Genomic DNA, 129,066 nt, shown 5'->3' with positions numbered 1-129,066 from the left:
GGGGCCCCATGATATTGTGTTAGAATCAGGAATATATATTTGGTCTGTTCCCTTGTTCTGGACTCGACTGTCTAAAACCCATAGAATTTGCTGAGTGATGGGGGTGATGGGAGAGTCTTTTGTTGTTCATAACGAGCCCCTTTCAACCTTACCTGAATTTATGCTAATGAGGTGGGCTTGGTGGTCTCCAGATAGCTTCTGGATGAGGGCTGGTGGCACCAGAGGAACCCACCCAGGGATTAGAGGGTTGGAACTTTCAGCTCCACACGCCCCCTCCAGGGAAGGGAGTGGGACTGGAGATGACATAATCACCCATGACCAATGAGTTAATTAATCATTCCTACATGATGAACCTCCAGAAAGACCCCTAAATGATGGGGGTTCAGAGAGCTGCTGGGTTGGCAAACACATCCGCCTGCAGGGAGGGTGGCACACCCCAACTGCATGGGGACAGAAGCTCTGGACCTAGTACCCTGTTCACCTGTATCCTTTATAATAAACCAGTGATAGTAAGTTAACAGTTTTCCTAAGTGCTCTAGGCCGTTCTAGCAAATTATTGAAAGTGAAGGGGATGTGTGGGAACCCTCGATTTTGTCACCAAGTTGGAAAGCAGATTGGGCACCCTGGGTACCCCACACTTGTGACTGGAGTCTGAAGTGGGGGCAACCTTGTGGGACTGAGCCCTCAACCTGTGGGGTCTGAGGCTCCATGGAGTTGGTGTCAGAATTGAATTGAATTGTAGGACACCTAGCTGGTTTCCAGAGAGTTGGAGAATTTGTTGTTGGTATATATATAAGAAAAAAGAAACCCACCACATTTGTTTTCAGAAGTGTTGAGAGTAAAAACAGTGCAAAGACCCAAAGGTGCCAAGGGCTGGGGTCTTGCTTTGGAGGAACTTGTGCTCTCCCTGGGGGGGACAGGCTGCCAAAGGCAGAGGATACAGGAAACCCTGCGGCTGCAGCCAACTTGAGAGCAGACCGATTCCAGGACCAGGGAGGGGATGGGAACGGCTGGGCAAGTGGGCAGGGCCCAGTGATTGGTGGGATCCTCTCCCTTGGCCCGATGTTGTTGTGGGCTGGCTGTGGAGGCCTCTTCTGATAAGGCCTAGGAATGGAGTAGCAACACTTTCCTGCCTGGAGGGCCCTCTACTCTGTGTCTGGGGTGGGGATGAGGCATAGAGGCATTGCAAGTGGGCGGAGTTCATGCCTGCTTGCAGGCATTGCCAGAGAATGTCAGGGAAATATTTGTAAACAGTACACTGCTGCACAGCCACTGGCCATCATCATTGTTCTGAAATGCATGTGAAGAAGAAAAAGAAGGGGGGAGAGAAAGGAGGAGGTGAGGGAGAATAAGACGGAGAAGGAGAAGAAGGAGGGAAGGGGAAGAGAAGGGAGGGAGGGAGGAAGAAAGGAGAAGGAAGGAAGGAAAACTCAAAACATCCAAAGCGCTCTCCACTGCGTTGATACTTTACAACTCTCGGCTCTATGAGAAAGCATCCTGTCACTCCTTGGCTTGGAAATACCCTGAAAGTTCTGAGTGCTGGACAGAAGCCATCTCACTATTACAAAGGGACTTACTCCCGGCCCCAGGGAGCTGGGATGTGATGCTAAGGACTGGCTGGGGAGGCCACCTGGTGTGGTGGACAGAACTGGAGCCAGATGGCCCTGGGCTTGGATGCTGTTCAGGCATCCTTAGGAAGACAATTCTGGGTTTCCCCCTCTGATCAGCCCAACCTAACAGCCTTCTATGAGGCCCAGAGGGGGGCCCTGCAAGTAGGAACAACTGCTCTCAAAAAGCTCTGGCTGCCCTCCCCCTCCCCCCAGCGACCATCTCCTTGAGCCTAACACACAACCCCATGAGGTCGGTACTCTGGTTAGCCTCATTTTACGTATGAAGAACCCGGGGTACTGAGAGGTTAGTACCTTGTTCAGAGTCACGCAGCTGATAAGCGACAGAGCCAATATTCACATCAATGCCTTTCTGCCTCCAGAACTCAGTCGGGGGTTCCATGAAAGGAGGTTGGGAGTGGGGAGGGGGGGAGGCGCACATAAACTCCTCATTTCACCCAAAGCCTTAAAACCTGTAGGCGATTAAGTGATGAGAAGAGCCTGCACAGCAGGAAGGCCACCAGGTGGAGGCTGGAGGCTTCATCAGGCTGATGCTGCCATCTGGTGGCCTTTCCCCATCACTGCCATGCTCCCAGGCTGGGCTGGCTCCGTGCATTTCCTGCTTTCTAGGATTTCCTGGGCCCCCAAGCAGGGCACGTGGCTCCTGAGAGATAAGGAATCGTCCATAACTGCTGACCCATAACTCTCTGCTCCCACATCACTAGTTCAAGTCCTTACCACCTCTCTGGCTCAAACCACCTCTCCTCTGCTTTGCTCAACTGCTCCCTCTGGGGAATGTTCTGGAACTCCTGGAGGCTCCAACCCCATCTGTCTCCCCTCCCTGCACTGGGCATCTTCCTTCCAGCCGGAGCCAGCTTAGATCCCATGATCCATCATTTCAGTAACATCTTGGCAATACCCTCAACTCCCGTGCCCCTCGTCTCCCAGTGGCACTGCCGGCCAAACCCCAGGTGAACCCACCTACACCTGAGCGGAAGAGCCTTGCTGGAGAAAGTCCCCAGCAGGCCAGTGGCTCCACTCTAAATTCATGTCACCAGCCTGGGATGGGCCTCCAGGATACCTGCAGTCCGACGACACGGCTTAGTTCCTGCTCTCCACAGGAAGGGCTGCCATCTTCCTTCTCCACTCACCTCAAACACCTGGACACACCCCATCCTGAGATGGCCTTGCCTCCTGCCTCCTACTTGGCAGAGAAAACAGAAGCCACCAGAGAGGAACTTCCTCATTTCTCAGCACCAAATATGTTCCCATCTGCTCCTGTTTTTCTCTCTATCTTTCCAGTTACAACAGGAAAGTTGCCCTCTCTGTCCTAGGTCTGCTCCCCCTCCGGCTCCAGATCCCAACCCCTCCCCTCCCACCAGCTCAGGAGCCTTTCAGGATCCATCGATCCTTCTCTTTCTTACACCTTCAACCTCTCACCCCTTAATGCATTCTTTCCACCGTTTCTTTTGTTTTCTTGTTTGACGTTTTCTGATGGAAGTATAACCTACATATAGCCTAGTGTACAAATCATAAGTGTAGAGTTTATGAATGATTACACAATGGATGCATCCATGCCACCAGCACCCGGATTAAGAAATGGGACATTACTAGTGACACGAGCTGGAACCTGTGACCTTTGCAGTAGCGGATGGGGGAGAAATGGCTCCAGGGTGGACCATGAGAGCTGTTTTCAAATATTTGATAAGCTTTCAGGGACTAGAAGACTTAGACTTATTCCTGTTGGTTCCTAAAATCAGCCCCTACAGTGAAAATAAGTAAGCACTCAAATGTCAGCTGTTATTATTACTGTTAATAAGTGATGAGTTCCCTCACTCTGGCTTGCAGGGATTGGTCAAGCCCATGTGTGGGCCATTGTGAAGGGAATTCTGGCATCAGGTGAGGGTGGATTAGATAATGACGAAGGACCCCCACCTCTGCCATCCTAGAAGTCTGTGAAATGGATCCCAATGAGCCCCTGCAGTTCTCAGGGGCTGCCCTGCCCAGTGTAACCCCCTTGGGTTATCACAGCATTTACTGGTGTGAGTGCAGGGCATCTGTCCCTGAGCTCCTGGTCATAGGGGAATCGCTGGGACGTGAGGGCTGGCAGCTTAACCCTGCCCTGGGTTTCATCAGGCAGAGGAGAGGCTCCTGGGAAGAGGACCAGCCGAGGCTGCCATCCCATGGAGGGATGCAGGAGGGGGGCTGGGGCAAGTGCCACTGTCCTTCTGATGCAGCTCGGGAAAAGCAATGCCCAGACAGGGGCCTCTCGGCAGTCTGCAGAGAGGGCCAGGGGCTCGGGACCCTGTCCCAGGCAGCAGAGCCCTGAACCAGAGCCGTTCTGAGCCTGACCCTCCACTGCTTCAAAACCTTTCTGCAGCTCCCACTACCTAGCAGGTCACAGATTGGGTGGGCCTTGTTTGGCCTACCCAGTATTTAAAGAAATTTGAGCCAAAAATTACAAATGGAATGATTTCCCACACAAATCCTAATCCTGGTTTCTGGTTTCTAAGAGCAGGAGCTTGGAGCAGCCCTGGGTACTCACTCCTGCCTGGCAGCCACCGTTTGAGCCAGTACTGAGGGCCTCCCTTTCGGGTGGGCTGTGGGGTCTCGGGTGAGCCACAGTCGCCACTTCCCCCTATCACCTCCCTGTTGTGCTGAGGCCAAATGAGAGAGGCCATTTAACAGAACACTTACCCTCCTGTTTCCTCGAGACCCGTGCTGCTAACAACAGTGGAAAGTGGGCAGTATGCTGAGACAGCCTGTGTTTCAAGAAACAGCCGAGAGGGCACATTTCTTTGTGAAGCGTTAATAAGGCTGCTTCTCTTGTTCACATGACCGAGCAGCATGGATCCTGGAGACGTTTCTTTTTGACCCCTGGCCTCAGGGAGCAGATCCGTGGGTGAACCTCAAGTGGGTGGCCTTATGGGGAGCCATGCCCCTGTGGCAGGTGGGTCAGCACGGCCCCTCTGTCCTTCCCAGACTGACCCCGCCCCTTCTCTGACTCCATGAGCCCTTTGCTCCACTATGGGCTTTCTCACCTCCGTACTTGTCATCACGCCATTCCTGCCACCTGGTGGTCCCTTGGCTCCAGCCCTCCACCCCATCTCCACCTGCCTAGATTCCACGCCTTTCAAGGCGGGCCAGCTGGGTGACCCCTCCCTTCCTCGTGCTCTGTTGGTGTCCCTCTCAGGCTGGCTGCTGCTCCGTCCTGGTGTACCCAGTATGAGAATTCACTTGTTATTCCGCCGAGCGGCTTGAGGGCTGAGTCCAGGTCTGATTCACTCCCCCCTGCACTCCTGTGCTGTGCAGGTCTATGGATTTAGATCAACAAATACTGACTGAATTTCCAGATATCCAGACCCTCTCCTTGAGGAAGCTTCTTAGGCCGAGGAACCGGAATGGGCAGATTCAAATCACCCACAGTGAGGCCTGGGCTGCTGGCATAGCACAGACTTGCGGGTGCCACCCCCTCCCTGCACCACCCCCATCTCCCAGGTTAGGGTCATTAAGAGGACACCAGCACACACCCCTCACACTCATACACGCACCCAAATAGGGCCCTGAGGCCACTTCAGCACCTCCAGCGACAGCAGCCTTCATATCTGGCCCATCAGCTGCTAAAAGGACAACAGCATCTGCTCTTTGTAAGAAGTTTCATAAAAGAAAACTGCTGCTGGCTTTTGCCTAAAAGCATCTTCCACAAAACGCATAATTGAGAAACTGTCTGAGGGAAACCAGCCCCAGCATTCTAAAACATCCTTGTTCCAGAAAGTCTTTGCGGACCCCAGGCTTAGTTGGAGCCTCTCTGAGCTTCCATGGTCCCCTTGCCCATTGGTTTCCCTGTCTCCCCCTAGGCCGTGGCTCCGAGAGCAGTGTGTGCTGCCCGGACCTGGCACCCAGCAGTGACGGGCACTGTGCTGAGTGAGATGGGAGCAGCATGGGGGCCGCTCCCTGCCCCGCCAGTTTGTGTTTTGAAATATCAGGGCCTGGCGGTTCCTAATCTCAAGCGCCTCCTGTCCCTGCAATGTTGATCCAGGGCAGGGATTATGGTTAGAAACGGCAACCTGTTGAGAACAGTCCCTAAACTCTCCAAGAGCCCAGTTCAGAGAAGGCCAGGGCCTTGGTGTGAGATGCTTGTACCTGGTGCAGGAGGAGACATCTTGCTTGAGGGCAGCTTTTCTGACGAAGTGACGAGGGAGGAGGTTGGGAGGGAGAAAGACATCCCGCTGTTGGGAGCAGGGAATTGTTGGCTGAGGCAGTGAATGGGGGTGCAAGGGGAGGTCAAGGGGGAGGCGTGGAGAACAGGCAGCGCAGCCCCCAGTGGTCTGTAGAGGGCGCTACCAGGGCCTTCGTTAAAGATGAGGTTGGAGTTCCAAGATGGATGGGTGGAGCCTTAGCAACAAAAATGAATCTGTCTTAACAAGAGCAAGGGAGAGAAAAGTTAGGGACCTCCATGGAGACATCATTAAGGGAGGCTGCCATCCAGCGGGGAAAGATGGTGTCAACAAAATGAGTATCTGAGCAGTTATTGGAAAAATAAAACTATTTCATGTTTATACCTTAAGGGCTTGAGACTCTTGAATCAAACCCATTATACTTAAATATTTACATGAACAAATGTATGTTTGTATATGCATAGATCTTCCTGAGGCGATATATAAGAAAAGTAGCAATTGCCTCCATGGGGGAGGACTGGGGACTGGGGAGGGCCGGAGGGAAGGGGGTGAGACAGGAGGAAGAGGATCTACTTTTCACCTATTCTTTTGTACTTTAATTTTTAAACCATAAGCATTATCATATTTTGAATTAAATTGGGAAAAATTTCGAAAATTTTCTACAGCAGTGGATGAGGTCTTCCTGAGTCTGATCTCAAGGCGTTGGCTGGGGTTAGAATAGATTTTTTCTCCTTCTGGCCCCTAGTGGAGGAAGGGGCAGCCCGTGGCCCGTCCACACCCAGCAACACTTCAGGGGCAACAGCGGGTGGCCTGAAGATTGCTGGCTGTGCCAGGCTAGCTGGCATGTGTGGCAGCCTTGTCACCTCACTGCTCTGCTCTAGGGCATCTCACTGGGCAGCTACTCGGTCACGGGGGTGGAACTAGCCCATCTTCTACCTGCTCCTGGTTTTCCATCATCCACCCTGGGACAGTGACAGAGGAGGGTCCAAGGGGTGGGGCTGTCACACCCCTGCCTAGAACGAGGAGCCCCAGCCCCAAATTACAGCACTACAGCAGCCAGAGAAAACTTACAGAGCAGCAGGTCAAAGGCCTCCATTTCATGGATGGGGAAACTGAGGCTTGGCGACGGATTGTGACCCCCACAGCATCAGGACTAGAGCCCAGGTCTCTTGCTTCCCAGGCTGGAACTCTTTGCACCCCACCAAGGAGCAGGTGGCAAACAAGGCCCTCCTTCTTAGGTGGTGGGCAGAGGGTGAGGAGTTTTAAATGGGTACCCTTGACTCCTGGGGGTACCCTAGATAATCTACCTGCCTATGGGGGCTACCCGTACAAAATAACTTCCCTCTGCCTGACCTTGCCCACCCCCTCCCTGGGCTGCTGCCCCACCTCAGGCTATTACCCCTTTCCTTTCCCCCCCCCCCCACACATTCACGAAATGTGATGGCTCCAGGTACTCTGGGTCCCCAGAAAATGATGACAATCTGAGTGGTGGGTCTGTATGTGTGTATGTGTATGTACCTTGCCTCCCCCGCCTCCCCCACTAGTCCATAAACTTGCAGAGGACCCAGCCCACAGGTGCTCCCTACCCACAGTGGGACAGCCAGGCCATCCTTGGCATACAGGTCCCTGAAAGTCAGAGCTGGCAGGGCCCTTCAGGGCATGAAAAGTTTAGAAAAGGATCCCATAATAGATAACTAATAAGGACCTACTGTATAGCTCAGGGAATTCTACTCAATAATCTGTAATGGCCTATATGGTAAAGAATCTAAAAAAGTGGATATATGTATATGTATAACTGATTCACTTTGCTGTACACCTGAACCTAACACAACATTGTAAATCAACTATACTCCAATAAAAATTTAAAAATAAAAAAGGGTCCCATGGCCAAATACATGTGGGACGCCCTGGATTATGAGACCAGCTTCTTCACGCAGGCCTTCTCAGGGCCTTTAATGTGCTGTGACTCTCTACTAAGAAGCCAGAGGGTGCTCTTACCCCAAACTTTAGAGATCACAAAATTTACCCACAGAGCAGGCAATGCATGCTGGACAACGTTGGGACCAGACTCAACTCACACAGGGAGACCTGAGGTCTATAGGGTAGAGGGGACCAGGGCCACTGCCAGCTGTATGACACCTTTGTGCAACTTAGAAAAAAAAAATCCCCTCATAACATTTCCAGGACTTGCCTGGTGGCACAGTGGTTAAGAATCTACCTGCGAATGCAAGGGACATGGGTTTGAGCCCTGGTCTGGGAAGATCCCACATGCTGTAGAACAACTAAGCCCGAGTGCCACAACTACTGAGCCTGCGCTCTAGAGCTCATAAGCCACAACTACTGAACCTGTGTGCTACAACTACTGAAGCCTGCATGCCTAGAGCCCGTGTTCTGCAACAAGAGAAGCCACCACAACGAGAAGCCCGCACACGGCAACAAAGAGTAGCCCCCACTCACTGCAACTAGAGAAAGCCCGTGGGCAGCAATGAAGACCCAATGCAGCCAAAAACAAATAATAACTAAATAAAGACATTTCCATCTATAGGAAAATTAAAACCAATGTGTTGATGTTATTAGAACAAGACCTTTTACTGCCATCTGCTGGAAATATCTCATAGTAAATACATAAATGTACAATCTGTGTAGGAATAGCACCACCCTCCCCCTTAGATATGGCATTCTTGTCCAGTGATTAAGCCCAACCATGCATGACAGCCTTGGGTCTAAAGCCACACAGTCCCAGCCCTCCCATCATTCCCTTTCTGCTGGCATGATTTTCTTATGTCTCAGGTGAGTGCTCTCAACTGACCTCAGCCTCAGCCCCAGCTGGGAAACACCCTTCTGAACTTCTCAGAGGCAGACAGGGACACTGAGGGCTTCACATCTGTTGTTCCTCCCACCCATCACCTAGCCCATGACAGGCTCAAATGACTGACTCCTGAACACGTCCCATGAATGCTCATACACTGAGAGCACTGGCTGAGGAGCAGGGACTGGGATCCAGAGGTAGCATGGGCTCTGACTTGCTGTGTGACCATGGGGAAGTTCTTATCCCTCTCTGGGCCAGTTTTCCCTTCTGTAAAATTAGGCAGTTGAACTTGATCATTTCCAGGAGCTCAGAGAGCTCTGACAATGACCTCCTGGCCCCTAACTTGCGGAATTTTGAGAAAAGCAAGAAGGTCATTCCCAATTGCTGACAGAAACACATTCAAGAAGACAGCGATGGGACTTCCCTGGCAGTCCAGTGGGTAAGACTTCGCCTACCAATGCGGGGGTGCGGGTTCAATTCCTGGTCAGGGAGCTAAGAGCCCACATGCCTCAAGGCCAAAAAACCAAAACATAAAACAGAAGCAATATTGCAACAAATTCAATAAAGACGTTAAAAATTTTCCAAACCACTAAACAGACATTTCTCCAAAGATATACAGATTGCCAACAAACACATGAGAGGATGCTCAACATCACTAATCATTAGAGAAATGCAAATCAAAACCACAACGGGAAAGGAAATAGTCAATCAAGTCCAGGAAGCGCAGAGAGTCCCATACAGGATAAACCCAAAGAGAAACACGCCAAGACACATATTAATCAAACTATCAAAAATTAAATACAAAGAAAAAATATTAAAAGCAGCAAGGGAAAAGCAACAAATAACATACAAGGGAATTCCCATAAGGTTAACAGCTGATCTTTCAGCAGAAACTCTTCAAGCCAGAAGGGACTGGCAGGACAAATTTAAAGTGATGAAAGGGGAAAACCTACAATGAAGATTACTCTAACCAGCAAGGATCTCATTCAGACTTGATGGAGAAATTAAAACCTTTACAGACAAGCAAAAGTTAAGAGAATTCAGCAACACCAAACCAACTTTACAACAAATGCTAAAGGAACTTCTCTAGGCAGGAAACACAAGAGAAGGAAAAGACCTACAAAAACAAACCCAGAACAATTAAGAAAATGGTAATAGGAGCACACACATCAATAATTACCTTAAATGTAAATGGATTAACTGCTCCCACCAAAAGACATAGACTGGCTGAATGGATACAAAAACAAGACCCATATATATGTTGTCTACAAGAGACCCACTTCAGACCTAGGGACACATATAGACTGAAAGTAAGGGGATGGAAAAAGATATTCCATGCAAATGGAAATCAAAAGAAAGCTGGAGTTGCAATTCTCATAACAGACAAAATAGACTTTAAAGTAAAGACTATTACAGGAGACAAAGAAGGACACTACATAATGATCAAGGGATCGATCCAAGAAGAAGATATAACAATTGTAAATATTTATGCACCAAACATAGGAGCACCTCAATACATAAGCCAAATGCTAACAGCCATAAAAGGGGAAATCGACAGTAACACAATCATAGTAGGGGACTTTAACACCCCAATTACACCAATGGACAGATCATCCAAAATGAAAATAAATAAGGAAACACAAGCTTTAAAGGATACATTAAACAAGATGGACTTAATTGATATTTATAGGACATTCCATCCAAAAACAACAGAATATACTTTCTTCTCAAGTGCTCATGGAACATTCTCCATGATAGACCATATCTTGGGTCACAAGCCAAGCCTTGGTAAATTTAAGAAAATTGAAATCGTATCAAGTATCTTTTCTGACCACAATGCTATGAGACTAGATATCAATTACAGGAAAAAATCTGTAAAAAATACAAACACGTGGAGGCTAAACAATACACTATTAAATAACCAAGAGATCACTGGGGAAATAAAAGAGGAAATCAAAAAATACCTAGAAACAAATGACAATGAAAACACAACAACCCAAAACCTATGGGATGCAGCAAAAGCAGTTCTAAGAGGGAAGTTTATAGCAATACAATCCTACTTCAGGAAACAAGAAATATCTCAAATAAACAACCTAAACTTACACCTAAAGCAATTAGAGAAAGAAGAACAAGAACACCCCAAAGTTAGTAGAAGGAAAGAAATCATAAAGATCAGATCAGAAATAAATGAAAAAGAAATGATGGAAACAACAGCAAAGATCAATGAAACTAACAGATGGTTCTTTGAGAAGATAAACAAAATTGATAAACCATTAGCCAGACTCATCAAGAAAAAGAGGGAGAAGACTCAAAATCAACAGAATTAGAAATGAAAAAGGAGAAGTAACAACTGACACTGCAGAAATACAAAGGATCATGAGAGATTACTACAAACAACTATATGCCAATAAAATGGACAACCTGGAAGAAATGGACAAATTCTTAGAAAAGCACACCCTTCCAAGACTGAACCAGGAAGAAATAGAAAATATAAACAGACAAATCACAAGCACTGAAATTGAACTGTGATTAAAAATCTTCCAACAAACAAAAGGCCAGGACCAGATGGCTTCACAGGCGAATTCTATCAAACATTTAGTGAAGAGCTAACACCTATCCTCCTCAAACTCTTCCAAATATAGCAGAGGAAGGAACACTCCCAAATTCATTCTACGAGGCGACCATCACCCTGATACCAAAGCCAGACAAAGATGTCACAAAAAAATAAAACTACAGGCCAATGTCACTGATGAACATAGATGCAAAAATCCTCAACAAAATACTAGCAAACAGAATCCAACAGCACATTAAAAGGATCATACACCATGATCAAGTGGGGTTTATCCCAGGAATGCAAGGATTCTTCAATTACACAAATCAATTAATGTGATACACCATATTAACAAATTGAAGGATAAAAACCATATGATGCAGAAAAAGCTTTCAACAAAATTCAACACCAATATATAAAAACCCTCCAGAAAGTAGGCATAGAGGGAACTTGCCTCAACATAATAAAGGCCATATATGACAAACCCACAGCCAACATCATTCTCACTGGTGAAAAACTGTAACCATTTCCTCTAAGATCAGGAACAAGACAAGGTTGCCCACATTCACCACTATTATTCAACATAGTTTTGGAAGTTTTAACCACAGCAATCAGAGAAGAAAAAGAAATAAAAGGAATCCAAATCAGAAAAGAAGTAAAACTGTCACTGTTTGCAGATGACATGATATTATACATAGAGAATCCTAAAGATGCTACCAGAAAACTACTAGAGCTAATCAGTGAAGTTGGTAAGGTTGCAGGATACAAAATTAATGCACAGAAATCTCTTGCATTCCTATACACTAATGATGAAAAATCTGAAAGAGAAATTAAGGAAACACTCCCGTTTACCACTGCAACAAAAAGAATAAAATACCTAGGAATAAACCTACCTAGGGAGATAAAAGACCTGTATGCAGAAAACTATGAGACACTGCTGAAAGAAATTAAAGATGATACAAACAGATGGAGAGATATACCATGTTCTTGGATTGGAAGAATCAACATTGTGAAAATGACTATACACCCAAAGCAATCTACAGATTCAATGCAATCCCTATCAAACTACCACTGGCATTTTTCACAGAACTAGAACAAAAAATTTCACAATTTTTATGGAAACACAAAAGACCCCGAATAGCTAAAGCAATCTTGAGAAAGAAAAATGGAGCTGGAGGAATCAGGCTCCCTGACTTCAGACTATACTACAAAGCTAAAGTAATCAAGACAGCATGGTACTGGCACAAAAACAGAAATATAGATTAATGGAACAGGACAGAAAGCCCAGAGATAAACCCATGCACATATGGTGACCTTATCTTTGATAAAGGAGGCAAGAATACACAATGGAGAAAAGACAGCCTCTTCAATAACTGGTGCTGGGAAAACTGGACAGCTACATGTAAAAGAATGAAATTAGAACATTCCCTAACACCATACACAAAAATAAACTCAAAATGGATTAAAGACCTAAATGTAAGGCCAGACACTATAAGAGTCTTACAGGAAAACACACGCAGAACACTATCACATACATCACAGCAAGATCCTTTTTGACCCACCTCCTAGAGAAATGGAAATATAAACAAAAATAAACAAATGGGACCTAATGAAACTTAAAAGCTTTTGTACAGCAAAGGAAACCATAAACAAGATGAAAAGACAACCCTCAGAATGGGAGAAAATATTTGCAAATGAAGCAACTGACAAAGGATTAATCTCCAAAATATACAAGCAGCTCATGCAGCTTAATATCAAGAAAACAAACAACCCAATCCAAAAATGGGCAGAAGACCTAAATAGACATTTCTCCAAAGAAGATATACAGATTGCCAACAAACACATGAAAGGATGTTCAACATCACTAATCATTAGAGAAATGCAAATCAAAACTACAATGAGGTATCACCTCACACCAGTAAGAACGGCCATCATCAAAAAAATCTACAAACAATAAATGCTGGACAGGGTGTGGCGAAAAGGGAACCCTCTTGCCCTGTTGGTGGGAAGTTAAATTGATACAGCCACTATGGAGAACAGTATGGAGGTTCCTTAAAAAACTAAAAATAGAACTACCATATGACCCAGCAATCCCACTACTGGGCATATACCCTGAGAAAACCATAATTCAAAAAGATTCATGTGGGACTTCCCTGGTGGTGCAGTGGTTAAGAATCCGCCTCCCAATGCAGGGGACACGGGTCTGAGCCCTGGTCCGGGAGGATCCTACATGCTGCAGAGCAACTAGGCCCATGTGCCACAGCTCCTGATCCTGTGCTATGGAGCCCATAAGCTGCAACTGCTGAGGCCCGCACGCCTAGAGCCCGTGCTCTGCAACAGGAGAGGCCACCGTGGTGAAAAGCCCACTAACCGCAGTGAAGAGTGGCCCCTGCTCGCCGCAACCGGAGGGGGCCCATGCACAGCAATGGAGACCCAACGCAGCCATAAATAAATAAGTAAGTAAGTAAGTAAATAAATAAATAAATAAATTATTTTTTAAAAAAAGAGTAATGTATCACAATGTTCACTGCAGCTCTATTTATAGCCAGGACATGGAAGCAACCTAAGTGTCCATCAACAGATGAATGGATAAAGAAGATGTGGCACATGTATACAATGGAATATTACTCAGCCATAAAAAGAAACGAAATTGAGTTATTTGTAGTGAGGTGGATGGACCTAGAGACTGTCATACAGAGTGAAGTAAGTCAGAAAGAGAAAAACAAATACTGTATGCTAACACATATATATGGAATCTAAAAAAAAAAAAGGTTCTGAAGAACCTAGGGGCAGGACAGGAATAAAGACGTAGATGTAGAGAATGGACTTGAGGACATGGGGAGGGGGAAGAGTAAGCTGGGACAAAGTGAGAGATATATGGACATATATACACTACCAAATGTAAATTAGGTAGCTAGTGGGAAGCAGCCACATAGCACAGGGAGATCAGCTCGGTGCTCTGTGTCCACCTAAAGGGTGGGAGGGAGACGCAAGAGGGAGGAGAAATGGGGATGTATATATACATAAGGCTGATTTTCTTTGTTATACAGCATCAACTAACACAACATTGTAAAGCAATTATACTTCAATAAAGACAATTTAAAAAAAAAGGTCCATCCATACCAAAAAAATCTAAAAAAAAAAGACAGAATACAACCTGAATTTTTTATTAGACTAGGAAATATAATTTATTTCATAAAAATTAATTTTGTTACAATAGGAATGCTAAATGTTATTTACAGGTTGTAGTTTACAGAATAAACAGAGGTGGGACTGGGGCCATCCCTGCAGCCCTGCAGCCCCGAGCATAGAACCATGTCCATGGCCCAGGTGAGTGAGTGGTCCAGCCCCTAGTCCACAGGAGAGCTGCTCCCTGCACCCAGGCTCTTGGTCACCTCTCCTCAGAGGGCCTGCTAAGGGACCTGGCTCAGCTGCCTGGTTGCTGGGGAAAAGGGACCATAGGGTCCTGGATCTTCCAGGAGTGGGGAGGGTCCCTCTGGAGCCCAGGGCACTGCGAGGGAAGGCCGAGGGAGAGGCACATAGAAGATACACCGACTGACCCTGTGGACTCAGAGAGGGCAAAACCAGGCACACCAACCTCCAGATGGCCCAGCCTGGACGCGAGGAGGGCACACATGCTCACACAGGTGGGGTCACGTTCCAGAGAGGCACGCTGATGTGCCTGCGGATAAAAGCCCACGCAACACACGCACACACGCGCAAACACACCCCAGAGATGAGAGAGACGTCAACAGCGCGCGAGGGCCCTGTATTCCTGCAGTGGCACTTAATCTGCGGTTCTCAAGGTACTCGGCTGCGTGGGGCTGCCTCTCAGGCATGAGTAAGTGGAGGAACGTCCATCCCACCCTGAGGCGGGCAGTCTACAGACGTAGTCACAGCAGCTGTGGCAGATTGATGGAGCCAGCAAATCCTTTCCAGGCTTTTCTTATAAAGCTGGACAGTCTGAACCCTCCCAGGAGGCTTCAGCCAACTGGTTCTGTGCTCCAGGCCCTGGTACACAATTTCTGGGAATCTGATTAGAAATGGCACCTAGGGGGCTGGCCTGGCCTCATCCACCAAGAGCTCCTGTCCTGGGTACTGAGGAAGCAGCACGCTTCTGAGGGTGGGGCACGGAGGAGGGACATGGCAGACCACCGTCAACTTCTACCCACCAGCGTTCCCATCAGGAGACTAGAATGACATTCAGAGCCCAAAAGTCCTCAGACAGCAGCTGTGGGGCCTTGGTAGAAAAAGGAAAAGAGGCCCCAAGAAAGCAGTCATATGCCTGAAGTCACACAGAGGTTTAATGGCAAAGCTGGAGCTTCAACGCTGGTCTTTGGACTCCAGGTTGCCCTCAAGCTACCACACAGGCCCACACAGCTCAGACTAGGAGCGAGCCGGGATGCCGAGCCTGTAGTGGACAGGCACCTTTGGCAGGGAAGGCTCACTGCCTTTGTCTGAGGCAACGTCCACATAGGCACTGGGGTAATGAAGAGCCATGGTCTCAGCCTCAGGGGCCCAAACCCGATGCAGGCCTGGCCCCTTCAGCAGCCCTGATAAAAAGGAACCCTCTCTCAAACCCAGCAGGCCCTTGACTGCCCACAGCCAACCCATTGCCCAGGGGGTCTGGTGGGTGGTGAGAATGCCACTATCCCCATAAACCCCCTAGTGCCTGGCAGGAAAGCCAGGCTGGGGACATTGGTTGGGACTACAGCCCCCAAACCTGCTTTCCTCCTAGGAGACCAGACTTTTAAAGGCCAGGATGCTCATGGACCTGCTGGGGCAAGCCCTGGGGTCAATGCCCAGAGGTGGCACTTGCTTTGGCTTAGGTGCCAAGGAGGAGAGGCCTTTGATGTGGCCTCTGTGCCAGCTCAAGATTCTGGTTCCAGCCATCACCAGATGGCCAAAAAGGGACCCTGATGGCCCCTTCGAACATCCTGGAACAGGCTGGAGAGGGGGTGCCAGGCCCTCCACCCTGGCAACGCTGCCTGTCAAAGCTTCCTTCAAACTCTGTCAGACTGCAGAGGGAGGGTGACAAAAGGGTTGCAGGGAGGTGCCTGTGGAGATCAGAGCTGGGAAAATAGCCCTCCACCCTTCCTCCTCCACTCCAGGCCAATGTGTAAAGCACTGCCAAGCAGTCACCTCCCAGCCTCCCATGCCACCCGCAGGGATGGCTGCTAACATGTTCCTCAAAACCACACTGACCCCAGAAGCTCAGGCTTCTGCAGCTAGAGAGGTCCTCTTATCCACCCCTTCTGTTTTACAGAAGTAACCAAGTCTGGGAAAGGGCAGATCCCAGGCATTAAGAGAACACCCGCCTGCTCCAGCCCACCTGGTCTAGAGGCTGCTGGGTGGGCGTGTCCTGGCTGGCCCCACCCTGGGATGCGGGAGAGAGATGTGTCCATGGGGGATTCTCATCCCTGACTTCTATCTCTCTGTTAGGGTCCCCCTTCTGGGCCATGCCCCCTCTCCAGAAGCCACCAGACCACAGTACTGGAAATTCTCCCTGGCTCACAGCTGGGCTGGCCCGCCCACATTTTCCATCCCAGGGCCTCTTAATCTGGATTCCTGGGAGCCCAGATGAGACTTGGAGCACCTGCCTGGGGCTGTGAGAGGGAGGCAGGACCACACCCCAAGCCAGATCTCAGGGCTCCTTGGCTTCACTGATTCAGCATCTGCTTAAGATTTTAGAAAGAAACATGGGACCACAGCTCAAACCTCATCTGACCCTGTAGAACTGTGGAAGCTGAGGCCTTGTAAGAATTTAGTCTAAGATAAAATCATTAGCAGCAAAGTGTTCCCTATTCAGTCTCTCTCTCCCTGATTCACACACACACAAACACACGCACACACACACACGCTCCTGGCCAGAACCACGAGCATGCCCACACTCACCCATACTCAAGAAAAGCGTTTTCTATTTTTTTGTGTGTTGTTTTTTTCATTTTCTTTTTCTTTTTTTTCTTAAAAAGGACTTATCCAAATATCTGGATAATAAATCATTTGCGTTTCCTAAGAAACTGGGTTTTCTTTTCCCTTGTGGTTTTGGTGTTTTTCTTCTTTTTATGAGCCTTACTAGCAGTCTGAAGCTTTCTTTCCTTCTTTCTTTCCTCTTCATTTTTGCTTGTGGACAGGAGAAAGCAGTTTGTCTGAACTGTACTTGACTCTTTGAAGAGGAAAACAGTGTGAAAGGAGAAAGGGGCTTAGGGAGGAGGGAGAAATCAATAGCTGAGGAAGAAAATGAAGAGCACAACTAAAACAGACGCACCCCAGAGACCCTGGGGCAGAGGGTGGGAGGGCCACCTCCTTGCTCCCCTAGCTGCCTCCAGAGGCCCCATCCCCACCCCAGTTCCTGCACAGCGGTCTGAGGTCAGGAGAGACAGCAGGAGGTGGAGAAGGACCGCTGGGTCCTCCCAACAACAACGTCCATGGAGTTCCTAAGGCTGGTCGTGGTCTGGGTGGGTGGGGCAAGGGGAGGAGGAGGAGGAAGGGCGATTCTGGCTGTGAGCTCGGGAGCAGAGGAGACCCAACTGCCCCACAGGAGGTTGCCCTGGGCCTGCCTGTGCCAGCCGCCTGCTGGTCCCTAACAGCCCACGGGTTTGGGGCAGCTTAGCAGTCCCCATCGGTGGCCATGGCCACCAGCATCTCGCTCTTGCCCATCTCCTCCAAGGCACTCGCCAGGCTGTTGAGGTCCCCGTCGTCCTGCTGCAGAGCTTCCCAGAGGTCGAGGATCACACCCGTTGGGCTCGCTTTTGTGGCAAAGTAGTTCAGGTACCTGATGGAGGGAAGGAGAAGGACCCTGGGCTCCCAAAATGCTCAGCCCCTCCCAGGAGCCTGGGGGTGGAGGGAGCACTGGGGGTACATCCCAGGAGCACCGGGACGGTGGGCTCTGGGCTCCCACAATCCTGGGTCTGAATTCCAGCCCCTCTGCTTGCAGGCTGTGTGGCCCTGGGCAAGTCACTGCTCCTCTCTGAGCCCCAGTCTCATCTCTAAAATGGAAACTGTCCTGCTCATCATCAGTCATCATCATTGTTATTACTATCATTGAAAGACACTGGCCCCAGGAGAGGCTGTCCAAACCTAGCACTCCATTCTCTCTCCATCCCACATTCGTTCTCTGCCTGCTCTCACCCGCCCCATGCACTGCCCTGAAATCAGGAACAAAGCCTTTGACATCCTTATAGATCCCACCCATTTTTAGTAAGATGTCTTCTACATGGCATCTGCTCAATGCAGGTTTATTAAATGGTTTCTCAGTAAGTGTCCCATAACAATAATGATGACTAATTGTCATTATATTTATCCAGCATTTTAAGCTCTCCAGAAGAGTTCTGACACCAGGATGCTTTCTGTCACCCAGCAAGCATTTCCAAAACACCTGCTCTGTCCTGGACACAGGTCTGCTGACAGTGATCACACTTGGTTGGTATCCCGGCTTTACCTGATTCTCAAGGGCCAGCACTCTGAGCACGATGCTCCTCAAGGAACCAGCTTCTCAGACTTAGCACACCCAAGCCTGAGCTCCTGGTCTACCGCAAATGGCGGATCGCTCCTGGACCGTCAGGCTGCCTGCCCCACCTGCCCCATGGGGACAGAGGGAGGGGGGCAGCTGTGGTCCAGGCCGGGCGGGCAGTCCCGACACTCACCGGTCCATGGAGAGCTTCTGCGCCAACAACCGCCAGTCATTGCCGCGCGAGTTGGGGGCGTCCAGGCTGTTGCATATCTTCTGGCGGATGGAAACGGGGATCTTGAAGGCGTAGGGTCCCAGCTGGGTGGTGACTGCGCTGCTGGGGGCGGAGCAGAGGGCGTCCAGGGAGCCAGCAGGTGTCTGGAAGATCAGGGGGCAAGGGTGAGAGGGGCGGAGGGCTCCTTGTGTACGGCTCACTGGGCATCTGCCCCTCCAGCCTTCCTGCCTGGGGACTGTGAGCTCTTGGAGGCTCCAGCCGCTACCCCGCCTCTGGGCAGGCTCCAGCTGCTCAGTCAAAGGGCTCCTCCCCTGGAAGGTCAGCTCTCCAGGGCCAGGGCTGCACATCCCCCTCCCCGCCCTCGGGGTGCACATGCTAATGCACTGCCTGGGCCAGTGCTGATTGCATCTCATGATTACAAAGCCACGAGGGGCCTCAGCCCCAGTCTAATCCACGTGGGCCCACTTCTACACAAACGCAAATGAAGTCTGGAAAGAAGTGACTAATTCATGGTCACATGCCACGTTAGTGGTAGAGCTAGGTCTAGACCAGGGGTCCGCAGCCGGTCCGCCGTCTGTTAGGAGTCTGTTAGGAACCGGGCCGCACAGCAGGAGGTGAGTGGCGGAGTCCGGGGAGCGAGCGAAGCTTCATCGGCCGCGATATCGCTCGCATTACCGCCTGAACCATCCCCTGCACCAACCCCCATCTGTCCCTGGAAAACCTGTCTTCCATGAAACCGGTCCCTGGTGCCAAAATGGTTGGGGACCGCTGGTCTAGACTATATCCAGTGCTCTTTACACTGCACTGCAAGGAGGGCCTAGCACTGTTCCCTGGGTGGCCTAAGTTTTAGAAACCTCAATCCGGATTATAGTGGTGGAGAGCCACAGGTTTGGGCCAAGTGTTGGCTTGATACGAGGTCCTGATACCTGTCCTCCCTAAAACCTTCTTTCTCATCTCCCAGGTGGGGATCCTCGTATCTGCCTCCCTGGTGGTTGTACAGATTTGGTGAGATTTGGTACAGGCCAAGCCCAGGCTCGGCACTCAGTAAGTCACAGCTGTTAGCAAAGAGTGACCAAGTCCCAGCTCAGACTTGGGAGGTGAGGGGCACAGCTCTGTGGGAGGTGGCCTTTCCTCCAGATGAGGGGGAGCCTGGGGTCTGCACACTGCAGCATCCAGCCCCGTGGGGCATCCGCTCTCTGGCCCTCACCTCTGCCAGCGTGGTGTGCAGCTGGAATATCTGGCCCTCCCCCTCCACCTGCCGCACGCAGATCTTGCAGGTGAGCTCCGTGGAGGCCAGGCTATGCCTCTCCAGGGTGAAGGTGCAGTGCAGGGCCTTCTGGCTGCCACTCCAAATGTGATAGAAGGGGATCTCCTGCGGAAGGAGGGGCAGGGTCAAGGAGACGAGGCCAGCCTGCCCTGCCCTCGGGGAATGGAGGCAGAGGCAGGTAAGGGGGCCAGCCTCAGGGAGGGCTGGGACCTCTCCATCCAGGTGGGCAGAGGAAGAAGAGCTGGGCAAGGGCACTTCAGTTGAGGAAGGGAGTACATGGGTGAGAAGGCACGAGTCTGAATATGTGACTGTGTGTGCATGTGTCTGGGTCTGGGAAGCCTTGTGGACTCAATGGTGTCACAGATGGGCGTGGGCAGAGGGATGTGACCATCAGAGATTAGTTTGGACAATCTGCCAGCCATGAACGCTCTTAGAGATGGTAAGGTCTCTTTAAAGATGACGGGTACAGACATTTGTGTGTGGGAGTATGTGACAGGGGTGGCAGGGGGAGGGAGACAGAGAGAGACACAGGGGTGGGAGTGGGGACCAAGGCTGCAGGACCGAGGGAGGAGGCAGGGAGGGGAGTTGGTCTTCTCTGGGCAGCCCCCCAAGTGCGCCCCTCCCCAGCTCCATCCCTCCCCCTCCTGCGGCCCAGCCCTCACCTGGTACTTGGCCAGCAGCTTGCTCCTCCAGTGGGCGTGGGGCAGGTCGTGAAGGGAGAGGCGCAGGTTATGGTAACTGTCCTTAAACAGCAGGGGTTTTGGCTCCTCCACTAGGTAGCCACCCAGGGTCCGCTCTAGCTCCAGCACCTCCTGTGGGCCAGGGAGCAATGAGAAGGGGGAGCCCATAACATTTGGCCAAAGGGCCCTTTCCTTCTGCAAGTTTGGGGCTTGGGGACACACATGGGCAGAGGGAACTAGGCTGTAACATTGAAGGCAGGGAACCATCTGAGCCACAGGGCTGGGATTTGGTAAGTGCTCATAGAAGACTTACTGTGTGGATAGATGCATGAATGAATGGATGGAGGGAAAAACAGATGGATGAATGGACAGATGGTGGGACAGGTGGATGGATGAATGGATTTACAGATGACTGAATAGATGGACTGATGGATGGATGGTTAAGTAGATGGATAAATAGATGGGTTGACAAATGGATGGATAGACAGATCAACAGAGACAGACAAAATGATGTGCAGATGAATATACAAATGGATGGGTATAGAAACAGAAGAACAGACAGAAGAAAAGATAGATGCGTGGATGAGTGATGGCTGGATGCACAGATAGATTATGGACTAAATGAATATATACAGACAGATGGGCAGAAAGTTGGGTGGATGGATGGATGCATGGATAGATGGGTGAATGGATGAATGGATGGACAGACGGATGGATGGGGACTAAATAAATAAAGAACGCCATCAAGCCAATATGTGGCAACTTCCCTCTTGATCTCCATTCCATTCTCTGACTATAACTAGATGTTAGCCAATGCCCTAATACCAAGGGATCCAGGCTGCAAGAGCATTTCCCAGGAGCCTCTAACCTATCATGGGCCTCCTGCAAGTTCAGGTCAGTCTGGTCCCAGCAGAAGACACTCACTCTCCCACAAGGCCTTTTAACCTGTGTTGCATCAGTCGGCAACTTGGAGTTTGAGACAAGTCACATGAGACTGAGAGGCAAAGGAGACAGAAAGGCCCACAGATCGTGGGCGGGAGGAGGACTGGAGCTACAGGAAAGGAGAAGGCTTCACAGCAGCAGGGGATGGAAGGATGGAGAAGGAAAAGGGGTTTAAATAGGGCCAAGGCTCTGTGCTCTTCCACCGTTTGTCAGGATGAGACTGAGATCCTGGGAACTGGTGGGAGGGCTGGGCAGAGAATGGACAGGGTCTTAGAGGCTGGGGGGACAGGGTGGTACTAACACCTGCTGTTATCAGGTTCTAGGTGCTAAAATCCGGTCCCTTCACCTTCTCTCTTCCTGCCCCGAACCCCTTCTCATCTGCCATGCGCCCCCCTCGCTTAAGGGCACTGTCCGTTCTTTTGCACACACTAGGAGCTTGGCTGTCTGCCGCACCCCCCACCCTCTCCCCCTCCCCCTGTTCCTCCCATCAGTCACTGTTTCTGTCCATTCTACTGACTAAACAGACTGCAGGCCCCTCTCCAGCTGTTGTCACTGTCTGTTGTCCAGGGTCCAGCTGCAGCCTCCCAATTGGTCTCCCTGCCTCTTGTCTACCCATCCCCACTGCATAGCTTTCAAAAGAGCACCCATGAACACGTGTCCATCGGGTCTCTGCCCCCACCCACTGGATAGGTTCCAAATTCCTTGCCATGACCCTAAGGCTGTTGGGAGGCTGAGCCCTGCCTGTCCCTGCAGCCCCACCTCTCACACCCCTGCACGCTTTGGCACACAGAACAACACACCTGACTCTGCATAAGCCGCTCTGTCTCCTGGAATGCGCTTCTTCCTTCTCTGCCCGGAACACCCACCTGTCCCTTGGAGCTTAGGTCTAAGGTCAGCCCTGATGTGAAGCCTTCTCAGACGCCCTCCCCAACAACCAGGATCTGCCAGCCCCTCCCAGGCTGATGTTCCCTTAGCCCTACATCAGTGATCTCCTGGTCTGTCTCCCACCTCTAGCCCGCAGCTTGGTGAGGGCAGAACTGTGCCCAACTCATCTCTGTGTCTCGACGATCTGATGCGATTTCAATGTTTGAGGAACAAATGAATGACTGAATGATGCTGATGGTGGCAGAGGGTACCTGGCAGGTACCATGATCCTGGGGAGGGGGATACTGGAAGGTACCATGCAGCTGGCCAGCTGTGGGTGAGGTACCCGCAGTGTGCAGGCCCGTGTGGGTACCCATGGCCTAGCCTTACCTTTAGTGCTACGGGCGTGTCCTCCAGGCAGTAGACCCTGAGGCTGTACTCCAGAGAGGTGCAGAGGGCGGGGGCGAAGATGGCCAGCTGGAGCCGCTTGACTGCCAAGCGGGAGTAGGACTCACCCGTGAAGACGTAGGTGCCCAGCTGGTCCAACAGGATGTGGCAGGACCTGGCCTCCAGCTGGCAGTAGCAGGGGGTATTAAGGGTCTCCTCATCCAGGGTGACCACCTCCTGCAGGGTGACAGTGGGGGTGAGGTGGCTGCACCTGCCAAGGCCCTGGAGAGGGTCCAACCAGGTTAGGCCAGGAGGAAAGGGGCAGGTTTCCTTTCCAGGAGGAAAGGGAAAGGTTGGGTTAGGGGACCCGGCCCCCCCGGCCTTGGCTCCTCACCTCCCAGTGGCCCTGGTGGGCCTGGGTCTTGAGCTGGAAGATCCAGTCACCAGCACTGACTTCAGCGCAGTGTGGCACCGTGAGGATGACGGGGCGGCACAGCAGGAGGCCCGTGGGCCCGCAGGTCACCGACGGGCTCAGTACTGTCTGGGTCCCTTCTGAAAGCGGGCTGGGGTGGGGTGGAGGGCAGGAGGGAGGCAGTGAGGGAGCGGTGCTGGCCTCCCCGCTCTGCCCCAGCTCCTGGGATGGGAGAAGGCAGGACTGCACCCTGGGGGCTCCCAGAGGCCACGGGTTAAGGAAAAATGGCACTGGCCTTGAGATCGTTTCTAAATTTTTGCTATTACTCCGCAATATTCTCATAGCCAAATCTTTGCTCCCATTTTCAAAGGTTCTGCACTCCAGGGGTATTGTGGATAGGTGCTGCTAAAGTGCCCTCTGGAAAGCTGGCACCCATCCACGCTCCCACGGACACACCGTGGGAGGGCTGTGTTCCCATTCTCTCACCAGTATGAAGGTATTATGACATCTGAAAATATCTTTGCAAGCTGATGAAGCAAAAAAACTTCCAGTATCTATGGCTGTCTGAATGACTGTTTCCTTGACTACAAATTAGGTCAAACATTTTCTCATAACCTATTGGCCGCTGTGTGTGTGTGTGTGCGTGTGTGTGTGTGTGTGTGTATAAGAGACAGTGTGTGTGAATCACTTGTTCATATCCTTTGTCCATTTTTGTACTGAGATGTTCAGTTTTTCTTATTGGTCTCCCAAACCTCTTTACATAGTGAGGATAGTAGCCCTTTGTCATATTGTAGCCAGCTGGTCAACTGGCTTTCAGTTTTATGATTTGTTGTGCTGGTTTTGCATGGTTTAAATGTGAACATAATAAGATCTAGCAATGTCTTCCTTGGAGAACTACCTCTGGCCTTAGGATTGGACTTAGAAGGGGAGATGGTGACATTTGAGCCCAAGGTGGGCAAGCAGCAGGGAGAGAGAGGCTGAGGAGGGGGCAACTGGGCTGGGGCTGGGGTCCCTATACTCACAGGGTGTTTTCTGCCTTGTTGATGAGGAGGTACATCTCGTAGAACTTGCCCTGGGGAATGGCTCCATTGGGCACCAGCAGGCTGACCCCTAGGGGGAGAGGGAGGTCAGTAGGGAGGGGCTGGAGGGAGTCCAGGAGCTTAGAACAGGGGATGGGGGGTTGGCCCCCATCTTGGAGCAGGGAGAGAAAGACATCTGAGCTCCTGGTGGTCACCAGCAAGGAATGGGGAGAGGGGACGGGGTGCAAGGAAAGGCCAGGTCACTGACTGCAGAGGGGCTGTCAAGTAGAACAGGGGCCACTGGCATTGCGATGGGGTGCAGAGATGGGGCAAAGGCCTGGAGTCTAAAGGTGCAGTGCCAGCCCCAGCCTAGCTCAGTGTATGACGCTGGGAAACTGTCAACTGCGGCTCTGCAACCTGAGCTGGGAAGCCCTGCCTTTTCAACAGCACTCTGTAGGTTTGTTGACTACATCGGGGTATTCTTTCCCACTCACCAGATGGGGAAACTGAGGTTTAGAGAGTTCCCCTGCCCTTGTGAGGCAGAGGCAGGCCTGGACTCTTCTATTTTATAATCACTTCTTCCCCTTGGGCCTCACTTTCCCCATCTGTGAAATGGGACCAGGGAAGCCCTATCTTCTGCTGGATGAGTGTTGGGACTGTCTAGAGGGGACATGCTGAGGCCAGACTGATGGGCGAGCAGAGCAGGGACCCACCTGTGTCAGGGATGCTGAGCCTCCCGCCCAGGCAGCCAAAGGTGCCGCTGACACTGCTCCCCGGGTCACGGGGCATGCCCAGGAGCTGCTGGGAGCCGAGGCTGGCACTGCGCAGGTGCAGGAAGTGGGCATTCCGGGCAAAGTCACCAGGGTACGTGCCGGGTGGCAGGACTCCCAGCAGCTCAGCCCCGTCTGCCAGGCCTGGCCCAGAGCTGGTGGTGCCAGAGTTGTAGACCTTGATCTTGAGGTTGGGCAGGGCGTCCAGCAGGGGTGAGTTGGTCATTGGGATCTTGTCGGCCGAGTCCTGCAGGGCGTACATGGGTCCGCGGTAGATGCCCGCACTGGCAGTGAGGTCCGGAGGCACAGATGGGGGCAGGAGCTGCGGGTTGTCTGCAGGGCCGGGGGCTGCAGTCAGACCAGCCGTGCCTCGCTGGCCCTGTCCCACCGTCTGCACCTGCCGGGGGGCCTTCTTTTATAAAATCCTACCCAAACGTCCAGCTCTGAAAGGTTCCATTGCCACCTGCGGCAGGAAGCTTAGGGACTCACCACCTGGGTTACTTCTTCTTTCCTGCATCATCTCTCTAACCAAACTCATCCGGTGATCTTTAGAGAAAACTCCAGGAAAACCTCTTGAGGGAGTCAGGAGCCTCTGCTCTGGTCTGGCTGGCCTGGCTGGCTGCCACAACCCCTGGGAACCCTGCCTGCACCCGCCACCCTAGGCGTTCCCAGGTCCTTACTGGGCCTTGCAGTCTTAAAGTTGACTGGGTGGAAGCCGCCAGTGAGGGCGGCGGACGAGTCGGTGATGTCGGTGTCGAAGTCGCGGCAGTTGCGGCGGTACACGACCACCCCTACCACCACGAGGACGGCCACCACCACGAAGATGGACACCACAAGGCCTGCGTACAGCGCCACATCCCCCGAGGACTCCAGAACTGTGGGGACAGGAGGGCTGAGTGAGGGCCAGGGGGCAGAAACCCTGGCCCTGAGGGAGCCAGAGATTCCCTTGGTCCCCGGGGAGAGGCAGGGCCTGGGACAGACTGGTGCTGTGCTAGGTTCTAATCTGAGCCCTGCCAGACAGGCTGGTGACCTCAGGCAAGCCTTGAACCTCTCTGAGCATCAGTCTCTATAAGTAAAATGGTCTAAATGTCCCTGCCCCCGTGCCCTGCTTCCCTCCCCGTGTGGCAAGGAGAGGCAAAGGGACTCCTGGAGTTAACACTCCCAAGAGTTAACTCATTGCTCTCTGCCCAGGAGGTGACAAGGCGCCTGTGGCTCAGAGTCACGGGACCACTAAGTGTCCTCTCAGAGCTGGGGTTAAGACCTAGCGCCTTACTAGCAGCCTGCAGCAATCTCTATAGGACCCAAGGCCCTGGTTCCCAGAAATCTCTGCAAGTAGCCGCTCTGAGCTCACCTTCCATTCTGTGCTGAGGGCAGGAGGTGGGAGGGGTGGGCGGGGGGGAGGGATGGAGGGGGAACAGGACGAGGGGAATGAGATGCGTGGCAATGGGATGGAGAGGAGGGGAGCAGGTGGAAGGGAAGGAAGGGGCTCAGGGAGGCAACCCATGTCGACACTCCCCATCCCCAGACAGGCTGCTGGGCTGGAGGAGGCCCAGCTCTGGGTGAGGGGCAGGGCAGGCTGCTGCTCAGCTAGAAGTGACTCCACATAGCTAGGCAAGGAAGTGTCGGGGTCAAGAGGCAGGGTCCAAAGCAGGGCTGCCCAACAGAACTTTCTATGATGATGGCACACCCCGTGTCTGCACTGTCCCCCATGACAGCCACTAGCCGCGGCTGGTTATTTAACAACTAAAATGCGGCTGGCTTGACTGAGGAAATGAGTTTTTAAATATATTTATTTTCAGCTAAGATATATACAATTTTCAAGCCACACGTGGCTAGTGGCTACTATACTGGACAGCACAGCCTAGCCAAGCCCTTCCCCCTTGTTTCCTTTGGGAGCTCCGGGAAGCCCCTGTCCACGCCCTCCCCTCCCCAGGGACCCTCGGAGAGGCAGTCCCGCTTTCCTTCCTGGTGGAGGCCTGAGCTTCAGCAAGGTAGGGCAGGGCTTTCAGCCCTCATTTTTGCCTGCTTCTACCACCTTCTGGACCCCCATCTCTGCTCATTCTTGGGCTCCCCAGGAGAGCTGCCAGAGAAGGTCCCCAGGGCTGGGCTCCCACGTCTCTGGGGGCTTCGCCTCATGACATAGTCATTAATCATGGGGGTCACGTGCCTGGTGATTTACAATATCTAATCAGGCACCAGTCTGGCCCCACTGTGAGTTGCACTGAAGGCCTCACTACTGATTTGATAATTCCAGAATTATTTGGAAATGGTGGTTTAATTACCACACGCCAATCTGCCCAAGCAGCTTTACTACAGCGGAGCATAGCCCCTGGGGGATGGATGATGAGCCCCCAGGGTCTGACGCAGAGCAGCAGGCATCCCAAGGACCTAGGAGGCTTCAGTCGGCTGCTGGGGGCACTGGGAGGGGCAGGTGTGGGCCTGCTTGCTGGCCCCCTCCCACAGAGGACAACCAAGGGGTGGGGCTCGGAGCACCAGCTCTGGCCAAATACTTAGGTTCGAATCCTGGCTGGATCCTTGGGTATGTCCCTTCTCTCTGAGAATCAGTTTCTCCTCCTATGACGGGAGGGGTCAGGATGGCATCCTAGGGCCTTTCTGTCAGCCGAGGGTCTGCCTGTCTGACTGTGATGAAGACCATGCCACATGCAGCGTCAGGTGCTGGGAACCCCGTGGAGGGCTGGTAGTGGGCACCTTCAGCTCTCCCTGCCCCTCGCCCTGCCCTGCACCCCACCCCTGGAAAAGCCAGCCGAGGAAAACCAGGGATCCCCCCAGAGGAAAGAGAACAGCCATGAAATGGGACTTACGGTGGCTTTTGGGGTCACTTAGAGTTTTCTTATCTGTTGAGGGAAATAAAGGGAAAGACAATGACACAGAGGGCAGGGAAAGGGTGGTAGAGGCGGTGACGGGGAGATGCGTGGATGAGATGACAGAGTGGCAGGCGGGCAGGGGCCCCGAGGGGCTGCTCCACTGCAGGCTGGGGGCGGGGCAGGGGGCCCTTATCTGGCTCCAGAGCCCCCACCCTGGGCCCTGCCTTCCAAGGACTCACTCTGCACGCACAGCCCGTCGGTGCAATTCTTGGAGTCAAGCAGGGTCCCGCTGCAGTCCCGGCCTCCGTTCTGGGGAGGAGGCGCCATGCACTCGCGGCTGCGCCAGTGCGCACACTCGGTGCTACAGGCCGACCACTTGCTCCACTCTGTCCACGCGCCATCGACTGCGGGGACACAGCATGTGGTGCATGGGGACACGTGCATGCATAGAATGCACACACAGTTACGTGTGCACAACTTAGCAGTGCATGCACACACACACACAGTGCAGCAGGGAAAGAGGAACCCAAGACGCATGCCATCCAGAGAAATCCACACCTCGTGCCAGTGCAGAGACAGGAGCACCAGGTGGGCGAAGACAGCCCAAACAGACACATAAGGTCACTGACGCAGATACAGCCCCGGGCACAAGTGTACACACAGAGGCACAGGGTGAAAAACACCACATCAGTCACACAAACATGTCACCAAAGAGAGAGAACAGACGAACCGATGGGGCCACAGAGTAACACAGAAGGAAGAGAGGACTGCAGCAAGACAGGGTCAGCGGCCAGGTGTGTCTAGCAGTCAAGGGCAGGAGCACAGGCTCTCTGACCCCAGGAGCCTCTGGGGCCCCGGCCTGGGGGCTGACGCTGAGAACCCTCAGCCTGGAGAGCAGACCACCCACCCCTCAGACCGCAGCTCAGAGCCTCTGCCTCTGTCTCTCCCGCAGCCCAGGGCAGAACAGGAGGTCAGCGGGCATAGCATCCAGTCCAGCCTGGTGAGCCAGCTCGGGGGCCCGGGACAAGCACCTTCTGCCCCCACCCTACCCCAACAGGGAGAGATGGGCTCTCCTGACTGGCAGACACCAGAGCACAGAAGGCAGGGCTGGGGCTGGCATGGGGCTGGGCATGGGTGGACTGCCACCTGGCCGGCGGCCTCACCTGGGCACACGGTGGTGCAGGCAGTCTTCTGGAAGGCCTGGCCCTCACAGAAGGCGCCTCCATTGAGCGGGGCGGGGTTGGTGCAGGTCCGTGTGCGCTTCTGCCAGCCGCGGCCACAGCGGTTGGAGCAGGGTGACCACTCAGCCCAGCTGGACCAGCCGCCGTTCACTGCAGGGGTAGCAGTTGTCAGCAGGTTGGCCTGGCTCTTCGCCCCGTGGGCCCCCCAAGCCCCATCCTCCAGCCATGATGAGGTGCCTCTGCTGAGGCCTGGCCCTTCCTAGTTGGACCCCTCCTGCCTCCAGGGCTGGGGACTCAGATACCAGAGGGCAGACCTGGGCTGCATCTGTCAGCACCAGAGGCAACCCAGGAGGTCATTGTCTATTCCACGCCCCATTGTACAATGGCAAACAAAGGTCCAGAGAGGGCTGACACTTACACAAGGTCTCCCTGTGAGTAATGGGGAGCTTGGAACTGGAACCCAGTACAGGGCTCTTTCTACAACACTCATTTCAGCCATGGCTCTGGCCCTCCCACCCAAGGGGACAGCAAGGAACAGCTGACGGGCCTGAGCAGTGGTCCCTAATTGCTAGAACAACAGGCTTGGGGATGGGGATACCGACTGGGCCCTGCCTTAGCCCTGACTCTCAGAGAACTGGGTTTTCCCCTTCAGGGATAAGCAAAGGGCCTGAGAAGGGGCAAGTGCTCCTGGCTGGCGACCCAGGAGTCCCTGACTTTACCACTAGCTTTGCTGTGTGACCTTGTGAAGGCATCTCCCCTCTCTGGGCCTCCTCTTCCTCCCCACCTGTTCACCAAGGTCCTGCTGGCTTCTGGGTAGGAAAGGGTCAGCCGTATAGCCCCAGGCTCTCCCCCTCCCTCGACTGTGTCCCCCCCGCCAGCCCACTCTGGGCCACACCGTAGACAATGATGGTGGCGGTGGTGCTGCGGCGCTTGGCCACGATGTTCTTGGCCACGCAGGTATAGTTGGCCGTATCTGACAGGCGAGCCTGGCGGATGATGAGGTTGTGGTCGATGGTGAGCAGGAAGTTGGTGTCCTGGGTGGGGTCGATGACGTCCTCGTTCTTGAGCCATTCCACCTGCAGGGGCACGGTTGCAGCTGTGAGGGCCCAGGGCCCGACCCCCTGCACCTCCGGGAATGGGCCCTCTCTTTGGGGGAAGGGAGGCCTGACCATAAACAGGACTGCAGTTCTAGCCATGTCCACCCATGGTGGTGACACAGGGGGCAGGGCCTCCACGGGCCAGGCACTGTGCTGGACACTACAGAACACAGTGGCTAAGATGACCACCCACCAGCTGAGAGGTCTTGGGAAGGGACTTCCACTTGGCCTCAATTTCATCAACTGTAAGAGGGTATTTAATACCCATAGGACTACCGTGAGGATAAAATGAATCAGTATATGGCAAGTGTGGAGGCCAGGCCTGGCTCATGGTAAGTATTGATACTAAATAAGAACATGTCTTCATCATTAACTCTGCAAACCAACTCCCTTAGACAGGGTGAGAGGCCTGGCAGGTGATTAAAAACATGGTCCCTGGTCTGGCAGACCTGGGTGTGCAAATGCCAGCTCTGCCACTCACTAGCTGGGTCACCCTGGGTGACCGCTTCACCTGTCCCAGTGCTGTGTTCCCAGCCATAAGATGGGATGACAATATCCACCTTGAAGGGCTGCTATGAGGACCAGCGTGCCAAGTGCCAGGTACATGTGCGAGCCACAAGGGGTAGCTATTACAGAAGGCGTCTGTCTGAGCTCATTTCCAGATGGGGGCCTGGGCTGGGGGGAAGCTAGTGATTAGAGCAAAGGTTCTGAGCTGGAATCCCAGGGTTCCATCTTCCCCAATCCTGTTCTACTGAGGTCCCTGGCAACAAAGCTGAGGTGTTTCCCCATGCCTTTCTCTGACTAGAGGACCACCAGTGTGGGGAGCGGGAGAGAGGAAGCAGGTCTGGAACACAAGCAGGGCAGTAAGAGGACAGGTGGGCATCACCTAGGGATGCACAGGCCATGTGGTGCAGGAAGGGGTGATCAGCTTGTGGGCTGAGTTCGTGCTCAGACTCACATATTATGATACACATAAAGCTGGGGCCTTGGGTTCTGGGTGGGGTGGGGGAAAATGGTGTATATGGCCACTTCTCTTGCAGGAGATTGAGCCTGATGTCAACCCAAGGAGCCCTGGGGGTTCCTGCCCCAGCCCTGCCCCATCCTGTGGGGTTATGCCTATGGAGGGCCCAGCTGGGGGCTGGCACGCGCCGAGTTCTACAGAGGTTGCAGTTCCCTTCTCTGTCTCTAGCCTTGATACCCCCATCTGTGAAATGCGAGGGCTCTGGAAGGCTGAGGCATTGCAGCTGGTGGTAAATACCATGCCTGGCTGGCCTCTGCCATGCCCAAAGTCCCCCATATCCCCACTCACCTCAGCCACAGGCACCCCCTCTGGTGGGCGGCATTGCAGGAGAACTTCGTGGTCCAGGGGCACTTCCTTGCCCAGAGGCTCCTGATCGAAGTTCTTGCGCAGGTCTGGGAGAAGGAAGGTGTTCCAAGTGTTCCAAGGCACAGTCAGGCGGTGCAGGGAGGAGGCCAGTCAGGCAGAGCTGGATCCTGAAGGGCCCCATTCTAGCCACTAGGTGGCAGTGCACACCAAGGGAATGTTCACAGGGACACCCGGCCTTTACCTGGAGAACTTCTCCAAGATGGGGGCCTCACCAGGTGGACATGGGGGAACAAGCTTCCCTCCCTGACTCTGGGATCCTATGCACATGGTGGCCAGGGATGGTGAGGAAGCTGGCAGCTTCCTTATATAAAAGTAGGTAAAAAAGGGCCGTTAGAAATCCTGGGGCCAAAGGTGGCACAGGTTCTGGGTCATGGAGCCTTCTGAGCTGGCATCCCTGTGCCCTGATGTCTGTGTGTGAAATTCTCTCTCTAGAATCCACAGGGAAGGGGAAAGGGCCCAGGAGAATGGGGTGAGGGTGTCAGGGTGGCGTACATGCAATGCGGACATAGGCCCGGCGACTCTTGGTGGTGCCCGCAGAGCTCCAGGCCACGCACTGGCACCAGTAATCCTCCAGCCCAAACAGCTCCTCCACCTGCTGCCGCGACACCTCGATCTGCACCTCTCGCACCTGCAGGCCTGGGAGGAGGAGAGAGACGCCATCAGGGGGCAGGTCTGAGGACAGAAGACACCAGACATGGGACCATAATATCTCTCTCCTTTCCAACCCGCTGAGTCCTGTGGGCCCCTCTCCCACGTGCCTCACATTTCCATTTTTCTCATCTCATCTGCCTTGAGCCTGGCCCAAGCCACCACTGCAGCTCACCTGGAAACTCAGTGGCTAACCCAAGCCCACTGCCCCCATCCAATTGACTTTCCACCCTGCAGATAGCTCTTCAAAAGGCACAAATGACATGTCATTCCCCTGCTATGTCTCCAGTCATCCCAGTGTAAAGACCCAGACCTTCCATGTGGCCTCCAGGCCCTGCACGATCTACCCACTGCAGCCTCACCGGGTGTCTTCCAGGCCCTCATGTTTTCCTGGCCTCTCTAGCCACAGGGCCCTTGCACAACCAGTCCCCTGCCTGGAACTCTCTTCTGTCCTTTCTGTGTCCAGTGAACTCCCAGTCACCATCAGCTTTGGGCTGGGCCTCACTTCGGAGGGAAGCCCCCTGATGCTGGCCCACCCCCACCAGCTGTCAAAGTACCGCTCAGCACTCCCACCACTGCACTGGACATTGGTCTGTGCAGTTATCATTTCCCACCAGGCCTGATTCCCTCATGGCACTGACCATTGCCTGGAACTGTATTATTTATTGACGTGTTCATGTGTTAACTGTATGTCCTGCAGGAGAATGAGGTGGGGCTTTGCCCTGTTCACTGCCGTGGCCCAGGGCCTGGCACAGACAATGGGCTCAACAAATATGAGGCAAGCATGTGGCCTCTCTCTGGTCATGGCTCAGGAGCCTGTAGGGCTGGAGTTGAGGGAAGGCCCCTCTTCCTGGGAACCCCTAACCTCTCAATGACTCCCTGCTAGGGCCCAAGGGCCTCCCTGAATGACTGGATCCACCAGCCCACAGAGAAGGAATCACTCACTCTTTGCCAATCCTCCCTTGACAAAACCCTCTACGTTCAGGAAAGGGATGAACCCTCCTGGATGAGGGCAGCCATCCGAAGCTCCTCCCCAAAGCTTGTGGGAGAACTGTAAGGCCTCCTCCACCAGGAAGCCCTCTGTGACTACCCCCTTGGTCTCAGAATTCCTAAAGCTATTCCTCCTCGCCATCGTGTATCTAAGCTCATCCTCTCATGGTTACTTGTGGGTTCTGATAAGCCCCTCAAGGGCGGGACTGTTGAGTGTACACACTGTAGTCCTGTGGCATGGTGGTTAGGTGGAGGGCTGGACTGCTTCTTGACAGGTTTGAATCCTGGCCCTACCTTCACTCCCCAACTGTGTGACCTTCGCTAAGTTACGTAGCCTCTTTGAGCCTCGGTTCCCTCATCAGAGTAAAATACTCAGGGTAAATTCTAAATGAATCATGGCAATTACAGCACCCAGACCAGGCTGGACACAAATCTAATCTGGCAGCTCATCTGGATCTCATCCAGCCCCTTCCTTTTTCATCTGGAGAAACTGAGGCTTGGAGAGGGTAGGTGGCAGGCCCAAAGTCCCAGAGCAAGTTGGCAGCAGAGCTGAGATCAGCTATCTGGCGTCCTGCCCCAGTTAGAGCTCTGCCCAGTAATGAAGGACACCTCTCTGGACCTCTCCCAGTGAAATCATTGCCTTAACTGTCCTGCATCCTGAGGGAGAGGCGCCCTTGCACTGGGAGCCCAGACAGTGAGGAACCCCTCCTGATGGCCAGGGATCTAGATTGGAGGGGGCTGGTGTCTGCTGTGGGTGGAGCACCAGGAGGGAAGAGGCTTCTTGGGGGACAGGGACCCTGCCTGCTGGCAGTGGCTGCCTGGACTGCTTGCTCTACAAGCGATGCTGCATGGTCTGGGGCAGGAGAGTGGGGCCCTGCCCTTTATTCACCAGGCTGGGAGCCTGGAGGAGTGGCCCCTCTCAAGGGGGTCATCCATCCAGAATGTTTCAGGAACACCCAACAGCTGGACAGATAAACTACCACCCAGCAGGGCTTGACACCATGGCAATGGTCACCAGCAGGCAAAGAGGAGGACAGGGGCCTTTGGTCTCCCAGACTTGGGCCCCAAACTAGGCGTCCCCCTCAGCATGATGGCCAAGTGGCAGGCAGTGCCTGGACCAGGACACCCAGAGTTGGGCTGCCTGCCTTGACCTGGCATGAGCTAGTGGGTAGGCTCGTCTCACCTCTTTTGGCCCCCATCCTGTTTTCAAGGCTTCAGAGAGTGCCAGGGAGGGCTAGGGGTGGGGAGAAGGAGGAACCAGCCACACTGCTGCCAAGGGTGTGGCCTGCTGGACCACTGTCCATTCTTTGTAGCTAATGGGGACAACAGTGTCTTGATTTCTAGGGCTGGCAGGACTTGTGTGCCTGGTAGCAGGGGAGTAAGAGCCACCCTGTTACTAATAATCAAAGGGCCTGTGAGGGGCCCTAGCAGGATACACTGTCCCCTTGCTCTGCAGGGCCAGAGGGGCTCAGGGGGATAGAGAAGTAAGAATAGGTTTCAAGAGGAAAGAAGCCAACAAAAACCCAGAAAGAAGATGGAGGAAACAGGTTTTTATTGAGCACCTGCTGGGTCCTGGCACTGTGCTCAACGCTATACAGGTACCACCTTTTTCCATCCTCACCAAGACCTGTTAATATCCCAGTTTACAAAGAGAGAAGCTGGGGCTCAGAGAGGTTGAGTGACTTCCTTAGGGTCACACAGCCAGAGCATGTGGGCAGCTGGGATATGGGTTTTTTTTCCTTTTAAAAGTTTCTTTTTTGGAGCATTCCCTGGTGGTCCAGTGGTTAGGACTCCATGCTTTCACTGCCAAGGGCGCAGGTTCAATCCCTGGCTGGGGAACTAAGATCCCACAAGCTGTGCGGTGCGGCCAAAAAAAAGAAAAAAAAAATCAGATCAAGAATCCTTTTCTTGGGACTTCCCTGGTGGTCCAGTGGTTAAGAATCTGTCTTGCAATGCAGGGGACGCAGGTTTGATCCCTGGTCAGGGAACTGAGATCCCACATGCCACGGGGCAACTAAGCCCGTACACCACAACCAGAGAGAAGCCCGCGCATGGCAACAAAGAGCCCGCACACTGCATCCAAGACCCGATGCAGCCAAAAATAAATAAATAAATAATTCTTTTAAAAATCGTTTTTTTATTTTTAGATTTTGAGTGAGAATGAGACTCCAGCTCTAACTTTTAAAATTCTTGGAATTCTTTAAAATTTTTGGTAAAATATACCTAACCTACAACTTACCATTTTAACCAATTTTTAGGGTACAGTGTTGAATGACATTAAGTACATTCCGGGGTATGATTTTAAGCCTGAGTGGTTCTGAAATCTGTCAGCTTTTCACAGAAAAATAGAACTTGAAGGAGGAAGAAAGGAGAGAGAGTGAAAGAGAGTATGTCAGGGGAGAGACACAAGAATGAGACTGAGGCAGAGAAAGAGAGAGACATAAGGGAAAAAAGACAGACACAAAAGGAGACACAAAAGGAGACGGGGATGAGAAGGGAGAAGCAGGAGAGACAGAAGGAAAGAAGAGAGGGCTGAAAAAGGAAGAGAAAGAAAAGGTCAGGGAAGAGATGGTAAAAACGAAATCAAAGCCAAGGTAGGCTCTGGGGCAAAGGAGTCACCCTGAGCCTGGGGTTGGTTGGGGCTGCCCAAAGCTGGCCGTCTGCAGGTGACCTGCAGTGGGTGGCCCCCCTCCCTGGCCTGAGTCGGGGAAAGGATTTCCACCCCCGAAGGTCCTGTACTGTAAACAGGGGCTGGGCTCTGAGAGATGTGAGGAGCTCCAGGCTCTGCCTCCTGCCTGGGGTCGGGGGTGCCCAGGGACCTGCACACATCCCACGCTTCCTCCTAGTTTCCCATGCTTCTGCCACTAGGAGAGAGGAGCTCCTGCAGGACTTGGGCTACATCCTAGCACCACCTCTATGATTATTTACTTAATATTACAGGCCTTTTTTTAAAAAACCGAAGCCAACTGATTTCTATGAAGGAAGCGTTGCATCATTATTGTGAACAAAAACAGTATCACTTCTCACCAACACAGAGGACCTGTGGAACTAGCAATGGTCTAGAATTCTGGTTGGGTGTTGGAGGCAGGGCTGCAAGACAGAGCCGGCTCCTCTTCCTTAAACAGGGAACACAGCAGGTGCTGGGGGAGCGGGGAAGAGCCCTAGTCCCCGACTGGACCTGCGCTCTGATGTAAGCAGAGGACGGAAGGAAACTGGAAAAAGGAGCTAGCTCTCAGCAAGGGATTTGGTGCTGTTTCACCTGGTCACCCAGTCAGACAGGGCAAGCGCCAAGCCTTGGGGAAATACTGGTCCAGGGTGAACCTCAGAGGGGACACTGAGGCCCGGGGGCGCCGTGGCTGTATGAGGTCTCACATGGAGCCAGGGTGGAGCCAGGCCCAGGACCCTCTGGGCCTGGGGTGACCTGGGGGTGCCCAGCGAGTGGGGTGGGCTCACCGGTGGCCTCGTCCAGGCTCTCCTGCGTGACGTGGTCGTTCTGGCTGACCCACTCGCCATTGCACTTGAAGTAGATCTGCGTGGCAGGGAAGGCACGGCAGCGCAGCTCCACCGGCTTGTTCTTCACGATGTAGGCGTCCTGCGGCTCCCGCAGGAAGTGGGGCAGCGGCTCTGCTGGCGCTGACGGGAAGGAGTCTGGGAGCACCTCGCTGCCAGAATCAGTGCCTGCAGAGGGTGGAGGGTGGGAGGGCTCCGTGAGGCCACAGGCTGGGAGGCCCAGGTCCCCTCCAACCCCTGGGGGCCGTGGCAGAGAGAGGAGGCCGGGGGAGGAGGAGGGGTAGGCAGCTGGAGGAGACCTGCTGGGACGCACTCTGTGGCCTGGGCGAGGTCTGACACTCCTGTGGCCTCGGTTTCCCCACTGTGACCTGCTTTTAAGAGGCTGTGTTTTGGAGCCAGTCCCAGCCCTGTGATGCTGTGTGATTCTCCTTTTTTACAGATGGAGGAGTCAGGGTGGCCCAGGGAGGTGAGGTGACCTGTCAGAGTCCAGCCCTCCTCATCGGCCCTCCCCGGCCTCCCTCCAGTTTCCCACGGTGATACCACAGTATGTGAAGAGCTGGAAATGGGCCTGAGGCTGGAGCTCAAACCAGGCCGGCTCTGCCCCGAAGCCACAGCTGCCCTGTGCAGCCCCAGCCAGCCAGGCTGATGGAAGCAGGGAGACAAGTCAGGGCCCACAGGGGCAAGGGTGGGCTGAGGTGGGGTGGCAGCACCAGGCCTGGGCTCCCTGGTGCTTGTTCCCAGAGTGCTGCCTCCTCCAGGAAGCCCACGGCAGGCAGCAGCATGCAGGGGAGACCACCTTCCCTGTAGCCTCCCCCCAGACCCTCCCTTCCTCTGGTCTGTGGCTCTGATCCACCCCCTTAGCCTTTCCCACTTCAGCCAAATCCACACCCTCGTCCTTATGGAGGCCTCGGGAGGCTGGGAAGGCAGTGAGGCTGTGCAGGCGGCCATCTCCTCCTGCAAAGGGGCCAGATGGAAACCCTGGCCCCGCCCGGCTCCCTGGAAAGAACAGCACCTCAGGAGGTGAGACAAACAGGAAGGGAGAGGGGCCTGGCCACCACCAGTATGGGGAGGGAGGGAACCAGGCTGGGCCAGGCTACTGGTTTACAATCCATGTAGGAAAATTGACTTTCCAATGCCAAGCCCCAAACAATCAGGTGGCTGGGGACAAGCGGCAGGGGGCTTGTCCTCCTCTGCTAACTGCTCCCGAGGAAACAACGAATTAAGCTGCAGGGGTGCATGTGTCTGCTCAGCCCCTCGGCAGCCTGCCGCAGTCCTGTCACTGTCTCAGAGCTCCAGTCCATCAAGTGGAGCTGGGGCCCCAGGAGGCCACGGGTGAGACGCGCTCTGCCCTCGGGAGCCCCCCTTTGGGCAGAGGGGCCAAAGGGACACATGGTTCTTCAAGAGTAGAATGAACAAAACGTGCCTAACATGCTTTATCAGTATCATCTCCTTGTGGATCACAGCTTCTGCTAAGACGGAGGCTCTGAGAAAATGCATGGGTTGTCACTGGCTCCAAGCTCTGGGCTGTGGGTGGGGTATGTGTGCGTGACCTGGGGGACCGAAGGGGAAGCCAGCAAGAAAGAGGATGAATCCAGCATGTTCCCTGTGACCCATGGAGAGCCCTTAACTCCGACCTCGTTACTTTGTCTCTGAAGAGGGCAGGGAAGTGAGCACTCTTCCTCTCTCTGGGATCTTTTGAGGATCATATGAGATAAACATGCATGAGTACCTAGGACGAGCCTAGGTACAAATTGCTGCATCAAAATAGCAACTAATGCTTCCCTGGAATTAACTGCTATGTTTCCATTTACATAGTTAACTTACCTAATTCTTGCAAGAACTTTGTAAGGTATATTATATTGGTCCCCAGTTTACTGATGGGGAAGCTGAGGCTCAGAGCAGTTAAGCAACTAGCCCAAGGTCACACAGCTGGCAAGAGGCAGAACCAAGGTTTGAACCCAAGAAACCAGACTTCAGTGTTGCCCAGGGCTCCACACTGCCTATCTTTGGATCAGCTCCATAACACTGTGGGTGTCCCCATACCTGAGATTCCTAATAGACCCTGACACTGGCCAGGTCTCTGCAATTATGGGGGCTCTCTCATCAAAGGGCCAGCAAGGCCGGGACTGTTTTTCGTGTTTCAAAACTGGGGAAATTGAAGTCCATCAAACTGATGCAAGGTCACTTGGTTAGTGGGCATCTAAACTAAGAACAGCACCGAGGATTCCCGAGGCCAGGCCAGGGCTCCCAAACACCTGCTTTCCTCTGCCAGATAGGGAGACAACTTCTCTGCAGGTAAACTGGCAGCCCCTAGGGTCTGGGAATGTGGGCAGTTGATGGCGAGATGACACAGTGCCCAGGGAGTTGGACATGGGTCTCCCGGTGGCCTGAGAGCTGCTCACTGTGGCCCTCCCGCCAGGCAGGCAGTTCTAGGGAGAGCAGGGTGGAGCCAAGAGGACTCCAGGCCCACCTCCCACCACCAGCATCCCTGCTTCAGTCTCAGGCCTGAGGAGTGTAGGGCAGGGCTCAGGCTTCAGACTCAGACACCCCAGGGTGTGAACAAGTCATGACTGGCCTCAGGCACCTCATCTGTGAAATGGGGGGACTGGACCCCCCTCTGGGGATGGTGGCCATGAGCGCAGGTATATGGGAACCCACGGATGCAGCTACAGGCTTGCCCTACCTTCTAACCACACAGCCTCCAGGTGACGGCCGCCTTGGCTCTCTGTGGCACTGCGGGCTGCATTTATGACTTTGTTTTATAACCCTAATGTGGCTCATTTACAAAGCAGGCGGAGACTCGACTGAGGAAAGTCAACAATAGACATCCATTAGGGCAGCAGGCCCGAGTCTTGGCGGCCCCGTGCCCCACCCTGCCACCCCACCCCTCCTCTCAGCCCTGGCACGAAGACTCATCCCTGGTCTTGGCAGGAGGACGGCTGGGAGTCCTCATCACTGCCTCCCTGTCATTCAGGGCAGTGCTGGGTGGCTCTCTATGCAGCCACTGCCCGCTTGCCCACATCCCCATCCCCCAGACGTCCTGCAGGAAACAAGGAAGCAACAGCAAGAGCCGACCTGAGATTCCTCCCCACAGGGACCACCATGGACTATGTGCTGGCCAGCACACAGTAGGTGCTCAGTGAACACAAATTAAAGGTGTGTGGGAGGTGCTGCCAGGGCCTGGGTAGTGACTGAGTTGGGCCCCTGTCCTGACCGGTGGACATGTCCCCTCCTCCTTGGCCCTGGCTTGGGCCTTAGTGGCTGAGGAAGGTTCTTCAGGTGTCCTGGAGGGGGGCCACCTGAGCCTTCCCTCTCCAGCTTGGAGGAGGAAGAATCATGAAGTTGGGGGTTCCTGGGTGCTCCCTCTGCCAGAGGCCTTCAGAGGGTTATTTTATATTAACTCACTGAGCCCTGCGGCAATCCTTGAACAGAGGTTCCCAAACTTTTTTGGTCTTTAATGTCTTGGTAATTTTTACCCAGTAATTTTACCCCAAGGCCAAAAGAAATTCCTAGTGGTTTTGTTTATTAAGTAGTTAGACCCAACCAGCTTATGTGTGTGGGTGTGTGTGTGTGTATATCCTAACAACTTAGTATCCATTAGAAAAAATAACTCACGTAAATTGAAAGAAAGGTAATATTTGTATTCCATTCCTATATAGCCACAGTGACTTACAATGGGGATGTCTTGGAATCATAGTGGACATTGCTACGCTCAGTTTGTCTCAGAGTACTCCCAAATGCCAAATTCCCAGCTTTGCAAAGGTATGGTGCCATCTCAAGGAAAGAAGTGTGTGTGACGCTGAAATTGTAAGCTATCTTGAGCTAGTAGTTGTTGCGGTATCTGGCAGCTGTCCAGTACTGCTGTGTTTCCATGGAGATTAAAAATATCCCACAGCACCCCCTGTAGCATCCTAGGGTGCCTGGGCACACAGTTTGGGAACCACATCTCTATAAGTTAGGTACTATTATTAACCCCATACTACAGATGAGGAAACTGAGACCAAGAGACTTTAAGTGCTGATACAGGGCTATAACGCTAGCATGTAGCAGAGCTGGGGAGCACATCCAGATAGGTAGACACCTGAATCTGACTTGTGAACTGGGAATTGGCATTTATGTCCACTATTTGCCAGATGCTTCAAATAGTTCATCTAATTTACTCCTCACAACCCCCAAGGTGAGCATTATCTTCCCATGTTACAGATGAAGACATGGGGCATCAAGGGACTTGCCTGAGGTCACCTGATCAGCGGGAGGAAGCCAGGCTTGGGGCCGTATCCCTCGGTCACCTGTCTCCCTGGCTTCACTACTGCTCTCCCCACTGCCCCATCTTCACAGAGGAGAATAAAACACCTAGGAAGAGGTCCCCTAGGAGGAGGAGTCTTTGCCACTGCCAGGCCAGATATGAATTTCCCCCTGATGGGAAAATGGCCCACATAAAGTGTGGTTTTCCAATAGCAGAATTCATTTGAACCTATAGGTGCAAAGTGCAACCTGCCTTTACAGCTGCATACACGAATGGCCTAACTAATCCAAAATGAAGGTATGAAAGAGAACGCATCCCTGCACAGATGTAACCAAGGATGGTCAAACATAGGAAAAGAACCACTGAAGTCAGGAGCCCTGGGTTTTCACCCCAGCTTGGGACAGGCACTGCTGTGTGGCCTTCCTCTCAGGCCTCGGGGCCTCCATCTGTCAAATCGGGAAGTGGCAGAGTCAATCTCTTGAGCCCCACTATGGTTCTCACACTTTGAGATTTGAAGATGCCTGATGGGGAATCTCTTAATGTAGGACAGGGCGCTGTTGGGTAAAGTTTTTCTGCACAAAGCGAATTTGCTTAAAGTGGGGTCACCTTTCTTGCCAGTGTTATTCCTGGTGCAAAGACCCAGCACCTACTGGGATCCTAAGGCACAGCGTTGGGGGGAGGCTGGGAGGGCGGAGGAGGAACTATTTGCTGTTGGGCTCTGCCAACCATGCCGCAGTCCACCCACCCCAGCCTCGGATGAAAATGACCACTGGAGTCTCTCTGGTGGGCACCATTCAAACCCTCGCTTCTCATTTACCTATTCCTGCCTGTATGGGGTGTCTTGTCAGCGGGGCTCACTTGGATGTACTGAATCACAGGGATAAAGGTAACTGCAAGGGCCATCTCGTACGACATCCCCCTGCCCATCAACTCCGTATCCAACCTTGACTCACATACCTCCAGGGATAGGGAGCTCACCACTGCCTTTCTCAGCCAGGCTCTCCTTTAGATAGATCTAACAGAAAAGCTTTCCTTACTTTCTGCTGAAATTTGCTGTCGGAGGCGCCAGTCATCGCTATAATTTCAGCCTCTGAGGTTACACAAAACGGTGTGTTTCCTCTTCCCCATGACAGCGTCCCAGCCTCTGAAGGTTGCGGCCTGCCCGCCCTGACTGTCTAGCCTTTCTCTCAGATATTCACAAGACACCGTTTGGCATCTCCTCACCACCTGGCTTCCTCACGGGCAAGTTCCGTGTTGCTCACAATCCGCTTAAAATGTAGGGAGGGGAGGTGACCAGGGTGGGGGTCTGGTGGCGCCTCCCTGCTTCTGGCAGCTCGAAGGCTCCTTGGCAGTTGTGGGTGGCTGCTTCTAGAAAGCAGGGAGCACACCACATGGTTCTTGGTGTCCCCCATGGGGTCCAGGACAGGGTACCCGTCCCCTAGGACGGGAGTGGAGCTTGCAAGACAGAGCGAGGAGTCTGAGCCTGGTCGCCACCCGACAGCAGGACCCGTGCCAGGCCGCACGCTCCTTCCCAGGGGCTGGGCCTGGGCAGTGCCTAGTGTGGAGACACACCTGGCAGGTGGGATGTCCTGATGGGGTGGAAGTCAAGGTCACGGGCTTATTTAAGACGTACCAGAATCTAAGCCACTAGAATAAGCAGAAGCCAGGGGCCTTGGAGATGAAGGAAGTGGGTTCAGGACAAAGGTAAAGAAACCATATTTCCCAGAACTACCCCTGAGAGGAGGGGGAGACTAAAACTACAGCGCTCAGACATACCTGGATAGGAGACTGTCACTGGTTGCTAGGGGAGGCCAGAGGGGTTGTGCTTCCCTTATGGTGACCCTGAGCCTGGGGTCCAGACTGGACTGGCGCATGGTGGAATGGGCTGGCCTGAGAGCCAGCAGACCAGTTCAAATTCAAACCCTCACTCTGCCACTGAGACCTTGAGAGGGCCTCAGTTTCCCCATCTATGAAAAAGGGGCTAATAGGTACTGCCCTGTCAATTTTGAGGTGTTGTTGTGAAGGTCAGCTGAGAAAACAGATGCAAATGTGCCCTGTTAACTGGGTAGAGCCCATGCCCCAGGGAGAGGCACCAGGCAGGAAAGCTTCACCGGCTAGGCCGTGTGTGGGGAATCCTGAAACCCCACACTGGGCAGCCTCCTCGGCCTATAGACACCTGAGCCCCTGTAGGCCAGAAGCACAGCAAGTCGAGTGCAGAGGCACCTGGAGCCCTGTTCTACCAGCTCAGAGAGGGGAAGTGACCAATGCAACATCACACAGCAAACTAACAGCCAAGCTGGACCAGAGCCCCATTTCTGGTTCACGGCTGAGGCGGGAGACAGCACAGCATGGCACGGCTATGGGTAAAAGCTTGGGCTCTGTATTTTCCCATGCCTGGGATGGAAACTCACTACCATCCATCTCAGCCAGGTCCACCCCCGGCCACTAGGGCAGAGACCTCAGAGGCTGCAGTAGTTTAGTAGAGAAGGCCTCGATACCCCTGCCCCTTGGTTTCTGTCCCCAGGTGGGTGACAAGGCCAGGCCTGGGACACCCCCCACCCTGGGCTCAACTGCAGGGGGTGGGCATCTGTAGCTGAGCAGGGCTGGCTGGTGCGAGGCGGTGCCCACACTGAGGAGCAGGCCTGGGAGGGGAGGATGGGGGGCAGGCGGGAGGTGAGGGAGAGAGAAACGCCCCACGCTGGGCACATTTATCATCCGCAATCACAGTCTAGCCCCTGGACACCGGCTAATTCTCGCCAGACTTGACCTCCCACTGCATGGAAAATCTCTTCCATTCACCGTGAGGTGGATGTGCTCAGTGGGGAGTGGGGTGAGAGCGGGGAGAGGAGCCCCCGCTTATTATTATGTTTTAAAAACACACAAACCCCACATGGAAGGACCCCTCCCTGGACACAAAGCCCTTCTTCCATCTGGCCCTGGCTTCTGGCGGCTGTGGAGTTCAGGCTGGGGCCCCCTCAGAGGTGGTTACAATGGCCGTTACTGATGACAAATGGGGGTTGGTGGGCTTGGGGGGCCTCCTTCCTAACAAAGGAGGCCCCTTGCACAGCCCTTTTCCCATACCCTCTGCAGACCTGCCCATGCCCATGATGTCACTTCCTCTGCTGGCCACAGGAAGCAGCCTCACCAAGATGGCCAGCTTGGGCAGGAGCCTGCATCCTGAAGGGGTGTCTGGCTGACGCTGAGAAATCTTTCCCCTGGAAGGATTTGGAACAAGTGAAGGATCTGATGCGAGGCTGGGGACAAGGCCCCAGGGCAGGTGCAGAGCCTGGGCCCCATTGTCTAGGGGCCACACTGCTTACAAAACTGAGAGAGGACACTACAGCTCCTGGGTTATTGGTCTATCTGTAGACTCTCAGCAGTACTTGGGGAAGCTGTATTCCCACGGGCCCAGACCCTCCCTTCAGACCCTTCCTCTGGCCACTGGGTTCCCTCGGCCTGGGCCTCGGTCCCTCTAGGGCCAATTTTTAGTTCCCCTTCCAAGTCCTATTCACTGTGCCTGGAGGTCTGGGCCCTGAGGAGGGGGCATTCTGCTTCCTCTTCTTCTCTTAGACAAGGAACGCAAAACCCTCTCATCCATCACCCTCCAGATAATAACCATTTATCCAGCACACAATGTGATAATAAACATCATTGACAATATAAAAATCCTGTGAAGTAGGCATTCCACTTCACAGATGAGGAACCTGGGGCTCAAAGAAGTGAAAAGACATGCTCAGGCTCTCAGCTACCAAGAAACAAATCTCTTCCCATCAAAGCACAAGGCCTCCTCTGGCCCACGATGCTCCTGAGGGACCAGCAGGCGGCAGCTATTGTTTTGCCCATTTTGCAGATGAACAAATGAAGTCTCTCCAGAGTTCGCTAGATTGCTGAAGGGGAAGAGGGTCTCAGCTTCCTGACCCCAGCACTTGGCCCCCCTTCCTCTGTGGGCCTGACAAGTCTTGGACTTGTACGGGATGCCCCAGCCAAACAGAGATTCTTCCTAGCCTGGGAAGGGCCCGCTGGTAGCCTGGTGCAGCCCCTAAGACGTCACACTCAGACACACATGCTCACACCAGCAGACCCACCTAAGCCCTGCTCAAGGTCACAATCCACAACCAAGCCCCCTGGACACCCAGAGAGCCCCAACCAGGCTGGGACAGTGGCTCCTTTCTTAGGGCTGCTGATGTCAACTTTAAGGCAATGGCAGTGACTCTGGCCTGTGGGACACCTGCTGTTTTATTTGGTCATCTCTCCCCCATCCAGAGTTGGGATGGGGTGAGCTTGAGTTGCAATATCAGACTCCACCAAACACCCAATAGCTTAGGTCCCCACATGGGGAGACCCCCCTTTCCCTCCCCTGCATCCAACCCATGATGCTGACGAACCCGGATGCTGCCAGGTAAACCTTCAAGATGTGCTTCAAACTCCACGACTGCCCACCACCTCCTACCGTCTCCAAGCCCACGGCGCCTGGCCCAGAACCCCCTCACTGTGCTCCCTTCTTCCCCTCTTGCCCCCTCAAATGCACTCTGCTCAAAACAGCTGGGGTGATCTTGTAAAATACAAAAAATCACTCCCTTGCTCACACCCTCCAATGGCTTCCATTTGCAACTGGAATGAAGTCCGAGCCACCACCGAACCCCCAGACTTCAGAGGCTCCAGGCCACCCAGGTGTGTTTCCTGCCCTTGTACATGCCTGGTTTATTCTCACACCAGGGCCTTCGCTGCTCTCTCCTTCTGAAATACACCCCTCCCCGCCCGTCTCCTGATATTCCTGGGCTGACTCTCTGTCACTGAGATCTCAGCTCAAATACCAGTGCCACCTCCCCCGCGAGGCCCTCCCTGACCACCCAGCGTAAATTCACCATCCTTGATGCTATCTTCACATTGTCCTGGTTTGTTTGCTTTTCTTTTTTTTTTTTTTTTTTCTTTTTGCAGTATGCGGGCCTCTCACTGCTGTGGCCTCTCCCGTTGCGGAGCACAGGCTCCGGACGCGCAGGCTCCGGACGCGCAGGCTCAGCGGCCATGGCTCACGGGCCCAGCCGCTCCGCGGCATATGGGATCCTCCCAGACCGGGGCACGAACCCGTATCCCCTGCATCGGCAGGCGGACTCTCAACCACTGCGCCACCAGGGAGGCCCTGTTTGCTTTTCTTGACAGTGTTCATCTCTCTCTGGAATTACCATCTCCATGTACCTGATTGTTTGATGTCTGTCTGGACAGGTCTACTCTCTGGAAGGCAAGCTCCTTGAGAGCCTGGAAATCCTGTTTGCTCGTTTAGCTGGGCCCACTGAGGACACAAGACTTTCTCCATCTGTGCCGCCCAGCCTCTCTGGAAACACCTGGGGTGGCAGGTGGGGGTGGGAGGGAGCAGCCAGAGGAGGTGGGCATAGGTTGGGCTGACCTGGGCCATGGGAACCAGTCGCTTTGGAAACCCCATCCTGTAGGATGCCACCAACTGATGGAACCTCAGGGTCCATCTAATTACTGTCCTCTAGGATGGAGACCAGAGAAGGGGTGGGCTAGCCTTAGATCACAAAGCACCTGAGCAGCAGAGCGAGTAAAAGAAACTGGCCTCTAGACTCCAGGGGGAGTGAGGACTTTATTTTTAAAATCCTCCTTTTCTTTCTAGTGAAACTACATTTTTTCTTGACCTCTTTTGATTACAATTTAGGAAAAAATGAGGATGACGATAAAAATCACCCATTCCCACCCCCAGGTGACCAGAATTAACACTGGACATTGGTCTTGACATTTTTTAGATGTGCACATATTTTGTTACTTACTGGCTCTTGCCAGACACAGTCTGTGTATCCTGTGCTTTCTTTCAAGGTTGTTAACTGAGGACTTTTAAACCACAGAGTGTGCACCAGGCATCTCCCTCTCCCTCTCTCACAGTCACACACGTCACAGGGGCACACGCCAGCTGGGCTGACTGCTCCTGCACAGCATTCCGGGTTGTTGGAGGAGCCGCAGGGTGCAGAGCTGGTGTGGGAGCCGCTAGGCAATGACATCAGGATCTCTTTGCACATTTGGGCGCAGGGCAGAAAGATGCCAGTGTCCTATCCCTGTCTCCCAGAAAAGTCAAAATGCCCATGGGTACAGCCTCTGGCCCAGGGGCTGCCTGACGGGTTACGTCCCCGCTGCCCTTCCAGGTGAGGTGTTCCCAGGCCGCCCTGGAAAGTTCAGGGTCAGGGCTGTTCTTAGAGCGCCCGGAGGCATAAACTTCCCCTGCCTTCCCAGCGTCATGCTCTAGGGTTGAGCCACCCCTCCTCGCAAAGGGGAGCTGGCTGCCAACACACTGCAAAGTGGAAAACCTGTGCAATCGTTGCGAGCTGCCGTCAGCACCGTCATCACACCTGGCCAGACCCCACTGCAGCGCTGGTGTGGGCCCCCTGGCAGGCACCAGGAGGTGGCTCAGACCCTGGGCTGTGGGGCCCTTAGAACTAAGTCCAAGCCCTTCACTTCCAGAGGGGGATCCTGAAGCCAGAGAGGAGCAATGCCTTGTTCCAGTGCAAACAGCCGGTCAGTGGCTGCAGCACCCCTGGTATCTTGGCATCACATTGGCATAAAGAGAATCACAACAGGGAGAGAGGAAGAGGGGTGCCCGGACTCTGGCCTTTGTCAACCTATGAAATGGGCCATGGGACAAACTGGGAGAGGTGAACAGAGAGGTGGAGAGTCACAGCAGGAAGGACAGAGAAAGAGAAATCTGAGAGCACCTGGAGTGGCGGGGGGTGAGAGGGGCTCTGTGGGGGTCTCTTGTACTTTTCTGAACCTGGAACCCACTTGGGTTCCTGTTTGGGGCCCTGGAGGCAAGGGAAGAAGGTGACATCCGTCTCTGGCCTTCCTCCACACTCAGCTCTGCGTCTTCCACAAGGCCGGCACCAGCCCTAAGGCTCCATGGGCCCCAGGGAAGGCAGACCTTGCAGACTAGGCTCCCAGGAATACCCTGTGGACCAGAGGTAGGGAGTAACTGGTCTCAGGTCACACAGAGGGTTGGAAGCAAAGCTAGGACTGGAATGTGGGCATCCGGGCACTCAGCCCAACGCTCTTGCCCTTGCCTCTCTCTGGTTCCAACAGTGGGGAAGACCCTTGCCCTGAGCTTGGGTGAGCAGCTGAGCTGTCAGGGGTGGAGATGTGGGGAGACAGGTGGCACTGGCCCAGGGGAAGGCCTAGGTGGCCGCGCAGGTGCACCTTGAGGGAAACAGGGCAGGGATTCACCCCCATTCCTTCATTCATTCATCAAACGTTTTCTGAGTGCTTCCCCTTGATCATGCCTATAGCAGGATCTGGAGAGCAACAACCAAGCTTCAGTTCCACCAACAAGAAGCTCACAACAAAGATTCAAGGTTAAGGACCCAGACAGCCTGACTCCCAGACTCATGCTCAGTCTGCTTCCAGCCTAGCCCCACAGCCATGTGGTGGTCCTTCTGCCTGCTGAGCCACCATCGGTGCAGAAATAAATCTACAGCTTTGTCTGTAGCTCCCTCCTTCTCCATCAAGGAGTCAGTGCACCTCCTCCAGGAAGTAGGCTTTGACTACTTCTGCCTTGACGACTGTAGGGATTTCTCATTCTTCAGGCTCCTAAAATCCCTCGTATTTCTTAGGCTGAAGCACATTGGTGCTGCCACTGGCCCATGAGGTGACCTTAGGTAAGCCACTTCCCCCTGGACCTCAATCTTCCCTTCTGGGAAATGGGGCCACTTTGATTTGCTTCACCCTCCAGGGTTGTTGGGAACATCAAGGTCAGAAGTGTGAAACTGTTTTGCCAGCTGGGCTGCCCTGTGCATTTGCTAATTTTTATTATTGCTTTGCGCAGTGAGAAACAGTAGGCGTACTTTCGCTGGGCTGGCAGGAGCGCTGGCTGACATCTTGACTAACAGCTCCAGGGTCTCCCTCTGGGTTTGAGGTCCCGGCCAGGTGCCCCACTCCCCATCTCCCACCCTGCCCCGGCTTTCCAGCTGCTGCCCAGCCCACTCTGTGATAACATGGAGCTGCAAAAGGCTGATGCAAGCTGGAAGAAGGGAATGAAACAGACTTGAGTGGGGCGGATGGAGCTCCACCCCCAGCCCCATGGGACGCCGGGCCCGGCCCCTGACTGCTTGTTTGCACCTGCTGATGTAATCGCTGGTCCTCCTTGGCTCAGGGCTAGGTCTGCTCACCTCGGCCTTCAGAGCCAGAAGGGTGTGAGGTCACGGCCGTGTGCACCACGAAAGGGCTCTTCTCTTGGGGGGATGGTGACTGGGCCCCAGTGAGGGCAGAGGGGAGGAAAGAGCCAGAAAAAAAAGCATGAATAAGAGCACAGCTCAGAAGTAAGTAGGACCTGGGTCAACCCCAGCTCTGCCACTGTGCCACTTCAGGGGACTGGTCCCATGTCTCTGAGCCTGGACATAACAGGCACTCAACTTGTCACTGTCTTCCAGGGATGTCTCAAGGTGGATAAGGAAGTCTGAGAGAGGAAAAGAGAAAGGATGGAGGCGTGGTTCTGTGGAAAGAAAACACCAGAATAGTCCTGGGCTGGCCACCAACTTACTTCCTGGGGCCTCAAGCTTGTTGATCCATAAAATGGGCACAACATCTCTGTAGGCCACCTCACAGAGTTGGGGCCGGAGGTGTCAAAGTGTGACGTGACACTAAAGCATGTGGATATCTCGGGGGACCTGGGGACAGTTGGGGAGAGGTTCTTGCCAGGAACCTGGGGCTCCCAGAGGCTGGGTAAGGGAGGTGGGGCTGTCAGCTCTGCACTCTGCCTTGCCTCAGGAGCTTCCCCTTGGGGAGAAAGGCATGGAGAGCAGCACACACCTCCCCAGAGGCCTCCAAGGAATCATCAAAAACACACAGGTGACAAGGACCAGAGCCAGGACCCACTCCTGGAAACTGCAAGGCCACCTGCATGCAGTCGAGGGCTCCCTGCCCCACGAGCCCAGGGGCTGGGGATTGCCCTGTCTCCAGACTATAATTCTCAAATCTGGTTTCCCTGGCGATGCCTTTGCTCTTTCCCTGAGCAAGGGTGGGGGAGGCAACAGCCTCACATAGTTCATGTGTCTTTTTGGTTGACACTGAAGGCAAAAAGACAGGAACCAGCCAGGTGGGGAGGAGACGTCCATCTCAGCCGTGCCCAACTCCTCAGCCTGGGAGAGAGGGGTTACCTTTCCTAACTGGGCCCTCAGTCCTACTTGGTTGCACTGGATGGGGAGCTGCACTCCAGCTGGGATTTGTGAGCTTCCCTGGCCAAAAAGGCCCATCTTTCCCTTTAGCCAACCACAGCTACTGTTTATAGGCCAACCCACTCCCAGGCGCTGCGCAGATCACTAGGAGTACGTCACCTACCTGAATCCTCCCAACAACCTTCGGGACAGGTATTCTTCTGATCCCCAATTTGCAGGTAAGGAAACTGAGAAACAGAGAGGTTAAGTAACTTGCCTAAGGTCACAGAACAGGGTTGTCAGCACTTCAATCTGAATCTCCCTGACTCGAAGGCCATACTCATTAACCTCTATACCCGTGGTTCTGAAACTGCAGCACGTCCCAGGATTAGCTGGAGGCTCAGTAAAACCTCCGCCTCCACCCAGAAGTTTCCACTTAGCAGGTCTGTGGCGGGGCTTGAGAACGTACACGTCTAACAAGTTCCCAGGTGCTGCCGCTGGTCCGCTGCTCGCCCATGCCTCCCAACAGAAATATAAAACACTTAGCACACATAATGGTGCTTAATGCAGGTCAGCTCCTTTCCTTGAGCACTTCTATGATTCAGCTGGAGACCTTTCAAGAGGAACTAGAGGAATTACATGGCAGCATTGGTGCCGCTTGCTTTAGCTTGAATCAGGCCCCGGTGTGTGGTAATCAAGATCATGATACCCATCACCTGCACCTGTGTTCTTGCACATTACTTAGCCTCTCTGGGCCTCAGTTTCCTTTATCTGCAAAACGGGAGTAATAATATTTCTAGGAAACACACTAAACACACAAGTTGCTTAGAGCAGTGCCTGGCACATCAAAAGGGCTTATTGAGTATAAGCTGCATTAGTTTTTTTAAAATTACTACCATTGTTACTATCTAATTCATCTGTATTACCTTTCCAACAATGTCTATCCACCTCCACTGTTTACCTACAGTCGCTCAGGGGATAAGTAACTGGCCCAAGTCACACAGTTGCTGAGCAGCAGAGGGAAGATTCTGAGCCGGGTTTGGGACTCCAGTGGTAGAAACTGTCTACCACGAGCAAAGAGCGAAGCCCACTCTGGCTGCTTCCTCCGGAAAGGATGAAGAGTTATTTTCTTACTTATGTTTCCTGTGCTTCCTTCTAAACCCCTAAGCTTAGCCCAGGGCTCTGTCAGTGTCACCTGTGAAGGGAGAATGTCTCCAGTACAGAACCAGAGGCTGGGTCAGCCACCCACACTCAGTGACCTTGGGCGGCCAGACCCCTGCCCTCTGTGTCTGTCCATCTATCCCCTGCTTGCTCCTCCTTATTGGGCACCCTCGAGGTGCGAGGGTTGGCTTGGCATTGGCTGGTCCAGGTTCTGGGAGAGGGGACGGTCACTTGTTTCTCCTGAGACTCCCTGCCCCCATCCCCCCCACCGGGATCCCCAGTTCAAAACAATGGAGGCTTCAGGGCGCCCTTGAGGTAAAGGTTCAGTAGGTGGCTAATTTTAGCTGAGAAATACTCGGCATTTTCCCAGCTGCCGTCACTGCCGCACTGTGAGATAGACAAATGGCCTAGGTTTTCCTCCCCGATTGTTCTCGGCCGGGGGGCTAGGGGCTGACTCCAGCTAAGGACAATTCCCTTTGTGTCTGCTTCCGGGTGACTCTTAATAACTCATGGGGACAGCCTGGAGCTCTCAGGCCCCTTCCCCCGCCCTGGCTACAGGGCCCCTGGCTTCATAGTCAGGGCATCTCAAAATGCGGCACTGCAACAGGACTTGCTGCTCACCCTCCTCACCTCGTCAGGGGTGGGGGCAGAGAAGGAGGGCTTGTGGCCTGAAGGGGCCCTCTGTGGACAGATGGGGAAGCCAAGGCGCAGAGAGGGTGTGACCGACCTAAGCACAGCCCAGTGCTCCTGGCACCAGGTGCAGGAGAATTCCCACCGCTGTCTAAGCTTCCACCCAGCATGGGGACACCTCAGACTGTGAGACCCCAGACTGCAGGCCTCCCTTTCTCCTGGCCTCCAGTGGAGACACCTGCCCTTCCCCCACCCCCCTCACCTGGCTGAATCCCTCCGTCCTCAGGTCTCACCTTGAAGGTCACCTCCTCGGGGAGCCCGGCCCTGACTGCACCCTCCCAGCTATACCGGGGCCCTGGCTCTTCCTCCGGTATTTCTTTTCCTTATTGCCCTCATCACCTTTTCTTAGTTAGGTACTCATGGTGTATTTCCTTATTTAATGCCAAGTCCCCACCAGATTCTGGGGTCCCAGGGGCAGATACAACATTTAACCACCTGTGTGGGCCCTGGGGCAGGGTCCTGGAGCTCCGCCGTGCCAGGGGAGACTGGGGGTCCCGGGGGAGTGGCTGAGGGCACTCAAGGCTCAGAACAGTCGACCTATTCAGCCGTTTTCAGCAGCAAGATGGCCTAACTGGCACTTTCTGCCTGGACACTACCCCTGGCTGGATGACACGTGTATGCCCACTGCTGACCCCAGTGCCAGCTTGGCCCACAGCAGATGTTCAATAGACGCTTCTCACATGAATGAGTGAACCTTCTGGGCTCCTCTGGTTCCTCCTCTCCCTGAGGGAGGAGCCCCGATTCAACCTAGGCCCCACCCTTCCGATGGAAGGCTCTGGAAGCAAGAGAAATGAGGCGCCTTGGGGAAGGCACCCACGGCCCAGGATGGCCCCACCCCCAAGGGCTGTTTGCTGGCCTTGAAGCCCCCAGCTCTGCCTGGCCCCCTACTGCCCCAGCCAGGACCCAGCATGCTATAATTAGAGTCCTCCTTCCAGGCTCCAGTAATGAGGGGTGTTGGGTGCCAGCCGTAATTACAGCCTGGTTAAAGCGAACAGGAGCCGCCCCCAAGCCAAATTACAAAGTCTGCAGCCGGACTCCCTCCTGCCCCGCTCCCTTTTTATGGGGCTGGTTACAGGGAGGGACCGGGGAGTTGACAGAGAGAAGCCAGCTCAGGCTGGAGCTGCGGTTTCGGAAGAGTGGAAAGCCGAGGAGAGCCCAAAGTCTGGCCTGTGTTGCTTTGAAACTGTCCTTGCACCTCTCCCGGTCCCACCCTCATCAAAAATGCCCTTCCAAAGCCGAGGTTGGGAATGAGCAAAGAAACCAGCTGAGGCTGCCCTTGCAATGCGTTCATCCGCGCCCCCATCTTGGGGCTGAGCTCTCTGCCAGACCAGGCTAATGGCTCCCCGCACAGTCGTATTTCATGGGCACAGCCAATATCACCCCTGTGTTCCTAACCAAGGTTCGGTGCTTAACTAACTTGCCCCAAATCACACAGCCAGTAAGAGGCAGACCCAGGGCTTGAGCCAGGCCCACACAGGGAGAAGGTTCTAGAGGGTAGGTACATTTCATCTTGAGCTCCCTCACTGCACTGGGCATGGGGTGGGGCACAAGGAAGGGCTCAGTGAGTCCTGAGAATGATGAGTTTTGCACATGATTTGAGAGGTCTAGCTGAGTCCTCTCCCTTTTAGAGATGGAGAAATAGAGACTCTGATTTCCACTGGTGCCTCAGGATCCAGAGGCAGAGCTAGGATGTGGGTGACCTTGTTGGTCTCAGAATCTCAGGATGTTAGTATGTAAGGGGTATAGAGAAAATCTAGTTTAGGGGCAAATACACAGCAGCCTGGCCCATCCCAAGGCTGTGACAGACATCACTAATTGATCATCAATCATGGCAGGCCTGGACAGAGCCTCAGGTTCCTTCTCAGCCCAGGACCACACAGCCATACCAATCAAGCAATGAAGAAGATTCCACCATCCCTGATCTGATTAGTTCCCATTCACCCTCAGTTACTCGAGGGGAAAATGGAGCCCAGAGAGCTGGGGTGACTTGCCCCAGTAATGGGGTGACTCTTATTCCTTAATGACCCATCCTCTGTGGATGCCAACCTGCCACTTCCCACTGCACCCTCAGCCCAGCCTTGTCAACTCGGGGCTTTCTGTGTGGGAAAGACTCCCTTAAGGCTCCCTCCAGGCCCTGCAGTACTCACCCAGCTGGCTGATCTGCTGCTCTGACCAGAAGGTGGCTTTCATAAGGGACTGTGGGGGAACAGGTTTGCTCACTGGTGGAGGTGCCCCAGATGCAGCAGCGGAAACCTCTCCACATGGCCCCGAGCTGCCCACATGCCCCTTCCTGGGCCCCTTGGCTGGGCTCTCCTCCCAGCCCAAAAAGCTGGCTCCAGCCACCCGCTGCCCACTCACCACAACTGGCCTGTAGTGACTCAGTCTCCTTGTTACCTCTCTCCCTCCTCCTCCCCAGGTCTTCTGCCCCCGGCATCCCCCGCTCTGACAAGCCTCTTCAATAGCGCCTTTGATCCAGGCTCTCCAGCCTCTTAAACAAGGACGGCCTCCTGCCTTCAGCAAAGGGTGTTGGAAAGAGGTGGGTGTGGGAGGATGGTGACCATGACAGGACAGGCACAACCCTGAGGTCCTCACCTTCTCGTGACCCCCCCATCCCCCACCCCAAGCCTCACCAGGATGACCAAAGGTCCTGAGCTCAGAGGTCCCCCAGGGAAGCTGTGAGAGCCGCTGAGCTTTCTGGGAGGTGCCTCTGCCTCACCCAGCAGTGCCAGGCCTGGACCGGAGGGCATTTTCAAAAGGACACTTTAATTAGGGAACAGGGAGGCCAGCCAGCGGGATTATAGGCCACACCCGGAGCCGTCAGAGGCCTCCAAACTACCAGGCCCAGCCTTCCTCTCTAGCCTCCACCTACTACCAGCTCCTCCCTGGGATTGTGGGGAGGGGAGATCCCTGAACAGCCCTGTTCGCTGCCCCCATGGTGGGGCCCCTAGAAAGGAACACTGGATGTCTCAGGTGTGGTTGCTTGAGCTGAGGTGTGGCTCTCAGGCATGGAAACAAGGGTGCTGAAGACGGTTGGCAAAATTGGAGAAGCCATCCTCAGGCAGGAGGCAGGAGCAGTGGCCACCCCTATGCTGGGCCACAAAAGGGACTGGGCACCGGAGACTCCACCCCTGACCCTGTGTGCCCCTACCTCTGTCCACCAGTAGGGACAATAATAAGGTCTGCTTGTCTCCTAGAGGCTCTGGCTTAAACCCAAACCATGTTGTTGTTCCAGGCGTTCTCCCCAGGAGACAGTGTTCTCCCACATCTCAGATGGGCAGCCTTGGAGCTGCCCAGGGCTATCTGCCCCTAAATGTCAGGAGTGGGGCAGAGAGCCCAGGCCCACTGAGCTGGCTGAGTTTGGCTGTGGCTGAGGCTCTGTGCCCACAGGTTTTCTCTGTGACCTGAGTTCCTTCTCTATAAAATGGGGAGACCCATGGGAATCTCCCAGGCCTGTTGTTCAGGTAAACAGAGTCACAAATGGGAAAGTAATCAGCACAGGGCCTGGCTGGGCTGCTCAGAAAACTCATGCTGGATTTGGTTAGGGTTGAAGACCTGCCCATATACTAAATTCATCTCTCTGGGCCTCAGTTTCTTAACATTCAGGTGGGTGAACAGTGCATTCTTCTTAAAGATGTAAAAGTGTTTTATAACCTATAAAGGGCTGTCCAAGTCTAAGATTAGTCATTGTGATTTTTCTAATGAACAACTACACTTACCCTTCTTCCACCCTGTCCATGAGGTGAGGCTGGCCGATTTCTAACCCAGCTCACTTGTGTGAGTCTGGTGCCATCTGGCTCATGTGGCCCCATGCGGCCGCCTGCCCTGAGGTTCAGCTTATTCTTTGTTATCTGCCAGCTGCCTCTTGGACAGAGGGGTGACTGGAGGGTCCTTGGGCAGGGAGGACAAAGGGGGGCTATGGATGCTTAGTTATCTGAGGAAGAAGTCTTTACCTATTAGGTGAATCCTCTGCTGGGCATCAACCCCAAGAGAAAAGGCAATGTTGGGGTGGGGACCCAGGGGACCCTGGGGGCAGACGAGCATGGGTGGGAGCCGGCTGGGCAAAGCCCATCCTTGGTTCCTCCTGCCCTTTCTCCAAGGGAACTCCAGCAAGGTTCCCTGGAATGCCCCCAGCTGTGTAACCTTGGACAAGTCCCCTCCTCTCTTTGGAAGTACTTCTTCCTCTGAAATGACACTCTTCAAGTACATGGCTTATCCTGCTGCTCTTGGCTTGGTGGGAGTGGAGGGTTCTGGGAAAGGCACAAGGGAAGCCAGCCCCTCCACACAGCTCAGTGAGAGGCCAGGTATCCTGGAGGGGCCGCAGGGCTGGTTTGGAGGGACATGGGGTGGCCTCTGGACACTCTAGATGCAAAAGTGGTTGAGACCACGAGGGCTGCACCCCAGCCCTGCTGGCAGCCAGAGGCCAGCATGAGGCAACGCACAGATTCCTCCAGCCTAGACCCAGAACCAGGGAGCCCTGGCTTGAGCTGAGGCATCGGGAGGGTGAGGCCCTCGCTCTCGGTGGAAAGAGCCCCATGCACCCAGGAGAGACTCAGCATCAACAGCTGTGGGATTTTAGGCACTGTGGGATTTTAGGCGCGAGGCTTTACCTCTCCGGGCCTTGGTTTCTTCACCTGTATCAGCCCCTAGCCTAGAGGATAACTGGGAAGAATGAGTGGGACTATGTGTGGAATACTTAGTACAATGACAATTCCCCAGTAAAGCAGTGCTGTTCTTGGACATGTTGCTTCAAGTCCCTGGGCCTCTGTTTTCTTGTCTGTAAAGTGGGCATCAGGACCTCACCTCCGACGGATCACATGTATGAGAGGCTTCGGCACAGGCCTGGTGCGTAGCAGGCTTGCTAGGTGTCTGTGGAAGCCGCCGCGGCCAGGTGACCTGGCAGACTCCTCCACACACCTGGCCACAGCCCACCCTGGTTCCAGGGAGGGGACCAAGCCTCATCTCAGCCCTGCAACACGTGCGGGTTGTTTTCTCAGCCCTGGTTGTCAGGCCCCAGATGGCTGCTGGGCCCCCAGCCAGGGGCAACACCTTTCAAACCCACGTGGCCCCTCTGTGCAGCACCTGGCATGAGAGGCGGGAGCTCACCGCCCAGCTGGGGATGCCTTCCTGCCAGGGACTGGCAGGGAGCCGGGAGCCTGGGGAAGTGGCCTGATTCTGCCCATTTCACAGATGGGACCCATCATGGAGGCACTAGCTACCTATGTGACTGGTCTGGGTGAGCCCGGAGTGGAGAAGGGTCCAAAAGGGTCACCGGGGGTCCTTAGACCCCTGACCTGAGGCCAGTGCCTCCTCTTCACTTAGACTTCCTCTCAGCCCAAATTGCCCGATTCACTTTCTCTTTGGGCAGAATGATCCCATTTAACAGATAAGGAAACAGAGGCTCAAGAGAGGTGAATGGTGGGCCTGGTGAGCTGGTGGCTGAGTTGGTGGCAAAGCTGGGGTTCAACCCCAGGGCTTTTCTCTTCCTACCATGAGGCCAGGCACATCGGCTGGCAGATGCCAGTGGAGAAGAACAAGGCGAGATCTACGGGTGCCTCTTCCCCTGCTCGCCCCTCAGTGCTAGGCAAAGAACCTCAGGGAGCACCTGCTAATTAACAGAGAGCTCCATCAGGGTGTGGTCTTCCAGGGTCCCTCCTTAACCTGCCGCTGCCAGGATAGAGGACACCAGACCCCCTTCCCCTCCCACTCCTGGGGCTGTCTCAATCCTCCTTCTTAGTAAACCTCCTTAATCCCCGTGCCTTTCCTTCTCCCTGGACCCTCACTGCCCCCCAGCCACCAACTCCACATTCTCTGCTTTGCCTCAACCTCTCTGCCTTCTTCGTGGTCTTCCTTTCCACCCCAATAGGCTCCACACTGGCTGGAGTGTTCTTGTGACATCCCAAGGAGGCAGGGAACCTGGGCTCTTGTCTCAGCTCAGTAATTGACTGGTGTGTGACCTTGGACAAGTCCCTGACTCTCTCTGGGCCCCTGCTTGCCCATCTGTCATTGAGGGGTTAGGTGAGAAGTTCTGAGGTTCTTTGAATATCAAAACCTACCAAATGGGACTTCCCTGGTGGTGCAGTGGTTAAGAATCTGCCTGCCAATGCAGGGGACATGGGTTCGAGCCCTGGTCCGAGAAGATCCCACATGCCACGGAGCAGCTAAGCCCGTGCACCACAACTACTGAGCCTGCGCTCTAGAGTCTGCGAGCCACAACTACTGAGCCCACGTGCCACAACTACTGAAGCCCACTCACCTAGAGCCTGTGCTCTGCAACAAGAGAAGCCACCACAATGAAAAGCCCGCGCACCGCAAAGAAGAGAAGCCCTGCTCACCGCAACTAAAGAAAGCCTGCACACAGCAACGAAGACCCAACACAGCCAAATATAAATAGATAGATAGGGGAAAAAAAAAACTACCAAATGTTCAGATTGGTGTGCTGGTGGGCACCTGGGACCTTGGGCTCCTGGCTCACCTCTCGGCTCCCCACTGGGGCCCTGGAGAAGCTGGTCCAGGGACTGGGCTGCCAGGCGGTACCACCCTCTGCACCCGAGTCCCTGCCTGGCTCCATCTGTTTTCTCAGAGCCTTCAATGTGCCTCTGTCTCTGGCCTCTGCCTCAATTCCCTCTGTTCCCTATCCAGTCCTCACCCCATGGCAATGGTGGTTGCCCCGTCACTGGAGCCTGCTCCTGGCAGAATTATTTCCCTCTGTGCTGGGCTTCCATTAGTCAGTACGTACAACAGCCCAGGCAGGGCACTGGGGGATGAGGTGGCCATAAATCACAGTGGCTCCCTCTCTCCCAGCCTGGCTGCTGACAGCCTGGAAGCTCTGCTGGCTCAGCTGAGTCTCCCTTCCTAGAGGAGTTGGGGCCAGGCCCAGAGTGGCTCTGTGAGGGGCAGTGGCACAAACGTATGGCAGGCACACAGCCACTTACCCCATAACCTCTGGTGTATTACATTGTGATAGCAGCACCCCAGGTCCCTACAGAGTATCACCTGGTGATCACTCAAGGAAGGGGACATGGTAGGGACCTTCCTTGGCAAGTCATCATGACCCAGAGCCTCAGTTTCCTGGTCTGTAAAATGGGGTGGTCATACACCAACCTGACAGAGTTCATGGGAGGATTACCTGGGACCTGCCGACATATACACAAAATGCCACAGAGTATGACTCAGTAAATAATCACTTGCATTCCCCCTGTGTGGGCTCAGAGTTGGGAGCCGTGGTGGCCTGTCTGCATACCTTTAAAGCCACATCTCTTACACTATACTCTTTCCTTTTGAAGCTGGACAGGGACAGCTCTTTTGCTTGGAATCCAAACTGCCAGAGGCAAAACAATTCTCAGCAGAGCTGCTGGAGTCAGACTCACCCTTTGGAAAGGGTGAGAACTCAGCCCAGGCTGGGAGAGCACAGGAGTCTTTGGCATTCTCAGTAAACAGAGTTTGGTTGAGAAAATTAAATGAGATCACAGGGGTGATATTAAAAGAGCAAATTGCTTTAAAGGGCTTCCGCTAGCTGCAGATCTCCCTACAGATGGATGGCGCTAATTACCAACAAGGAGTGGCCCCCTCCGTAAGACAGGTCCCTGGGGGCCCCGTGTTAGGGACTCTGGAAGCAGGAGCCCTGAGCTCCTTTTGTCTCCAATTCACATTCCCTGCCCCCATAATTAGGGGCACCTGGTGAAGTCTGCAAGCCTGCACTGTCTGGGAAACACTTCTTACCACCTCCCATGCCCATGCATATCTGCCGGGACTTAGGATGAATTGAGAATAACTTTGCTCCAAATCCACAATACAGACACATGTGTCAAGGAGGGCATGTCTTCTCACCTAGAATTCTACTTCTGGGATGCTCTCCCGAGGAGCTCAACCAAGCTGTGTGCGTGGAGATGTTCACTGTGGTGTTATTTACCAGGGTAAATAGAGGGGGAGGAATGGATTGAATAAATTAAAGTATATCCCAAGTGTGGATGATTCTCAAGTATCAACAGTGCTGTGTATGTAGTCTACGTAATCGCAAGAGAAAGGTCCATGTAACCATGTTAAGTAAGGAGACCAGAGTGTGAAGGGAAGCATAAACTTGGATTACACCATGAAACAAACCTGGCCTGAGCCTAAAAGGAAGCATACTAATATGTAAGCAGTAGTTGGGTCTGGGTGGTGGGATGATGGCTGATTATTTTTCAGACCTTTGTTTTCCATTATTTGGGGAGATATGGTAACATTATTTGGCCTTTATAAACAAACAAACAAATGCTTCTCAGACCCAGAGGTACTGGGGAGAGGGCCAGAGCCTGGTGTTCTTTCAAAGAGCCTCAGGGCAAGTGACCTTCAGGCTGCAGTTCTGGAAGCAGATCGAACAGTCTAGGCTCATCAAATGCCTAATAGCCTTGGGGCTGGGAGCTTGTGGAGGCCAGTGGCCATCTATCCTGCTCTGTGCACCTGTTGCCCCAAGAAGGCCTCTCTGGGGATGTCCTGTTGTTCTCTGGCCAGGAAGAAGGGTGGGGGGGCAGGGAGAATGGCTGGTTCCAAAGGCAGGAAATAAATCTTCTCCCCCAACCCGGCCTCTCCATTCAGGCCAGCTTATTGATGGAGACCCAGGGCCTCTGGGGAGAGCGAGCTGCCATCCCAGGATGCATGAGAAAACTTCCCTGTGCTGAGCCCACGGCGTCTTGTAGACTCTGGGGGCCCATCCTGGAGGCTTCCTCTGGCTGTTTCCTGGCGTTGTCAGCCCCACAGCCAGTGAATGCCAGGCACCCACAGTTCAGAGCCGACTTGCACTCCTCCCCCATCACCACAGCCCACTGGGACCCAGGCCTTGGGGCGGGTGAGATGATCTCCATGGGCCTTATCAGATCTGATAGTCTGTGAAGGGCGGAGATCCCCATCAGCCCCCCTAGGAAATGTACCCCCCATGCTAGGTGCAGAGAGCCATGGACATTTGCATATGATTTACATTAATTTGCATAACCACCTGCTATAGTGGAAAGAGCATTGAACCAAGAGTCAGAAACCCTGGAGTCTAGTTCCAACACTACTACTGACTCAATGTGACCTTGAGCAAATCCTGTCCTCTCTAGGCATCAGTCTCCCATATGTTGAACTGGGGATGGCACCACAGATCTGTAAGCTGACATGGCATGGTGGGCAGTAAGGACACACATGGAGCAAGCAGGAGGTCCCTGGGACCTCCCCCTCCCAGGTAGGGACCCCTACCTAGGACAGGTCCTCTCTGAACACCTCCTGAAAGACATCCCTGAGCCAATGCTCTGGCCTCCTGGGCCGCCTCCAGACCATCCCCAGGCTGATGGGTCCCTGGGAAGGGAGGGTGCTCATGGCCCTGACCAGCTCCCTTGACCCTCCCCCACTTGGCAGCCTTTGGGAATGCAACAGCTCTGACACCCTGGAAATGCATTGAACCAAGTGCCAGGGAGCTTGGCAGGGCCCCAGGAAGAGGGAGGCAAAGCCCCTGGCTATCCAGGGATTGAGAGGACTTGCTGCAAATGCACACACACATACACACACACACACACACACACACACACACCACCACCACCACCACCACTGTAGCCTGGACCAAAACAGTGTCACTCCCGACATGTGCCACCCTGGCCTTCCTTGAGAGCCTGATCACCTGCTGCAGGTATTTCCTGGGCAATGGAAAAGGAGGTGGTGAAAAAAAACCTCATTCCTGGGAAGCTCAGCCATTGCTTCTCCTTGCATCAGGATCTCTGGGGCACAGTGTTGGGGGAAGGGCAGGATGCCAAAACTCAGGAAACTGTCTATTCTGGCACCTGCACCTTGTGCAGTGGGGTGCCCAGTATGGTTGTACTGGGGTGGGGGTGTGGCCCTTCTGATACTCAGCCTTTGGGGGTCCCCTAAGGCTGGGGTCTACAGTGAGCAAGTGTGGGGAGCAGAGGGCACAGGCCCAGAGCCCACAGTTGATGAGGGAATGGATGGGGGAGGGGGAGGAGTTAGGGCTCTGAGCTTCAAAGAGCCAAAGAGCTAAGAGGGACAGGGTGGGCTGCCCTTAGACCCTGGAGCCCTGGCGCTAATGCCCTGCCCTCCTCCCACCCTCTGACTTCTCCAGGAAAACCTCTCTGCTCCCCTGACCCCCAGCCCCTTCCCTGCCTGCAACCTACTCCCTCGGCAGAATAGATTGCTAGGGTCTAACTCAGGCCCTGGTTGTCTCCGGAGCTCTCAGCCATCTCCTCCCCGCTCTGGGTGTACTTTAATGCCTCTAGCACCCACAGGTGCTGTCTACTGAGGCAAGTCCCCATGAAGGGGTCCAGCCTTGGGCAAGTCCCTTCACCACTTTGAGCCTGTTTCCTCCGCTGAAAAATGGGAAAGATGCGCTCACCCCTTGCATTGTTCTGAGGACTAAATGGAGGCAAGTTAATGCAAGCTCAGCACAGTGTCTGGCACATAATAAGAGCTGGAAAACTGCTAGTGGGTTTTATTATTAGCAACCTCTTGGAGCCTTGGTTTCCTCTTTCGTACCATGTGATACAAGTCCTACCTTCACAGGGTGATTGTGAGATTAGAAAGGGATGAGAGACATGAATGCACTCTGTAAACAGAAGTGGGTGAGGCTTCGGGCATGAGGCTGCTGTTATCAGCACCCTGGGACTGATGCTGGGCCCCTTGCAGGCAGCAGGTCAAACCTTGCCCCGCCCTGATACAGAGCCACAAAGGGAGCCACCTGCTGTAGCCTGGTAGCCCCATCTCTGTAGCTACACCTCTGTAGCTCTATCACCATGTCTGCTGCCCTGGCCCTAAGTCATCCCATCTGATGGATGAAAAAACTGAGGCCCAGAGAGGGCAACAGACCAGCCTACAGTCACCCAGCACAGTGAATGCACAACTCTGAAGGAACTAGACCCAGAGAAATGAAACTCAAGATTCAGACACCACTGAAGAGAGCACTGGACAGAGAGTACAGACACTGGGAAAATACTGTAAGATATACGATAATTATTTTAACCCAGATCTCAAGTTACCTTTTTATTAAGGGAGGAAAAAAAAAAAGCATCACATCTCACTTTGTTTACTTATAAAACTGGCACACCCGGTATACTTAAAGATGCAAAGCCCCAGAAAAGTAAGGTCGATATGAGAGCAAATGAAATGGCTGGCTTGAAATATACAACCTCAGCCTGTGTTTTTCAGAAAAGAAAAACTTAAAGAAAAATAAATAATCCCCATTTCTTCCCTGCCTGTGTACCACTCTGCAGCTGTGAGACTCTCCCAGGACAGGAGTTATTTCTTGGTTCATTCATTCCTTTATCTGCTCAGGACTGACTGTGGGGCAGGGGGTTCAGACGGGGATGGAGCTGATGTAGGGACCGTGTACACTCTGCAACTTCCATCACTTTGCAGGCACAAGCGAAACAATCTGGAGACACAGTATTTAAAAGCAAACTTATTAAAGTGCAGGCCACCCTTGCCATGTACCGGCACATGATGGATTCTCATTTCCCGTTGAAGGGCAAATGGAAAATCGCTCTCGCCCATGGGGAAGGGCTCTGTGCCCTGTGAGTCTGAAGTCCAGGGCAGTTGCCAGAAGAAAAACCAATTTGTCTTTAAATGCCATTTACAGAATGTTTCTATCACACCAACCACCCACAATATTAAAGGGGAAAAGGTAAAAGTTTAAAAGTTTAAAAACTGCATGAAGACTTATGAAGGCTGCAGATGTAGGGCTCAGCCTTAGACAGACACATCATCGGTGTGTCTGTCCAGGCTTCCTTGAGCTGTCACTGTGTCCTGCTCACCAGCTGAGAAAGGATGAGGCTTGCCAGGTGAGAAGGCAGAGTGTGTGTGTGTCTGTATGTGTTTTATGTACGTGTGTGTACGTGTGTATGTTTGGGAGTATGTGTGTACGTGAGTATATGTGTTTCCAGAGAGTGCGAGTATGTAAGCACAAGTGGAAATTTATGAGCAAGTGTTGGAAAAGCTCCTGCTTTCCTTACCTTGACTCCCTTAGCAGGAGCCAGGATTCTCTAATCATCCAACCAAGCAATGGAATAACCTCTGACAGATCACCTCTCCCTGGGTCCTAGTTTCCACATCAATATACTTGGAAGACTGAAATAAAACAGAGATAGGGCTTCCCTGGTGGCACAGTGGTTGAGAGTCCGCCTGCCGATGCAGGGGACATGGGTTCGTGCCCCGGTCTGGGAAGATCCCACATGCCGCAGAGCAGCTGGGCCCGTGAGTCATGGCCGCTGAGCCTGCGTGTCCGGAGCCTGTGCTCCGCAGCGGGAGAGGCCACAACAGTGAGAGGCCCGCGAACCGCAAAAAAAAAAAAAAAAAAAAAAAAAGGGCCTCCCTGGTGGCGCAGTGGTTGAGAGTCCGCCTGCCGATGCAGGGGATGCGGGTTCGTGCCCCGGTCTGGGAGGATCCCATATGCCGCGGAGCGGCTGGGCCCGTGAGCCATGGCCGCTGGGCCTGCGCGTCCGGAGCCTGTGCTCCGCAACGGGAGAGGCCACAACAGTGAGAGGCCCGCATACCGCAAAAAGAAAAAAAAAAAAAAAAAAAAAAAAAAAACAGAGATAGCAATACTGTGGTATGATTGCTGTCATGACTAAGCCCATGACAGGCATCACTAATCAATTGTGGCACTCTTTCTGATGGAGCCTGATCTTAGTCTCAGAACCAGCACAGCTCCTGGAAATCATTATTGCTTGTTCAGAGTTGGTAGGCAAGAGGAAACCTATTTGCCAACCCTGAACTTGATGGTCTCTCGAGTTCCTTCCACCTCTAGAATGCTGTAAGTATTCCCCTCTTCAGTTTCTACATGTATCTGGACTTATGTTAGAATCTATGGGAAACAGATTCTGCTCACATGAAAAGTTATAATCTATATTGGGGTGCTGGGAGTCAGAAGGGGGATACCCTTCATGAAAGCACTAGAGAGTAATAACAAAACTTTGGGATTTAGCCCTGGATCAGTGATTGCAAATACCTGGTGTCAGTGCTACCATATTCCAATCCCGTGCCCACAGCAGATGATGTGGCCCTAGAATTCTTCTCAACATAACACACCACATAGTCACCCTCAGGCTTTAAAAACAGCCACCTAAGATGAACCGTTTTTTTTCTTTTTGTTTGTTTTTTGTGGGGTTTTTTGCCACCGCTGCCCTAGATTTTGAGAAACAGGCTATACAGGCCTGGGGAAGCTGGGGTTATCTGGGAAGACTTCTTGGGAGAGGAATGAATTAAACTGGGACTTGAGGAAGCACCCAAACACCCAAGCAAGACCGACAGATAAGGAAGCGAGAGAGGCTGGGGCTGGGGAGGGGCCATGGCAGGGATTCCCAGGAGGACCCAAGAACATGCCAACCAAGGCAGAGGCGTCCTGTTTGGATCCAGCACTAGAGCTGGAGGGTCAGGGTCATCCCTGGAGACCAGGTAAAAGGGGCTCTGAAATCTGCCCCACTGGCACCACCCCCTGATTAAAGGCATCCTGGGGAGCAGGGCCTGGGGCCTCCACAGGTAAAAGGCCTTCAGCAGCCAGGAAGCCTGGACCCAGTGGGGTGTACCACGGGCTCCCAGTGGCCCTGCCCTGCTCAGGAGTGGTAGGTACTTGTGCCGTGGCAGACCCCTGAGGGGGCAGGGATATGGGCACCTGTGGCTCACACATTTTCTGCCTGGCTCTCCTGGGCCTGAGCATGTGCTTGGCAAAGGAACTACCTTCCTACCCCATCCAAAGCAGCAAGGCCACAGCCTGGGTACCAGAGTGGGAAGCAAGAAATCTGGGCTCCAAAAGGCCCCACAGACACCGGGATATGTGGCCAGTATCCTACAAGGGACCTTTCTAGAGGCCTAAGTATTCTGTCCTGTGGCCTTGGTTTTTGCCTATCATGGGCTATCACAGCAACCATATGTCTGCAATGCCCACTGGGCTGCCTGCCTCCTTAGCCACCTTGTGCTTTGGGGGCCATGGGGGAGGCATGAGGGGTGATGTGAAGGAGAGGCCAGGAACCATGCCAGGGGGCTCTCCTGGAGTTAGGAATGACAGCTGGGAAGCCACCCTCAAGGACAGCTCTGGATCCTAAGAGCCTTTCTGGAGAGCATGGTCTCAGCACAGAGCTATAAGATGCCTTCCCACAGGGCTAAGGGCCCATCTCAGCTGCCACTGAGCTAGGAAACACACGCTCACACATCGGAACATCACTCTCTGTCACTACTGTCCCCACTTCCTGGGAAGCCCCCAGCCCTTGCAAGCTGGCGCTGGGGCAACTGGGCCAGGACTCGAGGGCAGCCAGGAGCTGGCAATCCCGAATGGGCTCCCCTTGGCAGCCTGTCTGTGTCGGAGCAAGAGCTCAGGCTGTTGGTGCCCAGGCTGCAAGGCTCTGGTGCCAAGGCCAGGTGGATAGCACGCCGCAGACACCCAGGAGGACTTTAGAGCTGGTGCCAGCCCTTGGCATGTGAGCAGGCTGGAGACGTGGCCGAGATCATGTTCTCATGTGTGCGTCCCACTCTGGGGTCACTCAGGCGCCCGTGTGGGGCTACACAAGGAGGGACAGAAAACCAGCACACAGAATGGCCCACCTGAACACCATCTGGGGCCCCCCAGCCTCTTTGCCAGAAGGAGCTATGTTTGGGACCACCTGGCCGACCGATGCACATACAGGCCTATGTGTACACCACTGCCTGGAGGAATAAGGAAGAATATACAGGTGGGAGTGGAGAAGGTAGGTCAACGGGGCATGTGCTTTATATCTTTGTGTGTGTGCTTGTGCGTGTGCGTGTATGTGTGTCCTCTGCCTCAGTGTGCATGCGTGCGTGTAAGAGGGTGCATGTCCATGTTCACTGTGAGTTCAGGCATCCTCCTGTGTGCACACAGGAACATGTGCCCAGGTCTGTGCAAATGTGCATGTACAGGAGCCACTTTTAAAACAAAGACCCTGGGCTGCAAAGGAAAATGATGAGATTCCTAAGAACAGCGAGTGCAGCAGATACTAGCCAGTCTACTGGGGGCTGTTACACTCACTGCGTATCCATTCTGCCTAATACATAAATTACTAATGTAAATTAAAGCATAATTGAAGCCCTTTAGGCCCAAATATTTAAATTATTTAACAGGCAGTCAGGAATGGGAGAAAAAGGGAGGAAGAGCTGAGTTTAACACCTAGAGGAAAAAGTGCCAATTCAGGGGAAGAAGGGAAGGGTGGGCCTCCACTGGTTCATCCCTCCCGGCTGGGGGTGAGGATGCGCCAGCCCCAGGTGGAGCCCAGGGAAGGGGGGGCCCTCCTGCTCCAGGACTCCTCTCCCTGGGCTCCGTCTGTACTGTCTGCCTCCCCCTCTTCCTTCCTCCCCTCCAGCTGCAGCCTCCCAGGGCATTCCTGCTTGGGTAAGCACTGCTGAGGCAAGAAGCAAGGCTGCCTGCCCAGGGAGGGTGGCCAGGGGAGCCTGTCTTCTGCTTCTCAAAGGCTCTGCCATCAGGAGAGTGCGAGCTGGTCCAAGGGCCTAGGGCCCTTGGACAGGTCCCCAGTGTGAAGGGCATCTTTATCCCTGAGACATCACACACATGGCAAGGCAGCCCTGGAAGAGGGGCTCGGGGTAGGGGTCACACAGAAGGAGGGTGATCATAGCTAGCCAATAGCATGTGTGGTGTTCCCTGTCCCCTCTTCCATTCCCTGAGGTCTCCAGAGGGGTCTCCAGATACAAGTCGGTCCCCAAATCACTAGAGAGCCTTAATTCCCCTGGCATCAGACCCCAGGGCAAACCAAAGGAAGCATGTCTTTCCTCAGGCCCTCTGTCTGATGTCTATGGAAACTGCTGCCTGGTTTGCCATAGACCCCTGTGGCACAGAACTCCCAACCTTGCACTGGCTCCAGTTAGGAGAATATAGGTATTGCTCACACTATCCAGGGCCTGGGAGCTGGGGGTGCAGAGGAGAGGCCCAGGCTCAGGTCCCTGAAACAGGTCCGCTGGGCTGGGGAGTGAGCATCAGGTTAGAAGTGCAGAGGTCGGGTCTGGGGGGCGCACAGAGGGCGAGGCCCCCAGCTGACAGTGTCGGCGACGTCTGGCAGCTCGTCTAAGAGCGGAGCCCTCAGTGCACGAAAGAGAAACAAGCCAGACCTGTTAATTCGCCCCCCTCTCCTCTCCAGCGTGGTACCTGGTCGGGGTGGTAGGGAACCACTGGACAGGCTGGCCACACGGGACAGCGCCTTCTCCATGCGCCCGCACCCTCCCTCAGGCCCAGCTCCAACGGCACCTGCCCTGGAAGCCTCTCCAACGTGCCCGGGATGTTCATGCCACAGCCTGAGCCGCTGCCACCTCTGTGTGACCTCTCTGTTCCCAGATGCCATGAGCACCTTTGCAGCAGGAACACACCTTTTACTGTCTCAAGGAACCACTGCCAAACAGCTGGTGCTCGGTAAATGTTCAGTGACAAGCTTCCTGGACAGCCCTGCTGGGCCTGGACATGCCTTTGGTGGACCAAAGGGCCATCGACTTTTTCATTGGGTTTGCGCTGGCACCTGGGGAAAGGCTGGCATCGGCGTGCTCCAAGCATGATCAGACGGGTCCTGGACAGCCTGCAGGGTGGGTCCCTGATCGCAGAGGGAACGGGCAGGGGAGTGTGGATGCGTCGGTGCCAAGCCCGCCCCACTGCGGGGAGCATGAAGAAAGAGGCAGTCTTCACGGGAGGCTGCCAGCTGCTGGTCAGCTGCTCCCTGGGTCTGGGTCCTGGTCTTACAGATCCTGTCTATGGAGAAATACTGTGGCTTTTTCTCCCTCAGAGGGCAAGTGGGATCAAAAGCACGGTGGATGTGAAAGGATTTTGACAAATGCAGTATGCTAGGACGGTTATATTCTTCTCCCCTCCCTTCCTTCCTCCCTCCCTCCCTCCCTCCCCCCCTCCATCCATTCCTCTCTCCCTCCCTTCCCTCTCTCCATCCCATCACTCACCTAATCACTCATCTACTGTTTCTTATGAAGAAATATTTAATGTGTACCTACTCTGACATGTGACTTGGTCACCTTCTGTAGTGAAGGAGCTCAGAGTGCACACAAGGGCATTCCCTGTCTGGTCCCCACTTCCCTCAGGGAGGACTCCTCTACCGTCCTGACCCCCACCCCATGAGGACCTTGCCTTCCCAGGCCTGGAGATCCACAAAGCCATTTCTCTGGAAGAAGCCCTCTGGGATCCTCTTCCCCTGGGGTCTCCACCTTGCTGGGACCCCTCCACGTTCCCTCACTCTCCTCAGAATCTCTCTCCTCCAAGCCTGTAGCACCCCCCTCCCCACTTTATCCATGAAGGAACTCCTGTCAGCTCTATCCTTGCTTGAGAGGCAGCCTCTGCTCGCTGGTGGTCTCCTGCACTGGGGTCTGATTTTTCCTTAACCTTCCAAAGGTGGGAGTCTTATTTCCCTGGTTAAGCTGGTGGTCAAGCCCAAGCCTGGGTCTCAGGCCTCTCCGGGCATCTACTGTGCCCACCCTGAGCCAAGCGTGCCACGCCTTCCGCAAACCCTCAGTGAGAGAAGGAGTGGAGGGAAGACAGAAACGAGGGGCAGGTGTCGGGTCTGACAGTTTGTGGGGCAGTCACAGCCCCAGCCTCCTCAGGTCCCCGTGAGGCGAGCAGAGCCAACCTTATTTGCTCTGTTTTCACAGAAGGCAGGACCACAAGCCGGGTCACACAGGGACAGGAGAACACAAACTCTGTGGCACCCCATCTGAGAGCCCAGGTCACCTGGGTACAGAGCAGGGACTAACAGAGCCCAAGAAGCAGAGGGTTGGGCTGGCTGGAAACCACTTTACCATGATGTGTGGTCAGGCCCGAGCAGCACTTAGCCTGCTGCCCTCTTGGCTGGCAGGGCTGGGATGACATTCGGGGGATGAATCTACCTCCTTGGCTCCCACCACCAGGGGCTCGCTGAGCTGCTTCTTCCTTCGGCCCACCCAGGCTCCAACCTCTGGGAGCTCAGAGCCTCTCAGTCTGTACCACCAGACCCTACCTCGGTTCTGCTAAGGAAGGCCTGACGGCAGGGCCCTCCACCCTCAGAGTCAGCCCCCATTCCTCATCAACAAGGCAGACCTGGGTCCAGATCAGCACTTCTCAAACTCGAAGTAGGTATGAATCAGCTGAGACCTTGTGGAAATGTAGACTCTGATGAAGAAGGCCTGGGGTAGGGCTGAGACTTTACTTTTCTAACAAGCTCCCAGGGGATGCTGGTCCGGGGACCACACTTTGAGTAGCAGAGCTCTAATGGGCTCCCTTCTCTGCTCCAGCTTCACCCCACTCTTCAAAAACACACAGCCCCAGCTTCCCAGAAAGCCAGCATCACAGAGAGAGGACACGTCATGCAGAATAAAAAGAATCTTTTCAAAAGTGGTCCCTGAGGGTGGGGGGAGTAGAGGTCAGAAAGAAGAGAGCCTGGGGACAATAGTGAATAGAGCTGGGATTATTTCCTGAACTCTGACTCCTCGTGGGAACGGGGTTATGGAAAGCTTTTCTTAAAATGGTTATTATTTAGTGGGCTGTCCAAAATAAACACACACACACACTGCACGGAGCCATGCAGGAAGTGAGAAACATCTGGGAGACATCTGGCTGCCGGAGAACAGGGAAGGGGTTGGGGAGGGCCAGAGGGAGCTGGAGACTGTCTGTGTGCTGTGGTCACCCACAGACGCATGCTGACACGGCAGCAAGCCCCACGCCTGCCGGCCAACGTGGAGCACACACATGCACGCACACACGCACATGCACACGCGCACACGGGGCAGTCCCAGTGACTGCCAGGACCCTTGCTCACAGCGGGGCTGAGAACACAGGTTCTCGGAAGCGGACATCCTTGCTCTCAGCATCCGCCTCCCCTCCTCCCCTTCTTGGATGCTATTATATTTATGACTTGCCCCTCTGAGTATGCAAGCTGAGTGTTTTCCTTCCACCTGCTCCCGGGTTATCCTAGAAAAGCAGCCACAGGAGACCAAGAGAGCCCTGGAGCAGGCATCAGGAGAATGGGGGGCCACCCTGCTCTGCTCTGAGCAGCGGTGTGACCAAGGGTGAGTCTCAAGGCTCCTCCAGGTCTCAGTTTCCTCTGAAAAATGAGAGATGTTATTCTCCTGCCTGGCTCACTGGACAGAGAACACTAGAGAACATCCATCCAGCTGATATTTATTGCAAGTCAGAAAGCTGCCGGGTGCTGGGTGTCATTTTAAGAGATTATGATTCAAACCTCAGCATCCAGGTTTAGGGTGTAGCCATAGTGCCTGAGTGGTCCCAGGGCGGGAAGACAGGCTGCAGGGACAGACCTGTCACACCCTGTGAAGGCTGGGGCTCAGAGACTCCTGCTGATGGGGCACTGGGGCCCCCTTTACCATTTCTGTTCAGGGAGTGATGTATGAAGGAGACTTGGAGGGTGGGGACCTTGCCTATGCAATTTTGTGTCCCCAAAGATGCCTGGCCTAATACTGGCCACAGCAGAATAGGTGGACAGTAAATAAACATGGAGTTGTGAAAAGGGCACAGACTCTGGAGACAGACACACCCAGGTGCAGATCCTGGTCACACTAGCTGTGTGACCTTGGGCAAGTTGCTTCACCTCTCTGGGCCTCGGTGTCCTCAACTACGAACTGGGGAGAGCAACTCTTAGCTGCAAGGGTTAAGGAGCATGAATGTCAGGCTCTTCACACAGTGACTGGTACCTGATTAGCACTCAATAAATGTTATTACAAGGCACATAAGTGGCCACTGTGTGTGATCAACATTGCCATAGTCATTATTTTCCTCTACGTTGCAGAAGGCTTTGAGACAAGCAGTGAGCCTTCCAGCCCACCCTGGACTCTCTGGTCCTCTTGCCTTGGCCATTCAGGTGGGGCAGCCTGGAGGGGTGGTCTGTGAGGAGCCCCTCGGGGGAGCAGGGAAGGGGACTAGCCCTGGCTGAGTGCCTACTGTGTTGCTGGACACCTGATGGATGGCATCGTCCCAGGACCTTCAGAGCTGTGCTAAGACAGTTGCCACATGTGGCTGTTGAATCTTGAATTAATTAAAATGAAAAATCCAGTTCCTTAGTTGCACAGCTGTAATTCCAGCGCTCAATAGCCACATGGAGCAGTGCTACCGTCCTGGACAGGATCCCACCTGCTGCTCTGCTGCTGGCGGGGCCAAGCCCAGGACAGAGCGGGTGGCACACGTGGCTCGCTCCCCCCCGCCCAGGCCTCACCGAGGTGCCTCCTATGCGTGTATGTGTGTGTGTGTGAGATTCTGGGAGCCCCTAAGAGCTGAGACCCAGGGGTCTACATGGCATGAGGGGGCAGTGGGCACCCTTGGCCTGCAGGTTAGAGCTCCCACCCTCCGCCGGGGGACAGTCAGGTCTCACAGGAGGTAATGGCCACACGAGGGCCTGAGAGGTGGCCTCGCCACATCCCAGCTGCAAAGCGTTCGTCCTGGAAGGTTGGTGCCCACACGCTGTGTCTGTCACTCTCAGAGGGCTGGCCAGGCAGACAGTAGCCCCTCTGCACTCACCCCCCAGCCCCCCAGGCAGAAGAGGGGAGTCCTGACTGGATGCTGCAGGAACCGGATGAAGATGCTGCCGCCCCTCAGGAGCCCAGGGCAGTGTCCCCTCTCCCTCAGCGGGCTTCCTCTTCCGGCTGAACTAGGTTGGGGGACCTCACAGCACCTCGCCCTCAATGTCACTACCCTCTGGCCTTGTCGTGTGGGGCGCCCAGAGCCTCTGCTCCCTCAGCGGCACAAAAGGCGATCCTCTCGCCTGCGGCAGGGTCAGGTGAGCCCGTGTGTGTGAGCACCAAGCACAGGGCCTGGCACACAGTCAGGGAGGCTACACAGGAAGGGAGACAGGGAGGGCCAAAAGCAAAGTGGCCCCCTGAACCCCACCCCCTCCCCACTCTATTCTATGGCGGCCGGCAGGCGCTGGCTGTGGTTAGCCCAGGAAGAAGCGCTTGAGGCCTCAGCAAAGCAGATCAGCAAGATGGGCTTCTCTGCAGCCTCTAGGAGCACCAGGCCATGTGTGAGCATTTCACTAGTGCCAGGGACACCGGGGCAATCCTCACCTCCTCGCTCTGTGACTCCAGGCCAGCCCCACATCCTCTCTGGGTTGTAACCTCATCGGAGGTGATGTACAGGATAACAGGGCAGTGGCCTGGGCTGTGATTAGCCTCATGGCTAGAAGTTTATTATTAAGATTAACCTGGCCTTAACCCGCTCTAACAGGCCCGGGAGCACCATGATGATCTTGTGTCCTTGGGCGGCACTTCGAGGCTCTGGGCCTGGACTTGGGCAATGGTAATGGGAGGCTCCTTCCAGCTCTGACAGCCTATGATTTAAAGATAGAGATCTCCTGGGGAGATGCCAGGCCAAGAAGAAGACGGGCCTGTCTTGGGCCCAGTTACTACTGTTATTGTTCAAGTCCAGCCCATGCTCCCAGGGACAAAGCTAGATATGCCCGATAAGCACATTTCCCCTTCCTCCCAGCCCTCCGCCTACTCAGATAATATGGGGCTACCTGCGCAGTGCTCAGCAGGGGGCGGCACGGGTGGGGAAGGACAGCAAGGCCATTCCCAAGGGCAGCTCTTGGCTCTAGGGCTCACATGCTCACTGTCGCCTCTGGCTCATTCCCTGAGCAGACCAGGGCCACTGGGGCCCACACTAACCTTGGACATGGTCAGCCACCAGGCTCCATGACGCAGGTCCTCTGACTTCAGAGGGCTGAGCTGCAGTACAGACGTGGAGTGTTTGAGGAACCCTTCAAACGTCTTTGCAACGAGCCAAGGCAATGGCGAGGATGTGCGTGGGGAGCTCTTGCCGCACCCGTGTGGTTATTAGTCTCTCTAGGGGGCCCCTTGGGCATCTGTGAGCCCTCAGGCTTCTCAGAGTTGCCTGGGCAACCTCTCCCCAGAGCCTCAAGATACAGGCTCTGAGAGCTGTCGAAGGCAGCCCGGCATCAGGGAGGCAACGGTGGTAGCACTGTGATTGCGGGTGGGGGGTCTGCAGGTGTGCCACCGAAGTATGAGACCCCAGCTAGATGCCTGACTTCTCTGGAGGATGGAGATAGGGTTTCCACCTACGGAGGCTTTCAGGAGTAATGGAGTCAAAATAAACAGAGAGCACAGAGCTGTCCCTGCCATACGTGGAAGTTACCAAGATGACAGACTCTTAGAAGCATCAAGCCCTGAAGCAAAAACATCATAGAGTCCTGGACTCCCAGGCTGTTAAGTGAAAAGAAGCGAAGCAGACCATCCTGAACTCCCCTCCAGGCAGGAATTCCTGCCAAAGTCTTCTTTGGCCCTTGGGGACTGGTACCGAGGAGCTAGTGGCCTCCTCTTAACTTCTAAGGGCTGGCAAAGGAACCTCCTTCAATTTCCTCAGCCACAGGTGTCCTCGGGCTAGAAGAGTGGCCAGAAATATCACATATGCGTTCTGCTTTCCCCTGCCCCTAGAGGAGTAGTGGGGGATGGATGGGGGGCACAGGAGGGGCTGGGTCTCTATCTTGGTCAGAGAGGAGACAGGCATCCACCAGGCAGGGAGGAAATCACTGCTGCTGGCCTCTGCTTAGCTGTGACCCTAACAGGAAGCGATTGCGTGGGCCCCTTGGAGAAGGCTGGACCCTGAGGGAAGAGAATGCAGGACGAGGGACGGAGACTGGACCTTCCAAACCTCGTCGCCCACGCCAACCCTGCTGGCCCTGTGCCCACGCTGGAGCCTAGCAGAGGCAGGCCACATGCATCACCGTCACCTCCACATCTGGGACACTGGTTCTTGTGGGCACTGCCCATGCCCTGAGAGCCTTCATTCTTTTCTGGGGTTACTGGGGTCCTCGGGGAAGGTGAAATGAAGACTCAGGAGGTTACGTCAGCAGAGGAATTGTTGTTTCCTTAGTGGCAAGTGGTTGGCCTGCTTCCAGCCAGTGGAAGCCAGAGGAGGCAGATTTAGGCTTGTTCCGTTCGTCATCCCCAAATGGAGCAGGCCGCCGACAGGAGAGTGACAGTGTCACTCAGGGTGAGGAGCAGAGGTTGGCATGTGAAAAGTACAGCTTACAAGCTCTGGGGCTCTTTGTGGGGCAGAGCTTCTGGGGGAGGAGGAGAGACCATGGGGGAGGAGGTGGGGGCAGGGAGGCAGGCTCAGCAGGCGCAGCATTGAACATGCCACCCTCTCGCCCTGTCTGAAGCCCCCAGAGCCCCTCCGTTCCCACCTCCAAGCACCCCACATAGGACACCTATTTATTTCTTCAGGAGCCGGAGGCCAGTCTCCCCCTTGGAGTGAGCAGCTTCCATAGGGCAGGCCTGGTGGTTTCTATGTACAGGGTGTACCTGCAGAAACAGGAGAGAACCCTGCGAAGCTGACCTGAGAAATCTGGGCTTCAGGCTCACCCAGGAACCCTCTGGCACTCGCTATCACTCATGGCCCAGGAGCCTGCTGCCCACTGCCCACCTGGGAAGCCCTGCTCTTGCACTGATGAACAGAGAACGGGGTGGGGTGGGGTGGAGGTGGAGTCCAGCTTAGCAACAAATACTAGTATTAGCATCAGGAGAGGCACAGCGTACACTTCCGAGCAGTAACAATTTACCAGCCCTGAGCCAGACACTTCTCTGGGATCCTCAATAGACCCTCCCAGGCTCCCAGGCAGTAACAACAGGGGTGATGGGAGGAAATGGGGCACAGGTGAAGTGATCAGGCATCCGGGTGACTCATGGGGGATGGGGGGAGATCCTAACTACTCGGCAGGATAGGGACCCATAGCCTGCCTTCCCTTGTCCCACCCACCCCACTGATGAGATGGCTACTGTCAGTCTCATTCATTCCCTGCACCTGATGCTGCTTCAGCGCTCCTTCCCCTTGACTAGGCTTTCCTGGGGGAGGGAGTCTCTGTTGACCCTAGATTATGGAAGATGGTTCCCCTTCCAGGCTGCTGCTAAAACCCACCCTACTACCCCCAAAGTCATCGCTGCTGTGTGAACCCCAGACTGCTAGGTGTCTGCGAGGTGAGTGGAGGTGGTAACTCAGCCTCTCCTGGGTCACAGGCACCCCAGGAGTAGAAAGTGTGGGTTTGGGGTGGCTGGAGGACAGGCCACTCAAACCTGAACCCACCCTCTCCCCCACCATCGACCATCTAGGGTGGCTCAAGGGCAGGGAAATAAGTTACCAGGCTTCAGTTTCCAAGTCTGAGCTGGAGGAGGCCCAGTGGGAGACTGCAGATGCCATGGGGAGGGGAGATGCATGGAGCAGGGGCCTCACATGCTGGCAAGGTCGAGGCAGGTGGGGAGGACTCAGGACAAGAGTGAGTGGAGCTGCAAAGCTTGGGGTCACCGGAAGCCTGGGGAAGACAACAGCAACTCTGCAGAAGTGATCCCCCAACAGTTTTGCCTCCCTACTCCCTGGGCAGGGACCAAGCCTGTCTGGAGGGTGTCCGCCCCCTTCAGTAGCAGTCAGAACCCTCCAGAACAGTCTACCCCTGGGTTCCCTGAGCAGTCCGTTCCCAGGACTCCAAATAGAGACTGGTGTTTCCAACAGGAAGCAAGCTTCCCACCTGGGGCAGGGGCCACCAGTGCCGTCTTATTTTTAATGATCACACTCCTATTTATTTAGTTTCTGAACGGTCCCTGATTTCTGCCTGAGGGGGTTACAGGCAGTTGGGCTATTTGCGGTGAAGTTAATGAGGCGACGCAGTGGAAGCCACGTCTCTCCCACCCCCCTGTGGGAAGGCAGAGGAGGCCCCTCCATCCCCAATTACCTGCCCGGCAGGGGCCTCTCCCCACCTTCCCCAGCCTTCCCAGCTCAGGTTACCACCCCCCCTCTCCCAACTCCCTCTCCATGAACAAGGAAAAAAAAATGGACTGGCTGGTGTTTTACTGTTTTTACTTGCCTTAGGGTAAGCATTAAATGTTTCTTAAGACATAAAAAAGGACTTAAGGAGCCCTGGTAAAGATCATTCCTGCTCTCAATAAAGCTGTCCCTTCCCAAACCTATAGGGGCAGCAGGCTGAGTGAGGACGGAGGCGGGGGCTCCCAAAGCACACTTGACCCTACGCCTACTCTGTACCAGCCACTGTGTACGCGCCGCACATGGTAGCAGCTCGCATGGAATCTTCACTACTCTTACCCCCGTTTTACAGATGGGAGAACTGGGGCCTTGAGAGGTGAAATAACTACCCAGGGTCACACGGTTGGTTAAGAGGTAGAACTGAGTTTGGGATCCAGGCTACCAGACTCCAAAGACCCCTGACCACTGAGCAATATTCCCCCTCCACATGCTCTCATTTAAATTTTATGACAATGGACGTTATGGGCTGGATTGCTATTAATTCCATTTCGAGGTTGAAGATGAGTCTCAGATAAGCTAACTTGTCCCAGGACACATGGCTAAGGAGTGGGGAAGGTGGCATTTGAACCTAGTCTGTTGCCAGAGCCTGTCCACATAAGCAAGAGTCTAGGTGACCAAGAGACAGGGCGTCCTCGGGGGATGTGTTCACAAAGCTCCATGGCTCTCACAGCCCCAAAGTTCAGGTCCTGGCTACTTGGCCTCTGCCACTCCATACCCACCCTGGGCCCTGAGCTGTGCTCCACCCCAGGCAAGCCCATTTGCCCCTACATTCCTGCTTCCTCCAGGAAGCCTTCCTCTATCCCAGCCATGGAGACCCCTCTTCCTCTGAGCTACAGAAAACGTGAGCTCTCTCCTTAATCGCAATTTTGAGAGCTCCTTGGGGCAGGTTCTGGGTCCCCTTAGGCTAGGCACAGAGAAGGGAATTAGAAATAATGGGGGCTTCAATGTTCTCAGGAGGAGAAATCCTGGAGCAGATCCCTCTACAGCCTCTTGAAATCTCCACTGGCCTTCAAAGAGCTCCAGGGACCCCTGAGCCTAAGCCTCCCTATCCATCCCTCCATACTTCCTTTGCACAGAGGAGAAACCAAGGCACAGCTAGTGGTGGGAATGGGGAGGAAGCACGAGTGGCTGGTGGGTTTAAATGGGGGCTCAGGCAGAGGGAGCCCAGCACACATGGGAGAGGAGGCCGCTGTCCATCCGGGTGGGGTGGGAGAGCCCTGGGCCCAGCTCCGAGGATCTCCGAGAAACACTTTACGACTTTCTAAGTGGGCGCTCTGCTGACAGCTTAACGGCCAGCTCCTCCCAGCCCCGGCTTCGGCTTCATATTTACGAGCTGAAGGCTCTGAGGGGGAGGCTCAGGAATCCAGCCCACACCACCCCATCCTCAGCCCTCTGGCTCCGGGGCCAGGAAGCCATAAAAAATGATATTGCATCGCTTCCCTTCCCCCAGATGGTTTTAGGGGTGTGGGGGAGGGGACGGTGAGCAGAGGTTGGGGGGCAGGGAAGGTGTAGGGCCTTTTCCAAAGCCTGCACAAGCAAATACTCATGGAGAGAGAGGGCTGGCCCCTCAGCCTCCTGACACTCCATGGCCCAGGCTCCTGCAGCAGCTTTGCCAGTCCTGGGGTCCCCAGCCTGTGCTGCTAACAGCTGGCCATACTTGTATTCATGGAGCACCGACTCCAAGCCAGGGTATCACCTCCTACATCTCATTTAATCTTCACAACAACCCTGGTAGGTCTGACAAGGTTTGGAGAGGTGGTATCTGCGGGCTTGGGTCTCCGCTGTCACCTCCCGCCCCCACTGAGAGAAGGCTGTGTGTCCTCATTCACACAGGTTGCCCTCCCCCCACCCCCCAATGTACAGCTGAAGAATGTAAGGCCCAGAGAGCGAAAGAAACTTGCCCAAGATCACACAGTATGTTAGTGGTAAGGCGTGGACTCCCAACTTCCAGTAAGTGGAGCCCATGATGCAAACTCCTGACCCCTGGAAAACGGAAGAGCATCTGACCTGCCAGGGGGGCGAGGTGGGCATGATCCCTTCTCACTCTGAACGGACCTCCTTGTCTGTACACTGCCTGAATGTGACCAGATGCATTCCAGGGGGAGCCCGGGCCTGCTAAGGCTGGGCTTCTCTGATGGTGCCTAGTCCTAGGCCCAGGGGATGGGGATGCCCCTCCTTTTCAGGCTGAGGCCAGGAGGCCATGCGAGCCCTGGCAGTTCTCTGAGACCAGTCCCCAGAGCTGGAGGCTGGGAGCCCTCCAGCACCCTCCCTCCCCTGTCCCTAAGTGTCCTCAGACCCTGTCTGGCCTGGGAAGGGCCAGCATCTCCCACAGGATGTGGCCGTCTGGCTGGCGGCAGCCTCCACCACATCCCCTCTGGGCATTGTCCAGGCCCAATGCTGAGGAACGCTGACCACGGAACTGACCCCACCCTCTGTCCCCATCCCAGCTCCTAGCCCACATACCTCTTCTTCCCACTGAAGTGGGTCAGTCCACCCAGGGAAACCAGTCCTCGGCTCTTTGCTGAGCTGGGGGCTCAGGCTGCAGTGGGGGCTTAGTAAATGGCCGTCAAGACCCCAGGTGGGTGGCTGCATGCCTCCTGGTCCCCCTCCCCCATGCCTTTCTCTGTGCTCTGAGCCCCCTCCCAGGTGGCCCCCCTACTGAGGGGTTGTCTGCAGATAATCAAGGAACAGATTCGGAAAGTAGGAGGAAAAAAAGCACTCAGGCGCCAGACAGGATCCTTATCTTCTGGGGCGGAATGTCAGAGGCAGCAGCAGCAGGGCAGGAGTCCTGCAGCACAGGAGGCCCTGCGGCTGCAGCCGGGGAGGGGGAGGGGGAGGGCAGACCCGCCCTGGGCACTGCGGAGGGAGGGGGCCGGCATGGTCTGTCCTGGGCCAGCAGAGCCTGAGGACCAAAGGGAATCTGGCCTTGCCTAGGAGGGGGTCTAGACACCAAATCTTCCCCTCACCAGCCCAGCTCTCAGGCCCTACTTGTTCAGACTGGCCCTGGAACCTCCCCAAGAGAACCAGGGAGGTGGGTTGAGGTGAGTCCCCGGACCCTGCGGCCCAAAACTGGCTGGGCCACAAGACTCTGGCCAAGTTCCTGACTGGCCATGCCTCAGCGCTCTCACGTGTAGAATGGGGATTAAAACCCCCGCTGCCTCTTGCACTGCACTACTGGGATCCTCCACAGAGATGTCTGTGGAAACCAGCAAGGGCCGTGCAAAGGGGGGGGCTGTGCTCTGCCTGGTGCTCCCCACCCAGGAGGCTTCCCTGCCGGTTCTCACACAGCTTGGGAGCCCAGAGGAAGTCTGCAGGGGGTTCTGCTTCTCGGCACTGGCTCCCCACATGCAGCGGTCCCTCTCACAAAGCAGAAAGCAGGTTTTCTGATGGCGCAGTGTTTTCTCAGGGTGGTCCATAAACCAAGAATAGGATCAAAGAGCCATGATCCCCTGGCCTGGACATTCTCCTCTGGGGCTGAGCTAAACCCCAAGGGTGAGGCGTCAACTTTGTGAGGCCCTAACAAAGGCCCCTGGAGAAGGGCAATGTCAGTGGGTGTTAAGGGCACAGGCCCTAGATGTGGGTTCAAATCCAGGCTCTGTCACTTGTCTGGCTATGTGACCCTGGGCAGGTGTCCTCACCCCCCAATCCCCACCCTGGGGCCTCGGTTTCCTCCTCTGTAAAATGAGGGAGATGTCTCTTTCACTCTAACATTCTGTGACTTTACACTTGACCCAGCAGCTGGGGGACAGGAAACACGTAATCATACACATATCAGAGAAGCATCAAACTAAGTGTGAGCCATGTATCTGGGAACACCCTGGGGCCACCTATGTGCACCCTGTCCTAATTTCCTGGTGGCCTCAGCCAGGAGCAGTCAGAGTGGGTCAGCTTCCTGTTGGATTTCGGCTAGTTCATCTCCCAGGGTAGAAGCCAAAAATGCCAGGGAGTGTCCATGAAGAAAGGCTTCTGGCAGGCACAGAGGATTAAAGGCATGCTCCCCTGTGCCCCACCCGTCCCCAGCCCCATGAGGGCCTGGCTGGCTTGTCCCCCAGCTGTCATCGGCAAGGCATGGTTCTCATTAGCTGCTGTGGCAGCTGGGGGGGTGGGATGTGGGTTTGGGGGCAGGCTGTGAATTAAAGCCAGTCTGGGACAGCGCCCGCCTTTGGGGCTGGAGTGAATGATGGACAGGGGATGGGGAGGGGGATGGGAGGAGGAAGCACAGAGGCGTGGCCAGTGGGAGGGGCGAAGGTAAGAGCTGGCTGGAGCCCCAGCATTTTCCGGGCTGTTATTCTGGGCAACTTTTTATTTATTCAGAGGCTGAGGATGTGGCTTAGCATCTGTCAGCTCAATATTTATTACAAGCACATTGGCCTTGTACCACGGACCCCATGACGGGGCCACCGCAGGACCCTCTCCCCACATCTCCTCCCTGCCAGGGCACTTGAACACCTGCAAAGAAGAGCTGCAGGGCAGCACCTTCCCAAAAGACTACCTAATCCAATTCTTTTGGTTCACCTTTCGGGAAACTGAGGCCCAGAGGGAGAAGCAGCCTTGCTCAAGGTCACAGGGCACTCTGCTGGTACCTGATCCCTGATCTCTCGGCTTTCAGGCCCCCAGAACAAACACTGCTGCAGTAAAAGTACCACAGACTGTGCACAGGGCGAGATGGGACAGCGCCTTGCCCTCCAGTCCCCCGCCAGGTGCAGGTAAAGCAGAGAGGAATCTTGGCACAAGGTCAGCTTTGCCACAGGAGCCTTTTACAAGGTACTCAACACCCCCAGCCCCTGGCCTCAGTTTTTTCCTCTGTACAAGCAAGGTGATCACACCCACCTCACAGAGTGGCTGGGAGGACTGCATGGAAAAAAAACTGGAAATGGTAAAGTGCTGTACAACTGGAATTTGTTTATTGATTTAGATGCTGCACAGGCTGGGCTGGGAAGAAGTGAGGCAGGATGGCCATGGGGGAGGAGTGGTGTCTGTCCGTGGCCACCAAATCCCTTCTTAATCCTAGCCTCCAAGGCAAGGCGGGAGGCAGCTGACACGTCAACAGCAATAGCACCCGCTTAACCAACTGAAGATGCATAAATGACCTGGAACAGCACTGCGGGCACCAGTTGGCAGAGCTGGCGTGGACATCACATTCCCTCCCTACCCCCCAGCTCCCAGCCTTCTAGCAGCTGTGAGGTCAGCTTGCGGAGTGGTAGCACCTCCCCCCAGCCACCATGCAGAGCCCAGAGGAGCATGGCACTGCCAGGGCCAGGGCAGGCGCCAGCTCGGATTCCCCAGGTTCCTCCTTCCTCCTGCACCCCCTCTGCCGTCGCTTCTCCTCCAGCCCCCTGATCGCGTCCCAGAGCATTTCCCCCATCAACACAAGACTGCGGCTTCTCATATAACACATAAGCTGTGGTGTGAACTTCTGGTAAATGAAGATCTTATTTAAAACTGTGTGCTATCGGGGAGAGGAAGAGACAGGTTCCAACACAGCTCAGCCGTCTTGCCGGGAAAAGGAGGTTGGATAGAGCAGAGAGCCACCAATCGCTCCTGGGAAGTCACTGGAGAGGGGCTATGGGGCCCTGGGCAATGCTCCCAACTCACCTACGAGGGTCAAGCAGGGTGTCACTTTCTTTATCTGTGCAGAAGGGTAGGGCAAGGAGCTGACCCCCGTTGGAGGTTTGGAAGAAACAGTGGCTTAACTTTGCAGGGCTTTGCAAGAATGGCAGACCTTTGGACCAGAGAGGCCTTGGCGATGATTGGATCCTTGGGCCTCTACATTAGCAGCACGACAGAACCACTTGAGTCACTTTTAAAGCTCCCAATGGCCAGGCCAGACCCTAAGCCCAGTTAAGTTAGCATCTCTGGGCGGGAACCAGGCAGAGGTGATCCCACTGATCAGCCAAGGCTAAGAACCAGCAAGCCCTTTTCTTTTTAACAAGAGGTGTGCATCTGAATCACCTGGGGTGCTGTCAAAATTCATATGCCCAGACTTCCTAAACCAGAGCTGCTAGGGGCAAAGACCAGGCATATGAATTTTGAAAAAAACCAAAAAACAAACTCTAGGAGATTTTTAGGTACAACCCTGGTTATTTGTTCACGGAGTACCTGGACATCGAGGGCCCAGTCTGTGCCGGGAGCTGTCCCGGACCTGGGGGGTACAGTATTGAGTGACGTGGCCCCATCCTCGTGGAGTTGACATGCTAGAGGGGTGACCGACAATAAGCCAGCAAGCATGTAAGTCCATACACAAATCATAATTCCCGATGGTAATAGCGCTAGAAGAAAAATAAACGAGGCAGGGGGGATCGGGGAAGGGCTCTCCGAGCAAGGGTCGTCCAAGCTGGGACCCAGACACAGGAAGGAGCAGGCCACGTCAAGGTCCGTGGTGAGAGCACCCCGTGCAGAGGCATGTTTACTGACGTGGAAGCTGCAGCCTCCTGTCAGCTGCAGACCCACACTCTCATCAAAACCCCTGTTTACAGGTCCTGGCTACACAGGAAATGCTGAGGAGAGGCCAGTGATGTCACAATTGCCCTCTCTGGCTCTCAGGAAATTCAACAGGTGGCTGGAATAAAGGGATTTTAGAAAATGTACATCTGTCAGGGACCTCAGAGTTCCCTGGTCCAGCTTCCTCAGTTAACAGATGGGGAAACTGAGGCTCAGCAAGAGGCAGTGATTTACTTTGGTGCGGCATCTCAGTTCTGAAAGGGTTCAACGGGACCATAACTCCACCGTGAGTCACTGTCAGGCCCAATGTCCACCCTTCCCCCAAAGTCCCTGCTGCTCTTTCTCTCTGTATCAACAAACTGTGTGTTCCAGGTACAAGGCCATGATACACCCAGGGGACTTGGGTGGTGGGAAAGTGAGGCCCCCCCACATTGTCTCTCTGAGGGTGGGGAGGTCCTTCCTCCCACACTGGGAAGCCCATCAAAGGTCAGAAAAAATGGTGCGCGATAAGGCCATAGAATTTGGAACTTAGTGGGAGCTGGAATTTCCCTATGTGGAAGGCTGGTCCCCGCTGTCCACCCCTGGCGAGCATACAAGGGAAGGGTATGGCATATTCCGGTGAGGGGGCGGGTGGCCCAGGCACTCAGGGTCAGAGGACTGATGTCGAGGGGAGGGCAGGGTGGGCAGAGAGAAGGTGGCTGGCTGTCTCTGGACCATCCCTGCCCAGGAGAGGCAAGCTGGGTCACCAGGTCACTCTGCGGACAGACCACTGAAAGAGGCCACTGCTTGTTCTTGCTCAGCCCTTATGTCCACCGTGAATGTGATGTGGACAGGAGGGCAAGGCCAGGGGCTGCGTCAGCACCTTCCCTCACCGGGCCACGGAGTGAGAGCTCCTGTTCCCTGTACAGCTGTACCCGCTACCCTCTCGGACCAACCACAGCTAAAGCCCCGACAGCTCCTCTCAATCTCCCTCTGAGTTTCCTGGGTAAAACCTGTAGGTAAGACAGGGTGCCCTGGAAGGAGGATCTTCATAATCTTTCTCAGCCACATTAAGAGTGGAGAGGGGCCGGTAAGTGGGGAAAATCCGGTAGCGACAAAGCAAGTCCAGAGATGATGTGGGCAAGTCAACCCCCTCCCTCTTCCTCAGTCCCCCCAGCTGTAAGCAGGGGCCGGGGTGGTGGTGGTGCAAGCACTCACCCGGACGATGTCCTGTGGTTGTTAAGAAGCTCAGCTTCACTTGTGAAGGTGCTTTTTGCATGAAGTGCTCCACACCTGCGAGCGATGGGCACCAGCCGGACGCATGGTGGGTGGGGGAGCCAAAGACAGCACACGGCTGATTCTCACGACCAGCTCTTGCTCAAGCAAAGAGGACATTGGGCCCTCACGTGCCCCTTTATAAGGTCTGCCAGGCTTCTGAGGCAGAGGGAGGGGACTGATTTGCCCACATCATCTCTGGACTTGCTTTGTTGCTACCTGCCTTCTAAGGACTGCACCCTCCCTGGCAAGCACTACAATTCCCCGGAAGGAGCCTTGGAAAGGAAGTCCAGGGCAGTGTGTTGGAGATGCCCAAGCACCTGGGAACTTCTGTGTAGCCAGCTCTTTTCATCAGTGATCAGGGCCCCTGGGGGCTTGGGCAATCTGTCTGGTCCAGTGGGCCGTGATGGGGAGGCGGAGAGGTTGGCTTACTTCAGGCTCCCAGTGGCCTCTCTCCCTCGAGAGTCCAGACTCTCAGCTGGCCCTGCCCTTCCTTCTGCAAGCTGCAAGGACCCAGGGTGGGGCAGAGGAGGATGCCGTCAAGGGTGTAATAAGCGACTTATTGACTGGCAAGCAGAGTTCTCAGGACTCGGAGCATGACCTTCCGGCAATTATGCCCTCCACCGCCTGCCCAAGGCCCCTCCTGCTCTGCGGAGACTCAAGTCTGGCTTGGCCCCTCCCCCCCAGACCACTGGACCTGTAGGGGCCTGAGGGGTGCAGACAACCCCCTGCAGCTGCTAATGCTCCTCCCCAGGCGCCCACATGAACACACACCCTCTTGGACCGATCCTTAAAATGGCACAGGCCGTGGAGAGAGGGGCCGGCTGGTCATACTGGCTGTGACCAGCCTGTGGGAAGAGCCCAGTTCTGCCCAACAATCCACAGCGCTTTATTGAGGCCAGAATCACATCAGTGGGGAATTCTGTATTTTACAAAGCAGCTCCGAGCTCTGTTCACTCACCACCCAATCACTCCACCAGTTATCAAGCAGCTAACGCTCACAGGGACATCCAGGGAGGCACACAGGGGATAAGCCCTGATTCCGGCCCTGGAGAGTGGATGCAGAGTGGGCTCCTGGAAAGAGCACTGAATTTGGAGTCCAGAGGCTCGGGTTAGACCTAGACTAGACTCTGACCCAAAAGCTGGGAGGCTGGCGGGGGGGGTCACTTCACTTTCCCTGAGCCCCATTTTGCTCCTCTGCTAGGACCTTCCTCCCAGAGTCATTACAAAGCCTAAATGACACAATGTGTTCGAACTGGCCAATGTGGGCACAAGAGCAGGCCCAGAGCGGCAGGGAGGCCAGGGGCTCAGAGGGCCTGAAACACACCTGGCGGGCAGAAGGAGTATATGTGGATGGGAACCTCACAGGTAAAGGAAACAGCAAATAAAGCAACCACCTCAGCACCTTCCACAGTTCTGTATAGAATGCAGTGTGTGTGTGTGTTTATATGCGTGTGCATGCACGTGAGTGTTCCAAGGGACTGGAAAAGAGGATCCAAGACCCATCTGAGTCCCAAGGAGCAACGTGCAGAGCCTGTAAGTAAATAATAAATAACATATACTACATCATGCAACGCCCTTTGCACACATGAACCAATTATGATGTTGGTCCCACCTTTTGTCTGTGTGGCCAGTGGTGTAGGATTCATTATCCCTCACTTGACAGAAGAGGAAAGCAAGGCCCAGAGGGCTGTAGGACCACACAAAGCCAGGAGTCACAATTTAAGCCAGGGCAGGGATGGCACTTGGGGTCCTGTCCCTCTCCTCTCCATCTTCCTCGGGGGCAGCACAGAGAATGTCTCCCCACACACGGCTCACTGCTTGGATCTATAAGCACAGTGGGAAGGGGCATCTGATGAGGAAGCAGAATGTATTCAAGAGGCCATGAAAAAAGAATGAGAAGAGAGGTCTGGGTCTGGCCTGGTCTTATATCCATTTCTTACATGAAAGGTTGCATCCTATAGATATTATTTTGTGGTTTGCTTCTTTTACTTGTCAGTATGTCCTAGGAATCTCTCCATATCAGTTCTTGAAGAGTTCTAGCATCATTTTTTAGAGCTGCATAGTACTCCAGTGTGTGGTTGTACCATAGTTTACTCAGCTCCTCTACTGGATTGTTCGGTTGTTTCCAATATTTTGCCATTATAAATAACGCTGTAATAAATCACCATGCGCATAAGCATTTTTGTATTGATAAAGGTATATCTTAAGGGTAGATTTCTAGAAGTAGGATTGTTGGGCCAGAAAATAAAGTGTACATGCAGTTTTGTTAAGTATTGCCATATTAGTTCTCCAAAGGATTCTACCAGTTTGCATTTCCTCCAGCAGTGTCTGGAAGTGCCTGTTCCGCATAGCCTCCCCAATGGAATGTGTGGTCACAATTTTTAATTTTTTCTAGTCTTGTATGTAAGAAGTGGTACCTCAGAGTTGTTTTAATTTGCGTCTTTCTAATTAGGAGTGAGTTGTAACATTTTTTTTTCATGTGTTTGAGGGTCACTGTTACATCTTATTTTGTGAATTGTCTGTTCATGTCTTTTTCCCACTTTTTTTTTTTTTTTTTTGCGGTACGCGGGCCTCTCACTGTTGTGGCCTCTCCCTTGCGGAGCACAGGCTCCGGACGCACAGGCTCGGCGGCCATGGCTCACGGGCCAGCCACTCCGTGGCATGTGGGATCTTCCCAGACCGGGGTACGAACCCGTGTCCCCTGCATCGGCAGGCGGACTCTCAACCACTGCGCCACCAGGGAAGCCCTTTCCCACTTTTTAATCAGATTTTTGGGTCCTCTGTCCCTCAATATTTTAGAGTGCCTTATGTATTAGGGATATTAGTCTTTTGTCTGTGGCATATGTTATGAACATTTTTCTCTTAGTTTGTCAAATATTTTGTCCTTTGACTTTCCTTAGGGTGCTTTATTGTAAATTTTTTTTAATTTTATGCAATAAAATGTATCAGTTTTTAATTTTATCATCCTGGATTTTGAGCCACAGTTAGAATGCCTTTCCCTGTCCCCAAATTAAAGAGAAATTCACCTGAGTTTCCATCTAGTCCTACCTGTATGGTATGACTATTTACATTTAGATCCCTAATTAAGTTAAAGTTTATTTTTCTGTTTGGTGTGAAATATGAATCAAAGTTTATCATTTTCTAAATGGCTACTCAGTTGTCCCAGCACCTTTTTTTTTTTTTGAGTTTTCTAGTGTTATTTATTTTAATATCATGCAGAATACAGAGTGGGCAATATCTTGTTCCCAACGCCTTTGTGATTGGCTAATCAACAAGTTATAACTAAGGGTAGCTGTATTCTAAGAAGCAGGTGAGAGGGATGCAATGGCCAGCACCATTTATTTATAAAAGTCTATCTTTATCCCAGTGATCTGGGATACCACCCTTGCATATACCACATTTCCACATGCATTTGGGTCTAATTCTGGGCTTTCTCTTATCTTTGAGGGGCCTATCTGCCAATTCAGGCACCAGCTCCACATTATTTTAATTATAGAGGCATTATAGTATGTTTTAATATCTGGTAGGGATAGTTTTACTTCTTCTTTACCCATTCTTGTGCCTCTAATTGATCTCTCTTGTTTAATTACATTGGATAATACTTCCAGCACAGTGTTGGATGGTAAAAGAGATGGTGAGCATCAGTGCTTTATTACTGATCTTAATGGAAGTGCCTTTAGCGTTTCCTCATTAAATAAGATACTGGCTTTAGGACTAGGATGTGTGTGTGTGTGTGTGTGTGTGTGTGTGTGTGTGTGTGTATTTTATTATACTTAAAAGTATCCCTTAATCCCTATTTCCTTGAATGTTTATATCATGAATAGGTGTTGAATTTTGTCCAAGGCTTTTTCAGCATTTATAGATATAATATGATTTTGTTTCTTTTTTTTTTTTAACCTCTTCTACTTGAATTGACAGCCCTTTTTTTTTTTTTTTTTTTTAGATTTTATTTATTTATTTATTTATTTATGGCTGTGTTGGGTCTTCGTTTCTGTGCGAGGGCTTTCTCTAGTTGCGGCGAGTGGGGGCCACTCCTCATCATGGTGCGCGGGCCTCTCACTATCACGGCCTTTCTTGTTGCGGAGCACAGGCTCCAGACGCGCAGGCTCAGTAATTGTGGCTCACGGGCCTAGTTGCTCCACGGCATGTGGGATCTTCCCAGACCAGGGCTTGAACCCGTGTCCCCTGCATTGGCAGGCAGATTCCCAACCACTGCGCCACCAGGGAAGCCCTGATTTTGTTTCTTTAGATTCATTAATATGGTATATGATATTAATTTGGCACACGCTATTAATATTAATAGATTAATTTTGAACAAACCTTTCTTTTCTAGAATAAATAAGGGGACTTCCCTGGTGGTGTAACGGTTAAGAATCTGCCTGCTAATGCAGGGGACATGGGCTTCAGCCCTGGTCCAGGAAGATCCCACGTGCCGCGGAACAGCTAAGCCTGCGCGCCATAACTACTGAGCCTGTGCTCTAGAGCCCGTGAGCCACAACTACTGAGCCCCCGTGCCACAACTACTGAGCCCATGTGCCACAACTACTGAAGCCCGTGCGCCTAGAGCCTGTGCTCCGCGACAAGAGAAGCCACTGCAATGAGAAGCCCACACCGCAACGAAGAATAGCCCCCGCTTGCCGCGACTAGAGAAAGCCCGCACGCAGCAACAAAGATCCCAACGCAGCCAAAAATAAATAAATTAATTAATTTACAAAATAGAATAAGTAAGATTTAGTCATTATATATTATTTTCTTCAAAAAAAGGGGAGGATGGAATTGGATACCAATGATGACAGCTACGATTTACTGAACAATTTCTCTGTCCTCTGTATGCATTATTGTCTGATTCAATCCTCAAGATACCTATGTGAAACAGGCTTTATCATCCCCATTTCACTGATGAGGAAACTGAGATTAACACTGGTGAAGTAGCCTGGCCAACATCACACAGCTAGCAAATAAGAGACAGGGCTGGATCTTGGGTCTCAGTGATTCCAAAGGCCTTAGTACTACATAGGCAGCATTATTTAGCTGTTATTTGGATATATTAAAAATGCTTATTATTTGATAAGGTGTTAGAAGGGGAACACCTCTGGAGGTACTGGGGGGAGGCCTGCCCCTACTTCCCAGAACCCTGAGCTGCCCTCCTCAGCCCATCCTGCCCGAGGTTAGCAGAGGAAGGTTGTGATGGGCTGTGAGGGCTACCGACCATGCGGGCTGCTGCCCAAGGCCAGGCAGCAAGCAGCCCTCAAGGCCTGCCATGTCCCCTTCCAATCTCAGCCTTGATCGGTCCCAGCATTTATGTCTCAGGCTCCAGACAGTGTGGGAACAACTCAGAGAACGAAGACGGGTCCAGGGAGGTACTGGGCTGTAAGGGAAGAAAGCAGAGGGAAGAAAACCCTAACCTCCACTCCCTGCTGGTCCTGACTGTCCTGTTTTCTAAGAACAGGCAGCCGGCCGAGGGATTATGTAACTTCTGGTGGGCATAGCAGATGGCGTGCTGGCTTGGACATCTCAAACCCAGCACTGACACTAACCTTCCCTGACGTGGCACCCCGGCCTCCCCTACTCTGGGGTGTGGAGCAGAGAGGGATGGGAAGCGACCCAAACTCTTGTCATCTACCTCAATAGCCGTGGCCATCTAGGCCACGGGGAGAAGCCACGGCCCACCCGCCAGCGGGAGGTTCCAGCCAGGGAAGTGGAAACGCAGGCCCTCTCCTGCCTGCCCCACAGCGAGCAGCTCTCTGCACAGCCCCTGGGGGAACAGAGCCTGCTGTGCCGGCCTCCTTCCACCTCAGATCAGTGGCCCCTGGGGTTTGGAGAAGTTTCCAAAGCACCTGTCCAGGCATTTTCTCCCTGGGCCCTACCTAGTGTTCAGCTTCTTTTATTCCTTTTGCTGATGGGTAAACTGAGGCTCAGAGAGGGTGAGTGATTTGCCTGTCACACAAAGACAGATCTGGCCCTACATTTTCCTGCTGGTGCATCCCACTCTGTACAGACACAGTTGACCTTAGGGCTGAAGATTCCAGACTCCTAGGCCAGTGCTCTTTCCAAATGCTATGACAACGCAGGCTTCTCCTCAGGCGGCTCACCAAGTCACCCTGTGGGCCATCCTGAACTTTATGTCTAATACTCCCCATGTCAAGAGGGGAATATTGGAAAGAAAGGAGGGGTGTAACCAGCGATTTGCAGATTGATTTCCTCCCAGGTAGAAAGAAAAGGGAGCTGACATTTACTGACCATTCCTCATCTCGTTTTCATCTCCCCAACAACCATTCAGGACCCCCATTTCACAGTGAGGCGATGCAGGCTAGGGGAATTACAGCTAGTGTCGGAGCCAGGACTTGAACCCAGTTTACTGATTCTAGGGCAGACCCTCTTCCACTGGACAGATGAGGACACTGAAGCCCAGAGAGGGAAAGGGACTAGCTCAATGCCACACAGCAGATTAGCTGCTGACTAGGAATAGAATCTGGGTTTCCCACTCCTCAGCTTAGGACTCTTTCTGTATGTGTGTGTCTGTACAGAGTGGGACGAACCAGCAGGAAAATGTGGGGCCTCACATTTGCAGCAGGGGTTGCTGTGTCCATCAGCTCCGGCTATCTCAGGCTGCCAGGCAGGAGTTCCAGATGAACCTGTGTTAGGGGCTCCTGGCAAGGGCCGGAGGGTGCCCAGCTGTGAGCGTGGCAGTGGGCCCAAGACTACTGCCGCCTCGGCTAAGGGGCTGGGGGTGTTTAACCTCCCAGGGATGCTCTCTGAATGTTAACACTGGACGCAGTGCCAAGGGGAGCCTGGCTTAGCCAGACTCTGCAGCCAAAACTGCTCCCCTGTATCAAAACCAGCTCCTGCCAAGACGCTGCTGGCAGTTGCTCTGGAGGGCTGAGGCCTCCAGTCAGACCCTGCCCATGAACCTTCAGATATACTGCCTCAGCCCACACCTGCTCCCAGGCCCCAGGGCCAGTGTCCCTGCAATAGACATTCTCTTGAGCCACTAGAAGGCAAGGTGGAGGGGAATGATCAATGGGCTTGGGACTGCAAACAGGAAACAAACATCTTTTTTTGTTTGTCTGTTTGTGTTTGTTTCTTTGGCCATGTCGCCTGTGGGATTTTAGTTCCGTAACCAGGGATCGAACCAGAGCCCTCAGCAGTGAGAGCACAGAGTCCTAACCACTGGACCCCCAGGGAATTCCCAGGAAAGAAACATCTTTAAAGGGCCTGGACCAGCCAGCCATGGCTTGTGAAGGCCACCTTGCAGATAAGTACAAAGTTTACCAGCCCAGCAAATGTCTGCTAGTCTGCTTTCTCCACACAAAGGGGCAAAGGGCACCTGACGGCAGTCCTCAATTAATTCTTTGTGGTTCCACTGGATTTAGTGAGTAAATGCTTTGCTACCTAGGGCTCTGAGCACTGAAGACTTGGCTCTGACATCCATGGTACCCTGTGCATAGTAAGTGATCAAAGATGGAAAGCAGGAGAGAATGAAGGAGAGAGGTAGGCAGAGCGGGGAAGGGGTGGGGCTGTAAGCAGAGGAAGGAGAATCTTCTAATTCTTTGGTTGCGCATCTACAGTAGCAAGTCAAAAGCGTGGCAGGGAGTGAGTCACAGCAACCTCTTGCGTGAGTTCCTCATTCATCTGTTCTACAAGTGTTTATCAGGCACTCTTTGTGTTCCAGGAACTGTGCTGGGTGCCAGGGACATGCGAGTGAGCAAAATCAGACACATCAGACCCAGGCTCCCTAGGCACCTCGTGTCACAGTTGCTCTCCTGTCATCTAGTTGTTTCAACCCCATCCTGTCTCCACCCGCTGACCCTGCCTCCTTGTCCCCAGGGCCCTGGCTTGGGTGACAGGAAACAGAAGGGTGGGAACCTGCCCCATAAGACATACCCCACCCCACCCCAGCTCACTCCTCTGTCTCTGAGTCTCTGTCCTGCTTTTTCACAGAATGACCAAAGGTGGGATGGAGGAGGGGAGCCAGGAACAACATTCCCAGAATCCCAACTCAACTTCTTATAAGCTCTGCATCCTCCATGGGTGCCCAGGCCCGGCTGGGCAGGCGGGCGCCTCTGACTGCATTACAGAGCTGCTTGCCTTCGGCTCTGTCTCCTGACGCCAGTAATGCCTCCAGATACCACTCAGGGCCTCTGGGGGTTACAGCCTCCTGGGTGATCTCAGCAGAAGACGTTCCTCCCAGACCCTAGGGATGCCTCCTGATATCCACCAGGCCCAGGTGGGCATCAGGGACCAGAAAAGGCAGCCTCCTCCTTCTGGCCCCTCTCCCTGGCTCTCTGGTCAACGAGGACACTGCCACCAGGAACTCTCTGTCCCCCTGCTTTCCTTCCCAGAGATGTACAGGGAGAGAAGCAGGGCCCAGGCCCAGCCAAGGGGTCAGCCAGAGTGGGGGCAGGGAAAGGCAGGTAGGAGGGAGGCCAAGGGGAATCAATGGAACCTACTCTGTGCCAGAACTGCATGTTTATCTCACATCACATCACCATCCAGTGAAGTCAGTGGGGTCATCCCCACCCCACAGAAGGGGACGCTGGAGTACACAGAGGTTGAGCCACCTGGCCCAGGCACTCAGTAAGAGTCAAATCCTTTTAATTCCAAAGCTTTGGCTCTTTCAACTAAGAAGGGACCCCTGGCTCCAGAAGTCTTGTTTTACCAGATGATCAGATGGCTGAACTCAGAATCCGTTTCCTGGGTGGCTGTGTCAGACATCCCCACCCCACACCTTCACATACACACCCCCTACCAAGAAGGCCCTTTCTGTTCACCCAAGCTCTGCTCATCCTTCCAAAGCCAGTCAAGCACCATCCTTCCCTCCTCCAGGAAGCCTTCCCTGACCAACCACCCAGGCCCACAGGAGCTTCTCTCAACAGCTGAAGGATTTCCTGTTGTTATCGTCCAATACTTGGCCACCAATAACAATGAGGAGGAGGAGGAGGAGGACAGTGAGTTTTACTGAGCGATTTAGAATGTGCAAAGCATTTGCATACATTACCTCATTCATCCCCACAAGGATCTGATGAGATTGGTGCTACTACCACTCCCCCTTTACAAATGAAGAAACTAAAGCTCAGAGAGGGTAGACAACTTGCTCTAGGACACACAGCCAGATGCTGGAATAGCCAGGATTTGAACCCAAGTAGTCTGATTGCACAGCCCACACTCTAAGCACCATGCCAGACCCCTCCCAGTACACACACATCTTGGCTCGTCCTCAAAAGGGCTCCTCTCTGTTGCTCCATCATACACTCCTATTGCACCCCAGCATCACAGGCCTGGCACGTGGTTCATGCTTCAAGAAGAGACACAAATCAATTCAAGGGTCAGGCCAGCACTTTGCCCAACTCTGACCCCAGAGCCCAGCACATGCTCAGATTGAATGAATGTCCATGTGCACCAAGTTTTAGGGCTTGGTGTGTTCCAACACCCAGTGTGGTGACAGGAGTCCTCATTCCCCACCCCTGTGCTCAGCCACCCTCCACCCCTGAGAAACGAAACAGTGGATGGGATGGCCAGGTCTGGATAGTATGTTCCTGCCACACCCTCCAGAGGGCCCCCTTGAGCCTTGTGGCGGTGGCAGGGTGGGGCAGCAAGTGCCTCTCTGCTCACATGCCCAGGCTGCCTTTGGCGATGGGGTCCTTCTCTGCCTCCCGGGCCCTGCTTGGCATCTGGGGCTCTCAGTCTGTGAGGCAGGAGATGCTCATGAAACAAGAAAAAGGGACCGAGGTCCCAGAGGGTGATTTATAGCTTTGGAGAGCGAGACCCAGGGCCGCATAATGCTCACAAGGGCATTCTAGTCGATATATTGACTTTCTGGAGGGGCCTCTGTAAACACAGTGGTTCTGGGCCATGGTTACCTCTCTCTTGTTGGTTGCTGGGGCCTCTTCACATGGAACCAGACAAAAACCCCAGAGCCCCTAAGGATCATCCTTCCACATTTCCCCCATCCCAAATTTACAGATGGGACCCAGAGAGGGAAAGGCACTTGCCTAAGGTCACACAGCAGAGAAAGAGCAAAAACCAGAGTCCCCTAACTCGCAGGCCAGGAGCTGCTGGGCCGCCAGGAGCTGCTGGGCCTCCAGGCCCTGAGCCTCCCTGCTTTCTCCTCCCCCCACTCCCCTGGAGGAGGACGTCTCTGGCATCACACGGCTCTCTGCTGAGGAGGCTTTGCCTGAGCGCTCCCTGAGCTCACTGTGTGCCAGGCCCTGTACTTTATAATATATCAGGTCATGTGATCCTCAAAACAACCCTGTGGGGACAATATTATTATTATCATTCTCGTTTTACAGATGAGGAAACTGAGGCAGAGGACAGTTATGTGAACTGCCCAAGGCCACAGAGTTAGTAAGTGGCAATGCTGGGGGGCTATGCTAAACTCCTCAGAATCCCAGTTGGCCACACCCTGCACCCACAGCTGAGGCCCTGGGGAGGGGCCTCTGTGAGAAGGGGTAGGTAGAGGGGCTGGGGCTTCCTGGAGGTGATGAGAAGTGAGCTTGCCCCCTCCAACTGGCTCATGGAAGTAGCTGGGCTGAGGAGTGTGTGCTTCCCTTCTTACCCACTCTGTGTTCTCTGGTGGGGGCCTGGCAGAAGGCAAAGAAGTATACCTCCCCATGCCTCTATCCCCAACATAATCCCTACCATTTCTTAAAAAGCATTTCCTGGGCACACTCCATCTTCAAGAACCACAGAGAGCAAATCAAAGAATAAGAAATCTTTTCATCTCCAGTGCAAGAGGTAGCTGAGAGGGGCGGGTCCCCCAAGGCACACCCCTTCAGTTGGGCCTGGGAAGGCCAGGATGGTTGGCTCACCAAGGACTGGTGTCCACGCAGGATAGAGGCCTTGCAGATGCTGACAGGGTCAACTTCTCAAGAGTGGGAGAAGTCTCGGGCCTTCTTCACCCCGCCCCCATCTTGTCTCCTCTTCAGAAATGCTCTTAGAAAGACCCAAAAAAGAGAGTCAAGAGGTCTGGCTCACATCACCTCCTCCAGGAAGCCCCAAGGCTCTCTTCCCTGAATAGACAGTTGACCCTTGAACAATACGGGCTTGAACTGTGTGGGTTCACTTATAGGCAGATTTTTTTCAATAAACATAGTACCTGTATTTTCATTTTACAGATCTTTAAATTAATTGTGGGGATGAGTTTATGTTCAATTAGAGATTACAATAGGTGGAATCAAAAGAACTAGGGTTTGAGTCCTGATTCTATCCAAACCATTTCAGCTTCCTGCCTTTGGGTGAGTCGCTTATCAATTCCTTTATTTTTGAGGCTGAGATAGCAGACAGAGGATTTTTAACTGCTGGGGAGCCAGCGCCCCTAACTCCGAGTTGTTCAAAGGTCAGCTGTAGTGTCGTTGCTCTCATTTGCTACATACAGGGGCTCTCGGGATGTCATTTACCATTTTTTGGAGTGGACATCAGCATCCCTCACACACAGTGACCACCTTGAGGGCTGGGGCCAGGGCTGCTCTGGCTCTGACCCAGGTCTGAGATGGGCTTCCTAAGTGGCACCCACCTCCCCAGTGGGGTTCTTACAAGGACAAACTGAGGTCTTACGTATGAGGGTTTTATAATCTGTAAAGCAATATGTATATCGGTGGAGCTGTGATTTTCCTATAGGTCTCTCTGGTCCACAACAGCACACCTTATCCTAGAGTTAAGGAAGGCAGGGGAACTGGGAAAGCAGGGGAGCCCTTTGTGACCATGGAAATGAGGAACAGTGGAGTCCAGGGCTCATGTATGTGTCCGTGTGTGCATGTGTCCTCTTAATTGCATCCACGAGATTCCCAGGCCCAGCCATGCCTGCCCATGTCGCTCTCCATGAGGGATGCCACTCACCCAAGCTCTGCTTGCCTCTTCTCCGGCAAATTCCAGTGGACACCCCACTCCCCCTGGAGGGCTGAAGCATGAACCGGACCCAGATCAGAGCAGATCTTCAAACCACAGGCCCTGTCACTGTTCTAGGGAAGCTGGGAGCTGACTGCAAGAGACCCCAGGACTCGGACCCCTGTCCTCCTGGGGGTAGGCACTGAAGCTCCTGGACTGGCTTCAGGGCTTGTCTGTGGCCAGTCTGTCCCACTTGCCCTCAGTGGGGGAAGCCAGCTTCCTCCCTTCCAACTCCACAACCCGGCATTCAGACCAAATGGACCAAATCCTGCTCACCTGGGGCCCACGTCAAACAGGCATCCCTAAGAATACAAGAGAGGAGCTTCCCAAGCCTGGTGGTGACTCACCGTCCCCACACAACACATTCCTATTTACACACAAACACACCACAGCTGCACCCATATGTACACTGCATACCTCCCCCACCCAAACACACACACAGCCGCCTACACCATACATCCCATATGCAAAAGGCACAACTCAGCACACACTCATTCCTCCTGCACACTTCACCTCCACGCCCAGCACCCAATGCAGCACCACACCTACCCTCACCTCCCACTGCACACTCCCGCCCCCGCCCACCTCCTCCATACACATTCTCACCCCACTCACTCCTCCATGCACGCTCTCACACCCACATCCTGCCTTCCTGGAGAAAAGAGCCGCCCAGCGGCGGGGAAGTTGTGAGGCACTGGGGGCAGCCTGCTCTGGGAGGTGAGAAGGAGGGAGGCTCTGCCGCGAGCTCACTCCCTAACCAACCGTGCCCTGAGAGCTGCGGACTCCCGAAGACTGATTTAGCTCCGCAGGGGAGGGGGTGGAGGCGACTGGCCAGGGGGCCGAGGGGGATCAGGATGACTCAGGATAGGAAGGGAAGGGGGAGTGGGCGGTGCCGAGGTGTGTGCAACCCCCAGGTACCCGCGCTCAATCAGCCCACCAGGCGGAGATGCTAAACGGGCCGCTGTGTCCGCAAGGGTAAATTCTCGGAAGCTTCCCGCAACCCAGGGCTTTGGGAGAGAACGAAGAGGAAACAAAAGGGGCAGGGTGGGGGGAGCGGGGAGGCGGCTGATTTATGCCAGCACTTCGGCAAATATTTTCGCTGCCATTAGCCTCGCCAAAGCTGAGGATAGGGGAGAAAGGGGAGCCACAGGTTACCGGTGGTCGGGCCTCGCCAGGGCTTGCCTGCCCTGCAGGGTCGTGGGGGGCAGCGGCTGGCACGGAGGACGGGGTCTCACCTGGCCCCGGCTCGCCAAAATGCACTGGGTCAGGTCGGGGAGAAACTCCCCGGGCTCCAGCAGCACCCGGCTGAGTGCAGGCCCAAGGGGGGCAGGAGGTGGTGGCCCAGGCCCAACTTCAGAAGCAAATCAAAAGGATGGAGGGCACACATTCCCTCCACCCTTCTGAAACTGCCCTTCCTCATATTATCCTAATTATGGTATTCTTAATTTTCCTTTAAAAAAAGGAAAGAAACAGAAAAGCACAGAACACACTTGTTTGGTTTCATTTTGCCTTCACAGCTTTAATGATTCCGTTTGTGGAAGCTGCTTAGAAAACTGGGGAGGAGGAAGAGGCCAGAATCACCAGCTCTGGCCTCAGTGGCCAACTTCCTCCTCTCTGCCCCTGGGTGCCAGCCTGCCTAGGCAGCAGTTTCTCTCTACTCCCCAGCCCCACGAGGGCAACCCCTAAACCCCAACCTATGACCCCTGCCTCTCCTCCCTTTCCTCCCGTCCTCAGGGTGCTCCAAGGTGCCTCCTTGCTACTCCAACCCCAGCGATAAGGTTCAAATGACCATATATTTGGCCAGCAGGCCCGGGAGGAGGCTCCAGGATGGGCCAATGAGAATCACCAACCAAGCACGTGGAATGTAAGAGATCCACCTCCCCTCCAGCCTCATCCCCAAAGTCCCAGGCAGCCCAGACACTCCTTAGAAGACATTGCTGGTAAAAGGGAAGGGGAAGTGGTAGGCAGACCTGACGATGTGGTCTGACAGCCAGGAACAGGTCATAGTACCTCAGTCCAGGAGAAACTCAACAACAAAGTAAGCGCAGGAGATGAGCCCCCAAAGCTTCAAAATAAAAAAGTACAAACCGATTTTGCCCCCAACTATACAAATGGGTACAGAGCTCTGAGGCTGGCTTGTGATTTATCTCACCTGGGGCAGGTGGGGGCTTTTGCTGAGAGGATCAGTGTTGGAAGGCTACCCTTGGGCACTTGCCTGGTCTCAGGGTCTCACCTTGACCTTTGGTCCAGCCCTGTTGCACCTCTCCCAGGTCCCTGCTCCCAACTTCTTTCCACCATCCCCCAGCAAGTCCCAGTCTAACTCAGCTAACAAACCTACTTCATCTTTAGCTGCCTGCCTTAGCTGGGCCTTGATTTCAGAATCTCAATCCCAGACCCATGCGGCCAGTCTGCAGCCCAGGTGGAATAAAGGAGCCACAACTAGAATGAGGTTTATGAGGCCTGAGTTCAAATGTCAGCTCTATCCCTGAGTCCCAGTGTAGTCCTGGGCAAGTCAGGGCCTGCCCCAAAGCTTCAGCAGTTAAATAAGTGGATTGGAAGAGAGAGGAATTGTTTCATCCTATGGAATTCCCAGTTTGTGGGGTGGGGAGAGAAATTACATACAAAATTCCTCCCCTGCAGTGGTACTTTCACTTTAATGAGAAAATCCAGTAAGAAGCTCTTGATTTTCCATTTCTTTAAGTGAAATGGGCATTTGGTACAGAGTAGAGGAAGACAAGGACAGGCCACCACCACACACACACACACACACACAGCAGAGACACTAGGAAAACTCCGATTTTAATTACACCTTAAAAAGAAGTGCTATCATGACACCTTGGTTCCTTCTCAACCATCCCAGCCGGAGGCCAAGGAAAGGCTCATTAAAAGCTCCAGGAAAGGCTGAGGGGTGGGTGGGAGGAGATTGCCAGGGCCAGCCTGGGCTTTTGAAGTGGCTTCTCCTGGCCAGTCACTTGCTGAAATCTTCTAAGAGTCTCGGGTTTATGGTTCCAGGTTTGATTTCTCCACCATCAAACTTTATGGCTTAAAAAAAAATTCTCAGTGCTGGAAAGGGAACTCATTCCCATATTCACTGGGAATGGGGGTAGGGGAAAGGAGAGAGAGGGGCCTGCCCCTTGAGGAGAGCTTGGACACGCCCAAGAAGGAGCTTCCCCCTCCCATGGATGGGACCACAAGGAGGAGTCCAAAGTGGCCTGAATCAGCCCGCTATTGGACAGGAGCCCTGGATACAAATCTGGGATCTGCGGTCACGTGAAGGCAAGATTTGAGGAAAGGCCACATCCTGGACTTTGTTTTCCCCATCTGTGCAACGGAGCTCATGAGGAATCACTGGGAAGACCTAGAGAACATTCTGAAAAATGTTCTGTGCCTGTGGCATTAGAGTACAAGGGCTGTGTAGGAGGAAGGGGCATGTTCTCTCTCCCGAAGGCAGGTTTCTGAGGGCAAAGGGAAGGCAGCAGGCTGACCCCACCAGTTGGCCCCTCTCCAGGCTGGTGGACAGGCAACCCCTGCTGCGCTAAGTAATGAGCGCAATTCCAAGGCCAGTTCTGCTCGCTAGTGAGAAATCAAAGCCCGGTATTAGCCACCCATTTCTGGCTGGGCACCAATCGTGCTCAAATCCATCAAAGCCCTGGGCCTGGCATTTCTTCTGGGGAAAGTGGGGGCCAGAGGCTTTGTTAAGCAGGCAAGGCAGGCCACCCCCAGCCTCCCCAGCAGAGCCTACTCTGCAGCTCTGGAGAACTCTAGGCCAACCAGTCTTGTCTTTCTCCTGCCTCCCCAGCTCCCCACCCTCAGTAACCCCAGTATTTATTCCTGCTACCCTTGCCCTGCTGGTCCAAACACAGCTTCCCAATCCTGCCCATATGCCATTTACAGAGACTTCACCCAATCCTCCAATCACCTCCCCTCAAACACCCCCCAACCAGAAACCAACACCCCAACCCAGCACCTCCCACACCCAACTGCACTCTTTAAAACAAAGTTGGTCACTCAGCAGCCTGCTTCCTCCCCCATCATTACCTTCCAACTTCAAAACACTGCTTTAAATACCAGAGTCTGCCCAAATCATCATTAACGTGGATCAAATGATTGTGTCGTAACTTTACAACACAGGGCTGGCAAAAAAAAAAAAAAAAAAAAGTGGGGTATGTGCTAAAACCAAGCCCTCACTCCCCGGCCATGGGAATCAATTCCAGAGTGAGGAATAGCTGACTATAAGTGGGGGAGGCGGGCGTGGGACGTTCGGGGCGGGGGCGGGGGCGAGGAGGGCGGCGGACGTCAACATCCAAGCGGAAGGTAGAGGGGGGAGGGCTGCGTCATCTGTCCACTTTGTGCACCAGTTTACAGAGTCAGTGCAGGATGCGGCCCACGCCCACCCAACCTCGGAAGCCCGGCGCTTGGTTTTTGGGGGGAGGGAGGGAGAGAGAGAGGAGAGAGAGAGAAGAGAGGAGAGAGAGAGGGAGGGAGGGAGAGAGGGAGAGGGAGAGGGGGAGAGGGAGAGAGAGAGAGACAGAGAGAGAGAGAGAGATGGGTTGGCTCCCGTGTCCACCCGCTCCCCAGGAAGACGCAGCCCAGTCAGCTACACCCGGCCCAGCTACAGACCAGCGAGACGTGTACACAACCACGGCGGGAGAGGGGTAACAGGGACTTTATTTTAGGAGCCCACCGACTCCCTTAAGGCATCTTGCTGGGTCTGGAGTAGGAGCGTGGAGAGCGCACCTTGTCGGCTGCCCAGACGGGGAGAGTCTCAGTGACTCATTTAAAAGGAAACTCGTCAGGATCACTACGTACTCCTCCCCACAACACACAACACCAACACCCAGAAAAAAAATTCTTCCAGGCCTGCGGATCCCAAGATCTCGAGGAAAGCTGTACGTGCAAGACAGCCCCATTCCCTTCAATAACAAAACCCTGCAAGCTGGCCTCATCTGGCTGGCGGAGCGGACCCGCGCTTCCCGTGTTCCCCAGGTTTCTCGCTCCCTCCTTCTCATCTGCGGATTCGGGTCTGTGCCACGCTAGGAGTCTGGGCGAGCAGGGACCTGGACTAGGGAGTTGCCGGCGAACGGCAAGCGAGCGCACACCTGGCCTGTGCAGCGACTGTGGTTTTTCGGCGCCGCTGATAGGCGCGCGCGAAGCCAGGGGTCCCCCGGAGGCCGGTACTCCGGGAGGCGCACACCCCGACTTGGACACCGTTCCAGGGAAAAGAAGCGATCTCTCCCTTCCAGGCGGGAGCTGGAGGGCCTGAGCAACACCCCCGCCCCGCCCCGCCCCGCGAGATGGCTGCGCCATCGCCCACTTTGCTGGGGCAGAGAAATCTACCTTTTAACTTGGGCGCCCTTACCGCTTTCCCTGTGCGCACTGACGGAGCGATGGACCACCTCAACTTCAGGGCAGAGTGAGGCGCCAGGGTCCCCTCGCTCCCCTCCCCCATGCCCGATCGCTCCCTACCTGCTTGGCTCAGCCTCAGGTCCCAGCAGAGCAGGAGTGTCAGCAGTAGCGCGCCCCGCGCTCCGCTCCGGGCCCACATGCTCCCGCGGCCCGGCTCGGGCGCCTCTCCCCCGGGGCTCTCTCCCTGGCCCCAGCCTCGCCGCCGCCGTCTCCGCCGCCGCCGCCTCTTCCTCGCCGTCCTCCCCGGCCCCCGGCCGCGCCAGCCCGTGCCCTCCGTGGGGGCAGAGGCAGCCACGCTTCGCAGAGGGCTGCCCGGCGCTCGGAGCGCGATGGGTACCCGGCGCCCACTCTCCGGCCAGGCTCCGGCGCGCCCCTCTCTGCGCTCCTCAGGCTCCGGGAATCGAGCGCTCCGTTGGCTCCCGCGTCCTGGCTTCGAAGTTGCGCGACTGCAGGTGAGAGCGCTCAGCGGCGCCCGCAGCGGCCAACGCCGCGCCGTCCGAGCCCCCGTGCGCGCCTCCCTGCGCCCCGCCGCTGCCCGCGGCTCCGGCGCCCTCGCCGGCCCCCACCGCCTGCCACAAGGCCGAGCGCTGCCGCTCTCACGCCCAAGTGAGTCCGCGAGCAGAGGGGGGGCAGCGCGCGGCCGGGGCGGGGCCTGGGCGGGCAAGGGCGGAGCCGGCGGAGGGCCTTTCTAGGGGGTAACGACGGCCCCTTAGGCGCGGCCTCGGCAGAGCTGGGGCCCCTTCAGGGGGGTCCGCGCGAAACTCTGGGCCCGGAGCGTTGGAAATCCCGGCCGCTAGATCGTAGCTGGAAGCGGAGTCTGCCCAAGTTTTGTTTCCAGAAACTAAAGAAATGTATCTTGGCGCTTTCCTCTGACTTGGCTGTGTCAGGCTGTGTCAGCTTTCTCCTCTGATTAAATTCAGGGCTCCGTCGTTTTTGGCTCCCTGGTCTGTACTACGTAGAATCTACGCCTTCTACAGGGGGCGGGCGGGATGAGGGGGGGGTCTTTCCCAAAAAAGCTCCTTCAATGAGGAAATCTCAAACACTCAAGTCCGTGTTAAGCAGGGGCTTACAGCTATGTGGACTTGGGTATGGATTTGGATCATCCTGTTTGGCCCTACTTGTGGGTATGACCTTGGGCAGAACTGTTTGACTAGTCCCCTCTGAACCTCCTGTAGCACCCAGGGCCTACGATGTTACTCCCCCCACCCCACCCCCACCCCCCGCAAGTGACAATGGGGCATAGGGAAGCCATTTTTGGCTCGGGTGGGTGTAAATTTGGGCTCTGCCCCTTACCTGCTGTGTGACCCTGAACAAGTTACTTAACCATTCTGATGCTTCCTTCATCATCATCTCCAAAATGGAAAAAAATGATAATAACAATTTTATAAGGGAATGTAGAACTGAATTTTTAAATATATATATAGAAACTGCAGCACAAATGTCAGTAATCTCTCTTTCCAAGATTTCCCCTCTCAGCCAATCTGATTCCTGGTGGAAAATCCTGACCACCCAAGGGTGAGCCAAAGGGCATGTGGAGTCAGGTGGAGGCTGGGTGGTGGGTGATATCTTGAGATTGAAACCCAGTGACATTAAAAGGGGTGGATCAGCTAACACTGGCAGGGTCCTTGTATGTGCCAGGCATGGGGTTAAGCACTTTTAAACACTTTATATGCATCACTTCAGTTAATCCTCACAACTCTCTGAGGTAAGTACCATTTGTATCACCCTTTTATGGATGAAGAAACTGAGGCACAGAGATGTAAAGTCATTTGCCCAAGATCACACAGCTTTGAGTGAATGAGCGGGTGAGTGAAAAGGGCAGGAGAGATAGGATTGGAAAGAAACCCTCTGAGCTGGGGATCCTCGATGCTTACACCTCTTCTGGGGCTGGCAGGTGAGAAATGACTGGCAGCCAACAGCAATGCCTCCTCCCCAAGCCCTGATCTGTTCACTACTTGAGATGTTTCCAGAACTGGGATCTGGAATCATTCCTCAAATACAGAGGCAGTGGCTGCTTCAGGAAGGGGTAAAGGAAGGCAGAGAGAGGTCCAGCCAGGCCCAGGAGTCAGTAGGGGGGTAGGCTGGAATAGGGTCAGTGTCCCCAGGGGCGCTTCCTAGACTGGAGGAGAAAGGACTTGGGGGCCAGAACTGCAGGTTGGAAGGGTTGCTGGAGGGGGCAGAGAAGCAACAAGGGCCTGCCCCAGCTGTTTCCCCAGAGAAGAGAGAAAGGCAGGACTGCCCAGGACCCCCCTCCACACACACTCCCCCCACAGGTTGGGGTCTGGAACATGTGGGGGAGTGTGCATATGGTCAATCCACCTCCTTAGCCCTCCCTGGCCAGGCACCCAGGACCAGGAGGGTGGATATGGGTGAGCGGGACTCCCTGGGAAGAACTTAGGCCAATTGAGAAAGGTACCCGTGGGCAAAGATAGGTGGGTTATTTTTAGCTTGGCCCAGGCAAGGGCAGTGGGTGAGGGAGTCAACAGCGCATCACACCCAGCCAGCCCCACCCAGCCACAGAAGTACAAGCACACATACGCACACGCAGCCCTAGACAGTTACAGGCACACCTAGAAAGGTACACACAAGCAAACATACAGCAAACATATACAGGTGCAAAATGACCCTCCCAGAAACATTACAGGGGCACCCAACCGCGGAGACACCCACATAGTTAAGACACAGGATTTTTAAAAGCACACACCTACACCTCATCACAGACACAAACACACACACAGGCACGCACATCCAAAAGCACAAATACACTCTTGGGCAGATGACGCTAAAGACAAATAGATACTTAGATGCTTAACTTTCACCAGGCAACACATACAGGGACACGTCCGAGGCCCAGCATCTGACTGTCAACACCTGGCACAGGCACAAGGTCAAGGGCTTTATGCTGGATAACTCAGCAGGGACCTCAGTAGAACCTCAGTAGGCAGGGACCACAGGGCAGGCGCACTCACTCTCTCTCTCTCATTCTCTCTCTTAACCAGAAGGACAGTGGGTTATTGGAGATTTTTCAAAAAAGTTCCAGTGCTCAGAACTTTGCTGTTCAGACAGTAATTGCACCAGGCAGGCCCTTCTAGTTCTAATGTCAGGTTTCATGACTTTAATTCCTAACTGGAGAGAAGGGGGACGGGGGAGGGGGTGCAGGCCAAAGGAGAGTGGCCATTTCCCTGTCTTCTACTGGCCCTCGTCCCATTTCCCCCAAGCCCCAGCATAGAAATATGCCCATGGGAGGTCCTAGACCCTGCTTTCCCTCCAGGGCTCCCATACTGGGGTAGGGGACTTACCACATTGGGATCCTTCCATAACTCCCCTGCACCCGCTCCCCTGCTGTTCCAGTGTTCCAGTGTCCAGAACGCCCCTTCCCCAGTCACCTGCAGCTAAGCAACCACTGCAGGTGTGGTTGCTTCCCAGCCTGGGCATCTCCAAGTGCTGGCCCTCAGCTGGGGCCAGGGAAAGGACTTCAGAGGGAGTCAGACTACCCTGAGCCCACATCTCTCCCCAGTATGGGTGAAGAATGGGCAAGGCCCTGGCCCTGGGATGACACACTGGAGTAGCTGGATTAAGACTTACTAGGGTGTTCCCAAACCCAGTGCCATCAGACTCACAGCAAAGAGGTCCTGCTGTGAGTTAAGAAAGAGGATGAGGGACTTCCCTGGTGGTCCGATGCAGGGGGTGTGGGTTCCATCCCTGGTCAGGGAATTAAGATCTCACATGCCGCATTGCACAGCCAAAACATAAATTAATTAAAAATGAATGAATGAATGAATGAATGAATGAGGATGAGGCAGTGAGCTGCTCGGAGGCCGGGCCTCCCCTTTCTTGCTCACCATGATATATCCAGCACCTCAGACTGTCCCGCGCATAGTAAGCATACATAAATATTGGTTGAGTGGATGCATCAGTGAGGCTGGGGAAAGAGGGGTTACTGGTTAAAGGGCCTGCAGCCTTGCCAAATGAGCCCTGGAAGGAGCCTCCCACCTCCCCTCCATTTCCTAGGCGGTTTATGGGGCCTGAGGCTGGAAGTGGGGCAGCCTTTGTGCAATACAGCAGCTTTGAAATCAGTCTCAGAGCTAGTTCTGACACTTAGCAGGGGCTGTAGTGCTTCCATGGGCTACCCTCATTTATCCCAAATCACAAGTGAGCGTCGGAGACAGAGTTCTGGAATCTGGAGCTGAGCTGATGGAAAACCAGACGTGGGGCTGCTCTTACCTGCTGGGAGAACTTGGGCTGGCTGCTGAGCCTTTCCAAGCATCAGTTCCATCAGTTATAAAATGGGAACAATAACTAGCTCGTGGGATTAAAAAGAATATACAGAATGCCCCTAATCTGCCTGAATACAAGCCACTTATTTTATAATAAGGAGCAGCTGTCGTCGGGGTGCCCTGCAGGCGTGGCTGGAGCCTTTGGCTGGCGCTTCCCCCTGCGGCCGGTACTGGTATGCTCGAAGGTTCCACTAGGAGGCGCGCTGCAGCGCACACCTCCTCCGCGGCCGCTTCAGCCTGCATCCCAAAGCAGTGGGTCTGGAAGGGAGTGGGGCCGCCCAGGAGTGGGTCTCCACTTCAGGTTGACAGGGGAGGGGGCTCTCAGACCACTCGGTTTGCAAGATCTTGGGTGGGAAGGTTTGGGGATGAGTTCATAATTCCTCCCCTGACCCATCAAGGCCAGGATGGACCCCAAACGCCTGGACCTTGCTGACAACAACCTTATGAGATGGCTACTACCCCATTTACCAGATGAGAGAACTGAGGCAGAGAGAGGTAGCTTGCCCAAGGTCGCATACAGCTAGTAAAGGGTACCCTGGAAATTCAAATCCAGGCAGAATGGATCTCAAGCTTGTACTCTTTTTTTTTTAATCGAGATAACATAAAATTTACAATTTTAACTATTTTAAAGTGTACAATGTAGTGTTTTTTAGTATCTTCACATGGTTGTGCAACCATCACTACTATCTAATTCAATAACATTTCATCACCCCCAAAAGAAACCACATACCATTAAGCAGTCACTCCCCATTCTCCCCACCCCTCCCCCTGCCCCTGGCAATCAGGAAATCTACTTTCTGTCTCTATGGATTTGCCTATTCTGGGAATTTCATATAAGTGGAATCACACACTATGTGGCCTGAGTCATCAAGATTGGGCTCTTAACCTCTCTACTAAATAATGTGACAACCCTCCACCTCCTCCCCCACTCCATACACATCTTTTCGCTTACCTCCAGGGGAGGGCCTTCTCCCTGGAATTCAAGCAGTGTAAGCAAGTCAGTCACAAAAGCTCTGGGGTCAGGCAGATCCGGGTTCAAATCCTGACTCTGTCTTGGACAATTTACTCTGCTGTTGTCTTCTCAAAATTCTTTGCTGTTGTTAATTTTTTTAAAAAAATTTAATTTTAGAGCTGTCTTAGATTTATGAAAAAATTACATAGTACAGAAAGTTCCCATATGCTCCTCACCCGTTTCCCTTATTATTAATAACTTACATTAGTATGGTGGATTTGCTACAATTAATGGACCAATATTGAAATATTATTATGAACTAATATTCATTTAGATTTCCTTAGTTTTTACCTAATGTCCTTTTTCTGTTCCAGGATCCCACATTACACATAGTAGTCAGGACACTAAGGGCTTCTTTTGGCTGTGACAGTTTCTTAGACTTTCTTTGTTTTTGATGATCTTGACAGTTTTGAGTATTATTCATCAGGTATTTTGTAGAATACCCCTCAGTTGGGATTTGTCTATCTTAAAGTTCTTAATAATTTTTGAACAAGGAGCCCTGTTCAAAATAATTTTGCGCCAGGTCCCATAAATTATGCAGTAGGTTCTGCTTGTGGGTTATGGGGCACAGAAAAGGCAGGTGAAGCCAGAGCTGGAACAGGCTGCAGACTGTGGCCACCATGGCTTGGTCCTGCCTGCATTGGTGGAGGGGGCTTACTTAGTGCTCTGAAGGGGAAGCGCTGGGGGCTAGACGGAGGGGTGAGAAGGAAACTGTAAACATGAAAGAAGACTGCATTGCAGGCAGAGGGAACATTTGTGAGGAAGGCCTAGGGTCAGGAATGTGGCTGGTGTGATTGGGGGTAGCGGTCCAGGTCCTGACGTGGTGAGTCAGAGGTGCCTATGGACTTCCCAGCACACAGCTGTGATGGCGGCACTGACCAGTGATTACAGGAGTGGTCACCATCTTGAAAAATAACAAAGCCAGCTAACGTATACTAAAGTAATTGCAGCAAGCCAAATACTGTGCCAAGGGCTCTGCATGAATTAGCTCCTTCAATCTGTGGTAACCAGTGAGATTGATGCTATGATTATCCCCATGATTATCCCCACTTAGTGAGACAGAGACCAGGCAGCCTGGTTCCAGAGCCTGTACATCCAACAAATCCCCTGGGTGTAGTTTTTTTTTTTAATCATAACAATGTGATTTCCCTTTGTTCATTTCCATTTTTCTTGGAGGTAGGCGTTAATCATGGGCCCATTAAAATGGAAACTGGGGCTCGGAGAGGGAAAGGGACATGCCTAAGATCAGCTGGTAAGTACTGACTCTGAGCTTTAAACCCACATTCTTATGACCAGTCCACACTACCAGTTCCAGATCCTCTCTGGAATTCAGTGGGAAATTATTGATGTACAGGGAAGAGGAAGAGGAGAGGGTACAATCTAATAGGGAGATTATAAAATAGCAAGATGGACCTTCTAAACTTGCTCATACTCTGTTGTTATAAACTTTCCAATTTAAATGTATTCAGGTAAGCATCAAGTTACTTTGTCTAATAAAAACATCAAAGCACTTCACATTTGTTTTAAAACTATAGAATACAGCCCTTGGCATATAGAAATGCCTTTTGCCATTTCAAATATGTCTAATTTCACATACAGATGGCCAATAGGCACATGAAAAGATGCTTAACATTGCTAATTATCAGAGAAATGCAAATCAAAACTACAATGAGGTATCACCTCATACTAGTCAGAACGGCCATCATCAAAAAGTCTAAAAATAACAAAAGCTGGAGAGGGTGTGGAGAAAAGGAAACCCTCCTACACTGTTGGTAGCCATGTAAATTGGTGCAGCCATTATGGAAAACAGTATGGAGGTTCCTTTAAAAAACTAAAGATAGAGTTGCCATATGATCCAGCAATCCCACTCCTGGGCATATATCCAGACAAAACTATAATTCAAAATGATACATGCACCCTTATGTTCATAGCAGCACTATTTACAATAGCCAAGACAAGGAAACAACCTAAATATCCAACAACAGATGAATGGATAAAGAAGATGTGGAATATATATATACAATGGATATTATGCAGCCATAAAAAAAAATGAAATAATGCCATTTGCAGGAACATGGATGGACTTAGAGATTATTATATTAAGTGATATAAGTCAGAAAGAGAAAGATAAATGCCATATGATATCACTTATATGTGGAATCTAGAATACGACACTAATGAACATATCTACAAAACAGAAACAGACTCATAGACATAGAGAACAGACTTGTGGTTGCCAAGGGGGAGGGGGTTAGGGGAGGGGAGGATTGGGAGTTTGGATTAGCAGATGCAAACTATTATATATAGGATGAATAAACAAGATCCTGCTATATATAGCATAGGGAACTATATTCAATATCCTGTGATAAACCATAATGGAAAAGAATATGAAAAAGAATGTATATATGTATAACTGAATCACTTTACTGTACAGAAGAAATTAACACAACATTGTAAATCGACTATACTTCAATAAAAATTTAAAAAATAAAAAAACCCAAATATGTCTAATTTCAGTATTGCTCATGTGACATTTCCAGTATTGTTCATATAATAAGGACGGTTAATCAAATTAAACACAATATTTAAACTACCCACAGACTACATAATTCACTCACTGAGATTAATACTTAAATCAACTTTATTTACAAAACACTATCTTGATAATTATAATTCTGTAAAGCTTTCTTTGGGCAAAAGTATGACCACTTTAGTTACAGCAGTTCCTTAAACTAAGACTGAGGGAGAATTCAAAATTAATTTGGAAGAGAGGCAAAATTCCCGCGTTTCTTTTGTGGTTGTGGACTTTTAGGAGCAGGTTCTTTTGAAGCCTGAGTCAACACTGAAGATAACTCACTATTGTTTTCAGGATACACACCAAAGAAACCCTACAGTGAAAAGGATTCTTGAGGTTGAGCATACAAGCTTTCCACAGGACCAGGAGGAAGAAGAGGTCCTTGAGCTGTGAACTCTGTCCCCCGGGATGCATCAGCAAGAAAGATCTTAATTGCAGGAAGAAGCAAAGGAAAGAAACCCCATAGGAGAGGGTGTGTATAAGGGGAGGGGTAGTGAAAACCTTTCCTTATGGGGAGCATTCCTTGTCAGGTCCTCTGATCCTCTGCTCTTTCTTGCAGTATCAGCCATCAACTCACCTGATTCTCTTTGTTCTGCATCTTTGCTATAAAATCGACTCCACTCTGAACTACGAAGATGGACCTATTTAGCTTTCATTGTTTGCTTCTAGAGCTGCTGTTCCTGATGACTCTTTATCATTTTTTTTTAATTGGGGTATAGTTGCTCTACAATGTTGTGTTAGTTTCTGCTGTACAGTGAAGTGAATCAGCTATGTGTATACATATATCCCCTCTTTTTTGGATTTCCTTCCTATTTTAGTCACCACAGAGCACTGAGTAGAGTTCTCTGTGCTATACAGCAGGTTCTCATTAGTTATCTACTTTATACATATTAGTGTATATATGTGATGATTCTATCATTGCTGGCATCTTTTAAGCAGGACTTGAGGCTGTCAGTGTGAATGTCTACATAGATATACATATTCTGTCTTAACATGGCTAAGTTTCTTGAGAGTTTTACCTTTTCTTTCAAGTAGTTTGGCTAAGTTGTATGGTGAGAGATTTTTTTAAATAAATGTATTTATTTTATTTATTTTTGTCTGCATTGGGTCTTCGTTGCTGTGCATAGGCTTTTTCTAGGTGCGACGAATGGGGGCTACTTTTCATTGCAGTGCACGGGCTTCTCGTTGCAGTGGCTTCCTTGTTGTGGAGCACAGGCTCTAGGCATGCGGGCTTCAGTAGCTGTGGCATGCAGGCTCAGTAGTTGTGGCTCGCGGGATCTAGAGCGCAGGCTCAGTAGTTGTGGCGCACGGGCTTAGCTGCTCTGCGGCACGTGGGATCTTCCCGGACCAGGGCTTGAACCCGAGTCCCCTTCATTGGCAGACAGATTCTTAACCACTGCGCCACCAGGGAAGCCCAGGTGAGAGATTTTTAAACAAGTGAACACTTCAGTTCCAAATTAAGAGAGCTATTAAAAATTCCAGTGGCTGCTACCCAGAACATCATCACCCAAAGATGTGCCGAAATCAGGACTTCAGACTGCTGTCACCTGGTTGGCGTCCTCTGCTGGAACCAGGAAAGCCCAATGGTGAAGAAGGTAAAGTTTGAGGAAAGGCAGTTAAAGAACTAGCACACCCATGTTCCTGCCCAGTGCGTCCTCTTCTCTCTCTCTTTAAAAAAATTTGATTGAGGTGTAATTTACATACAGCAAAATGCATAGGTCTTAAGCATAAAATGCCATGACATTTGGTAAGGGAAAACACCTAGTAACCATGATCCCAATCAAGATTCGAATAGTTCCATCATCTTAGAAAATTCCCTCCTGTTCCTTCCTAGTCAGTCCTCACCCTGCAGGGGCAACCACTGGTCTGATTTCTAACACTAGAGACTAGTTTTGCTTATTCTTTTTTTTTTTTTTTTTTTTTTTTTTCTTTTTTGCGGTATGCGGGCCTCTCACTGTTGTGGCCTCTCCCGCTGCGGAGCACAGGCTCCGGACGCGCAGGCCCAGCGGCCATGGCTCACGGGCCCAGCCACTCCGCGGCACATGGGATCCTCCCAGACCGGGGCACGAACCCGTATCCCCTGCATCGGCAGGCGGACTCTCAACCACTGCGCCACCAGGGAGGCCCTTTTGCTTATTCTTGAATGCCTCATACATGGTATCCAATAACATGTAGTCTTCTGTGTCTGGCTTCTTTCTCACAGCATAATGGCTGAGGTTCATTCCAGGGTGCTGTGTTGTTGTGGTAAAATGGAAGTTCATTCCTTGAGATTGTTGGGAGGATTAATTATTTGAACACTGGGTAATTTGTTTATCCCTTCACTTATGTTGGACATTTGGATTGTTTCCCCTTTTAGTCTAGTATGAATAAAGCTGCTGAAAATATTTTTGAGCAATTTTTTTTTGTGGACACATGTTTTCATTTTTCAGCAGGAAATGTATAGGAGTGAAACTGTTGGATCATCAGGTAAGTATATGTTTAATTTTATACAAAACTGCCAAAGTTGTTTTCCAAAGTTATTATAACATTTTATATTCCGACCTTCAAAGGATGAGCGTTCCAGTTGTTCCTCACCAACATTTGATATTGTCTGTCTTTTTAGTGTTAGCCAGTGGGTGTGAAGTGGTATTTCCATTTAGTTTTAATTGGCACTTCCCTGATGACTAGTGGTGCTAATCACTTTTTCATGTGCTTATTATTTGTATATCTTCTTTCATGAAGGATCTGTTCAAACCTATTGCCCAATTTTTATTGAGATGTTTGTCTTTTTATTATTGATTTGTAGGAGTTCCATAAACATTCTCAATACACATCCTTTGTCAGACATATGTGTTGTGAATACTTTTTCCCATAGTTTGCTTTTTCATTTTGTAAAGCGTGTTTCAAAGAGCCAATGTTTTACATTGATCAAGACATTTCTATACTTTTTTTCTTTTATGGTTACTGCATTTTCTGTCATAAAGATAGTCTGTTTCCTTCCAGAAGTTTTATAGTAATTAGCCTTTTTATTTAGTCTCCAATTTTTTAAAAATGTATAATGTGAGGTAGAGGTTGAGGTTCATTTCTTTCCCATATGATTATCCAGTTTTCTAGCACCATCTTTTTGAAAAGACTTTCCCTTTCTCACTGAATTGCTTTGACCCCTTTATCAAAATCAAGGGACTGTGTTAAGTGTGGATCTATTTCTGGATCTTCTATTCTGTTTCATTAATCTATTTGTCTATCCTTACCCCAATACCACGCCACCTTTATTACTATAGGTTTATAGTTAATTTTTAAGCCCTCTACCCCTGTTCATCTTTTTTTTTTTTTTGGCGGTATGTGGGCCTCTCACTGTTGTGGCCTCTCCCGTTGCAGAGCACAGGCTCCAGACGCGCAGGCTCAGCGGCCATGGCTCACGGGCCCAGCCGCTCCGCGGCATGTGGGATCTTCCCGGACCAGGGCACGAACCCGTGTCCCCTGCATCGGCAGGCAGACTCTCAACCACTGCGCCACCAGGGAAGCCCCCCTGTTCATCTTTTTCAACATGATTTTGGCTCTTCTAGATCATTAGCATTTCCATTTCCTTTAGAATCATCTTGTTAATTTCCATACAAAGCCATTGGGATTTTGATAAGAGAGCATTGAATATATAGATCAATTTAGGGAGAATTGATGTCTTGATATTTTTTCCAACCCACAAACAGGCATACCTCTCCATTTTCTTAATTTCTTTCAGCACTGTTTTGTAGTTTTCAGTGTAGAGGCTTTGTACATTTTTATTAAATTTCTTTCTATACATGTTATAGGTTTTGTGCAATTAAAATATTTTTAGCTCATTTCCTAATTGTTTGGATAAAAATATCATTGACTTTGTATACTGACCTTGTGACTTACTAAATTCACTCAGTACTAGTTGTTTTATTCTCAATTCCTTTGGATGCTATACATACACAAACATATTATCTATGAATAAAAAACATTTTAGTCATTCCTTTCCAATTGTTATGAAGTGTATTTATTTCTCTTGCCTTATTATACTGGCTAAAATCTACAGTACAGTGTTGAACAGAAGTGGTGAGATGGACATTCTTCCCATTTTCTGGATCTTAGGGGGAAAGCATTCATATTTCACCCTTAAGTATAACGTTAACAGTCAGATTTTCATAGTTATCTGTTATCATATTGAGGAAACTCCCTTCTATTCCTACTTTGCTGAGGTTTTTTTGTTTGTTTGTTTGTTTTTTAATATCATGAGTGGGTACTGGATTTCATCAAATGCTTTTTCTGCATCTATGGAGATGATCATACATTTTTTCTTCTTTTTCTCTTAATGTGGTGAATTATGTTGATTTATTTTCAAGTGTGAAACTAGCCTTTATTCTTGAAACAAACAATACTTAGTCATGATATCTTTTTTATATATTTCTGGATTTGATTTGCTAATGTTTTGTTAAGGATGCTTGCAATGATGTTCATGAGGGATATTAGTTTATAACTTTAATTTTTGTAATATTTTTGTGAGGTTTAGATGTAGGGTTCTGCTGATATCACAAAATGCATAGGGAATGTTATCTCATTTTCCAGTTTTGAAAAGAGTTTGTGTAAAATTGGTATTATTTCTTTCTTACATATTTGATGGAATTTACAAGTGAAGTCGCTTGGGACTAATGTTTTCTTTGCTGGAAGGTTTTAATTATCAATTCTTTAACACACTTAGGGCTTTTAATATTTTCTATTTTTTCTTGGGCCAGTTTTGGGAAGTTGTACTTTGATGGGATTTATCCATTTTGTCTAAGTTGTCATATTTATTTGTATATGGTTTTAATATGTCTGTGGAACTTATAGTAATAGCCCTTCTTTTGTTTCTGATATTGGTAATTTGAGTTCCCTCTTGCTCTCTCTCTCTTTTTATTTAGTCCAGCTAAGGGTTTATCAATTTTGTCAATCTTTCAAACAACCAAATTTGTCTTTGATGAATTTTTCTATTATCTCTCCATTTTCTACATTGTTTTCCACTCTTTATTAATTCTTTCCTTCTACTTAGTATGGAGTAAACTTGCTCTTCTTTTTCTTACTTCTTAATGTAGATGCTTGGATCATTAAGTCTTTATTCCCATCTAACATAAGCATCTAAAATTGTATGTTAGTAGCACTTCAGTTGCATTTCATAAATTTTGATATGTTTTGTTTTTAATTTCATTTAGTTTGTTCAAGTAACCTACAAGAAGGCAAAAAAAAAAGGAAACAAAGGAATGAGAAACAGAATAAACAAATAATAAAATGGCAGACTGAAACCATATCAATAATTACTTTAAATAAAAATAATCTAAATACATCAATTAAAAGACAGAGATTAGCATAGTGGATAAAAAAATGACTATATGCTGCCTACAAGAAACTAATTTCACATACAGCAATACAGGTAGATTGAAAGTAAAAAGGGGGGTGGAATATGCCATGCAAACACTAATTTTAAGAAAGCAGGAGTGTCTATATTAATACCAGATAAAGTAGACGTCAGAGCAGAGAAAATTACCATGGACAAAGAGGGACATTAAATATTGAGAAAAGAGACAAAATGTCAAGAAAACATAGAAATCCTAAATGTGTATGAACCAAGCAACAGAACTTCAAAATATATGAAACAAAAACTGATAAAACTGAAAGGAGAAATAGAAATAGACAAATCTGCAATTATAGTTGGACACTTGAACATCCCTTTTGCAACAACTGGTGGAACTATTAGACAGAAAATCGACAAGGTTATGGAGAAACAGAGCAATGCCATTCAGCCAATAGGATCTGATATTCATAAAATGCCCCATCCCAAACAGTAAAATACACATTCTTTCAAGTGTTCATGGAAAAGTCACAAAAATATACCATACTCTAGACTGTAAAATTAATCTCAATTAAAAGAATTGAAATCATAAAAAGTCTGTACTCTGACCACAATGGAATCAAACTGGAAATCAATAACAAAACAAAAAAAACAGGAAAATCTCCTAACACTTGGAAATTAAATAATTACATAATATGTGAGTCAATCAGGAAGTTTCAAAAGAAATTTTAAAAATGCTTAGAATTGGGTGACAATGAAAATACAATATATCAAATTTTCTGAAATGCAGCTTAAACAGTGGTGAGAGGGAAATTTATAACACTGAATTCTTGCACTGGAAAAGAGAAAAGGATCTCAAATCAATTTCATTTAGTTAAAAAAACTGTCTAATTTCCTATGGGATTATTCTTTGGCCCATGAATTATTTATAAATGTGCTGTTTAATTTCCAAATATGTTGTGTTTTCCAGATACCCTTTTGTCATTGATAATTAATTTACTCAAGTGTGGGCACAGAGCAAACTTTTCATGATTTTAATCCTTTAAAATTTATTAGAATTTATTTTCTGGATGAACATATATGGTCTGTCTTGATGAATATGCTGTGTGCATTTGTAAATAATAAATACACATAAATATTGTGCATTCTGTAATTGTTAACTGTAATATTCTACAAATGTCAATTAGGTAGTTTGTTAGTTGAAAACGACTAACAAATTGATAGTTTTTTTCCAATCTATCCTTAGAAAATTTTTAATCTACTTATTCTATCAAATGCTGAAAGACTAGTGTTGGAATATTCTCTACTTCTTCCTTTAATTTTGTGAATATTTGCTTCGTGTGTCTTGAAGCTCCATTATTAAGAACATAAACATTTAGTAGCATCGTGTCTTCTTGATGAATTGACCATTTATCATGATGCAATCTCTCTCTTTATTGCTGGTAATAGTTTTTGTTTTGAAGGCTACTGTCTGATATTAATATAGCAACAACAATTTTTTCTTATACATTAAGAAAAACTTGTTTTACATATTACAGTACAAAATTGATAATTAAAAAGATGGTTACATTTGAGCAATAAGATAAAAGGCAAACAAATCTATCAAATAAATCAGTATGAACTTAGATTCATTGTACATATGGACCATAGCATATACTTTAAAAAATTTAGACAGCTTTATTGAAATATAATTGACAAGTAATAAACTTCATTTTTAAAACTGCACATATTTAACATGTAAAAACATTCATTTTGGAGATATATATGTAAAACCTTCACTACAATCAAGGTTGTGACCATATCCATCACTCCTAAAAGTTTTCTCTTGTGACTCTGTAATCTCTTGCACCCACCCCACCCTGTCCTCTCCCATCCCTGCCAAGCAAACACTGATCTACTTTCTGTCACTACACGTTAGTGTGAAGTTTCTACAGTTTTATAAATGTGGAATCATACAATATGTACTCTTCTTTTGTCTGTTTTCTTTCATTCCGCACACTTATTTTGAGATTCATCCATGTTGTTGAGTATATCAATAGCTTATTCCTTTTTATTGCTGAGTAGTAATATGTTGTATGGATTTGCCACAATTTATTTATCCAATCATCTGTTGATGAGCACTCGGGTTGTTTCCAGTTTGGGGCTATTACAAATAAAATTGCCATGAACATTTGTGTCCAAGTCTTCATATGGATATATGCTTTCATTTCTCTTGGGTAAATATCTAGGAATGGAATACCTGGATTATACCACTGGTGTATATTTAAACCTTTAAGATACTGACAAACTGTTAGTTTTCCAAAGTGGTTGCACCATTTTACATTCCCACCAGTAGTGCATGGTGGTTCCAGTTCCTCCACATTCTTGCCAATGATTGGCATGGTCAGTCTTTTGAATTTCAGCAATTCTAATAGGTATGTAGTAATTTGTCATTGTGGTTTTAATTTGTATTTGCCTAATGACTAATGATGTTGAGCATCTTTACATGTACTTTTTGTATCATCTTCTTTGATGAAGCATCTGGTTAAATCTTTTGTCCATTTTTCAGTTGGTTATTTCTTATTATTTAGATTTGATATTCTGGGTATTAAGTCCTTTATCAGATATAAACTTTGAAAAATTTTTTCCCCAGTCTGTGGCTTGACTTTTCAGTCTCTTAATAGTGCCTTTTAAAGATTGGAAGTTTTTCATCTTGATGAAATCCAGTTTATCAATTTGTTCATTTATGGATAGTTTTTGGTGGTGTATCTGAGAAATATCTCTTTTTTTTTTTTACAAAGAATTTTCTCTATGTTTTCTTCTAGAAATTTTATAGTTTTAGGTTTTACATTTAGGTCTATGAGTCATTTTGAGTTACTTTTTTGTACATGGTACAAGGTAGGGATCCAACTCCATTTTTTTCTTTTTTCTTTTTGCATATGGACATACAGTTTTTCTAGCACCATTTGTTGAATAGACTAACTCATGTCCCTTGATTTGCCTTTGTACTCTAGTAAAATATCAGTTATCCATCTATGTGTGGGTTTATTTCTGGATTCTTTATTCTGTTCCATTAATCTATTTGTCTGTCTTTATATCAATACCACACTGTTTCGATTGCCCTAGCTTTATAGTAAGTCTTGAAATCAAGTAGTGTTAGCTCTTCAACTTTGTTCATCTTTTTCAAAGTAGTTTTGACTATTCTAACTCCTTTGCATTTCCATATAAATTTTAGAATCAGCTTGTGAATTTCAACTAAAAACCCTGCTGAGATTTTGATTAGAATTGCATTGAATCTACACACCAATTTTGGGAGAATTTATATCTTAACAATATTAGCCTTTCTTTAATTTCTCTTGGCATTATTTTGCAGTTTTCAATGTTCAGGTGTTCACATATTTTATCAGATTTATCCCTGAGTATTTTATATTTTTATACTATTTTTAATACTATTATAAGTGATATTTTTTTTAATTTCAATTTACAATTGTTCATTGCCAATATATAGAAGTACAACTGGGCCTCCCTGGTGGCGCAGTGGTTGAGAGTCCGCCTGCCGATGCAGGGGATACGGGTTCGTGCCCCGGTCTGGGAGGATCCCATATGCCGCGGAGCGGCTGGGCCCGTGAGCCATGGCCGCTGGGCCTGCGCGTCCGGAGCCTGTGCTCCGCAACGGGAGAGGCCACAGCAGTGAGAGGCCCGCATACCGCAAAAAGAAAAAAAAAAAAAAAAAAAAAAAAAGAAGTACAACTGATTTTTAAATATATTATTGACCTTACATCCTGCAACCTTGCTAAACTCATTAAATCTTCTAGCTTTTTTGCAGATTCCATCAGATTTTTTACATAGACCATCATGTTGTCTGCAAATAGACAGTTTTGTTTATTGCTTGCCGATTTGGTTGCCTTTTATTTCTTCTTGCCTAATTGGACTGGCTAGAACCTGTATAATTTTTTCCCCCAAGCTTTATTGAGATATAATTGACATATAACATTGTATAAGTTTAAGGTGTCATATTGATTTGATACCCTTATATATTACAAAATGATTACCACCTCCATCATGTCACATAATTACCATTTCTTTTTTGTAGTGAGGACATTTAAGAGCTACTTAGCAATTTTCAATTATACAATACTGTATCATTAACTGTAATCACCATGCTGTACATTGGATCCCCAGAACTTATTCATCTTATAATTGGAAGATTGTACCCTTTGACCAACATTTCTCCATTCCCTCCACCCTGCAGCCGCTAGCAACCACCACTCTACTTTGTTTCTGTGAGTTCAGCTTTTTAAATTTCCACATATAAGTGAGGTCATACAATATTTGTCTTTGTCTGACTTATTTCACTTAGCATAATACCCTTAAGACTCATCCACATTGTCACAAATGGCAGGATTTCCTTTTTTTCTCACGACTGAATAATATTACATTATATATATGCACAAGCGTTCCCTTTTCTCCACATCATTGCCAGCACTTGTTATCTTGACTTTTTGGTAATAGCCATTCTAACAGGTGTGGGGTGATAACTCATTGTGATTTTGATTTGCATTTCCTTGATAATTAGTAATGTTGAAAACCTTTTTATGTACCTATTGGCCATTTGTGTGTCTTCTTTAGAAAACTGTCTATTCAGTTCCTCTGCCCATTTTAAAATTGGCTTGTTTTTTTGCTATTGAGTTGTAAGAGTTCTTTTAAAATTTTGGATATTAACGCCTTGTCAGATATATGATTTGCAAATATTTTCTCCCATTTCATAGGTTGCCTTTGTTTGATGTATTTAATGTAGTCTCACTTATTAATTTTTGCTTTGTTGCTTGTGCTTTTGGTCTCATATCATAAAAATCATTGCCAAGACCAATGTCGACGAGCTCTTCCCCTGTGTTTCCTTCTAGGAGTTTTACAGTTTGGGTTCTTTTGTATAAGTCTTAATCCATTTTGAGTTAATTTTTGTGAGTGGTATAAATAGGGGTCTAATTTTATTCTGCACGCAGTTATCTAGTTTTCCCAACACCATTTATTGAAGAGACTGTCTTTTCCCCATTGAGTATCCTTGGCTCCCTTTTCAGATATTAGTTTACCATATATGTGAGGATTTAGTTCTGGTCTCTGGGATTCTGTCCCATTGGTCTATGTGTCTATTTTTATGTCTATCCTTTACTGTTTTGATTGCTAGAGGTTTGTAGTATTCTTTGAAATCAGGAAATGTGATGCCTCCAGCTTTGTTCTTTCTCAGTATTGCTTTGGCTATTTGGGGTCTTTTGTGATTTCATACAAATTTTAGATTGCTTTTCCTTATTTCTGTGAAAAAATGTTATTGGAATTTTGATAGGGACTGCATTAAATATATAGATGGGCATTTTAACAATATTAATTCTTCCAAACCATAAACATGGGAAAGCTTTCCATTTGTTTGTGTCTTCTTAAATTTCTTTCATCAAAGTCTTGTAGTTTCCAGTGTACAGATTTTAACTCCATGGTTAAGTTTATTCCTAAGTATTTTATTGATTTTGGTGCTATTTTGAATGGGAGTGTTTTCTTTAGTTCTTTTTCAGATACTTCATTGTTAGTGTACAGAAATGCAACTGTTTTCTGTATGTTGATTTTATAACCTGCAGTTTTACTGAATTCATTGTTTACTTTTAACAGTTTTTTTGGTGGAGTCTTTAGGATTTTCTGTATATAAGATCATATTTATCTGCAAACAAAGACAATTTTATTTCTTCCTTTCTGATTTGGATGCCCTTTCTTTCTCTTTCTCTCTCTCTCTTTCTCCCTTTCTTCCTAATTGCTCTGGTTAGGACTTCCACTACTATGTTGAATTAGAGTGGTGAAAGTGAGCACACTTGCCTTGTTGCTGATCTCAGCCCTGTGTGAAATTTAGGCACTGTTCCTTCAAATCATGTTGGTTGGTTCCAACCCCGGCCTCAGGTAGTTTCCTCAAATGAATTTGCTGATCAGTACTCTGCTGAATATTCAAGGAGCAATCTCTGCAGATCTCTGGAATTCTTTCTCTGTACCATCTTCTCCTTTCTAGTGCTCTGTCTTGTGAATTCTAGATGAGTCAGTCTCCATGGACTCTCAGCTCTGTGTCCTCAACTTAGGGTATCTTCCAGGCTCTGCCTGAAATTCCCCTCCTTGCACTGTAGCCTAGAAATTTTTTCAACGCAGTAAGCTGGGGAAATCATTGGGTATACCTCATTTGTTTCCCATATTTCAAGAATCACTGTCCTTCATTATTTTCATGTCCAGTGTCTTGAAGGCCATGTTTCATGTATTTTGTCTTTTTTGATTGTTATTTCACATGGGAGGGTATATGCAACCCCTGTTACTTCATCCTAAGAGCAGAATTTACAATTTTCTCTTAAGAAAGAATTTATGAATTTATAAATTTATAGAATTTACAGACTTAACTTCTTTAATTAAAAAACAGTATTTTAGGGGCTTCCCTGGTGGCGCAGTGGTTGAGAGTCCGCCTGCCGATGCAGGGGACATGGGTTCGTGCCCCGATCCCGGAGGATCCCACATGCCGCGGAGCGGCTGGGCCCGCGAGCCATGGCCGCGGAGCCTGTGTGTCCGGAGCCTGTGCTCCGCAACGGGAGAGGCCACAGCAGTGAGAGGCCCGCGTACAGCAAAAAAAAAAACAAACAAAAAAAAAACAGTATTTTATATTTATTCACAACTTTTTTTACAGATGCATTTCTTATACAAATGCCTTTCCTTCTACCATCATTTCCATTAACCTGAAGAGTATCCTCTTATTTCTTTAATGTGCATATAATGACTATAAATTCTTTAAGATTTTATTTATCTGAAAAATACTTTATTTTGTTGTAATTTTTGCAGATTATTTTTGCTGAATATAGGCTTATAGGTTGACAGGCTTTTTTTTTTTACAACTTTATTGGAGTATAATTGCTTCACAATGGTGTATTACTTTCTGCTTTATAACAAAGTGAATCAGTTATACATATACATCTGTTCCCATATCCCTTCCCTCTTGCGTCTCCCTCCCTCCCACCCCCCCATCCCACCCCTCCAAGCGGTCCCAAAGCACCAAGCTAATCTCCCTGTGCTATGCGGCTGCTTCTCACTAGCTCTCTACCTTACGTTTGGTAGTGTATATATGTCCATGCCTCTCTCTTGCTTTGTCACAGCTTACCCTTCCCCCTCCCCATATCCTTAAGTCCATTCTCAGGTAGGTCTGTGTCTTTATTCCCGTTTTACCCCTAGGTTCTTCATGACATTATTTTTTCTTAAATTCCATATATATGTGTTAGCATACGGTATTTGTCTTTCTCTTTCTGACTTACTTCACTCTGTATGACAGACTCTAGGTCTAGCCACCTCATTACAAATAGCTCAGTTTCGTTTATTTTTATGGCTGAGTAATATTCCATTGTATATATGTGCCACATCTTCTTTATCCATTCATCGGATGATGGACACTTAGGTTGTTTCCATCTCCGGGCTATTGTAAATAGAGCTGCAATGAACATTTTGGTACATGCCTCTTTTTGAATTATGGTTTTCTCAGGGTATATGCCTAGTAGTGGGATTGCTGGGTCATATGGTAGTTCTATTTGTAGTTTTTTAAGGAACCTCCATACTGTTCTCCATAGTGGCTGTACCAATTCACCTTCCCACCAGCAGTGCAAGAGTGTTCCCTTTTCTCCACACCCTCTCCAGCATTTATTGTTTCTAGATTTTTTTTTTTTTTAGTTTCTGCTTTATAACAAAGTGAATCAGTCATACATATACATCTGTTCCCACATCCCTTCCCTCTTGCGTCTCCCTCCCTCCCACCCTCCCCATCCCACCCCTCCAAGCGGTCACAAAGCACCGAGCTGATCTCCCTGTGCTCTGCGGCTGCTTCCCACTATCTATCTACCTTACGTTTGGTAGTGTATATATGTCCATGCCTCTCTTTCGCTTTGTCACAGCTTACCCTTCCCCCTCCCCATATCCTCAAGTCCATTCTCAAATAGGTCTGTGTCTTTATTCCCGTTTTACCCCTAGGTTCTTCATGACATTTTTTTTTTAATTCCATATATTTGTGTTAGCATACGGTATTTGTCTTTCTCTTTCTGACTTACTTCACTCTGTATGACAGACTCTAGGTCTATCCACCTCATTACAAATAGCTCAGTTTCGTTTATTTTTATGGCTGAGTAATATTCCATTGTATATATGTGCCACATCTTCTTTATCCATTCATCCGATGATGGACACTTAGGTTGTTTCCAGCTTCGGGCTATTGTGAATAGAGCTGCAATGAACATTTTGGTACATGTCTCTTTTTGAATTATGGTTTTCTCAGGGTATATGCCTAGTAGTGGGATTGCTGGGTCATATGGTAGTTCTATTTGTAGTTTTTTAAGGAACCTCCATACTGTTCTCCATAGTGGCTGTACCAATTCACCTTCCCACCATCAGTGCAAGAGTGTTCCCTTTTCTCCACACCCTCTCCAGCATTTATTGTTTCTAGATTTTTTGATGATGGCCATTCTGACTGGTGTGAGATGATATCTCATTGTAGTTTTGATTTGCATTTCTCTGATGATTAATGATGTTGAGCATTCTTTCATGTGTTTGTTGGAAGTCTGTATATCTTCTTTGGAGAAATGTCTATTTAGGTCTTCTGCCCATTTTTGGATTGGGTTGTTTGTTTTTTGCTATTGAGCTGCATGAGCTGCTTATAAATTTTGGAGATTAATCCTTTGTCAGTTGCTTCATTTGCAACTATTTTCTCCCATTCTGAGGGTTGTCTTTTGGTCTTGTTTATGGTTTCCTTTGCTGTGCAAAAGCTTTGAAGTTTCATTAGGTCCCATTTGTTTATTTTTGTTTTTTTTTCAATTTCTGAACATTAATTATTTCATAATTTCTGTGGGCCAGGAATTTGGGAGCAACTTCAGGTTTTTTTGCTTCAGATCTTTCATTAGATTGCAGTCAAGGCTATAGCTACAGTCATTTAAAGGTTTGACTGAGATCATAGGATATACTTCCAGGATGCTTCACTCACATGGCACCATCAGGAGCCAGTTCCTGCTGCTTGTTGGCAGGAGGCCCCAGTTCCTAAACATGTGGACCTCTCCATGGGTCATGCTCTGGTCCTCAGAGCATGGCATCTGACTTCCCCCAGGGTGAGTGATCCAAGAGTGAGCACCACCTCTTATGACCTAGTCTTGACAGACACACTGTCCTTTCTGCCATATTCTTTATTAGAAGGGAGGCACTAAGTCCAGCTTACACTCAAGGGGTGAGAAATTAGGTATAACCTCTTGAAGGGAAGGGTATCAAAGAATTTGTAGACATGTTATAAAACTACTGTACTTTTCTTTTCTTTTTTTTTTTGCGGTACGCAGGCCTCTCACTGTTGTGGCCTCTCCCGTTGCGGAGCACACGCTCCAGACGCACAGGCTCAGTGGCCATGGCTCACGGGCCTAGCCGCTCCGCGGCATGTGGGATCTTCCCGGACTGGGGCACAAACTCACGTCCCCTGCATCGGCAGGCAGACTCTCAACCACTGCGCCACGAGGGAAGCCCTGTACTTTTCATTTTTAACTTTCATCAATTTGACTATATCTAGGTTGTGTGAGTTTTTTTGCTTGGTTTTTTTGTTTTGTTTTGTTTGTTTGCTTATTCTGCTTAGAATTCATTGAGCATCTTAGACCTGTGAGTTAATATTTCTCATCATTTAATCATTAGTTTAAAAAAATTTTTTTTGGCCCATTATCTATCCTTTCCTTCTGGGACTCCAAATACATGTCAGACAGCTTAATATTATCCCACAGGTCACTGATGCTCCATTCATTATTTTTATATCAATTTTATTTCTCTGCTCTTGTTTGGAAAATTGTCTTGACCTAGCTTCAAGTTTCACTTACCCCTTCTTTTGCTATGTTTAAGTCCATAAGTGAATTCTTTATTTCATACAATATTTTTTCTTTTCTATTATTTGTTTAGTTTGTTTTAGAGTTACTATTTCTTTCCTGAAATACTCCATCTATTCACCCGTTATGCACATCTTTTCCTGTATATAGCCTCTAATTTTTTTTAATGGGGTATAGTTGTTTTACAATGTTGTGTTAGTTTCTACTATACAGCAAAGTGAAGTAGAGTTCCCTGTGCTATACAGCAGGTTCTTATTAGTTATCTATTTTATACATATTGGTGTATACATGTCAATCCCAATCTCCCAATTCATCACACCACCACCACCCACGCCCCACTTTCCTCCCTTGGTGTCCATACGTTTGTTCTCTACATCTGTGTCTCTATTTCTGCCTTGCAAACTGGTTCATCTATAACAGTTCTTTTTAACATCCCATTCTGCTTACGCTAATAACTAGGTCATCTATGGATCTGCTTCTAGTGACTGTTTTTTCCTTGGTTGTGGGTCATATTTGCAGTGATATGTTATAAATGTTTAACAACCAGCTCTCTGAAGAAGGAGGAAGAGGGGGAGGGGAAAGGGAAAGAAAAAGAAGCAGCAGCGGCCCTGATTTGTAGTGTTTGCCAATTTCCATTGTGTGAATACTCCCACTCAAGCTGAGTTCAAGTTACCAACATACCGATAACATAACTGAACACAGACTTATAAAAAGATGTGCACATTTGGTTCTCATGAGCAGAGCTAGCTCCAGCACACTGCTGCATATTTTCTTACTTCCTCATATGTATAAAAAATTTTTAATGAATACTATCTAGAAAAAATATGAGGACTGAGATGTAATTTTGCTTTCTTTGCTTATGTCTTTCACAGGGAGTATAAACACTTTCCTCTGTCTGTGGTGAGGAGCAGATCAATAAGATTCTTCCTGGGTTGAGTTGATTGGTGTTGGGCTTCAGCTTTAATTAGATCAGGTCACCTATGATTAGCTCTATCCGCAACCTCAAGTGCAGTGAGCAGCTTTTCAGTCTTGTTACAGAGCTGGGAAAGGGTTTGGCTGCAGTTTCAGATGGTCTTTTGGTTTACCTTTGGATTTGATTCTGGCAGGACCTTGGAATTCAACGGCTAGAGGAAGGCATAGCACCATGTGATTCTCTCTCTTAGAGGCAACGTAGCTTCCTGGTGAAACCCAAAGGCAGTGGAGACAGACTGCTGGGACTGGGATCTGAGCTCCTGTCCTTGACAGTTGTGTGCATTTGAAAATGACCCCTCACTTGTCTCAACCTCAGTTTCCTCCCTGGGAAATGGGCATGATTCCTTCCTGGGAAAGAGCTCTCATGGGGTTACTGGGAGGAGGAAATGGGATGAGCTATGTGGTATTAGTACAGTGTTTGGCACCCAGTCCTTCCTTTTCAGCGTTAGTTATTCCAGTCTGAGGTCAGAGTATTCACCTCTCCTGGAGGGGCTACCTTAGCTCCGTCTCTTACTGGTGGCAACAACAAAAAGGGCCTGGTAGGGGTTTTAGTCCCCTCATGATGCTATCTGTCCTTCCTCAAGCCATCATCCAAAATAATATTGCTTGATATGGGTGGGCCCTAATCCAGTATGACTGGTGTCCTTATGAGAAAGGGACATTTGGACAGAGACACGCACAGAAGGAAGATGATATGAAGACACACAGGGAGAAGGCCACGTGAAGACGGAGGATTGGAGTGGTGCAGCTGCAAGCCAAGAAACTCCAAGGACTGCCGACCAAGAAGCTAAGAAGCGGCGAGGAGGGATTCTACCCACTCTCAGAGGGAGCACGGCCCTGCTGACACCTCATTTCAGACCTCTAGCCTCCAGAACTGTGAGATAATAAATGTCTATTGTTTTAAGTCATCCGGTTTGTGGAACTTTGTTGTTGCAGCCCTAGGAATCTAGACAAGCCCCTTTAGAAAGTGTTACTTTTTTTTTTTTTTTTTTTTTTTTGCAGTATGTGGGCCTCTCACTGTTGTGGCCTCTTCCGTTGCGGAGCACAGGCTCCGGACGCGCAGGCTCAGCAGCCATGGCTCACGGGCCCAGCCGCTCCGCGGCATGTGGGATCTTCCCGGACCGGGGCACGAACCCGTGTCCCCTGCATCGGCAGGCGGACTCTCAACCACTGCGCCACCAGGGAAGCCCTACAAAGTGTTACTTTATTGACCCTAATATACAGCCAAGTGTGTCCCCTATGCCCCTCTCTGTGCTCCCTCACTATCTGAGTTTCTTCCCTGAATCCCTCCTAGTTGGGGTTCTGGAGCTGCCACTGCCCCTGCCCCACCCAGAGAAGGAGCTACTGGTTCCCCCAACCCTCCTCCTTTTGCCCCTGCTCCCCCAGTTCCATCATGCTCTTGCCTTCCAGAAACCACCTCTGCCCTCACTCTCTAAAGGGGAGACCTGCACCCACAGGGAGGCAAACAAGTCTTGAGTCCCTCCTGTGCTCCTGGTCTCTGCAACATGAGGTCCCTTGGGATTCTTGCAGCCCTGCCCCCACAAGAAAGATGCTGCCAGCCCTGTGCTTTATGAAGACACTGAAGCTCACAGTCACTGGGAAAAAGCCAGCTCAAGAGGGGAATGTCGGGAATCAGGCTCAGCGGTCACTCCAAAGCCTTCCTCTTTGTACTGCCTGGGGTCCAGTCTTGGCTTGTCTGCTTGCTTCCTGTGTGACCTGGGGCAGATCACCCTGATGATGACGGCTATAATCATGACTCTGTTTACTGTTTACCACCCCGTTCACCCCCACCAGCAGGCTGGTTCCAGTGCAGTGTGCTGGCCTCACGCTGGGCCTCTATTCTCCCTGGGGCTCTCGTAGCCTGGGCTGGCTGAAGGACTCTCCTGCAGTCTTTGGGAATTCCTGCTAGACAAGCAAGTTCCCTTCCTCATGGCTCTGGTTGGGTGGGAGGGCTTCCCCAGGCTGGGATGATTTTTCCTGTTCAACAGTAATTTATTGTGTCTCCCACTGAGCTCACTTCAAGGAAAAACATGCTGGGAAACAGAGTAGCAGCTTGTGAAGACAGTGTGTCCTCTTAGGCACTTTCCTTCCCTTTTTTTTTTAAATCACTTATCTTGATTTTAGTCAGTTGAATAACATCCCATTATTTTTTTCCCAACCTCCATCGTCTGACCTGGAAACTTCATTGATAGCTGACTGTTGGGGTGGACAGGGCACTGGGAGGCCTGGGGTCCAGTCTTGGCTTGTCTGCTTGCTTCCTGTGTGACCTGGGGCAGGTCACCCTGATGATGATGGCAATAATAATGACTGTCTACTGAGCACCTACTATGCTCTGGGCTCTTTGCACAAGTCATCTTATCCTCACTCATAGGTCCTTACGAGGCAGGATGCGGGCCGCAGTACCAGATGTAGGAGGTGAGGCTCAGAGAGGCTGAGGAACTCCACAATAATGTCAAGGCTGGGGTTTAAGATGAGACCAGTCAGCCTAGACTGGCTTCACTACACCACACTGCTGCCACTTCCCGCTCTGGGTCCCAGTTTCCCCAGTTGGACAAGATGGTTATTAGGCCCTTTTCCAGCTTCCTGGGCAAATGGCTCCATTCCTGTCTCCTTAAAAATCCCTTCTCCATCCAGCAGCCAGTGATCCTTTAAAGCATAAACCAGATCTTACCACTTGCACGATCTGCTGGGGACGTTTTTGTTTACTGTGTGTCTTCCTCTGAGGGCAAGGCCTGGTCTGTCCTCTCATGGCTGAATCCCTGGCACAGAGAACATTGCCAGGCGCACAGTGGGCGCTCAGACAGTGGCTGCTGATGGAGTTAAATCAGCACAGCATGGTGGCTGGGTTGGGAGGCAAGAATGGGACTGGGTGGGAGATGAGTCTGCAGGGAAGCTTGGCTGTGCTGGGTTGGTCCTGAGGTTGGTTAAAATCTCAAGATTGTCTGCCCGAGTATCTGCTAGTGAAAATGATGGCGTTTGTGAAGTTGATGTTTGGTTCTTGGGCTGACCTCCTTGACTGTCATCCCAAGCCCAACTCTGCCAGATGCCAGCTCATTTTCCCCAAGGTCTTATCTGATGAGCTGTTTCTGTCTCTCACATATAGCTCCCTGTATTTTCACAACATCTGAGTGGAACATAAAGTACTGGGGATACAAAGGGATGCAGTGCTAATGGCGGAATTTTAAGACATTGTGAAA

At 51.4% G+C, this 129,066-nt stretch overlaps 1 protein-coding gene across 3 annotated transcripts; it reads right to left on the bottom strand.

Annotated features, from left to right (window-relative positions):
* Positions 1 to 14,296: 14,296 nt before the first annotated feature.
* UNC5B (unc-5 netrin receptor B) lies at positions 14,297 to 102,433 on the bottom strand. Of its 3 annotated transcripts, XM_082637113.1 has the most exons (17): positions 101,890 to 102,433; positions 36,753 to 36,986; positions 32,154 to 32,297; positions 31,584 to 31,687; positions 30,073 to 30,253; positions 29,160 to 29,327; positions 28,236 to 28,400; positions 27,994 to 28,026; positions 25,852 to 26,046; positions 25,115 to 25,504; positions 24,405 to 24,492; positions 23,365 to 23,533; positions 22,974 to 23,207; positions 20,760 to 20,909; positions 20,038 to 20,202; positions 18,792 to 18,973; positions 14,297 to 17,920 (listed from the first exon to the last, which is right to left on the bottom strand). In XM_082637113.1, exons 1-17 carry the CDS (start codon positions 101,966 to 101,968, stop codon positions 17,755 to 17,757), a joined length of 2,847 nt encoding a protein of 948 aa, XP_082493239.1. In that variant the 5' UTR covers positions 101,969 to 102,433; the 3' UTR covers positions 14,297 to 17,754. The 3 variants fall into 3 exon arrangements, with proteins under 3 accessions (XP_082493239.1, XP_082493241.1, XP_082493240.1); XM_082637115.1 differs by lacking the exon at positions 25,115 to 25,504; XM_082637114.1 differs by lacking the exon at positions 27,994 to 28,026.
* Positions 102,434 to 129,066: the final 26,633 nt, after the last annotated feature.

The sequence above is a fragment of the Mesoplodon mirus genome (assembly GCF_964341445.2).
Source record: "Mesoplodon mirus genome assembly, chromosome: 2".
In the NCBI taxonomy this organism is placed as follows: Eukaryota; Metazoa; Chordata; class Mammalia; order Artiodactyla; family Ziphiidae; genus Mesoplodon; species Mesoplodon mirus.
Note: the sequence above shows the minus strand (reverse complement) of the source record. Positions and strands in the feature narration are given on the sequence as shown.

Excerpts from the sequence above, each read along its gene's own strand:
- UNC5B (XM_082637113.1), bottom strand. The coding sequence starts at position 101,968 with ATGTGGGCCCGGAGCGGAGCGCGGGGCGCGCTACTGCTGACACTCCTG. Across the intron at positions 28,401-29,159 it reads CTGCACCACCGTGTGCCCAG|TCGATGGCGCGTGGACAGAG; the intron begins GTGAGGCCGCCG and ends GTGTCCCCGCAG. Across the intron at positions 17,921-18,791 it reads CAGAAGCTCTCCATGGACCG|GTACCTGAACTACTTTGCCA; the intron begins GTGAGTGTCGGG and ends TCCCTCCATCAG.